Source organism: Nasonia vitripennis, chromosome 4 (genome assembly GCF_009193385.2).
Source record: "Nasonia vitripennis strain AsymCx chromosome 4, Nvit_psr_1.1, whole genome shotgun sequence".
Taxonomy (NCBI): domain Eukaryota; kingdom Metazoa; phylum Arthropoda; class Insecta; order Hymenoptera; family Pteromalidae; genus Nasonia; species Nasonia vitripennis.
The window spans coordinates 31,915,227-32,043,535 of NC_045760.1; the positions used below are offsets into that span (position 1 = coordinate 31,915,227).

The 128,309-nt window shown below is 44.3% G+C and overlaps 14 protein-coding genes, 3 long non-coding RNA genes and 1 pseudogene across 31 annotated transcripts; 8 read left to right on the top strand and 10 right to left on the bottom strand.

Moving 5' to 3' along the window:
* Positions 1-2,612: 2,612 nt before the first annotated feature.
* LOC100301997 (serine protease) lies at positions 2,613-3,818 on the top strand. The gene is made up of 4 exons (NM_001161543.1): positions 2,613-2,716; positions 2,804-3,168; positions 3,240-3,503; positions 3,577-3,818. Exons 1-4 carry the CDS (start codon positions 2,653-2,655, stop codon positions 3,730-3,732), a joined length of 849 nt encoding a protein of 282 aa, NP_001155015.1. The 5' UTR covers positions 2,613-2,652; the 3' UTR covers positions 3,733-3,818.
* A 12,750-nt stretch (positions 3,819-16,568) lies between these two features.
* Positions 16,569-18,950, bottom strand: LOC100679633 (peritrophin-1-like). Its single transcript, XM_003428066.5, has 3 exons — positions 18,720-18,950; positions 17,041-18,629; positions 16,569-16,962 (listed from the first exon to the last, which is right to left on the bottom strand). Exons 2-3 carry the CDS (start codon positions 17,045-17,047, stop codon positions 16,634-16,636), a joined length of 336 nt encoding a protein of 111 aa, XP_003428114.1. The 5' UTR covers positions 17,048-18,629; positions 18,720-18,950; the 3' UTR covers positions 16,569-16,633.
* LOC100679605 (peritrophin-1-like) lies at positions 18,319-18,726 on the bottom strand. Its single transcript, XM_003428065.5, has 2 exons — positions 18,720-18,726; positions 18,319-18,629 (listed from the first exon to the last, which is right to left on the bottom strand). The coding sequence occupies exons 1-2, from the start codon at positions 18,724-18,726 to the stop codon at positions 18,319-18,321; spliced, it is 318 nt and encodes a 105-aa protein (XP_003428113.1).
* Positions 18,951-28,590: 9,640 nt separating the features above from the next.
* LOC116738581 lies at positions 28,591-32,183 on the bottom strand (annotated as a pseudogene).
* A 42-nt stretch (positions 32,184-32,225) lies between these two features.
* Positions 32,226-35,012, bottom strand: LOC116738582 (multidrug resistance-associated protein 4-like). Its single transcript, XM_032599652.1, has 5 exons — positions 34,996-35,012; positions 32,755-32,865; positions 32,549-32,680; positions 32,299-32,481; positions 32,226-32,229 (listed from the first exon to the last, which is right to left on the bottom strand). Exons 1-5 carry the CDS (start codon positions 35,010-35,012, stop codon positions 32,226-32,228), a joined length of 447 nt encoding a protein of 148 aa, XP_032455543.1.
* A 3,524-nt stretch (positions 35,013-38,536) lies between these two features.
* Positions 38,537-49,919, bottom strand: LOC103317711 (trithorax group protein osa-like). The gene is made up of 2 exons (XM_008216416.4): positions 49,691-49,919; positions 38,537-43,252 (listed from the first exon to the last, which is right to left on the bottom strand). The coding sequence occupies exons 1-2, from the start codon at positions 49,703-49,705 to the stop codon at positions 39,956-39,958; spliced, it is 3,312 nt and encodes a 1,103-aa protein (XP_008214638.1). The 5' UTR covers positions 49,706-49,919; the 3' UTR covers positions 38,537-39,955.
* A 9,495-nt stretch (positions 49,920-59,414) lies between these two features.
* On the bottom strand, positions 59,415-65,069 carry LOC100679500. Of its 2 annotated transcripts, none has more exons than XM_016989724.2 (5): positions 64,641-65,069; positions 60,585-60,815; positions 60,030-60,163; positions 59,834-59,948; positions 59,415-59,766 (listed from the first exon to the last, which is right to left on the bottom strand). In XM_016989724.2, the coding sequence occupies exons 3-5, from the start codon at positions 60,139-60,141 to the stop codon at positions 59,652-59,654; spliced, it is 342 nt and encodes a 113-aa protein (XP_016845213.1). In that variant the 5' UTR covers positions 60,142-60,163; positions 60,585-60,815; positions 64,641-65,069; the 3' UTR covers positions 59,415-59,651. The 2 variants fall into 2 exon arrangements, with proteins under 2 accessions (XP_016845213.1, XP_003428112.1); XM_003428064.4 differs by having other exon boundaries at positions 60,585-60,820.
* Positions 65,070-83,948: 18,879 nt separating this feature from the next.
* On the bottom strand, positions 83,949-84,488 carry LOC107982169. The gene is made up of 2 exons (XR_001729711.3): positions 84,227-84,488; positions 83,949-84,138 (listed from the first exon to the last, which is right to left on the bottom strand). It is a non-coding gene; the product is annotated as an uncharacterized LOC107982169 (long non-coding RNA).
* Positions 84,489-84,563: 75 nt separating this feature from the next.
* Positions 84,564-88,721, top strand: LOC116417455. Its single transcript, XR_004227700.2, has 2 exons — positions 84,564-85,236; positions 85,322-88,721. It is a non-coding gene; the product is annotated as an uncharacterized LOC116417455 (long non-coding RNA).
* Positions 88,722-91,693: 2,972 nt separating this feature from the next.
* Positions 91,694-93,871, top strand: LOC107982185. 3 transcript variants are annotated; one of them, XR_001729735.3, is made up of 4 exons: positions 91,694-92,850; positions 92,940-93,315; positions 93,434-93,543; positions 93,629-93,842. XR_001729735.3 is itself a non-coding variant. In XM_031930616.2 (2 exons), exons 1-2 carry the CDS (start codon positions 93,477-93,479, stop codon positions 93,760-93,762), a joined length of 201 nt encoding a protein of 66 aa, XP_031786476.1. In that variant the 5' UTR covers positions 93,322-93,476; the 3' UTR covers positions 93,763-93,871. The 3 variants fall into 3 exon arrangements, 1 of the variants encoding a protein (XP_031786476.1); XR_004344913.1 differs by having other exon boundaries at positions 92,940-93,543; XM_031930616.2 differs by lacking the exons at positions 91,694-92,850; positions 92,940-93,315 and having other exon boundaries at positions 93,322-93,543; positions 93,629-93,871.
* A 1,824-nt stretch (positions 93,872-95,695) lies between these two features.
* Positions 95,696-112,250, bottom strand: LOC100118865 (SEC23-interacting protein). Of its 9 annotated transcripts, none has more exons than XM_008216414.4 (12): positions 111,726-112,172; positions 102,444-102,905; positions 100,182-101,128; positions 99,918-100,097; positions 99,504-99,836; positions 99,225-99,430; positions 98,874-99,153; positions 98,474-98,651; positions 97,958-98,397; positions 97,506-97,878; positions 97,101-97,431; positions 95,696-97,019 (listed from the first exon to the last, which is right to left on the bottom strand). In XM_008216414.4, exons 1-12 carry the CDS (start codon positions 111,880-111,882, stop codon positions 96,767-96,769), a joined length of 4,140 nt encoding a protein of 1,379 aa, XP_008214636.1. In that variant the 5' UTR covers positions 111,883-112,172; the 3' UTR covers positions 95,696-96,766. The 9 variants fall into 9 exon arrangements, with proteins under 9 accessions (XP_008214636.1, XP_032455493.1, XP_008214633.1 ...); XM_032599602.1 differs by lacking the exon at positions 111,726-112,172 and adding an exon at positions 107,944-108,228 and having other exon boundaries at positions 99,504-99,833; XM_008216411.4 differs by having other exon boundaries at positions 99,504-99,833; positions 99,918-101,128; positions 111,726-112,250.
* LOC116738578 lies at positions 101,110-103,645 on the top strand. 2 transcript variants are annotated; one of them, XR_004344915.1, is made up of 4 exons: positions 101,110-101,461; positions 101,521-102,010; positions 102,099-102,942; positions 103,023-103,629. It is a non-coding gene; the product is annotated as an uncharacterized LOC116738578 (long non-coding RNA). The 2 variants fall into 2 exon arrangements; XR_004344914.1 differs by having other exon boundaries at positions 102,099-103,645.
* Positions 103,968-110,866, top strand: LOC103317710. Its single transcript, XM_008216415.3, has 13 exons — positions 103,968-104,229; positions 104,311-104,396; positions 104,977-105,080; positions 105,172-105,312; positions 105,420-105,549; positions 106,928-107,152; positions 108,574-108,611; positions 108,701-108,847; positions 109,099-109,445; positions 109,526-109,685; positions 109,821-109,947; positions 110,028-110,201; positions 110,467-110,866. The coding sequence occupies exons 1-13, from the start codon at positions 104,027-104,029 to the stop codon at positions 110,643-110,645; spliced, it is 2,061 nt and encodes a 686-aa protein (XP_008214637.1). The 5' UTR covers positions 103,968-104,026; the 3' UTR covers positions 110,646-110,866.
* A 161-nt stretch (positions 112,251-112,411) lies between the features above and the next one.
* On the bottom strand, positions 112,412-114,040 carry LOC100118752 (phosphoglycerate mutase 2). The gene is made up of 3 exons (XM_001602598.6): positions 113,747-114,040; positions 112,962-113,459; positions 112,412-112,883 (listed from the first exon to the last, which is right to left on the bottom strand). The coding sequence occupies exons 1-3, from the start codon at positions 113,844-113,846 to the stop codon at positions 112,717-112,719; spliced, it is 765 nt and encodes a 254-aa protein (XP_001602648.2). The 5' UTR covers positions 113,847-114,040; the 3' UTR covers positions 112,412-112,716.
* Positions 114,041-114,142: 102 nt separating this feature from the next.
* On the top strand, positions 114,143-115,815 carry LOC100679333. Its single transcript, XM_031930615.1, has 3 exons — positions 114,143-114,740; positions 114,813-115,086; positions 115,180-115,815. Exons 1-3 carry the CDS (start codon positions 114,577-114,579, stop codon positions 115,684-115,686), a joined length of 945 nt encoding a protein of 314 aa, XP_031786475.1. The 5' UTR covers positions 114,143-114,576; the 3' UTR covers positions 115,687-115,815.
* On the bottom strand, positions 115,754-117,575 carry LOC100118716 (histone RNA hairpin-binding protein). 2 transcript variants are annotated; one of them, XM_032599604.1, is made up of 3 exons: positions 117,430-117,575; positions 116,206-116,866; positions 115,754-116,121 (listed from the first exon to the last, which is right to left on the bottom strand). In XM_032599604.1, exons 2-3 carry the CDS (start codon positions 116,844-116,846, stop codon positions 115,965-115,967), a joined length of 798 nt encoding a protein of 265 aa, XP_032455495.1. In that variant the 5' UTR covers positions 116,847-116,866; positions 117,430-117,575; the 3' UTR covers positions 115,754-115,964. The 2 variants fall into 2 exon arrangements, with proteins under 2 accessions (XP_032455495.1, XP_001602614.1); XM_001602564.6 differs by having other exon boundaries at positions 117,088-117,575.
* On the top strand, positions 117,564-119,337 carry LOC100113901 (general transcription factor IIH subunit 3). Of its 2 annotated transcripts, none has more exons than XM_032599603.1 (6): positions 117,564-117,681; positions 117,947-118,434; positions 118,515-118,655; positions 118,734-118,869; positions 118,945-118,981; positions 119,054-119,337. In XM_032599603.1, exons 1-6 carry the CDS (start codon positions 117,672-117,674, stop codon positions 119,127-119,129), a joined length of 888 nt encoding a protein of 295 aa, XP_032455494.1. In that variant the 5' UTR covers positions 117,564-117,671; the 3' UTR covers positions 119,130-119,337. The 2 variants fall into 2 exon arrangements, with proteins under 2 accessions (XP_032455494.1, XP_008214630.1); XM_008216408.4 differs by lacking the exon at positions 117,564-117,681 and adding an exon at positions 117,717-117,866 and having other exon boundaries at positions 119,054-119,333.
* Positions 119,338-123,500: 4,163 nt separating this feature from the next.
* Positions 123,501-127,984, top strand: LOC100118676 (uncharacterized PE-PGRS family protein PE_PGRS54-like). The gene is made up of 3 exons (XM_032599653.1): positions 123,501-123,565; positions 123,646-127,858; positions 127,944-127,984. Exons 1-3 carry the CDS (start codon positions 123,551-123,553, stop codon positions 127,982-127,984), a joined length of 4,269 nt encoding a protein of 1,422 aa, XP_032455544.1. The 5' UTR covers positions 123,501-123,550.
* Positions 127,985-128,309: the final 325 nt, after the last annotated feature.

Consider the following 128,309-nt stretch of genomic DNA (forward strand, 5'->3'; position numbering starts at 1 on the left):
GCTCCCGGCCGACGGGACAGATTGACACACACGCGTACGCGTGTACGAAAACCATTCTGATGCACCACGTTTTCCCATTGCTGACAGATGCATTTGCCAAAAGCGTCGAGGAACATTCTCGTCAACGGCGGTGTCACGCATATACACCCCCACACCCCTTTGAAGAGAGAGAGAGAGAGAGAGAGAGAGAGAGAGGGCCGCTGCTGCCATTATATATAACAATATATTCCCATTGAGCTGCGAGAGTGCAGTACGCCAAATTCGAAAAGCAGCAAAGCCAACAGATTTCCCGAAAGCCCATTTGGCCGATTTGTCACTCGCATTATTGCGCCGATTCTCACGCGCGCGCCCCGACGCCAGCGAGTGTCGCGCGTATACACGCGTTCTCGTCACACTGATTTTGATACGATTTCATGTCGGGATTTACTTTGCACTATAGCCGGGGAGGTTGATGAATAGCGTTTCGAGAAATCGATGAACAACTAAATAATATTTGTCGGACGGGAAATACCATCCGAAAAATAAACGTTTCTCGGAAAACTCAATTCATAGCGAAAAATCCTCGGACCGTCTCCTATCTCGCTCTCTCCGCTCGCCCGACTACGCTGACCCTTCTGCGCTGACACAGGGGCAGCAATTACTATAAATCAGAATAGCAGTCGATATTTAATCCCCGCGAAACGGCTGCGCTGCGCTGCCATCGGACCGACTTATTCCCCGAAAGGACGGATGACTCGGGGCGATGCGTGGGTACGTACACAGATGCGTCTGCTGCTGCAAAAATGTCGCGGCAGTAATACGATGAAATACGCTACTGGGGTGTGTTGTCGCCGAAGGAAGTTCAAAGGAGAGACGACAAAAGAAGCGCGTGCGGTCGTCCTGATGAAAGAAACGTGATAAATGAGAGACGAGCCAGGACGACCAGTAGATAGGCGCTGTAATTACAGAAGTTTTAGCGCAAGCACGCGGGGTAAGAAAGAAAATGCATAAACAATGAGATAAAAGGTGCGGAAAAGCCGAGCGCGAGCGTTACGAAAATTAGTCGCGGGAACGAGAGAGAGAGAGAGAGAGAGAGAGAGAGAGAGAGAGAGAGAGAGAGAGCGAGAGCGAGAGGAAGGGAAAAAGAGATAGGGGGTGAGAGAGAAATGTGAATATATTGTCCACATACTGGTGTTTAGTACCGGGGATGATCCCTCTTGCTGCTTAATTTGGGAGGACGTTTATGACCCGCTCTTCTCTCTCGGCTCTCCCCCGGCGAGCTAAATAAAATAGTTTCACCGCCGCGAACTTCATCAGCATTACTCATTGTCCTTTACTCATTCTAGCAGGCGACACTGGAATTTTTTCGGCACATTTCCTCGCGCGCGTGTATGGACTACCGCGGAAGGGAAAAAATTTGATGACGCGTCCGCGTCCGTTTCTGTAATTGTAATTTCTGCTCATCGAGGAAATAAAAATAATTCAGGAATCATGACGTTTATCAAGAAATTGATCGCGTACACCTTCTGCGGGGGAGAATTGCCGTTTGTTATCTGGCAGTGGCAGAATTTCATACATACAAATTCGTTTCCCGGGATCTCTCCCCCCGAGAGCAGCAGTTAGCCACGGGTATAATTGCGATAGTAATAATAATGACAGTAACAGTGTCACGAAGCGCAATTGCAGTTCGCCGGAGCAATTCCTCTAATAAAACAGAAGTTGCTGGCGATTCGGAGCTCGGGCGGGTTATGACTTGGCGGCACGCGAGTAACTATGCCTCTGCTGCCGCTACCGCTGCTGGGTTGGCTCTCCCTCTGGCAAAATGCATGACGCTACTTACCTACTTGACAATGGCCAGGGAACAGCGGATGCCGAGGGCTGAATTGGCTCGGAGAAGTTCGCGGAACTGATTGATGGGGTGTGCTATGTACACGTGAGACAAAATTTCTGGGTTTTGATAAGAATTTTTTTCGAGGGTTTTTCCTCGATTTAAATAAATTGTTATTTTTCTCGTAGACTATTGATGACAGTCACGCTCTGTAATAAACTTGTCTGATAATGGGTATGTTTACGTGGGAAGTATGTACATTGGCAAAAGTAAAAAGACTATGAATTTGTAATTTTACAAAAACATCTTTACACGCAATACAGCTTTCTACCCACAGCCAACAATAATACACAATCAACTTACCAGGAATACTCGTCGCGAAACCCCTACTCAAAAAATGCTTCACGATTCCTGACCTACCAACGCACCCATTGGTTAAAGAGAAAACCTTGCCGTTCCTCGTAAGGATCTCTAATAACAGCTGTCGGCGCTCGTGTATGAGCCAAAGGAACGGGGCTAGCTTCATTGTGGTTAGAAAAATGGTTTTATGAAGGGAAATCCTGAGGGAAATCAGGCTTTCCGTAGATCTCGTCCGTGGCTTGTAAAGTAGCTTGTCAATAAGTTAAATTTCAATCGTAACTTTTACGGATATTCAACTCTGGTTTGGACTTCGACTCATTTGCAAAATGTTTCTTTTTTCACACGAGGAAACCGTTTTCAATTTTCTCTCAAATTGATTTTAAGTGCACATAAAAAACGTGATAAGCATGACATTTGAAAAAGACGCCACAACATTCAGTGCCTGAACGGTTCTACAAGCACTTCGTAGCATTGAGTAAACAGTCATGATTCATTTCAATTTAACGCCGAGTGTATATTCACTAATATTCTTCCTACTAACATTATATGGTATGTAGACCACAAAATAAAGTCATGGATATAATAATTTATTCAAGTACATAAAAATAATTGATTTTTTGAGAATTACTTCAATAGAATCTTGTGCTGAACCGATTATCAACACCGAGCCTAGTGATCCTAGCAATGCCGCGGAGAAAGCTCTTTTCTCTGACTATCCATTCATAGTTTCAATCGGAACTAAATATCATCCGATAACAAAGCAGGAGCTCAGTTATAAAAGCGGACACTTTTGCGGAGGATCGCTCGTTACGAAAAGACACGTTGTAACAGCGGCACACTGCTTTGATACAGACGAAAAAAAAGCTCATGTAAGGGTATTGGTAGGTATAAGCAATTTCTACCAAGAACCTGAAGTTATAGACGTCGAAGGTTGGACAAAATATGTCGACTGGCCGCTGAGAAAGCTTGAATCACCATATCACGATATTGCAGTTTTGAAGGTGAATATTGCGAAATATTTTCTCAATATACTAGATGTGCGTCTACCGAATTAAAATATTCCATTTTGCAGTTAAAAAAAGAAGTTACTACGCCCAACGTAGTACTTATACCCTTATACAATAAACATTACGATAAATCGGATATTCATCTGGAGAGCATAGGATGGGGTCGTACTGAAATGTCCAACGAATCACCAGATTTGCTTAAAATACCATTGAAAATAGTCCCGCGTGCAAAATGTGAAAGAGAGTTTCAAGATCTTCTTGGTGATGAATATTATATAAGAATGTGGAAACTATGTACTCGATCGCCCAAAAAGCTGTACTTAGGCTCGGTAAAAATAAGTTTTATAGAATACGAACAATTTTTTAATTCAAACAGGATTATAACGCAGCATATTATTTTAGGGAGACAGCGGTGGTCCACTAATCTATAAAGAAAACGGTGTCATGAAGCTTTTTGGCGTCAACGAAGCGAATTGCGATCGAACCTGCCTAATGCTCAATATTCATGCTAGAGTTTACAATTATGTCGACTTTATTACAGACATGATCAAAAAATGATTTTCAAGCAATATAATGCAATAAACTTTATGCTAGAAACCAAATTTTTTAAAATTTTAAAATACAATTTTTTACATAGACAATAATGCATGAACAATTCTTTGTATTTGTAAAACCAACTAAAACCGCAATCATCGACATGTGAATCATAAAAAGAAACATGAGAAACGTTTTTTCTTTCAAGATAATATTTTATGTTTCAAAAGCATAAAAATAAGACCAAGTGTTTTGATGTCCTCATTTCCATTAGAATTTTGGCGTGTCGCGTTTTATCCTTCAGGCTACAATGATTAGATTAAATTATGCATTGAGTATATTTGTATTATCGTTGTTTGGTTTGTATAACGCATGCGCAAAGTGAATACTAATTTTCCAAATATCCCTCAGACTCCCTCATCGACAGAGATACTTTTGCGGTGGAGTGCTCGTTACTAAATGCCACGTTGTCACGGCTGCTCATTGCTTCGTTGGTGAAAAACCAAGTTCGCTTCGCGTACTGGTAGGTATCAGTAATATTAACAATGAAGCAGAAGTTATCGACGTCGAAAGTTGGAAAGTTTATAACGAATAAAAGAAAAAAGCTGGATGGAGATGACCACGATATCACAGTTTTGAAGACTTGACATATATAGGTCAATATTAATTTGTACTCGATCCACTAAAAAGCAGTTTATTGCACGGTAATTTTTCAAATTATTTACTTTAGCGATATCTAATCACTCATAGGTTAACTTAATCCTCTTTTTTCAGGGCGACAGCGGGGGTCCAGTACTCTACTCAGATAATGGTGTGCAAAAATTAATTGGCGTAAATGAAGCACAGTGTAAAAAGAGTTGCTCGAGAATCAATACTCAGGCTAGAGTTTATAATTACAGAGATTTTATCAAAGATATGATCCAAAAATAATTTATGTATAAAATGCTACCTTAAATAAAATAAGCAGAACAAATTAAAAAATATAAAAAGCATACGTCGACGTCAACTGTTATTGAGGCCAGAGTCGCATAAAGCCAAAATAATTTATGAATGAAACAGTTCATCGCCGGTAACTGACGCTGAAATACCAATCGCGTTACCATTAGTTAAAACGCACTCTAGAAATTACTCGCCCGTTGGAACGCCCAGAGAAGAGAGCGTGGCGTAGAGCAGTTGGCAGAGTCGTCGCGCAATCTCGCGATTATAAACGCGCGAGTGCGAGCTCCTCGTCGCGTCTAAATCGCTTTTTAAACGCCAGCGCCGTGTAATTTAGACTAATCGAATCGTCGAGTGCAGTTGCTTTTGGAGACGGTGGAGATGGAGAAATAAGCGCCAGCCAGATAAATAATTCATGTCGAGTGCTTGCGTTTCTGCTGCTCGGACACGCAATTGAACCGACAGGTGTAATCTTGGAGAGTCCGGTTAAGTCTTATAAGGACATAATTTAATAACATGATTTCCCACTTCTTTTCTTATAGGCACTTTAAAAATTGTGAAGCAAGATTTAAAGCCCTAGCATCTCGCCGAGCGTTTCTTTGACGAATAGCACATCGGGGGAATACATCGTTATTAAACGCATCTTGCATTGGCCTTTAACTACGTTCGCCACTGGTAACAGCTCTCTCTTGCCACGACACCCCCATATACGAGGCACAAGGCTTTGACGTACTTTTATTAAACTCGTACATCGTTGTGCGAAGAGACGACGAGCGCGAGGCGAAAAAGCTGCTGGGAGTATGGAAATGTCACGCAATTTCCTTCTTCCTCGGCAGACTTTATGCTCACGCGCGGTAATAATACTACGCGTGTCCGTGAGGTCTCGTGAATAACGAAATTAAAATCCTGCGCGTGAAAAAAATTTTCAAATTCAATATCGCTCAGTCAATGCGATTCTTGAAACAAGAAGCAATCACAGCCCGACTGGCAGTCTTTAAGCGAGATATAGATTTTCGGATTAGATCGCGCAATTCCGGCGCACGCATAATTCCGCCTCGAATTATCCCGTAATCAGATGACCCTATTGTTCATGAATGAATGCGTTAAGATGAAGCCCAACGCTGCAGCAGATCTGCGTCCGGAGATAGAGAGCGGCAGAAATGTACCAGAGGCTAGTGCTGCTGCTGCGGCTGGACAAACGCTCGCTGGAGAGATACATAATCGTTGACCGGAGAGCCGCTGCATTCGGCCGAGCGCATTAGCGTCGCTGTTTGTATTTGGACAGAGGGGAGAGAGCTGGAGAGAGAGAGAGAGAGCTTGCAAGCACACTGGACATTGTAATTAGGCACGACACATCGCGCCCTTGGGAACGACGAGAGACGGCCTCGCTACGCTGCCGCTGCTGCTTAGTGCCGGAACCGAGCTCGATGTCCCCACTAGGCTTTCCTCGCCAAGCCGTCGTCGTGGTATAAAGCCTCTATCTTGTAATCCGTTTCACGCGCCATTGTGCATCATGCCCCCCGAGTCGATTGTATTTCGGAAAATCACGGAGATTTTTCGACGTGAATCCTGTTCGGTTATCACGCCGGTACGGATTCGACCAATTAACGCTCGGAATTCACATCATCGAACAACGCCAGCAACACATCAGCGGGGCGACAATTCCCGAGCGTCCGCGCGCGCGCTCGAAAATCATCGGTCGAACGATCCGACTGCGCTCTGGCATCGAGCGCATACACAACATCGTCCGCGACAATAAGCATTCGGGCTATGGGTATACACATTCCTCTCTATCCCTCCTCTTTCTCGTCGGCTTAATACTCCCCCAGCAGCACAGCAGAGCGCGTATACTCGTTGCGCGCCGCGAGCATCGAGTCGAGACGGTTAAGGGGTATAGGACACGTTACACGCTACAGCAGCAGCAGCAGCAGCAGCAGCAGCAGTCTATCAGAGATTAGCGACTCGATCCATTAGGGGGTGATTTAGCCCGCGGTCCCGAGAGCGCGTCCCACTCGCGGCTTTGCAAACATCGCCGGGCTCTTGTATCATCCGCGTAAATAGTTATCCGGACAGCTGGACACGCGCGCGCGCGATAGAGAGAGAGAGAGAGAGAGAGGGCCTGCACTGCAATAACGTTGCGTGTGTGCGTGTAGTAGCTCGTCGTTGGCGAAGTGCAAGCTCAGCCCTGGTCGTCGCGCATAATCAGCTGGACGAGTGAAGTATTCGCGTGAGGTGCGCGCGGTAGGCCCTGGTGAGTCGTATACGGATCTCTGCGAGTATTTATATCCCCCGCGGTGACAGACGATTCGATGGGAGATTGCTTCCTGACTATCGAACTCGGCTTGCTTGATCTGGCGTATTGTTGTCGTGTTATACCGAAGGGATTTATTTCGTTTTGACTCCGAACGACACATTTTCGACGTCTTACCGATCCCGTCAGCTATCACTATTACGAACGTATGTGCGTCGATGACAAATCGCAGTCCGCCCACTATCGGCCCAGTTTCTCGCGCGCAGAGCATGTTTGCAGTCGCATTAGTCGCAAAATGCACGGACGCGAGGACAGCAGCTTCTTCGAGTCATCAATTCTGATTAGAATACAATAGATGTGTTGCGGTAGGAAATTTTGACGCTAATGACTGCCAGGCTTGATGTAATAGAGCCCCGGAAGCCCGTATCATCGCTTCTGTTTACCACTGCGCTATTAAGTCTACCCGACAGTGGTAACATGACTTCGCTGTAGGACCGCATATAGCCAGCCGGTGATATTACGTCGACGACAACACGGATACATCGCGTAACTATGGTCGATGTTAACTCGTAAGTCAAACACGCAATCAAGAGCCACTTTGACAACGAGCGATCGAAGATGGAGATAAATCAAAATTCAAAATATAGAGGGATGGTCGTTCTCGCAGAATAAAAATCGCACACTCGTCCATCATCTTTCTTCAGAGGAGAAGAAGGCGGACGAAAGGATACTGCCGGCGACGACGATACAGACCAAGTCCCATACGTCGATGAAAAGAATGAAAACTGCTTTGGCCGCGACCGATCTCGGCCGGCGATCTTTATTACCGAAAATCCATTACTTTCTCCATTAGAGATCGAGCGGGCCGATCCTCGCTTTCTCGCGCGCATTTTCGTTTAGCAGTTTTTCTTCCGATTCACATCGTTTATGACTCGGCGCCCGAGAGAGCCGTCCTCGTTTTTCTTCTTCCCTGAGCGCGCGCGGGGCTCCTATCTCGCACCTCTCCCGCGAGAATCTTTTATTCGATATCGTTTCCGACTCTCCTCTGGCTCTGCGTGGCTGTACGCGCTTTCGCAGAAATTTTCGAAGACGCGGCTCTTTCTTCGTTGGGAAATTGATTCGCTTTTGCGAGGTGTCTGTTGGGAGGATAGCTTAGACGAGGTCGGTTTTGACGGACGTGATTATGGTTTGCGGCTATTGTGCGAAAAATTTTCAAAAAGGTTGTAAAAAAATACAACTAAACAAAATTTTTCGTAACAGATCTGTCACTGAATACCTCTAATTCCTCGTTCGCCATAATATACTTTCGACTTATTTATTTGATTCAATGTAAACAATTCAGAAAATATGTTTTGGAAGCCTTCGCGCCCTACCGTAACCATAACACCGATTCCCCGAATAGGCCGCATTCGCCGATGGGACACACCGACGTCCACACTACCTCGCTATCCCCTCTCTGCCTCACAGACACACATACACATGACAGCGCTATAGCGCCGCTGCCGAAAAGCCGCGCGAAAAGTCTCGCAGTCGGTGTACACAACGACGTACTATACACACTATGTATAGATGGCCCCCTCTTTCGCGGCAGGCACACACACACTTGTTCTCTCTCACACTCGCTAGACTGATGCTTAGACAGTTCTAGGGCGGTTTTATGCGCCATATAGATATAGCACGGTCCGCTGTGCGCTGAATTTGAGCTAGGTTGGAGCAGCTTCGAAAAAACCGTTGACCTAACCGCTCTGGCGTTCTCTCACTCCGCTGTAATACGCCCCGCATTGCGTATACGCATATTCGTGTGTCCGCACCAAAGCTCGCTCGGCCCTCTCTCGCATACACTCCCGATTTCTCGTGGAGACGCGCATTCGCGTCGTAGATGTATTTCGCGTTGGCGAGAAGATACAAAACACCTACCTCGAAAAGAAGGGGACGAGCCCGAGGTTCCCTTGTATCCCACAACGCTGCACATAGACACCTCGCTCGCCTCGGATGGCCGGCACGTCGGTTGACCGTCCTGGTGGTCTAGACAGGGCCACATATGCTCCTCTTACCACGTCGCTCGACTGGCTCTAGACGCCGGCTGCACCTCGGGGTGACGACGATGCGCTATAGTGGCTGATGCTCACCATCGCGTTACAGCTCGAGACTGGGCTGATGCTCATCACGGCGTCCCGCTCGCCGGCGCGCGCCGCTCCTGGTGATAGCGTCGGCACATCCTGGTGCCAACACTCGCACTTTACACTCACGACACTCACGTACACGATCACACTTTACACTTCCACTCGCGTATACAATTAGCCTCATCTTCTCACGTCACGTACGATCGCCGACGCGAAGCCGGCGGAGGTTCGGAAGCAACTGGTGTTTTTTTGCAAATGGCCGCCGCTGCTCGGAATGGCCGCCGCCGTCGCCGCCGTTGGGACTCGCGCGAGGATTTCCCGGAAGAACTCGAGGTCCGCGGGTAGGGTCGGGCTCTCGCCTCTGTTTCCGAAGAAATTACTTATAGCTCGGCTCGTGCTGGCGCGGTAAACAAGGGCTAAAAATATCGCGAAGCCGTTAGGTAGAACGGTCAGTTTACGTCACGAGACCGTCATATTTTGGTATATGAATTCTAAATCACTCTAATTCTTGCATCGATGCAGTACAAAAGGTGATCATCATAAATAACAAAACTGTTTATTACGCTAACAAACAATTTAAATAAAGAATCATCTCCCTACCAAAATTCCAATAAAGCCTCGTCTCGCTTGTAAACCGCGAAATCTCTCTCTAACCTCCCACATCCGCATCCGCGCGCAATCATCTATCACGTCACGGAAAAGTCCTGCAAAGTCAATAAATAAATATCTCCTCGTGGTCGTCGTCGTCGAGGCTGGCTCTCTGATAGCTCCACGCGCGCATACGGAATCGGGACCGCGGATACGCCGGCGGAGTGTAAAATATTATGAAAATACGTAATACCCGCTGTGTCGGTTAAGCCGAGGCGATAGCGACGGTTGCGGGCGAGTCTACGTGCATGTGTGTGTGCATTTGCATGGACTTGGTAGTAGTGAAGCGCGCCGGCGTCTTTACGGGGTTTTTATAACGCTCGCTCGCGAGCTTTATAGGAGAGACGGCTATATCGCTCTATGCGGGGGAGGTGTATCGCGGGAAGCAGGAGTACGGGAGGGAATTTTTATCCGGACATTTTGAGGCGGCCGAGACAGTATCCGAGTGTGCGAGCGATAAATAATGTTATTGGAGCGAATGGACGGGGGGTTAAATTTTTTTTGGGCTTTGTTGGCGTAGCAATGGAATTTTCCGGTAACGATTTTTTACTTCAGCACTTGCTTGGCTCGTGAGTGGTGTATTTAAATTTTGTTTTTATTTTATAGTTAGTTTTTTAGAAAACAAGCATCGAACAAGTTTGCAACGAAATTGTTGAACGAATTGGTGAATTCGTCACGCCTGAAGGGTTCTAACAACCTCAATCTGTAAATTAAAATACATCATGGAAATCGCATTTTTTTTCACCCACGCCATCTCAACTCTCCCAAGTACCCCCAGCTCCGTACCATCCGCATCGAATCTCTCCTCTCTATTCCAGTCTGCGAAACAGCAGTACAGCGTGAAAGCTCGCGAAATTCACGGGTACACGAGTCTCTCGCGTATTTTTCGCAGCCGAGCGTCCAGCCGACGCCTTGCCTCGCCTCTTCCATGTCCGGTGTCCACTGCGATTCATTACCTTTCTATTCATCGACGCCGGCGCCGCTCTCTCTTTCTCGTAAACTCGAGCCAGCACATCCGTCGTCGGAGAGAAAGGGTAAAACTCGAGGCTCGAGTGCAGCCGTGTCCTCCGAAAGGGAGCTTTCGAGAAGGGCAGCTTGAAAATTCCGATCTCGATGCTAATCGTTCGAAATTCATCCTCTACTTTCGCCGAAGCGAAAAGTAAATGGTAAACTTGCGCAAGGTTCACTGACTTTTTAATCCCGACACGCGTCTTCCCGCTTCTAGCAGCCAATATCCCTGGTAGAATCAAATTTTGAACGTCACTCGCTTGTCGCCTCCTCCGGAGAAAGCCGGCTGTTTCATCTATTTTCAATGAACGCGCGCGCCGTTCTATCCAAACGAGACAGTACAAGTAGTGCTTTATAATGTAAAGCGCGCGCAAGCAACTCGTCGTCGTTCGATTCCGTTCGAGTCCCGACAAGAAGCAGCGCGCAGACGATGAGCAAAAAAAGAAAGAAACAGAAGCGTCGAGAGACTCCAGGGGCGCGAGGACCTTATACACTGTCGAGCGTTGATTTACGACGCTGCTGCTCCATCCATCGCTTCTTTCCAGTTCTGCTTCGCGTGTGTATGTGTGCAAGTTTGAAAATCCACCTTTCGTCGCATTAAAACTTCGAATGCGAGCGCGCGAGACAAAAGATGGGAGATTTGAAAGGACGTAGTGCGCGAAGGCGAGAATTTATATGGAGATGAGAAAAAGCTCGCGTTCTCGGATTAAAATCCTCGAGACTCGATTCGAGTGTATATGCTCTCTTTAACGGCCAAATCCGACGCGATAAATATTCACAGAGCGCGATGATAACTCGCCCAATCGCAGTTCCAGCTGCAGAAAAGTACACGAGGCTCCGCACAATGAGGAAACAACGAGCTTGACGCGCTGAGGCGAAAATATGAAGTGATGGAGAGGGGGGTGGGGGGAGAAAGTCGCAGAAACAGCGGCTTTACTTGTTGCTCTCGCTGCAACGAAGAGGGCGACAGTTTCAGAGCTGGCGAACAAGTTTCCTCTCGCGAGAGCTTGCGCGTAGCTGATTTTATTTCCTCTTCGTTTCATCATTCATGCGACTTTAACTTCCTCTCTCGCGCGCGCGAGATAGCGACAAAGGGCCGACGGGAGCTGCAGAGAGGAAACTTCGGGAGAGACGCTGCAGTGTGCGTATTTTTTCAAATTCAACTTGGCGAATACTTCGCTCGTTATAGATTCGAAATGGTCGGCGATAGGATTCTTGGGTATTTTTTTCATCTGGGGTGAAAGAAGACGGTAAGTAGCGTGTAAACGTTGCCGTATTTCTCCTCCGCGATAACAGCTTTGTTCGCTTCATTTGATCCTTATAGAAACTCAAGTCAGCTGGCGTATCTCCGGAGCGAAAATAATTATGTTAAAAACGCGCGCAACGTTTCTACCGCTTTGACGCTCGCGAGAAGAATCGCGTCGCGTGTACCGAGAGAAAAAGCCGAGCGAAGAAGTTGCCTCCGACGAAGCTGGATTAATACGTTAATGGAAAGGCGATAAAGGACGGGTTTAATATCCGAGAAAGTGTTTTGTACATCTCCAGCTGCAAGTCCTGTGACTTTTAGATTTAGCAACAAACAGAATCATGAATCACGATCTTATAGAATTTCTTCCTAATAAGCACCGATCGAACACGAAAAATCGAAAAAATTTTTCTGTTTTACAACCTTGTCCTATATATACGTCCTCGGAGGGCCAGCCGCAGCCGCGATAACAGCGACACAGCCTAGTGCGCAGAGAAGCAATTTCGGGTATCGGCCTCGTCGATCAGAGTTCTGTATCGCTACCGATAATCCAACGGATTGTTATCGCTCGCGCTGTGTGTGTATGTATGTGTGTCTGTGGATGAAAAAAAAAAGTTCGACGTCGGCCGAGCGAGTAATACGCACGCGCTTTTGCGCCGATAACAGGCAGAATTTTAATCCGCTGGTTGCGATTCTAAAACGTCGATGCGATGCAAATGTTCGTTGGGATGCGCTGATCTTCCGGGCAGATAAGTTTCGGGGCAAGAGTTTTATTTTTCGAGCGAAATAGTTGAATTTTGCTGCGCCTCCTGTGTGTTATTGCTGGGATTCGATTTAGACGATTTTTTTTATCTACGCCCTATACAGAAAAAAAACCGTTGAACGAAACAGTTTTAGATTTAGCGTTTTGCTACGACTATAAAGCTAAATATAATTTGCCATTTTGATCACAGATGCACATATTTCATCGGTAGGTCTGCTGGTCCGTCCAGCCTGATAGGCCTGAAAAATCTCGATAAGCAGAAATAAAGATATCATTTAAATCGATTAATTGAGTAACACTTCAGTCAAGGACTCCCGCTGCATCAGCTGTAATCGCGTTGCGCTGATTTTAACACGTACATTTTTTCAAACAAAATTATTTTCAAACAATGAGCTCCAAAGACAACGTCGCCTCGGTAGATCTTCGTTTAAAAACGTAAAAATAGCCCCTTTCGAAAAATCTCATCAACTTTATGCAAGGCCGTAAAGCAGTGATGTCTCATGCATATTTTAAAAAAGTTGCGTATCACCGTTTTATCCCCGCATTAAGTCTCCCTCCCAACTTATTTCCGCGCTACAATCACGCTAATAAAATACAATTTTTGATTAAAAAAAAAGAGAGACTACCGCAAAAGCTCGAGTGAGAGACGAACGTTGGAAGTAGCAGAAACGCGCGAGGGAAGAAAGAGCGCCGCAAAGGTAATAAGAAATTTAATTTCGCTGAAATTCCTCAAAAAAAAGGGAAGAGATGGCGGATTGTGCAGCAGCCGTGTTTTGCACTCGCAGAGAGAAAGCTCGCCTCGAAATTGTTTTTCGGTGAAACGAAGCATTCTCTAGGCCCTCTCCACCTCCTCTCAGCGAGAGACTTGCGTTACGCTCCTGCCGAACGATCTATTAAAGTTTTACGGCCGCGCGCGAGCGTTTCAGGCGAGCGAGAGAGAGAGAGAGTTGTTGCGCCGCGGCACTTGTTACGCGGACCTCGTGCGCGCATTTGCCTCCCGCTCGCGACAAATACGCGAGCTGGCTGTTGGTGCTGTGCTAGAAATTAAAGAATCCATATTTTGCAGTTCGCGCAGAATTCCGTAATTAACGCGCAACTCAAGATCGAGCTGCTTAAAATATTTCTCCGACGCTGGATAGCGACCGCACGAGCCTCCAGCGCTGGCGCACAAAAGTCCAGTCTCGCCGCGGTCGGAGAGAAGGGCTGCTCTGCGCTGCGGAGAGTGATGAAAAGAGCGAGAAGGAGCGAAGCGCGTTGGATTAGGTCCGACTCCACGGGGCTCTCGTAATGAACTTGTGAATATTTAGTGGGGTAATTGCCCACCGCCGCCGCCGAGAGGGATGAGGCGGGCTGTAGGTATATACGCCGGAGTAAAGATCGCCCAAGTATTCCCGGCGTGTACGCGAGGATAGTTTCGCTCTCCTGATACGCGAGAATTAGCATGAGGCTGGAAATTTGCCGAGTTTTGTTGTTTGCTTCCGGAGAAGAAGCTCCGATAGTGTGATTTTATAGAGGCTGAGGGGATTCACACTTGCGTTCGATTAGATAAGGCGTGCATCGATTAGAAATCCAATTATCGAGATAGTATGTGCAGTTTTCCTCAAAACTTTCTCATCCGGTTTGTCGCGAGTAATCGGCCTTATCTCCGCAATTTTTTCCGAATCGAATATTCGATAATTCGATTCGCGAACGTTTCCAGCACTCCTCGCGAAAAATTACTCGAAGGAATAAGAATCCATTATCGTCAAAGCTTGCAAAATTCGACGCACGTAACGACCGGCAATTTGAAAAACAGGCTGCTATACGTTTAGATAAAAGCGTTGTGTGCAGCGCGAACTAGTCTTTTAATCGCGAAAAACTATACGCGGCGCGCATCTCGTGACGGCTGGAAATTTTAACTGCGCCCGGGATTTACAGCCGAGGCGGCATAAAACACTATTAAAAGTTGAATGTTTCCATCTCGCGGCCCCGTTAAAATTAAGTAATTTACTCTTTGTTTCTAAGTACGATCGTTATTTCAGAGGCAATAAGCTTCAATCGGGCCGCGAGATCTCGTAGAAGAGAAGAAAAAAAACGTCGAGCCTAGCACGCTTATAACGAGACAAAGTGGGAGAGGAACACGCGGCGGCCGCGACGAATATTAAAAGAGAAAGGCCTGCGAGGGAAGAGAAAGAAGAAAAAGTTTAAAACGAGGCTGGCTGAAAGGGAGCGGCGAGTGATTAAAAAGCGATAATGCCTTCCCCATATAAAAATTACCGACCGAGTAATAAATGGGCGGGCATCTGGACGACACGCAACAAAGCTGCACAATCTGCCCTCGTGAGCTTGCACAAGAGAGCGTAGTAGTAGTCGGGGCCTCCGCACGCCATCCGAGCGTTTTATAATCGTCACTCTCCCGCTTCTTCCACGCAGACTTTTTGCCCTCGTTCTCGCCCCCTTTCTCCGCGTTCCTCTTTCCCCCCGATAGGGGGCGCTGCTGCCCGCCGCCCGGAAGAACGTCCGGCTATTAATTTGCGTTGTTGATGCTTCGGCTAATGCTGTTTACTCGAAAAGCGAACACGCTTCGAAACGTATCGGCACGTGTGTGTGCGAGAAAGCCGTAATGTTAATGGAATCCATTATGCGTTAAATTGGAATCGCATTTTTCATTTCGCCTCGATTTCTTTTCCAGGCGTCGAGCGTCTTATATTCACGCCGCGCTGGGTAAATACTTCCGCCGACGGCTTTATACCGGGTGAATCGAACTGGCATTTTACACGCTGTACTTTTAATACATCGAAATTCGCGTCAAAGGAGAACTACGTTGACTTATCGCTGCATTCAAGGGCCCGAGGACGAAATGGAAAATTTAAGTGTCGACGCTGCCTGATGAGATCTTCGCGGGGCTGATGCAGCCGCACGAAAGCGATTCCTCCTCCCGCGTCGATCCCTCGGGAATTCGGGCTCTCTCGCTTTAAGCCTCTACCTCTCGGAGCTTCGATTTCCCTCTTTCACCGCTGCAGCTCGTCTTCCGACTTTGGAAATTACGGCCGAGAGCCGCAGGGACGACTTGGACTCGTATCCGCTGCAATTTGCGGCTGAGAGGCTCGATGCGTCGGGGCTTTAGAGCTCGCGCGGAATTGAGATCGTTAAGTGTTTTGATACGGCTGATTGTACGTAATTCGAAAATAAAAGCACTCAACCCGTCAACACCATCAGTTTCATACCTAAAGCACCGGGGCGTTTGTTTGTCCATGTGCAACGAGCGGCACAGCTCCTCGCTCGCCTGCACACTCTGTATTCACGCGTAATGCACCGATTCGAACTTGACTCACACGCGCGCGTTCCGTTGGGAGAGAGCCGGTCGGCGCTAGATTTACGCTGGCCGATAATAATTCACGGGCTCCGCGCGTGTGCGTAAACCGTGAATCGCGGGATTGACTTATGTACATGTAACGTTCGAGGCTTTTACGCCTCTATTGTGCGGTGGTTACAACGTTTTTTGCTCTCGGCTTCTTCGTGCAGCTGTTCCGAAGCGCGTCTCCCCAGGCAAATCCCGAGGATCTAGTGAGGGAATTGAATCAGAGTTGACTGTAGTACGAGGTCAGCTCCGCACACATCGCCCCTGACGACCAACAATGCGGCCCTTGTATACCTACGTGTCCGAACAATCGCGCGGCTTTGCGTGTGGACACGCGAGGACAAATATATCCTCGACGATGTCCTTTTGCCGATTGTCCTATGCGTCGGGATCAGGTGTGATGATGAGAATTTTGTCGAATGTTCGATAAGTGAATGAAAATCGGGCATCGGACTTGATAACGACGTCACGATCGGACGACAACAAGCGACGATTAGATTAAATGCCGTCGGGTGTCGCGTCAACAACAACAAAAAGCACTCGGATTGAATAGTAAAAACCAAATCCTTTTATTATCTACACTTAAATCTAAATGCAACACACAACATCGTCACTGGCTCTTCTCCTCTGACTTCTCCTCGCACTTCTTCTCGGGGTCGTAGGCTGGATCGCAGCAGGCACATTCGGGCCAGTCGCAGACCTTCTCCTTGTCGTTGAAGTGAAGCCCAGTCGGGCAGGCCATTTCCCAGGCTTTTCCCATGTCGCAGCTGAAGTAAGTCGTGCAGTTGTCGGGGTTGGCGATCAGGGTGACGTTAGGGCCGTTGACTACCGGACACTGGGGCTCGAAGTCCACTTTGGCGTCGGCCGGCACCGAGAGCTCTGGAACCACCGCTGCGTAGGCGATCGCGGCCAAGCCGAAGATTACGAGGGATGTGATCACTGTGGGATTGATGAAATTTTTTGTTAGTTTGAATTTGAAGAAAAATAACGTTACAAAGAAATTATGGTTATATTTACCTTTCATGATGAGCGAGGAGTAACTGCACTCTTTGCGCAAATCGAAATCAAAGTACAACTGAACTGGCACAATTAGTGGTCAACCGATTGGCTTATATAGGTCCACTTCAGGAAAAAAAAACAATCCCCTTCTTCGGTGCTTCTGGATGCAGCTGCTGCCTACGCAATTGATAAGTGATTAAGCTGCGCGTAACGCAATGCAGGTAGTCGCTCGTAATGTTGGCGATCGAAAATTCACCAACTTTTCGATTGGAGATCACTTATCGCGAACGCATTGACTGATTCACTTGCTGCTCGGTCACTTGCCTTGAGACGCGTTGACTCAGCCGGTTTCGGTTTAAAAGGTAAGAAGTGCCGGTGCATCTGGTCGATTTAGAAGTGGACGGACTTAAATGGAAATCTTGTTGGCAGTGCGTATTTTTATTGCTAACTCTATTGTGAGAAATGTCACTTCCACCTGGATTCGTAGAATCACGTATCGTTTATTCAAATGTTCGGTAGTATGAATCAAGTAGGAAGTAGACTTTTTTTTCAAAACGTTGCCTTTTTGGACCTGCTTTTGATATCATCTTATACGTATGCGTGAAATAATTATTGCGATAAAGAACATGGTGAACTTTATCCCTAGTAGCCAAACAACTGCACTCGTAATACTGATAAGGTAAATTTCGATTGCTACACATGCTGTTGGTACTTGAAATCAGATTTAAATATTGGAACGTTCTCGCGAGTCAGCGAAATTTTAATGCATGTTACTGTACGCGCTTTCTGATTACCTATGTAGTTTGTACTTGTTCAAGTCGTTATTTATCGTAATCTCTGCAAGGTTAACTTTTATAATCATATTTCTGTAAATTTCTTAGATGGTCAATGTCAACTGTTATCTATCGGCATTTTTACGTAATTTGATATCTTTGACTAACTCTAAAGATAGCAATCTAGTAAAAATATTCGTTAAATTATGAATTCTTAGAAATAAAGATAAATTATAAAACTTCATCGCCTGACTTTTTCTCAACAGTGGCATGCTCGTCGTGAAAATATCTTCAAATCTTTTCTCTGATCAAAGATACAAAACGTTATCAGTCACATTTTTATAACGACACTCTTACATAACAGCAATGAAAAATCAACTCTTACAAGTAACTGCTTATGTGGGACACGTGAACAAAATTCAACTCGTTTCAATGACACGAAAAGACGTTTATTATTTACACTCTTAATAAATTATAAAAATAAATTACTAATCAATTCACACACAGCATCATATCAAATTATTCAATATTTCTTGCATTTTCCCTCTGGGTCGTAAGCAGGATCGCAGCAGGCACCTTCGGGCCAGTCGCAGGTCTTGGCCTTGGCGTTCCAGTGCAGACCTGTGGGGCAGGGCATCTCCCAAGCAAATCCTCCCGAGCACTGGTAGTAGGTCGTGCAGTTACTTGGGTTCGGCAACACGATGATTTTTCCAGCTGGACTTGGTGGACATTTGGGCTTGGCCAAGGTTTCGACTTCCATGTACTCGATGTCGGCAGGTACTACCGCGGCGTAGGCCAGAGCGGCGAAGCCGAAGATGGTCAGAGCGACGAGCACTGGAATTTCGGTAATTATTTAATAAGATTCATTTTTTGAACTGTCTCCGACCTCGTGGTTTTATAACAAGTTTAAAAGATTGTACGTACCTTTCATGATGAATAAGTGGTGTGAATCTCTGATTTATACTCGACAAAAATGCTCGAGAAACTAATCGATCGCCGAGGTGGTACGTGATTTATATAGAGCGTAGAAAACGTTATCGATTGTACTTCATTACGTGAAAAAAGACCGTCTGATCTCATGTTAATGATATATTATTGATAAAGCTAAAGAAGCAAGGTCTGCACTGAAGTGATTACTTATCGAAGATAGAATTTAACTCATACTTTTAATTAAAAATGATCGGCTAGATTGTGTAATGTATCTTTAATTTTACTGCTGACAATGAGTTATTTAAACGCAATAACAAACTGCAATTTTAGCGGAAATAAGTTTATTAATCGTAAAAAAGCTTAGAAAATTGACATTTTACACATTTGAGGGCACAACAATTAGCACGGAACATCCTCGCAGAGAAACACCAAGTCGTCGGAGCAGAAGCAGGGATTACCGCACCAATCCCACTCCCTTTGTCCTGGTCGGTTGCATTTGCCGGCTTCTCCTGAAAGTGTCAGGTTTATTTAGTTTTTACCGTACACAACTGTTTTTAGGCAATCAAATACTTCCTACTCACTCAGATTATCGTTTTGTTCCAGAGGTGTAGTACTTTTCTCGGGATTTTCCGTAGAAGCGCCAAGTACGGAACCTGTGAACCAGAAAATCGACACTTGAATTTTTCTCATTCAAAGATCCTCCGCTAAACGATCACATTTCCCACTTACCGAACATCAGGACGATCACCAAAGCCAAAAGCGCCAAACTCTTCATTTTGATTTTTCCAAAGCGTTGACGGGTACACGTTTCAACCGTGACACTCGAAAATAAACGGTCCACTTATATAGTCGCCTCGATCGTGATTTCAACCTATAAACAAAACATAAACATTTCTTTATGGCATCGTCCGCGTGCTTCCGGCCACACGTGTTCGAATCCAAGTTCTCAGAACACTAAAAAACAATATCACCCCAGCAACGCAATCATCAACTCCTCCCCTGGCATGTCTACGCGTACAAGCCAGCGTGCACCCTCTCACCCTGAAAGAACTGCAGCAGCAGCGGTGGTGGCAGAGCGAGACGAAGCACATCGCATATAAGAGCCGCGCGCGCTGCCGGTTCGGCCTCTGACACTCGGACAATAGCCTCTGTCTAGCCCGGCGCCGCGCCTGCTTATGGCGGGCGCACAATGCGCCCATTGTCGCGGCAGACCGGCGCACCGCGATGTGTGTCGAAGCTGCCGGCACAACGGCGCTCGGCTCTCTCTCACTCTCTCTCTCTCACTCGCCGCCGACGAACTCACTGGCCTATACTCCGCTGCTGCTGCTGTAGCTTCGAGAATCAACAACGGCTGAACGGGTTGAGCTGTAAGGATGTCCACTGGCTCGGTGTGTTTTTGTGCTTTGCGCCGCGCTGACCTTGAGTCCGCACACGTGAGCTGTTTTATGGGCCGTTCACGGGTTGGCACGTTTTTCCGCGATAAGGCTTTTACGAGTCGCGCGGCGTTCGAATTCGAATTTCAAAAGCGAGAGGTGAGAAGCTTCCTTATTGTTGGCGTAATGAAACCGGCTCGGCTAAACTTGCCCACAAACTTCATCGAGACGGCGCATCGCGTTTCTCAAAGTTCCTCAGAGCCACCCCCGGAATGACTGGGGAAAAGAGAGGAAAAAAGAAGAGCGAAAGTAGACAATGTGCCTCATCCGCACAGCCCTCGCGCGAGAGATCATGCGAATAGGCGGCGGTTATACATTTGCGGGCAAACTTTTTCGTAACTAAGACGATGAATATTTTAGCCGGCCCGCGCCGGGAATCCCGTATAATTGGCGGTTAAATTCAAATTCCGAATATTACGAAAAACTCGAGCGAGGGTCGAGAAGGAGCGCTTTTACGCGTCGCGTGACGGAACTTGCGAGTTCCCTCCGCAGGCAGTGGTCATCATTATGCGCGGCCGAAATTATTTTCTTCGGCTCTCGAGAAGCCCGCTGCCGGCTTAAAAATTGTTTCCGTCTGCACGCGAAAGAATTCGCGGAGTTCTAGTGTGCCGGGATTTATGTCGGGCTGTCCGGGTAGGAATGACGTGTGGAGGGCTATGGTATACTAATGATACCGAAAATTAAAACTTTCCATCCGCATCACTATAATACGAAAAAAAAGAAACTCCGCAAACCCGTACAGGATAAGCCCTCACGCTCGGCTGGAACATTGTTTATATAAATCACCCGATCCAATAAATCATCGGCTCTCGCTCTTCCCCATTCAATCGGCGGCGGCAAATTGCAATACACCGTTTTCGCGCGCATATATCCACAAAAGATCCGCGTGTGTGTGTGTGTGTATATATATATATATATATATATATATATATATATATATATATATATATATATATATATATATATATATATATATATATATATATGTGTGCGGGAGAGCGACGTCCTGCGCAGGACAGATCGCGCGCGCGCGCGAGGCTCCTTCGCCGGTATCTGCGGCTGTCACATCTACTCCCTCCTGGAATTCCGCAGACGTACAGCTATATACGTATAGAGTAAGGAGAAAAAAAGGGAAATGAGAGAAAGAGATATCGGAGCAAGAGCGAGAGACGGTTCAATATGGAAAATTGCTGAATACGGGCCGTAAAACGCAGGCGGTGTGCTCGCGGTCGAGTAGCTGCCAATATGCCCCGAGTATGCGTGTGTGTGTGTGTGTGGATAAAGAGCCGCGAGAACCCGCACGGCTAAATGCTTCGCGCGGAATTGAGACGTTAATGCCCCTCTTCGACGCAGCGGGCCTTTTTCCCAGCCCTTTTTCCTACTGCGATTATGAGTTATGCGCGGCTGTGCCGGGAATGTGTATTTTTAATGCGGCGCGTGTGTGATCTTCATTAATTTTATCATTTATTATATTATAGATAAATTAGATGTGTAACGCTATCAGAATTAAATACGTCATCGGTGCCGAGATAAAACCGAAGAATTTGGATCAGTTATCAGGCCGCATCTACCGATAAAAAAATCATCTAGAAAAACCCACGTAAAAATCGCTCACCACTACCATAAGAAGAAGAGAAACACAGACGCGCGATCGTCCCCCCTCTCTCCTTTCCTCGGGCCAACACAATAGTTGATTATCGCGCTATGACTAGGCAACGCGCGGGCGCCACGAGCTTTCCGCGCGTTTACCCCGAGAACCGACTTGCTTTGCATTCTTCGGCCTTTTATTCATCGGCTCGTTACTCTGCCCCACGCGTTTACCCCTCGTTCTACCGTTAATGGCGAAAAGTTAAAAGTCGATCGGCGTTCGGGGCTCTTTTAGACACTGTTCGCTAAAATCGCTTCGAATTTTAAAATTTTTTCCAGTATAGCGTGTAGTCTGCCGAGGCATAACGGCAAAACATTTTCAAAGCACACGCAGCCGTGTGCAGAGCAGCATTTCCCAGCGAGAGCTCACCCTCGTCGCTGCTGAACCCTTTGGCGCTTATATTGTCGGAATTACAGCGCGCGTCTCTCTCTCTCTCTCTCTCTCTCTCTCTCTCTCTCTCTCTCTCTCTCTCTCTTTCGGCGCCGCGGGCTACGCTCTGGCTAGTCAAACAAAAGGCCTTAAAATCTCCTCGGCGTCGTGTCCCCCTGGCACTTTTGCGCGAGCTCTTCTTTCATCCTCATCAAGTCCTTCCTTCTGCTTATCTTTGAGTTTATTCGACGATCTCGACCCTCTCGCAGACACGGAGCTCGATATTTTTACTCCCGAGCTCCGCTGCTGTGGCGCTGAATATTGCAGCGTGTTTGACGAATAATATTAGAGGGATGGCTATGGCTGCGAGACTCGGGGGTATTGTGTTCGAATGTTTGCTGGAAAATCAGCGAATTCGTGAATTATTGTTGACGGAGGATGAGATTTTTTTTAACCTTCTACTGAGATACAAGAGCACTGCTGGCCGCAGATTTGTTACAGCACCTGTATACGCTGGCAAGTTGAAATAAAACAGAAAAGGGGGCAAAATAGAGGTGCACAACTCTCGGGCTGGCGTGCGGAAGGTGGATAATTCATTTCTGAAGTGCGCTCTCCGGCATATCTCGGATGATGAGCAGGCAATTCATCGTTCGAAAAAAAAGGCGGGAAAAAGGAGGAGGATTCGAAAATTTATAGCCGCGTGTTATTTCTTGATTTTCGAGCGGAATTCGCTAAATCAACGGTCGCGTCATAAGCCGTCATCGCGAGACGTTCTAATGAAACGTTTGCGTAACGTTTACAAAATAATCACCACCGTATAAGTACATCCGACATTGAATTATCCAACGTGACTTTGATCTCTCGACTCGAAGCCCTTTCAGATCATCGCGCCAATTTTCCCGTCATCGCATTAGACGAACTAATGATTAATCGCGCACAGCCTTATGAGCTCGTACACACTTTTCGGCATAGCACAAATTAGCCAATCGTCGGAATCTTGCATACACCTATTCCCGGTACCGAACAATGCTCGTTTCTCAATCCCTTCTTTCTCTCTCTTATTTTGCAATTATATACACACTCGCGTGCCAGCAGCGCGTAAACTCGCGTGCACGAAAAAAGCGTCGCTACCTAAAAATACCGAATCCTTCACACGATTCTTCATTCACATCGTCGCGATTCTTTCTTCTTTCACAGGCTATATAGCGTATATAACGTAATAATTCGAGGCGCTCGCGCTTGCGCGAGAAGTAAAGCGAAGTAAGAGCCGTAGGGCTTACGCAACCGAGGTATACGTATCGGAGAGCAGAGCGCACGCGGTTGCTCCGTCGTGTGCGCGTTGCGAAAGGAGCATCTCTTTATAACCATATTAATCCATCTCTTTGATGTACCTTCTGTCGAGTTAAACTTTGTTGATAGAGCAGAAAGCCCTTGCCTGCGCGAGAGCAGCTCTGTGGTGGTGTATAATGGAGCGGAAGAATCGAGAGCGAGTTGATGCAGTGGGTAACAAAAAAAATTTTCAAAATTTACCAGTAGAAACTACCGGATACGGTTAGACGAGTATTTTTCTCCGTCGAACGAGCACAAACGCCGAGACCCGCAAGCTCGCCTTCAGGTGAGGAGTTTTCGTCTGCTGCGTACGATCCGTGGAACGCTGCGCGGCACAAAGGGGCCGCAGGTGGCTTTCCGCGGTGCTTTTGGGGGTCGAGAGGTAGGAAGTCGCCGGAGATGAGAAGTTAGCCAAGAATTATGCCAGCGCAAAAATGCGTAACTCGATTCCGCGGTAAAATACTCCGAGCCTTGTCGAGAGAGAGAGAGAGAGAGAGAGAGAGAGAGAGAGAGAGAGAGAGAGAGAGACGGCGCATAAGAGATGCCAAAGAGCCGAAACTTCGTGGCGCTTGTCTGTTGGGTGAATTATTTACAGCATTCCGGTGGCGCTGCATAGCATAATCGAGCGATGAAGTAGTCGAATTTAACTTCTGTTTTCGAAAAAAAACTTCCACACCGACGAAACACTCGTCGAAAGCCGCAGATGTGCTCCACAATATGCCGCGCGCAGATATTGGCTGACCTAACTGCGCGAATATTCCCCGACGACGACGACGTATATATATATATAAAGCCGAGTTTTTGATAAAGCGCGCCGGCGGTCGCGGACGTGACGTTTATCGCACGTGCACCACGTGCCGACGGCGCGATTTTCAAAAAACGTGCCCGCGCGTCTTTTACGCGTCTGCAGCCGTTAGTCCTTGCCGCTAAGCGCTGTGGAGGTGTGCGGGGGCGGATTTTAAGGCATTTCTCTTTTTGCGCGTCTGCTGAGCTTGGTGCTCGTTTCCGAAGCGCACACACACACACATCCCCAGCCTCGCTAACCATGACGGAGCGTCGAGTCGTATTAAATTACGCGACGTTATTATTGGCGCTGAAAGCCGCGGTAATACCGAACACCCCAGAACAATGCGTACAGCAGCGACTCTCTCCCCCACCTATACGCGGGCGAAATCGCAAATCGTCGAATTTGCGCAACAACGCACGGGAGAGATAAACGCAGACGCGGTGTACGTATAACAGAGTCGCAGGGCGAATTTTTGCTGTTGTCTAGACGCAGCGCAAGCGAGATATCGCGTTACAGATAGCCCGTAATTTACGGCCCCGCGTTATTATAACCTAATCGCGTTATTTACAATTATTCCCCGGGATTATAATTGAATACATAGCGAACGCTCTTATTTATCGCCGGGCAGTGTGTGACGTAGAGCTCGGGCATTAGCATATGCCAAACGGTAAATTACGCGCATTACGAGTTTATGATTTTTTTTCGCGGTAATTAAAATTCTTCTCAGAGCCGCACGATCGGAACGAATCAAAGCTAGACTACTGCATCATCAACTCGAATCTCGTATAACGTTATCAAAACAAAGGGCACAGCTCTCTTTCTCTGCCACAACCCCGAGAATAACTCACACTTTCTCGCCCTCCCTACAGCTTCACCTCACGGCCATTTAACACTCGCGTAGCTGCGGCGACTTTGCTCATCAGGTAAATGAGTACAAATCTCGCGCACCTCCGCTCATCTCTCCGCGGCTCTCCAAATGTGAAAGGATGAGTCGCATCGCCGGCAAGACGCCGCATTCCTTACACCGCTGTACCTCCTTCCGCAAACTCGAATTCATCTCGCGCGTTAATTCCCCCCAACAAAATGCATTATCTCGAGAGGACGAGCAACTCCCCGCGGACGACGACGACGGCAGACGCAATCGTGGCTCTGAGAAATCGATGCTTGCCTTGCGCCGCTGCGATAACTTTGAATTAGACGAATGGAAAAATGCCAGGTCGGACGAGACTCGAACTCCGTTCCACATGCGCCCAGCAATTAAACGCGACACTGGGCCAGAGTACTCAGTGCAAGGGGAGACGCTGCATTGACGTGATATGAAAGGCAGCGGCGTAAGAAAACTGATAAGGGCTGAGGACATTCTCTCGCGCGAAAAGTACGCTGACGAGAGTCGGGCAGATGCTCGGCTGGTCTTTAGAGCCGCTGCTCTCTGGAAAGCGTAATAAATAATATCTCACCTCATTCAGCGGTTGCTAGGAGCTGCCGCCACGGGAAGGTGAAGGACAGAGAGCGCCTTAGCTGCCGACGCTATAATAGAAGAGGGAGAGCGCGGGGGAGACAAAGAGAAGAAGGGAAGCCGGCGCGGAGGCGAGGACGAGTAATTAAATGGAATTATTTAGTGTTATGAAAGGACGCCGGCGCCGGCGTTGAGGTAACGCTCTTTTCTCTCTCAGCCTACCTGTTGTAGTGTCTGCGCGCGGGGAGTGACGGAGGATGGGAAAAAGGGCGCGTAATTCAAACGTTAATTCGCGAGTTATTAGTGACTCTTGACTAAGATTCGCGCGGGTTAATCGGTTTCAACTATTTTTGCGTTTTAATTATACTCATACGTCAAACGAAACAACTAGAAAAAGCTCTCAAACGCCGAAGCACAGTATACATCCAAATGCAGAGCACGAGCGGACGTTTTGCGTCTTCAAAGGCGTCACACACAAAGCTGAGAAGACCTAGTCGAGGAGGCAACTCCGAGGAAATTGGGATCCCTCGGCAAGTTGCGCGAGCTTAGTAAGCTGCGCCCTGGCTAACTATGGCGCTATTTACATTAATTCCCGATAATCGGACAACAGCTTCGAGTCCCCATCTTCGACGCTCTACACACCGTGTATAGCACGCAGGAAACATGTGCAGCTCGTAGAGGACGGCCGAAGCGCGAATAGTAATAAGGTGCCAGCTGAGTTTTCTCCATTTGCATAGAGGATGACCCGGAGAGCTTAATCGAGCTCTCCGGCATTTTACTACTTCGTCTCGCGTGCTCAATTAGTTTTTGCCTCGAGCGAGCGGGGAAAATCGAGTTTTCCGCGTAATTCCTATTCGACTCTGGCAATTTTACTAATGCAACCGTAGCTCTTTTTCGCTCCTCGACTCTGTCAAGAGTCAAACTGATAGAAGCTCCTCGACACGCGTGCAGCAAATAGCTAGAGATTCCCTCTCGCGCGGAACAATAATGGCAGAGAGCCGGGAAAATTTTTCACGGCCCCGTGGGCAAAATAATTTGGCAACAGATGCGTTGCGTCGCGTTTTCCGAGCCATCCGAGCGAAGAGTAACCGGGGGCGGCTGACGAAGGGACGTATAGTATACAGAGAGGCTGTGACGGGACGCCGGTGTGTAGAGGAGACACCACGAGGGAGTTGTCGCAGCCGCTGTGTGTTTTGAGCTTCTCGCGAGAGATCGCGATAATCGAGATTTTTTACTTTCTAAATAAGAATCTAGTCGCGCACGAAATTCATTAGCGATCGGGTTGTGCAATTCTATTCTCCGCTCGGTATTAAAGACTCGGCGAAGCTAAACGTCCTCCTCCCTCGGCTAAATAAAACGCCGTCGCGTTCCGCAAATAGAAAGAGATCCAATTGGAATTAGAAGAAAACGTTCGCTGACATCGTGCCGCTGCGGCCGCTCATTTTAGCGAAATTACGTCGGAGGTGGAAAAGAAAGGCGAGACGAAGCGGAAGGAGCCGGAGGAGGAGGCAAAGATAAGGGCGCTACGTGAGCGACTCATTAAGGGATGCAAATTAAGCAGGAGCAGCAGCAGCGACGCCTGGAAACTTCGAGCTGTATCCTAGACCAGCGCACGGCGGCGGCTCAAGCTTCTTCCGTCCTAAGCCTCGCGGCGGCTCACAGTCGCATAGTTTGCGCGCGGGCGTGTGCTTTGAAACCTTGTTCGAGTGTCTCACATAATCGGGACTACCTATACCCCACTTGCCATCTACTCTCTCTCTCTCTCTCTCTCTCTCTCTCTCTCTCTCTCTCTCTCTCTCTCTCTCTCTCTCTGCGCTCGCCTGGGCTTTTCAACTAAGTGAATCCGAGGTGGCAACGTCTGCGCGCGACCCGAGCGAAATTTCGTGGATTAACTTTGCGCTTCGGAATTCGCCTCTATACACTCGCTCCAGACGTGGCAGCGTCAGGCTCTGAAAAGGATACGAGCCAGAAGGGGGCGAGCGTGAATCGACCAAGAGTTGATGGATTCGCGCGGAAGCGTTGTTGGCTGATCGTTATTCGTTTATCGTATATTTTTGAGATAATAATTTTCGCGATGGCATATTTCTGGACTCTGCGCGCGGAGGGTCGACTCTTTTTGCCGCGGGTATCGCGACGAGCTAAAAGCCCTTATAAATCAGGAGACGATTTTAGGATGACGGTCTTTTGTAAGGGAAGCTTTCAAAGCCCCTCGTGCCAAGTTGACCGGAGCGTATCGCGCTGACCGGCTCTCGCTGGAAAGCTTCTTGGGGGATATGGCGAAAACTTCCTCGTCTTAATTAATCGACGTGGACTTATCCATTTTTTGTATAACTGAACAACAACTCCGTCGCTTTTTCACGACTGATCTCGAGGCCTGCCGCTTAAATATTTGATTACTTTAATTCCGCGGTGCGACTCGTCCCCTCCCCGGTCTCGCTTCCACCCTCGCTCTTCCTCTTCTTACTCTCGAGTGCTTCAGAGCCGCGAGCGTTAATTAACCCGCGAGCGAGCGGACCCGCAACGTCAAATAAATTTCGGTTAGAACGTGAGAAGCAACAAATCTGAGTCAGGTGGTGTCAACTGAGGCGAATACGAGCCGACGCCGCTGCCGTTGTTCTTCTGCCGGGGTGTGAGACGCGCCGCGTTATATAGTCAAGGGCGAAACTCTAGATGGCGCTAGAAGGACAAAGACGGCTGTCGAGCCGGGCCACGATGAGGGGGAGGCTTTTTTTGGCTGTTGTCGGGTTATACTCTGGACTGTGGGAGTGGGACTTGATGTGCGGGGTTTTCAATGATTTACTCACATTGGTTTTGTAGATTTCATCGATAGACGTGTAATTTCTTGTTTTTATTGAAATAAAGAAGCGGAGCCAACAAAAGAGGATCGTGAACCCTTTTAGTTTCCGACTGATCGAAGCCTCATCTCGCACAAAATCATCAGCGTAAAGCACATGCGGACCTCCGATCGAGAGACACATATAGCCGGGGAGACTCGCAGAGTGGCTCCTGTATAAATTAGGAAGCCAATGCGTGAAATTAGTCCGGACACGGGAAGAGCTTCTCTCGCGCGCATAGGCGACGGCTCTTCGTCCCCAGGAGAGATTGCCGGCCGCGCACCTAAGTGGTCACTAATGCTGCTTAAGAACCCCAGCGGAACTCAAGGAATCCCCATCAAGCCGCGAGCACGCACATCGACGCCCGCGCATTCCTACCCTGATTAAGGCTATCTCTTCCTCCTCCTCCTCATCCTCCTCTGCGCGGAAATGGCGATTTCCTCCACTTGCATTTGCAGATTCGAGCTCGGGAACGACTTAGAGACCCGACGGCGGTTTATCCTGATTGCGATTGCTCCAGTCGGCCTGACTAATCTACTGCTCGAGGAGACGCTCGACTATGGGCGACGTTCAATTGTTCGCTTGTAATACCTGCGTGGTATTCTCGTGTATGGATTCGATGTATCAAGATCATGATCGAGTCGAAAATTGTTGGTCGGTCTGCTGTACTATTTTAAAGAAGTTTCCGTCCTTCTGCTTTAGGAGATTCTGCGGATGATCGAACTCCACTGCCTCTCCATTGTCCATCACCAGGACCTTATCGCAGTCTATCACAGTATCCATTCGGTGAGCTATAGTTAGGACTGTACAGTTCTCGAATACAATCCTGATTGTCTTCTGTAGAAGCTCATCAGTGGCAGGATCAATGTTAGCAGTGGCTTCGTCCATTACCAGAATCCTATTTTTCTTGATTATGGCTCTGGCCAAACAAAGCAGTTGACGTTCACCAGCGCTCAGATTGCCTCCACCTCGGTCAATCCGACAATCGAAGGATTTAAATGTCTTACTCAGTTCGACGCGGTCTAGAGCTTACCAGAGTGAAGCGTCGCTGAACTCACGTCCAGGGTGTAGGTTTTCTCTCAGTGATGAAGAGAATAGAATCGGTTCTTGGGGGATTATAGTAATGCGACTCCCAGATCGGACAGATGTATTGTTTTGGTGTCGACGCTATCGATCAACGGTGATCCATCGATCTTGGCGAGTCTAAACAGAGCAGCGATCAAGGAAGACTTCCCGGCACCTATACGACCAACGATACCGACCTTAAAAATGAGTATTACAGTATTTTTTACTAAAAATTTTCTGAGAAATCATTTTACCTTCATTTCTGGCTCGATTTTAAAACAAACGTTCTTCAGAACTGGTTCTGCATCATTCGAATATCTCATAGATACTCTATCAAACTTGATTTCCCCTCTGCCGGGCCAGTCCTGACTTAATTTTACTAGTGTCTCATCTTCTACGACAGGCTCGTTTTCCAAGTCCACGAACTGAAGGATTCTCTCAACACTGACCATTTGATTAAAAACGTCGTTCATCAACCTTACCAGATAGCCAAATAAGTTAGCGATGATACGCAGTTGTACTAGAACCAATCCTATTCCATCAACGGATGACGGGCCGTTTCTACTGAGGCTGATGCTTCTGAAAGCAGTGACACCTCACAATAGCAAGATCTATATCTCCAACCATAAACTGAAGAATGTACTTGTTTCAATCGTAAGAAAATAAGCTGCAGTGTGATGGTTCTGGCGAGAATCAAAAATCCGACTGACAAAGTTTTGAGATTGTGAAGAACGGATAGTCGTTAATCCCGAGAGTGATGTAACGGCGAGAGACAATACCGGACTTTTAGCTGTGAAAAATTCGGAAAATAATTATTTTAGAAAGAAATATTAAAATTAAAGAAAAAATATTCGTCTACCATTGGCTTCTAGTCTTTTAATAGCAAGCTAGTGAGCGTGTAAAATTTACTGAATTGGTAACTACAATAAATTAAAATCATCGCAAGAAAAGCGTTCCACCAGTTGACTATTAGTAATGGTACGTATGTCGCAACACTGGATGTTAACAGATCCAGAACAGCAAATGATTTTGAAGCTAGTACATTATCAGCGGATCCAGTATCATTTGAAATTCGATTTAGAATACATCCAAAATAATCCAGATGTATTAGTTTTGAATTATAGCAGGCACAAGGTACACTTTCAACAAGATTTTACCAGAAGGATTCACTTGAAAGAATCGCAATGGTCTTTTCATCAGGCTTTCAAACATTTTGTTATGGATATTTTCACATGCATTCATAAAAATCTTGAAAAACAACAAGTTTTTTAGGATGGTTGTCACAATAATTATAATAATTAAGCCTCCACATATAGACAATGAGCTTCCTATGTACGAAGAATGAATGTACAAGCTGATACCAAGGTTTGCCATGTTAGAAGTATTTTGGAAGTTTTCCAAAAATTCTTCATCATTTTTCCTCCAAGCAACTTGCCAATAATCGAAAGCAGCGATGGACGCTGCGGCATTCATAAATCCAAGAATTACAGAAATTAACATGACATTGGAACCGGCTGTTCGTATGAATCTCAAGTACACAGATTTTTTTATGTGCCCTTTAGCTAAATGTTCTTCTGTTTCTTGTTCATCTAAATGTTCAATATCTTTTTGCGAATTCGTCGGATCGTCTGAGTTATCACTTTTATTCGGATCGAGCTTCTCATCTGAGATTACTTCTTTTGTCTCCTTGGACGAAGGCAAATAATTACAAAAATTTTTCTTTTCATAAAAGTCTGTAGGATTTCCTTTAAACTTCACTTTTCCCTGAATATTCGAAAAAGTATAAATAACGTACGCCATAAAATATATGAGCTAAAATAAACTTACATCATTTAACAAAATGATTTCATCGGCCTCCATGAGAAACTGAAAATTATTAGTGACTAGAATGCGTGTTTTATCAGTCAAATATCCGCTAATGCAATTTTCAAAAATATCAGCGTTTCTGTAAACAGCTCTATAACAACATACATTTTATTAATAATCAATTCTGTAGTAATTTTTTTCAGACATCATTACCTTGCCAAATTAACCTTGGCGGACTGACCGCCACTGAGACACAATCCTCTCTCACCAATTATATTAAACAAATAAGAGTATCATCATAATCGTTCAAACCTTCTATACAAATAAACAAGCTTTTCGAACGATTTTTCCCAAACGAACATTTTTATGGTACGAATCCCATTTATCACTTCACTGATCAACGAGATCCTCTCATCCGTTCGGGCAGTCTGCTGCACTTGAAACTTGGACATCAATTTATAAAATAAAGCTATTTCATAAAATAATTGATCATGACTTTTAACAATAATATGAAGTTCGATCGAAATTCAAAATCGAACTTTGATTTTATGCTTACCTTGGGCTAGGAGTATTTGAATAACTATCAAGCTTACAGCGACGTAAGCCGCATACCCAACATACTGTTGAATTATGTAAGCTGTACTGAGCACTTCGATTGGAGAAAATATCGCAAAAGATAATAGATAGCACGTGTACTCGAAATTCTGCAGATCAGTAGACATCAAGTTCATGATCACTGGTATTGTTGTTGACAGATAAAAACGATAGTCTTGTTATCTGAAATGCATTTTAATACCTTTTTTTTTAATTTTATAAATTCGTAAAAATAAGCCAATCTTTGCGTACCTTTCTGTACATGAGAGATGTAAGAGCGACTCTTGCGCACATACTTGAAGTATCTTGCTGAAGGAATAGCGGGATCCAATCAGCGGCCCAATCTGCAGAAATAATAATCCTGCGGCGTACACGTAGCTCCACGAAGTATCGATGTTTAATAACAGTTGTTCCAACATAAGTGGCATCAGTAATCTGTATGTTTATGTTATAGAAGATGATACGTAATTTTTGTATGACAGTCTTTTTTAATTTCACTTACGTTGAGACAATATAACATACTGAAAGCATCGAGTACTTCAAGTATGACAATCCGTAAGTTTTGAAGATAATTTTCCACAAGCTTGGTTTTCTGCCCTGTGACTCTGCATTCTTCAATTCCTCGCTCCAAACTCTGAAAGCGCACATATTTATTTGTATATAATGCTACAATAATTATTAATATTTTGACACACAAGTTTGTCTTACTTTTCAAGACTATCGCAAAGAAGTTCGCTCCGATGCTGCGGTAAAACGTCGTACAGATCATCAGCCTCGATGCCATGTTTATATCCGTGGAGCAACAGATCTTTTAGCCACCTTCAAAAAATATGACCTATAAAAAAAGTTCAACTAAGCCAGCGTGTACTACTTATAGCACAAAATTTACCAAAAGAACAGTCGGCTAGCAAAATTAGCAGTGAGTTTTGGACTCGGTTTTGTAAATTCACATTTTCCATTTATTCCTATTGCCGTAATTAACTTTAAAAGCTACTTGCTAGAGATACTGATGACTGACAAATCAGGTGAAGTCGTTGTTCAATAACGTTATCACATTTTTAGTACGCGTGTATAACTCACATCACAAAGATACCAAGCGAGTGTTTGAAGATCTGATTAAGAAGCTGATTTACAGTGTGATTGTCACACTTCCTTTTAATTTTTATAAAAGTCAAATTTTACGTGTATTATCGCTGGTGTACACGAGTGCAGTCTGGGTCGTTGCACGTAATATCACAAGTATTATCTTACCTATTTTCGTTCGAAAAAAACAGCTATGGAATAATGACGGGAGAGTCGCTCAAGCCAACATCTCAAGAAGACTCAGCTGTACAACAAAACGACCGGAAAAAAATCCTCGCGACCGAACTCGTTCGAGGAAAATCGAGAAAGGAAACTACTTCGAAGAGGGTGGGGGGGGGGGGGAAACGCGAGTCCCGCGCGCATACATTAGTCGCGAAAGTACAGCTCTGAGTGTAACGAGAACGCACGAGTCTTAATTCTCTCTTTGTTATCTCTTTCCGCTAATTCACGGAGAGCGCGAGGGAAAGAAGAAATTGCAAAGCCGCCGTCGCGGTCTCGCTCGACATTTTTCGTCGCCTTTGTTCCCCGAGAGATTAAAGGCTTAAAGTGCTCTCGAGGACCTTTTTTTTCTCCGCGGAATTCTTTTCCTCACCAATTACGAATTATTTATGGTATGCGCGGAGTAAATTCCGAAAATTCGACGATTCTCGAAATAGCCACACTTTTCCATTAGTTCGAAAAGAAATGAGTAATTAGAGACGACGCGAGAGCCGCGCGTCGGACGAAAGTTTAATTAAAGTTAGTATGTGAGAGCCGAATTCATAAGGGCGCGATGCCGCGATAATTGAAAGTATCGATTATCGAGAAAAGTACAGCAGCGGCCGAATGAGCTCTGTGCGTGTTTCTCTCTTCATTAGGTAATGGACTTATTAAATCGGGCTAGTTGTAACACCTGTTCTCCCCTGTGCCTGGCCTTGGCGTAATTAAACGCGCTGAAAGGGTTAATTGTCGGCGTAAATAATGCGCGAACGTGAGCGATTGCGTGATTGACTCGCGAGAGAGGGTATATCGGAATGGACGTGGAGGGTCGTCGAACTTTGAAAGAACCAAGTTCCAGGTGAAGTGGCTTCGCAGCCCCGTGACTGTGTGAAAAATGACTCAATCACCGTCGCGATCCCAGCGACGTCATAATCCGGACCCTCGGCTGGAATTTTTCTCTCGGCACCTCGCGCGAGACGTTAATTTCCGAATAGCCCATATTAGGGAGAAGGAGCATCCCCTCGGCTCCGAGAAGTGTATAAAGGGTTGGCAAAGTGACTCGAATTGCCGGCGGGACTCTTTACGAGCGAGAGTATCGCTAATATCGAAGCTTTCTCGCAAGGGGTTGCGCCTTCTCTTTAAGTACTCCAGACTCCGACCCTCGAAGACGACTCGATGTAGACGTATATATATGTGTGCGGCGAGACATTTTTAGTGGCCATCAAAAAGCAGCGCCTCGGCTTAATTATGAGGGAGCGAGAGCGAGTTTTTGGGTGAGCGTCGGACTTTATGTGAGCTAGGAATTTCGAGCCGCGGTCGCTTCGAAGGGTAAATTAAGTCCGTTGGAGGATTTTTCAAGCGTCTGAAATGTCAAAGGAGAGCGCCGTAAGTAGCTCGCGAGGATTGCTTTTGCGCGGGATTTTCTCTCCAGGAAGCGATTTTTATGCTCGCGCTTTGATTTAGCAAAATAATAACCGGCTTTGGCAAGAATTTCGATTACAACGTGGATTACACAACGACGGTCAGTATAGTGCATTCTCACTTCCTTACTGGCTCGTTTCGTTGCTTTTATTCCGATCGTGATCGCCGCTCGATTCTAGGTGTAATCTTCCTCGTTATTACTCGATTTTCATAATTTTTTTTCCCTATTTTTCGCAAGAGCCTTACCTAAGCACTTGTGACATTGTAGCGGTAACACTGTAACGAAGCGAAAATAAATCTCGGCGACGAGTGAAACCACGAAATGAAAACAGAGCGCAAAGAAAAAAACGCCAAGACAGCAAGGCGCCCCACGTAGTTTTGGGGGGACAAACGAAGAAACGAGATTACGGTAAACACTCTTTCTCTGCTCTACAGCTCGCGTCGAGATTCGCCTCGAGTCCCGCGGGGCCCGCGAGCTTTCTTTTTCTCTTGTATTCTCCGCTTCGCAGCAGCAGCGTCATGCATATTTTACCGATTTTCACAGAATTCCTTTTCTCGCTACTTTATTCTCTTGTCGCGCCTCTATGTATATTCTTCGAGCGAGCGGCTTGTATGTGTCTTTCTCTCGCTCGCGTCGAGCCCGCGAGGCTTTTGAAGCCGAAGCGGAGGCAGATTTCCACGGGGACTTTGCGATTAACCTTACGGACCTGTCGATCAGAGCCCGGGAGACTTTTGCTGGGATTTTTCTTTCCAGGCGGGCGAATTGTTTGGGATTTGGAAGTAAGAGGCTTGAATGATTTTTGCGACAGCTTATTTGTGTCAACTTTCTACCCCACAACCATAAAGCTTCTCTAGCTACTTTCAAGTTCAAGATCGAGCCATAAATACCTCCGCAGTTTGATATCTGATAGCTCGCCTTGATAAATCAAACACATATACCAGCCGAAGAAACCGTTGATTTATCCATCCATTGAAAACCCGCTTAAACACAAACATCGTGACATAACAGCGCCATAACTCATAACATTTTCCAAAACGGACACAAAACTCCAGCCTCGCACTGCCATTCAATTACCGTCGTTTCATTACGAGAGATTCGAATCTCCGCGCCCACAGAAACCGAAAGTCACGAGCGCATCGTCCGCGCGCGTCATTTCGTGCATCTCGTATAACTACAAACCTCAGACGCCTCGCACGTGTCTCTGCTCATTACCCTCTTGCGCGTAGTGCCATTATATCCCGTGGGAATTGTCCCGCGCGCACACGCGTATGTCCTTTCTCCGCAATTATCATCGCGTTGCGCCGCGTTTTTCGTTCCACTTTAACACTCCCGTGCCTATACGTACGTTTCGGCGAAAAGAGAAGATTTCACTCCCGAGGTCGAGCTCGACACGCGCTCGTCGGCTTTTCCCCGCGAGTCTACGCTATAAAGCAATCAATCAATGCTCGCGAGAGAGGATCCACGTGTGTGTAGGTGCGAGGACTTTTACTCGTTGTCGGCGGCGGCGATGAAAGCGATGCACCTGCGCCGCCGCCGACACTTTTCCTCCTCTAGCTCTAAGGCAGTGTAATCGCCGGCACGAGTGGATGCTTTCTATAATGCGAGCTTCGTGCGACGATTAGAGCGCGGCACGGGTTTATCGAGATTAATTATTGGGAATCCGGTGTATTCCGGCCGCCGCTGGTTTAATTGACCGAGCGAGGTGTAGGAGAAAACTCGGCGCGAGGGCTGATATTTCACGACGCTACGGAATGCCGCTTCGCGAGCATTTCACTCGGCTTTCCTGCGCGTGTATATAAGAAAGCCATCGGAGGGAGATAAACACTGAAATCTTATCTGCAGCGGCTAATTTACACCCCCTGCATAACGCATATCTCCAAATGCGATTGGACGCGACAAAACCCGAGCGAACGGCCCCGTAAACATTTTCATTTCGATTCGTGTCAAAAAGAGGGGTGGCTATAAAAAAAACGCGACGAACGAGAAGGAAATCGCCGGGGCACTCGGTGGAGAAGCAGACGCGGAGACGTTTAACGGCGTAAACGACCTTACGCGGTAGACTTGACCCAGAGTAACCGGCCCGGAATGGAGAACGTAATTTCCCCTCCGGCCGCTTTTGCAGACTCTCTTGTCGCGAAGTCCGCCGCGTTGCGGGTATATAGCTCCGGGGCATATAGGAGCCTGAACGTATGCTTCCTTCGTGTGCACAGCTGCACACGGTGACAAGTACGCGGGCTTTTCCGTTCGGCAGAATTTGGTGTCGCTGCGGTTTGGAAGTGTTTGATTTTATTGGCGATTCTTATGCGGGATAGCAATGAACTTAACATCGTTGTCTTCTCCAAACGCTAGGTGGCGCACAGGTGCTCTTCCGTTTCCCTCGCCCAAAACGTGTGCGCGGAATGTATGTATAGAGGCATGCCTGTACACTGCTCTCTAAATCTAAAAGAGTGAAAAATAACTCATTTCGAGTCAAAATTGAGTCACTCTTTGCAAAGAGTGACTCAATTTTGCCTCTAATTCGAGTGATTTTTCACTCTTTAGAGTCATTTTTCATTCTTTCAGATTTAGAGAGTCACCTCACGAAACCTGCTGCTTGGGCCGCTCATGCCCTAAAATTCTAAAAACCATACATGTCCAGAAGCTCATTGTTCCCCAAGCGTATCGGGCTGCATTTTAAATATTTGTCCGCGCGCGATCCGACGTGAAATAGCCCATATGCACATACGTATATATACATTTACTCATCAGCCAGCGCGCACCTACTCGGTCTGCTCGCGGGCATATCGCCTCTCTTGAGATCACTATGAATGTCGGAGTAACGCTGCTGCTGCTGCAGTTGGCTGCGGGCTCAATATGGAAATAAAGAGCTTCCGAGTTTCGCAACGGAAAATATATACCCGAGCGCATATCCCCAGCCTATTTAACTTACCTCCTCTGGCGTCTTCTTCGTCTCGCGGATTTTTTCGAAATTTCGCGAAAGTGATACAGCCGTGCTGACGGTGACTGCAAGAAGTACCTGGAGGGTATACGTGTAAGCGATTGTTCACCTTTCGCGCGTTACCATATTTATCGAGTGCAGACGCAAAGTGAGAGCGACGCAATTTTCGGAGAACGATTGACCCGGTTTTTCGCCGATCGAGACCGCGATTAATCTCGCCGTGTACACGATGGTTAAACGAGTTCAAAGTATAGCGACAATTATTATCAATTATCGCGCTTATAAGAGAGCGACTTCCTTCTTTCCGCGTTAAGAGACCACCTATAAGCTGTACTTAAGCCCGGTTACGTAAATTATCTCTCTCCCCCGGCGATTATGAGAAATAAGCCTCGCTACTTTAACGCAAGAGAGCCAAATTGCACTTTACGAGCAAAAATCCTCCATCGAACACAATGTACTAATGAGATCGGATGTGAGACGCGATCGTAAAGCGATATTACATCACGCGCACCGAATAAAACGGCTGCAGAAAGTGCAGAGTGCGTTAACTTCCGGTCATACTTGCCCAGAGCTCCGAGATAGCGTTTCATTTACATAACCGCGTGATCCTACTTAGGAGGTGGATACCTGCGATTCTCTCGCACCTTCTTCTTCGCTATAACTTCTGCTTTGCCTATACATTGTCTCGTTTTCGAAATTTTGAAATTCGTAAAATACAAATTTAATGCAGCGTGAGTCAGCGCATTGTTGCAACAGCTGCGACAAAATGACGCGAATGTATCTTGCAAAACCATTCTGCATTTATTAAGTGAGGGTTCGAGTGAGGGTAAGAAAATGAAAGACAGAGATTTTTTTATTTACAAGATATGCATATATTTACACGCGTGGTGCACAATGTGTACACGGAAATACATATAGCGCATAAACGCGTCACTCTCTTATATCCAGCGAGAGATTTCGTTCGATCGCTCGTCGGATATAACCATAATCACCAGATACGCGCGTCTGGATTTAATGGTATAATATAAAATAATAAATTAAGTAATAATAGTACAAAAAATTATAGACACATCCACACAAGAACTCTTTTATGGCTTGGCAGCGATGACGCCGCGCGTTTATAGTGATGTCGAGCGATTCTTCCATTGACGATGTATAAAAACGTTCTCTATATAAAAAATAAACTTTATCAGCAAACGCAACAATCGTAAAGTACAAATTTCTCCAGTCATCGTTCGATCGCTTAGTAGAAGTCGCAGATTCTCTCGCGGTAAATCAACCTGTAATCTTGACTCTGAATCGGTCTTAAGGTAGCACTGAACCCCAGGCAGCTCATTCATACCTTACAAAAACGGACAGTCGCGCACTCCATTCAGGCATCGTGATTGTGATTTTTTTTTCCGCGCTAACTATCTACGTTGCCGTAAGAGTAAACGAGTATAAAAAAGAAAAGCATAGAGGATACACTCACACGCTCGCAGGCAAAAACATGCACACGTGACTCCGGCGAGAAGCACTTTAACCCAATGACCTTAATGAGTATGAATTATTTAGTCGTAACGAAGCTCGAGGAAGCGAACGCAAACTCGTTTTCCTCCCGTCTTCGCCGTGTGTGTGTCTTCCGCGCGACGAAAATCGTCCAACTTTTCAAAACAAACTCCGTGTGTGTTTGCAAATATACTCGTATATGTGCGTGGGTAGCATTTTCCTTCAGCCATAGTATTCGTGTCAAGATCGCGACACGATTTCGCCGAGAGCCGACCCGAGAGGTCAGCAGCTACTTTCGTCGAGTCGGTGCGCCTCTGGCCGAGAAAGGGTCTTCTTCTCTCTCCGCCTCCTTTTCCACCTCCGCTGCTGCTCTCGACGATCTTGAGGCTCCTTAATATTTACGGTAGGATCGTGAGAGTGAAAAGCAGTTCCTGCTCGGGAAGATCCTTCTTACTTTCTCCTCGAAGCTGGCTCGATTGTTTTATCAAGGAAAAAGCACTAACAATTCGGACTCCATACGTTTGCATTCGACTAATAACATCGCTTTCCAATTAATTGAACGATGCATGGAGCTGCCTTTTTTTAATTACACGCTGAGTATTATATAGCTACAAGCTGTACAAAACATTCTATCTTCTGAATGGCACTTTCACTGAAAATTTCGTCGAACGCTGTACAAATCTGTATCAGGTGTAACGGCGATGATGCTTCTTCCGCTGTCTCGTGTTATTGTTACAATAAATACTTTATTTTTAGAATCTTTACTTCGCATCGTTAATTTATGACGTTTTGGTTTTATCTGCGTTGTCCTTCTCGTTCGACGTGCTCTCAGCTTGCTTTTCGCTTTTCGATGTCGATCTCGCTTCTTTGTTCGTACCGTCGTAGCTTTGATTGAAGAATAATGCTATTTTGCTGTCTTCGGACGCGTAAGGCTCCTGGTCTTGACTGTCATCGGCGGGACTTGTGTCGCCCCTCAGTTGCTTGGGTTGTTCCTTGTTTTCGGTCGAACTCTTGATATTGTTGACGATCGACGAGCTTGCAGCATGGCTCAAGTCTCCTCCGTACAGCTGTTCCAGACCCTGTGACTGCGGCAGACCTTGGAGCATGATTTGTCCACCACCGGGCTGCTGTTCAATAGCTGCCAAGATGTTCTGCAACAGTCCGTTCGACAGTACCTGATCGTGCCTGATGTTTCCATCGGAACCTTCAGTACCGTATCCGCCGTCGGCTGGTTGAATTTGGAGCGAGTAGGTTCCTTGGGATCCTTGGATTTGGAAACCATCACCGTCAGCTGTCAAAGTTTGTGCTAGAGCCAGAGCTTGGCCTCCCTCGTCGGATTTGATGAACTGGGTCGCGTCGACTTCCGTCGATGGAATGATGTTCTTAGCTTCGGTACCGTAGCCCTGCGCGGTCAAAGCAGCTGTCAGTTGTTCAGCGGAAAGACCTTGGAGAGACGAACCTCCAGATAACGAGTTCTGACTATGGCTGGACGAATCCGAGAATTCGTTGGAAGCTGATTGCGCGTGAGTTTGCACGCTAGTCACGGCTGCGGCACCAGACTGGTCGGGTGCTCCGTAGGTGTCACCTATCGGATTACCATAGCTGTCTTTCAAGTCGTTTTGATTGTGATTCTGATTCTGCAATTCCAACTCATTCACGTTTGGTGCAGCATATGAAGTGCTCAAAGTGTGGGACAATACATTCAGGAGCGGAGTTCCATATTGAGCATTCAAGCTTTCTGATCCGCCTCCGACATTGACGCTCGCGAAGTTCTGATGGTTCGATGTGTCAAAGTTCAGCGGTTGCGAGCCACCGAAGTTGTACTGGAAGCTGCCTCCATTGTTCTGACAATCGTGTCCGGGGACGGTGATGGCTGGTGCTCCGTAAGTAGGCGCGATAGACGGCTCGATGCCATTGTACAAATTACCGCCACCGCCTAAGGACGAGGGTGGTCCAAAGTTGGGTGCGCCGTACGTCAAAGACGGAGCTGGCGTGTTGAAGTCATTGAACGACAGTGGTGTTCCGTAATTTACGTTCGGTGCTGCCACGGGTGAGTGAGAGTTGAACGAATTAGCTTTAGCAAAGGAGTTACTCGAAGCGAAAGAGTTCGACGAGCTGTGGAAAGACACGGGATTTTGGAGACTCGGAAGCTGTTGATCATGGACGGATGGAACTCCGTAAGTTTTATGTGGCTTGATTGCTGGACCTGGGTACCTGTTTATGTTGGTCAATAAACCAGCTGGTACCGAGTCTCTGAATTTCATGGGAGGTCTTCGTGGGGGGATGAAACCGCCTGGAGGAGGTGGTGGCCTGTATCCTCCGCGATTCCTGTTGCGGTAGTGGCCATTGTTTTTGTGGAAACCTCCGCTGAATTGATTGGAGGAAGAAAAGCCGCGGTGCCCATGAGACGTGAAGGATGAAAAACCTGAATCGAAGCCTCCCGATGGTGGGCCGTAATTATTGGATGGTGCTGGCAGCTGCTGGGCCGACAAATCATCTCCGCCAGAATAAGAGCCACCGTGAGATGGGGGTCCATAAGAGTCACTTATGTGTCCGCCTGTCAGTGCTCCAGGGTTAGGCAGTAATTCGAAGCCAACAGTTTTTACAATAGACAGTGAATTCGCGTCTGAAACTCCGTGTTGTATGTTGTTTGAAGAAGAGCTGTCAATGGGAAGTTGAAGATTGTGTAATGGCTCCGACTGAGGCAGAGTCGGAGGTAGTAAACCATTGTTCTCATGAGATGCAGTGGACTGTGATACTGATGATTTCAAGTTGTGGTCGTCTGGATTGCTCAGTGGAGCTCCATAAGAATCGCTTGGAACATTAGGATCCGTAGGATGTATAAGAACCCCATGATCCGAACCACCTCCTGAGGGTGGTCCGTTATTTCCCAGAGGAGCGCCATATTGGTTTGAGGGTGGACCAAAATCGTTCGAGGGAGGTGGAGGTGGAGGTCCGAAGTCATTCGAGGACGATGGAGGACCATAATCGTTCGATGGAGGAGGAGCACCATAGTCATTTGAGGGAGGAGATCTATAGTCGTTTGATGGAGGAGCACCATAATCGTTAGAGGGAGGAGGAGCGCCATAATCGTTAGAAGGAGGAGCACCATAGTCATTTGATGGAGGTGGAGGTGGTGGGCCATAGTTATCTTGCTGGGCTTGTTGATTTGGTGCGCTCACGTGACCAGCAATTGGCTGCCAGCCATCGTATTTTATATCAGGAGGAGTCGGGGGAGCTGGCACGCCTGGTGGTGGTCGTGGCGGTGGCCCGTAAAGATCATCGGGCGGTCCGTACTGTTGCTGAGGTCCTGATGGCGGTGGTGGTGGACCGTAATCATCTTGGGGTTTGGAGACAAATGGTGCCGATGGTGTCTTCGTTGGTGGCCCATAAGCTTCCACTGACAGTGGGATCGGTGGTCCATGGCCTGGAGGAGATCCACCAAATCCGCCAGATGGTGGTCCATACTGGGAAGACGGGGGGCCACTGAACTTTGGAGGAGGACCGTATTCCGGCTTTGGTGGACTGAACGATGGGCCAGAAGGTGGACCATACTGAGGTTTAGGTGGTCCATACTGTGGTTTAGGTGGGCCGTACTGTGGTTTAGGTGGTCCGTATTGTGGCTTGGGTGGGCCGTACTGTGGCTTCGGTGGTCCATATTGAGGTTTGGGTGGACCATATTGAGGCTTCGGTGGTCCGTAGCTAGATTTTGGTGGAGGTTGCCTGAAGTTAGACTTGGGTGGCCCGTACTGGGGTTTTGGTTTTCCCAAAAACGGTGGTGGTGCATTGAACGCCGGTGGCTGCTCTGGTGGTGGAGGTTCGTAAATTTTTGGAGGACTCCTATCTCCAGTCAATTCGGGAGGTCCGTAAACCGGAGCTGGTCCATTGTAGTTGGAACTTGGTGGTGGGCCATAATCATCAGCTGGTGGCCCGTAAGAATTGCTGAGTCTGTCTTCCGCTGCTACGGAGTCATTCTTCTCGTCTTCTTTTGCCGGAGTAGACTGTGAGCTTGCTTTGTTTATCACTGCGGTGACTTGGCGACCCACAAGTAAAACGCAGAATAGCGCGACTATCACCTGAAACAAAGTAAAAAATAGTCGATATTAGATACGTGGCACCTAGCTACTTTCGTATTTCCCGCATGGCTATATTCGCAAGTCTAATGTATATGTAGTCGCAAGTCACCTAAATATGCCAAAACTGCTTATCACTGCCTAAGTTGTGTACTTTCGTCGTTAGATTGTTATAATAACCAAATTCGTTCCTCTTGTTTCATCACAAAACATAAATCTTTCCACAGCCAACTTTGCGGGAAGATTTATGTAAGCCCAACTCTAAACACACGTTGATACATAGCCCAAATAGCATATGCTTAGATAAAGAAATGCATAAGGAAGGAATAGGATCTCTGGAAAGAAATCCTTTTAAAAAGCCATAAAGCGGAGCAAGCCGACAAGAAGCAGGTATAAATTTCAAGCTTGTTAGTTAGTGGAACGGTAATGCGACGCGTTTCGCTTCTCGATTATACTTCGTGCGAATTTATCGGAGGCCGTGAGAAATCGCGTCTCACCGCGCGCGTACCGGCATATTTGGACATGCGGCAGAGATGGAATAGGAACGTCTGGCGAAGAAAATTATGTAAAGTTGCATCGCCGCTATAATGCGCTCTTTGCCGACTTTCCGTTGCGTTATCCGCGAGACGCACCGCGTGACGCAACGCCACAGCAGACTAAATAAAAATTCGAGTCTATCTCTGCCGTTACCTGCTTTCCAAACGATTTCGCTTTCGTTAACGGGAACAACTTGATTCCAGCGATTTTCCTTATAAAAAAAGTCGTCTCAATTACCGTTTGATTTAAAAACAAAGCAACGCGTAATTATCGCAAGCGCGCACGCCTTTGACTTTCGAGAAGAAACGGCCGAATGAAAATGGCTATGCCAAATTGAAAGATCCATCTGTCTCGGAGCTCGCGTGGCCTGGTGATGTATGTGATTCATGAAAGTCAAATAGAAGAAACTCGACACGCCCCGAGTGGTACGCGAAAAGTGCCGGTTTGTCAACGCCGCGCGGGAAGAGGCCGAAGATCGGCTCGTGAGGACTGTTAGGAAGTAGTACGATGGCCGCGATGCAAGGCTAACATAATAAGGTATACTTTCTCCCGGTGCGTCTCAAATGAGAAATGTCGAGATGATTGTGTGCGCGAATGAATGCAGACTTCAATCCGCTGTCGCGTGCGGATATCCCGCGATGAAAATAAACGCTGGGATATTCCTCCTGTTTTCTTATTCTTCGTCGCCGTCTTGTTCGCAGGCTTTTTGAAATTCATGATGCGCGCTGGCGCTGATGCGTCGGGTGAAATCAATTTTAACATAATGGGAAAATTATGATGATGTCGCTGAGCATTACGCTGATTGATTCGACGTTCGATCGAAGATGATCCGCAATTTTCTAGCGCGCTGAAATTGCGGTTTTCGGATTGGCTGATCGAAAGTAAATTCAAGCTCGAATTAGCACAAGGTTATAAAGCTCGGATTGGATTTGTTTTCGAACATCCGTATGGATTTCCAAGTTCATAAGAAAAAGTCATTCTACAAAATATACCGGATAACAAGCCGACGATCTCTGCAAGTCAGCGCCGATGAAACGTATATCCCAAAGGTGCACATCATGAATCTCATTCATCCTACTACACGCCCGTAAGACTAAGGCTCTGTTAGTGTAACGATTTATAATTTCGAGTGGTTCGCCACCTCTGAGCAGCTCAGGGGTTAACGATTTTCTCGACTCGCGATTTATATGGCTCATCAATCACAATGATGTCACTTCTCTCCCCGATGTTGTGGCGGATAGAAATCGATGACTTTTTTCTATAACGTTCTAGCAGCTGATTATATCTGAAACGTTCCCATGATGACCATCGCGGTGTGTTTGACGTACGTTTAAAGTGAAAGTCTGCAACAATTGTTCTCGTCAAAAGAGCTTTTTTTCTATCGCGCAACAAAGAATGTAAACGATAATGAAAGTACGGATGCATCTCGGTTGCCGTTGATGAGCATTGTAGACTTTCACGCTGGGCGATAGCGGAACTTTTATCTACCTACATGGCTTCATCGGAGAGTTATCTTTTTTCGAACTAGAGGCCAATGTTTAAAAAGTTGCAACAGCAGAGAGATCGAATTACAGGCCGTCTGCAACGCATTAAGCGCATCGACCAGTTCATAAAAATAATGTACAATCCACGAGCTACATACTCCGCGAGTATAGTCCATAAATCAGCAGCGGAGAACAACGCCTGACGCAAATAGGCCATAATTAGACAGCTGGCGCGCTTAACGCAAAATAACGAAAAAAAAAACATTGAGCGCCGTTCTCCAAAGAATCCACATAATAATCCACATCCGGTTAGGATTCTGCGAAAGTATCGGTCGAGACGGGTAGGCGTTGAGGTTTTACGAACACATCAGCGAGGCTAAGGGATACACGGAGCGAGCTGCAGTATTACGAAACATTATTCCACAATGCCTTTACGACCGTGGCAATATAATATTGCCCAATTGGGACGACTGTATTGCCGCTGCTGCAAGAGCCGCGCGCGAGCGAGTGTGCCGGTGTCTTCAAGTTCGCGAAGTGCACGTGAATCTTCGGCGTAACGAGACGTTCTGGTTTACCGTTACCGAGGTAGAAGTAACTCTTCGTTGTAGTAACTTTAGTGACTCATTCCCACGTGATTTTTTGTGAAACTTATACATTCCACATAATTACGAATCTGTTAGTATAATTGCACGCGCAGACAATATCTGCGTAGGAAGTATAAAACTTTCATTTGCATGACTGACTCGATCAATGGAATTAATTCGAAAGCCATTCTCCGGCCTGACATTATGTCGAGCTCGAAAACATTAGGCCTCTGAAATTCGTGCTAATTAAAAGCGGATTGACGCATGAATGCTAATTAAGCGTATTATAGTGTCTCGCGAAGAAAAAGGAAAATCTGCCTAATTCGTGATTTACACAATCGAGAAGAGAATTCATATAAATTCAGCTGCGTGAAAATCGTTGTTGCGCAGTGCGCTCGATATGCTTTTTGATTTCTGTTTTTGAACGAAAATATGCGATAAGCTATTGCGATTTCACGAGATGGTTATACAAGTTTCGTTCTAACCGTTATGTTGTGCAATTATAATTTTGCCTACGTTTGGCCGGTCATTAACACTGAGGATAAATTAAAGCATCGTCCCGCTAATCCCAAGTGTCAAACGCTCGTTAACTCCGTCAAAAAAGCCTCGACACTCACGAATTACCCAAAATCGCGCGCCGACAATAGAAACATTTGGTAAACCACGCAGTCCACTTAGGGTGTGTCAATCGCTCCACGAATAACTCCCTTATACAAACGCCTCCAATCTTTCGAAATCGTAAAAAAAGGGAGCTCTCGGCGTGAAACGAGCGATTCTTTCAATTTTTACGAGTCGCGCACGCAGTGGCGCACGATTCCCGCGTGCAATTACCGAGGAGAAAGAGAAATCTTGAAAAAAACAACAACAGCGCCGAGAAAAGTCGAAAACGAAGCCACAGCGCGATGAGGGTCGGAGATTGTCGGGTTCGCGTGTCGAGCCGATATTATTGCCGCTTCCTCGTCTCTCTATGCACACACACACGCGCGCGCTCGTAGCTGTATGCATGCGTGGGTGACGTCGTGTGTGCGGAGAGGAGGACGATAGTTAGTCTGTAGTACACGTGTGTATAGAGAGGCGATACGTCGTCTCCAGACTCGAGGATGCGCGCGATGTACAGTCAGAAGTGGAAGCGATCGGTTGGAGGAAGTGGTTTTGAAATTGAGAATAATCATGCTAATAGTCGCGTGAGTGTGTGTATGTGTGTTTGCTAAGATCTGTGTTAGATATTGTCGGTACGGCTCCGTTGTGAATAATAAAAGGCGCGAGCTTTTGCCGATAGATGAAGCCGTCTGCATGGGATCTAGATACCACGAATAATAGAAAAAGCTACTGGAGAAGGCCGTTTCCTCTCCGGCTAATTCGCTCGCATTGTATGCTTAATTCGACAGCAGTCGATACCTCAGTCGCGCCGACTTTTCCAGCGATATTCAGCCTAATTCCTGCATCATTCAGCAGCAACGTCGCGCTCGGCAACAAAGGCACGCAGCTCTCGAAGCTGTACAGCGAGCAATGCATCCTTAACCGAGCGTCGCGCGACTGGGTCAAATGCTCGGTCTCATGCATAGTCATACCCTAATCACGCACGTCGGCATATAATTCGCCTGCGGCGCTATACTCCCCCCCTTCCTTATCGTCGATTGCTCCCTCTGCTCTTTGTCCGCTTCGAGCCGCATTGCTGATGTTGATTATTAATTTCATTCTTTTGCACGGCGAGCGCGTGCGCTATAGGTTGTAAGTAGTATGGCAAGAGCCGTATAATAATGATCGATTATGCGCCGCCGGGCGGCGTAACATACTTTCTTTTGTCTGCGGACTTTTCCGCGAATTCCGGGGGAGACGCCCGACGATCGATGGTGGCTTTATGAACCTGCTTTTTTGCTGTGATACGAAAGGTTAGCGCTGTACTGGCTCGTGATCGAGTTAGCGCATGAGCTGCCCCTTTATTGAGTATAAAGAAAAAGAATAAATTTTGAGAAAAATAGACTTTTCACTCGAGCGAAACAAGAGTGTCCTCTTGAAAAGAGAAAATGTAAAATCTCATCATTCTTGGTCCGAGATTTCACCTCATGAAATCGAAGAAGAGGCTACAGCATCTGTCGGGGGGTCCATATCGGAGGAAAAATGAAATTTGAATTAAATACGTTCACCTTGAACGACGTGTTACACGACGTGAGAAAATGAAACGATTTTTCGAACACCATAAAATAGGTCGAATTTCGAGTGTCAAGGAGACCTTTCTCGCGATCACACACACACAGAGAGAGAACGAATAAAAATGGAAATACAAAATCTCAAATTGACCCGCTTTAACTCGGAGCGAAAGTCCCGAGAATGCGGCCAAAGATCACGATACGAATTAAAAGTTATTTCATGTGTTACTGCAGCCTAAGAAAGAATTATCACCTGCTTCTTTCCCCGGTTTTTTACGCGTGATCGTTATTTGCATAGATACTGTTTTATTAATCCACTTTCGGAGCCGAGTGGGAATCGTTAATGGAGTAGTGCGCTCAGTTTGGAGCATTAAATTGGATGCTTCGCTCGCAGGATTTATGCTCACTTTCTGATTCATAAACATTGAACTACAAAATGGGTTAATTGTATTTTTTAACAAGTGTATTCACCTTACAATCAACTTTATCGTCCAGCGGAGTAATAATCCAAGCTACTAAAGTAATTTAGTATTTGTTCATACGCTACGCAATTTTTTGCAAAGATTAAAACCCGCGCGTTCACGCTCGTATCATAGGTTTTTCAATGCGAAGCACCGCCTAAAAGAATTTCGACGACGCGAAACCCATAATACTTTCGCGTGTATAGCGGACCATAAACAAACCTCCTTCGCTCATAATTATCGTGCAGCTCCCGGATAAACGGGGTCCACGAGTGACCGAGACACCGCGTGCGCGGCGAGTAAAAAGTGTGCAATTTCGACGTGCCACCGTAAATAGCCTGGAATAACGATGTATAATGGCACAGAACGAGCTCGAGATTCATACTCGAAATTAACACCTCTGCCGCGTTTTCTCCGGTCGAGCGATTCAAAATCGCGAGAATAGCTCTCGATATTCCGTCTTGACTCGAAATCGAAGCGACGTCGAACGAATTCCAAGACTAACGAGCCGGGAAATCGAAATTAGCATCGATTATCGACTAGCCGCAACCGCTAAAGACGGCGGCGGTCGCGGCGAGTAATGTTTATGCAGGAAAGCTTGCGGGGGCGTCTCGCGATCCGGATTAGCGACTCGCGCGCTTAACCGATAAGCCTCGGAACAATTACACAATCTGCGCTCAAGAATCGGCGCCGAGCTATTAGCCCATAATGGATATGCCTCTGCGATTTACGCCTTTTTCTTTGATCGAGAAGTGATGAGCGTATGCGATGGTCAATCACGTCCTTATCTCAAGCCGGCGTTTCTACACCTGGTTCTAGGATTATTTACACCGCGGGAGCAATTAAAACGTCGTTTTCGCGCTTCTTACTGAGCCATGAATTTCGAATTTGTCACAACGCGTTTATCCGAATCCGAACCTTCTACGCTACAGCCGGTGTACGCGGTGAGAGTGCACTACACACTGATTTCTACCCGCATTGTGTACCTTCTCGAGGTCGGAAAAAGCTGGTCGTTTCACAAACAGAGATACCGGAACTAAAATACCTCTAGTCGTTAGTGTGAATTAAGGCACGAGTCAGATTTACTAGTCGCACTGACACACAGAGGACATCTAACACCGATTTCCCAAGCGCAGGACGAGATAAGAGCGTTATCAAGGAAGTAACCAATAACACAAAGCACAGCACTTTGATGTACGACACTAATCCCGGAAATTCAACCTACCTTAATACGCGCCATGGCACTGTCCTCGAGTCAATATAAATCGATCACTTCCGCTAAATAACAACTGGATCTTCGACACGATTCAGAAGGAAAAAAAAAGTGAAATCCAATCCTCGTTAACCGGCGGCTAAAAGTCTCACATGGTCGCTCACTTCAACTCGCGAACTCACAACGCCGGCTTTCTCGGACTCTGCTGCACGTGCGCGGCTCTCGGCGCGCTCTCAAAAAATGTTGAGCCTCGCGCAGCGAGTTCTCCGCTTATATAGACTCTCTCTCCTCCTTCTCTCTCTCTCGGCGGCGTGAAGGGACCGCCGGGAGACACACGGCACGTGATGCGGTAGTCGTCGCAGCTACTGACGACCAGGTGAATCTTCGGAGTATAACAAGTGGTGGGGATGGTCGGCTTTTTCATTCATGCGGTTTTGAATTTTTCGGGAGTTTGGTGATGATTACCTCGGTAAAAGCGAAAGCATTCCTCGAACGACGATCAAAAGCACTAAAATTCTACGCTTGATTTCGCGCGCATATTTGAACGAGCTATGCAGGCTGAATTTACATCCCGCGTAGACCCTTTTAAATATGCATTGTGAATTTTTCAACTTTCACCGAATAATAACAGAGGCGCTTTACGAGCGCACGAAAGTTGCGCCGCAATAATTTTTGATAGCGCGCATCACTCTTTTTTCAGAAGGAGAGGAAGTTCGTTACGAGCTGCGCACACGTGAAACGGTCCAATTTTTGGAGCAATCATCTCTCGAGGAATTAGTAGCTCCTTCATGGCTCTAGTGGGTGATTAAGAGGGAAATAGCCTGTGAAAAGGCTTCGGAGTGTAAGAATACGGGGATGAAAGTTCGCGACGGCATATCGGGATTATGAATATTCCAGTGGCTGCACACTCACACGCCGGCTATTCATTATACGATTCACTTGAGCGGCACCGCATATTTCATTTTCAAATTTCAATCCGCGGTTCGATCCAACGAGCGAAAACGAGTAAAAGAGAAATCCCCTCGGATGTGCAGCAGCGGCGGCGGCAGCGTCGAAAGGAAGAAGCAGCGATGCTTCTCTCAGACGGCGCCGCGGTAGAGGGGAAAAGCGAGCGGCTTCTCGCGCGCGCACACACGGTGTGTGTTGCTCTCTCGAAAAAATTCTCTTTGTAGAGAAAGTAGGCTACACAGTCGGCGCGAGCAAGCGAGTCTGGTCTTCTCTCGAGAGGAGAGCATCTTCTCGACCCTGAGGAAAGCGCCGATGATCGCCGAGATGACGAGATTGTGGACTTGGACATTCGTGGGAGCGATGAGGTTCGCGGTGGTTCTATCGAACGTTCTCGAGGAAGTGCGTCGTCGATTTTGGAATGTCGCCGGATGCAGGTGCTTGAGTCACCTCGAGGATCCGGTTTCCGACAACACGCGGAATCGACGAATATCGGCCTCTGCGTTTTACTTAAGGAAATTCTCGGGATTACACATCTGCGATTCCGCGAATTTCTCACGCGAGTCTCCCGATCTCATCTACGACACGCGCCTATCTCCCCGATCTCGTCCCGATGGTGTGCGATGCGCATTCTATTCCAGCCGCAGTAAAAAGCGCACATAATCCCTTGCATAACGCTCGGCATCTGGATAAGCCGGCAAAATCCACATACTTCACTCATAGCCGACGTTTTAAACGGAAAATAAATTAACTCTCTCAACCCTATCCATTGTGTACTAATTATCGCGCGCACTTTCCTCGATCGGATCTCGAATCAGTTTAGTCGAGATGCTTATCCGCGGCTGACGCAGAGCCTCTTGCTTTCAGCGCAATCGGAGCGAAATTACAATACAAAGCGCGACAATTTTTATTTCGAGGCACAGCCCACGGCCGGTCATGTAATGCAAATCCGACTCGGTGTATTCACCTGGCGCGGCTCATCGGTACGTGACATTGTGAGGCGGGACTATCTTCTCTCGGGCATCGTAGAAATTACTTCGTTCCAGGATTTCGACACGCGGCCGGCGATAAAAGTGATCTTAATGCTCGGAATTGCGCGAGTCGGTGTTGTACCATCCACGACAAGTTCAGCGCATCGATGGAATGTTTCTTCAGGTTACGTTCGAAACATCGCTAATCTCGGTCCGACTAGAGCACAGACTGTACACGGGCACACGTGATTATGAACAATTTTGGCTTTCTTGAAAGTAACACGCGCACTCGTCAAAAATCACTCGGAGCATTCAATGAGCGCCGGACAGAAATCAGTACAGCAGTGGTAATTGCAGCGATAATACAGTGTAATCTCTGCCGATAATACCTAGTTATCTCCAATAATTTCCTCTAACAACGCTGCAATTCGCGGCGAGTTACAGTAGCCGCGGTAAGAGCCGACGCGTAACCCACGAAACCGCGTTTAACGAACCTGGAAGCGCGAGACGGTCAATATTTTCCGCTTCCTAAGACACGAGCATCTTTCAACACACGCGCACTGGTTTTTCCTTTCCACATTGATAAATCCAACCCAGATTCCCAGCGCGCAGCATTTCTTCCAGAGTCTGTCCCGAAAAGACAATTAAAAAGCGTGCTCGTTATGAAATTCGCGTTTGTGTACATGCATTAATTCAATCTATAACGATGTATAACTTAGCCCCAATTAGCCATGAGAAAGAGAGCATCTAAATGCGCGAACAAACTTCCGCGCTTTCCACACGGCGCATCTTTTTCTCGCGTATAAACTTGTGCAACTGCAGCAGCAGCGTCGGGTATAAACAGAGACAGCAGGTTACCAATAGACGCGCTGAGCTTTTCTCGAGCAGACACACACACACGCGTGTTACAACGACTTTGCCTGATTGAGACGAGAGTCGGGCGTATAATAGAAGTCTCTCTACCTGTTGTGGCGGCCAGGACGAGGGCTTTTCCAGCCGCGCGCTCCGCATTAATTGAGAAGAAGAGCTGCAGGAGAGATCCCGAATCGATCCGCGATTACAAAGCCGCGGGATTTTCATTTGCACGAGTGGCACCGCTCATAAATCATTCAACGCCGGCCGGTTCAATGCCTTCTAGGTGTGAGCGGCTGCAGTATTGTGTGTATCCTAGAGTCACTACGTGCACTTTATTAGATTAAATTTGTAAGCCGATGTCGCACTTGGGGACTACGAAATGAAATTTCGGCCCGCGGATGCGAGCGAGCGATCGGCTGAAGAATTTATGAATCGTTAGGCTGATTCGGTATAGCCGGTACATATTGCTTCGTTATTGGCTCTGGATTCGGAGTATGAATCAGAGCCGAGATTAAAAATTCGAATGCCGGGAGTGTCATTTATTTCGACGCTGAGAGAAAGTTATATCTGCTAAAAAGTGAAATTCGTCAGTTGTCGGAGTAAACTCGAAGTATTTATTTGACGCATCGTTTATGGCACTGTTATTCTTCCGAGGAAAGTTAGTAATTAATCCACACCTCAAATCTGCGTAGCGCGCAATTGTTCGAATCCAAAACTTAATCGCGCATTAGGCAATTACCTCCGCAGCGAGTCATTTCCACTCGGGATTAACTTACGCACATCCTGCGGTCGCCGTTACGAAGAAAGAAATCGACGACGCTTATTCGCGTGGGCTACAGGCGAACGAGAGAAAAGAGACGGTATGGAATCACTTTTTCCCACCGAGACATCTCGGGACATTGAAATTTCATTGCGTACCGCAGGAATGCCTCAAGGACACTCATTAACATCCACCGCGTCGTCGAGAGAGAAATTTCCGTGTCGTGTGGATGTAACTGGTTTGGAGGTATACTTTCCTTGCGACCTCTAATCGGAGAATTTTGTTTTGGCTTGGAATTCGTGAGCCCTCTTTCTTTTCGGATTAATCACCGGTTTATACGGCGTTAACACACATACTTTGGCTCAATTAAAAAATCGATGCTATTTTGTTTTTATTTTGTGGTAAAAGGAAATGTCTTTCCAATCCGAAGGTGTTCATTAGCGACTATCGGAAAAGCCTCTTCCCAACTACATCCTAAAAACAACCCGCAGTAGCGCTTTGGCGTGTTTCCCATTGTTTGATTTCCTCGGCCGCTGCATAGTTTCCCGGAAGTAAATACTCGCGCGACGAATCAACAAGCGAAAACCGACGTGCGAACCAATCGCACGTGTGCATACAGTAGCGTCGTCGTCCTCGGTAGCCGACGTCGAGAAAGTGTTCCTTCCTCGCAAACAAGAGACGCGCCGAGAAGAAAATTAGAAGACCGCGAAACGAGTTTCCCGAGACGATAACCGTCCAAGGCGAGTTATGTCCGCGGACTAGACGCTAATTAAAAGTTCGAAACTTAATTGACTGGCAAATCGTCGCTTCCTACTCCTTCCCGCTCTCTTATTTCGCGCAAGCGAGGGCGTAATGCCGTGAAGGTGAGCACTCGATATCGCTTGAATTAGAAGTTGAAAAATTATGCTTAATTTTTTTGAGAAGAATGTCGCGACTTTCTAACGCAATGTTTTTACTTCATTTGGCACATCTTCTGTCTTGTCGTCTTTTCTAAATTCCGTGGAAAGTCCCGAGAGTCGCGGAGATTTAATTAAAGTGCGTGTTGTATATTCCTTCTTAAAGTTGGCTATAATTCGCACTCCAGTATATGGCTCGTGTTAAAAATGACGGATACACCGCGGGTAAACTAGCTGAGTGGACCAATTAAAAAGCTTAATCGCGGTTTCAGAAACGCCGGAGAGAACGATTAGACACACGCGTGTAATTGATTATTTGTCGTGGTCGGACTTTCCAGGGACGATGGAGCCATCAATATTTTATCACGGGAGAGCTCGAATTAGTCTGCTCCTAATGCAGCGATACATTGTTTCAACCGGTCATTTTTCAGAGGAGAAAGTTTGATCGGTATAACGCATTAATTACGATCGGTGGGATTGTTTCGGGTGATGAAAACTCGATTGAATTTTTTCGTTTCTAGGTGCGAAGTCGAAGATAAGCGCGTTACATAAAGCATATTAATACCACGCACGTAAGAGTTCGGAGAGATGCAGTTTATCCGTTAGAGCGTAATCTCGGCGACTTACGGCACGTGAAAGACGCTTAGTGGAATATGCGTGTACGCAATTTTTACCGCATCCCGACGAAACATCGTTATAGTAGCTGCACACTCTCGTTTCGCAATTTGAAATATACCGGTATATTACCATTGTAATTGAGATGATGGCCGAGCTTCTTACAGTGTATAATTGAAATTTATCGCTTTTCCTCCAATCGCAAAAAAAAGTTTTTCTAGAAAGCAAACATCCTTTAACCTCGTTCAATTAGCGCCGGGACGTTCAACCGACATTTTTTCCATCCAACCATTACAATATCGCATTGCTATCTTACCGATCTCAATTTCCCTCGTTACCAGGCCATCACATGTACCTACACCACTTGTGCCCTACAACGACAATACCCTCGCGTCATCTCGAGAAATCGGCGATAAACAACGCCGCCGAAAATCAGCGCAGATCTCCGCCATTTGTCAGATGAGGTGAACGTTCGATCGGCCTATCGAGATATCATTAAGCCATCCACGATGCGGATCCGCCGCCGCCGCGGCGAAAGCGAAAGAGCATAAAGGCCGGAGGTATCATGGTCAAGGTGAGCGCTTCTTCTTCTCTCCTCTTCAGCTTTATGCATACAGCTATATACTTACGTACACACAATCGCGAGAGCCGACGTGAGGGGGAAGACGTAAAAGTTTTAGGGTCACGTAGATTGGAATGCGCGCGCAGGTGCGGCGTCTTCTCAGCAGCCGACTTTCTTCCTCTCGGACTTTTCTCCTCGCTGCTGTTCGAGAGAGGAATCATCGGCAGCGTGTATGCCCTAAGGGACCGCCTCCTTTTTTTGTGGCTGCTGGAGTTTGTTTTTTTTTATCTTCGGTCGAGGTATGCCGCCGGAGTAGAGCTTTCTTTCGATATGAAAGATCCACTTTCCATTTCCTGCTCCCGGATCGCGATGGAATTTCGAGTGGACTTTTGTGCGCGGGTGGGATAAAGTAGTGCGCGAATCGTTCGTGAAATTTTGTTCGCGTTGGAGACTGTTCGAATGCTCTGTGAATTCGGTATCGTCGAAGTATAGTACTTATATCGGCACCCATTAAAAGTGCATTTAAGCGTCGCGATTAATATTCATTATCGGGAAAACGAGCCTCTTCTCCAAATTAATTCGAAATCACTATCTGACAACGAGCTCCAGCTTGCTTTTTTGTTATCAAAATAATCGTGAAAGCTACGCCGCTTTCGACGAAAAAAACAACGTTTTCAATAGATGATACTAATTAGTTCCCAGCCGATATCGCCCGATTTCAGCTCACAGGCGCGAACATCGATCGAATTTCAGGCTTCGGGTATAGCCGTACACCGCACAAAAATCCACTTTCCACTTCCTGCCGTCTTGGCTATTCACGCCGTAAAAATGACCATCGGCTATTCTTCTGCTCGATTCTATTTCATGCCATTATCTCGCGCTTTTTTTCGTCCGCCCCGCCGATGGCGAATGGTAACTAAGTACCAATAAACTTTCCTTTTTTAGCACCTCCCAAGGCGCGTTTTTTTTTCTCTACTCCGACGAGAGAAATTCACGCGAGCGCACGTAGCTGGAAGTACATTTTTTCGCGACGAAATGAGTTAATACGAAATTACCGTCTGGGTAATTAACCGGTCTCAAAAAAAAAAAAAACCGATTGCGCGTCCGGCCAACACTTCCTAACCCTATAAACAATTCCATAAAGACATAATAGCCACAGAAAAGCGATTATGCAAACAGACACACACACTTTACTTCCTCGTATAATTTTCGAAAATTGCCCGCATCGCTCACTTGAAAAACCATCAACCGCGCAAATAACTTAGTCAGGCCTAATTTCCCTCGTCGCACGAAAAAACAGCACACGCCGGTACACAATCAGTTCCGCAAAATTCGCGCCTTTCGCGTATCACCTGCAGCGTGCATAAAGAAAGCGTAATAAATAGCGATTGTTTAGCCCAATTCCGAACGTCAATAAACTTCTCGCTCGCTGGGAAAAGTGAATAGCGCCTCGATCGTTTTCTCGCGGACGAGCTGAATTTTCGTAAGCGTTTTCGTTTAATTTTCATACACACTCTCGCGTGGCACAATAGCGATGCCGCAAGAGAGCCGTGTGCGTGTGTAGGAGACAGCGAGCGGGATTCTCTCAAGGAGTTCATCATCGGTTTTGTGGCTCTAAGGAAAGCGATTTTCCTTCCGTCTTGGCGCTTTTGGCACAGTAGTCGATTTTTCGCCGAAGCAACTGTATTTGCTTATGCGCGTAACGCAGCCGTGTTTCTCCGTTTGCAATAAATTAAAAAGTTCTCGCTTGTCTCCGCTGTTGTGTAAGGACGCGAAAGTATTGTTTTTCCGAAATCCATTTTCCAGAAAAATTGGAAACCGCTCCATCCGCCAAGAACGTCTCTTCCTTATGACTCGACTAGCATATTTGCATTTCGGCCTAATGCTGCGCAACACGTGTACGACCATAGGCACTCTACTAGCGCGCGCAAAAACGAAATCGCGAGTGTTTACCGCGCTAAATACGTAAAAAACGAAGGCACACGCGCAGCCGAGCGGAATACAATGGAAATTAGCTATGCGCACCGTACAAGCCCATATAGCGCGCTTTTACGACATCCAATTTTTCCATCCTCTAGCTCGCGGTAATAATCCTTTTCTCTGCTCCCATAGGCGCACTACATCGCGCGATGCATTCTCGGCCGTTATTTTTCTTCGTCCGATCCATAACTCCGCAACCCCGCGTAGCAGTGCTCCCTTTTAAATTGCAAACTAATGTATAACTTACCATAGCTTTGCATGTTTTATTCTAATTCCGGTCCAACTTCTCGGCGGCGGCGAAGTGATCCCCGCTCGCGCGCCGAATTTACGGTGTTCCTCTCGCTCTCTCGGAGCCTTTTATTTTGCAAGGGTACTTACGTAAAACGGAATTACAAAAGTCCCGCGATTGCCCCCGCCGTTTTACGACTGGAAACAATGTGCGTTTAAGGCGCCCTGAGAGGTAGAAAAAAAAGGAGAGGAAAGCCGAAGTGGAACTTGCTCTCTGGGCATTAGCAGTAAAGCGCGAGTACAGCGCAGTATTTTTTTTACATACCTCTATGTGTACGTGTACGCGGAGGAGGTTCGAGTATGAAGCGTCGAATGAACTCGTTTCCCCGAGTTTGCTCGCAGCCGCGGGAAAATTAAATCGCTTGTAAATCGAATTGTTGATTTACATCGAGTTGGAAAAATGATCAAGCGAAACACTGACGGACGGACGGACGATCGTCACGCTCGGCGTCGTAAATCGAGCTCGATTAAACTAAGCGATTAAAAATGTAACTTTGAATTCCGGATGGCGATGCTTTACGAGTTAGCAGGAGCCTTTTACGTTTATTGCGCTTTTTCCGCTCGCGCTCCAGTTTGATTCCATACATAATCCCTTAAGTGCGCTCGTATACCTGCGCTAATTTATTTATTCAATTTGAGCGCTTCGAAAAAAAAATCCTTACAGTGTCGCATCTCGTTCGTACCTACGTATACGTAAACAATATCCATCGCGCGCATAATGATAAGGCCTTACGCGCGAAATTGGTTTGATGTCGGGCCATTATCGGAGAAACTTTCCACCCGGGCCTTCGTGTTTTACCGGAGTTTATCATCCAACTTGCACGATGTACAGCCCTTCGAGCCGAAGTTTGTCGCCCCTCATCTGCGCAGAGCCGCGAGAGAGCAACAGAATCGTGCGCGAGAATTAGGCTACTTCTATGCGCGTCGATCGTCCGCCGCGACGACGCAGCCGAATGTTTAATTTCCGACTCGAGGGGGACCGCGTGTATGACGACTTTGCACGTACCCGCAGTCGATGGAGATTTCGGGCTTTTATGGTTTTAGGGCTGGGGCTGGATATTTTTTTTCTCTTTTTGTCGGAGATGAATATGTAATTTATTGCTGGATATAACGCTGGAATTGGGATTCGATGAATGAAGCTTCGTACGCCTGATTTTAATTAAGAATCGCAATGATATGCAGTTCGTGTAAATTTAATGCGCGCTGGAATAATCAATGGAAAAAAAGGACTCAATTATTTACAGTTACAGAGAGTGAGCTCGGGTAATGTAATTTGATATTTTCGAATTGAAATTATTCGACGTTGAATCGAATGTTCGCCATGTGTTAAAAGAGAAAAAATCTCATCAATACCAGTTCGCGAATAAACATTTGCCGTGTAAGCCAAATTGGATGGGTTGTTCCGCTGAAAAAAAAGTAAAAAAACGTTCCGACAATCGAAGCAATGTGATCAAACATCAATAACGCGCTTCTTTGAAAATATTTTGATACGCCCTGCCAACGCTCGGAAAAAAATCATCAATCCTCATTAAGGTTTTTTTTCTTACTAGCACATAGTTCTCTCGGCGTCTTTATCTCGCCGGAGACTAGTGCGTGAGCGAGACGAATAAAAGAGTGAAATCAAAAGCCCGTGTCGGTGAGATAGTTCGAAGAGAAGACGCGCTAGAGTCCATTGCCCTGTTTCGGGACTATTTCGTGACTTTTCGATTTTCCGGTGCTGGTGATGCGGTTCGGGACTTATTACACAGGTGTACCTTACAACCTTACAAACGATGATTTCATTTTCTGATTCGGCGGCTGTATGGGTTTGTGGCCTGCAACGTCACCGTCAGCTGGATACACATATCAGGTATGTTTTTTATTAGTTTTTTATTAGTATTATTTATTTTTTTTTTTTTTCATAAAAAACGTATCGATAACTTAACTAAGTTTGATAATCGTCATCGTGAAAATATTTACATGTATAAACAATTGAATTATCTATGTACATTTACGCTCTAAAAATACTATTTGGTCCAATTTCATTTTTGGCGTCGAGTTAAAAGCATCGTATCATGACTAGTGCTCCACAGTCTTGTTTCTCACTCGGAAATCACAGGTCTCATGACATTTGAATGCAGCGATCTCCTGTGGTCTGGCATTCGTGCGTTTCCATCACAGGAACCTTCCGACCTTTTTTCAGCCTTTTGCGAATGAACGAAATCTCCAAAGTTCGCCTGGAAAGTACGGTATCATGAAAAATCTGTAAAAATATTTTTCAACGAAATTCGTTTGAATATTTACCACAACGGCCTCTTCTGCGTCAAATTGCAGCTGCACGACTTCTCGATGGTCCAGCGACACTCGTAGCCCTTGCGAAGCATGCATATTTGGTTTGGAACACTTGGATAAATAATACCTGCGAAGCGTAGATTGCAATTAAGGATCGATAATTGTTTCGGGCTGTTACGGCCAACTTGTCTGATTGAAAATAGTTTACCTGGCACAGCTTCAACTTCTGACTTTGGGTCACGAGCTTGAACTAGAATAGTTGTTGTGACGCAGGTGATTATAAACGCCCAGGACAATTCGGAACTGATGGTTATGGCCATTTCGGAGTTCCTTGAGCTCTACCTGTGAATTTTAGACATGGTTAGTATTCAAAAGATAAAGCGTTAAACGATTCAGCTAATGTCTTAATGCCTGCTTTTAACTCTCTGATACAGCCCATAAACACACGCATAACTTCACGGACTCTTGAACAATGATTATGTGATATTCCAATGTCTATCCCGGAAACACATACAATGCAAGGAAGGTATTGTCCTCTCTCTCTCTCTCTCTCTCTCTCTCTCTCTCTCTCTCTCTCTCTCTCTCTCTCTCTCTCTCTCATTCTGTGGGGGCTAACAATTCTATTGTAAAACGTTTGAATGTAATTTTGATATGCACATTTTATAAACGATTAGAAAGTGGAGTGAAAACGGAAAAAATATATTCGAATACAGTGAAATTATCTACTAGATAAAGTTTTGAATTTTACATTCGTACTACGTACCAATTTATCGAAGCTACAGTTATCACAGCTCAGCGGTGCACTTGGCGGCTCGAGCGATCTCTACGACATTCCGTAACTCGAGAGGATGTAACAATGAAAAACCACTGACGGCATCGATCATTACATGCTCTATTTATAACAGCGACTGCCACACCTCGTATCGCGTATGAGGTTTTCTACTCGGGTTACTGCCACCATTGGAGGAATCATCTAATTCTCAGCAAGCCCTACCTGCGCTGAAATGTTATTGTTTTTCTTTTAATCGTATGTTTTCGCCGGCTTTTTTTAGAATAATGCTAAATTCAGTGCATTGGATACTGTGCTGATTCTGATGAAAACATAATGTTAGTCACTGTGTACAATAAAGCCGGAGACAGTTAGTTATTGGTAAACGAATGAGTTGCGTGCGTTATCTTCAAGGTTCCGTGAACGTTGATACTAAAGAGAAATTTTAGATAACTCGTGGGAAATATCATCGCTGTACTCGGTAAATTTTGATAATTTTGAAAAGAATCGATTACTTTCTTTTTCAAAGAAGTGCGTGACCTCGACTCACTCCTCGGATTGACTTGTTGTTTGCAAACAATTTCGTGTCACTTTTCAACAACTAAAGTTGCAAATCACTTGTTTACTTTCTGCGAAGAGCTTTTCGCAATCATCAACTCCTCTAATTGACAAAGCTAGGCAAAAAAATGTGTGCGTGTCATAAAAGCCGAAGGAGTAACCATGATTCCATTTGACACAATGAAAGGTACAATTACGAGTTTTGAAAGATAGACGTAATTGCCGCGACTGTTGTTACTTCATTAGTGCAAAATACACCCGAGCTCTCATCCTCCGCTGCTCATTTCGCGAATACAGAAAAAAAATTATTTAAATACAATAACGCATACGAAGAGCTGACACAACGGAAAAACCTGCAGCCTCATCTCTCGCTCTCAAAAAACGAAACAAATAAACAAACTCTCACTGCCGCCGCTTCAGCTTGACGCCGAAAAAAGGAGGCTAAGGCCGATGACGTTCGCGAATTCCTCACGCGCTTCCTCAAAGCGTCTGAAAAGGTGGAGAAGTAAGTCGAGCGCGTAACAAACTCGTCTCGCGGCTTCTGCTCGATGCATAAGTCATTTTCCCCGAAACCGAAAGTGTCTCTCTCTCTCTCTCTCTCTCTCTCTCTCTCTCTCTCTCTCTCTCTCTCTCTCTCTCTCTTGTCGAGCAGATCGTCGTTCTGCTCTCGACTGTATAGTCTCTCTCCAGCCATAAGCGCAGAAATCGGCTGCGCTATATGGAAAGTCGCGTTGAGCAATAGGATGTGTGCACGAGATTCGACGGCGGCATTATACGGCTGCTTGTATGTGAAGCAGAGTGTATGGTGGTGCGCTTTGCGAAATTTCGAAAACGTACGAGATGTTAAGAGCTCGCGATGCTCAGGGAGTGTCAAAAAAATATGCGAGTCGCGGTCTCGTGTGAAATTTTACGAGCCGAGTCTTCTGGTTATTCTGGGCGAGAAATGTTGTAAAAGTTGACGTTGTAATGGGTGCAGGGCTGGTTCGCCTGGTTCCATAAATGTTTACGAATTCGGCCAGTTTTGTAACGAGGCGAAATTTCGCGTTACTATATACGCGTGAACATATTTGTATGTACATGTCTATAAGGGAATGAGAAATTTTGAAATTTTGATTATGTTAAGTATGAAATGAATCACATTTATTTAAATTTACAACATTGTGCAAACTGCAAGTGCTTCATTCTCTAAATTTCCACACATTTAATCGTACTCCTCCGTGACAACATTTGTTAGCTAAATGGCCAAATTATTCTCAAAATTTCACCAAGTAATATAAGTATTAATGTTAGAAAATTTGTTAGAAAATAAACTTAGGCATTTATAGCTTGAGCAGCCAATCCAGGCAGCCTTAGAGTTTAAAACTACCAGAATGTAGTTTGTGCAACCGATGAATATGCAACTGTTGTGTAGCTCCTGACTCGAATTTTTGACTGGCATCAACCGTTAAAAAAATACCGTTTCGGATGGTTGCCATCTGAGCATTTTCTCTCACATCAAGGAGAAACAAAATTTTGAATATTTTATCGATCGAAGTTATCAGATCGAGCCTTTCCATTTCATAACTCAAAATTTCGCTCCTTGCGCATCAGCGCAACGAAAACAAGCCTACACAACAACAGCTCCAAAGTAAATCCGAAGACGTTCTCGAGTATCTTCCCCCAGCTGCAATTACCCGTGTCTGTCCACAAGCCGCGCGTGACCTGGAAGAAAAGCGTCTCGCTAAACACTTCCGTAAACAGCGAGTCCAAGACCCCATCAATTGCGCCGTACGGCAGAGAAATCGAACGTCTGAAAAAGCGTGTCGCGAGTGGCGCATCCTTAAACGGCCGCCAAGAGATATTTGCAATTGAAACGTCAGAATTTTCACGATGAATCAGCCGCCAACAATGAGTGGAATTCGGTTCGTGGTGTGCGAGAGTGTGTCAGGTGTCGGATGGATCGATTTCTTTAGATGTCTATTCGATGATATACCTGCTTCGCGTGTAGGCGGACAATACATTGATACTTTTACTTTGAAATTGGCGTGGTCATTATGGAGCGATTGTGATACTTGTGGATACTTTCTATAAACGGTTTTCGATTTTTGAGCGAGTTTGAGCAGGGAAATCTGTGAAATGATGGCTTGTAGCGATATCGAATTAAAAATATTCGAACCTATGATTTTCAATCGTACGTGAATCCATCAGAGCCAAGTCGTGTTACTCGAAGGAACAGGTTTTTCCGGTAAAAGTAGAAAAGTAAAAAAAGAATCAGACGCGATAAAAGTGATTCATCTCCGATCACAATTCCAATTTCTCCAGTATGATTTCCCGCAAGAATTTTTCCCCATAGATCGAAGAGCCCTCGATCGATGTTAATCAAGCCTAACACAGCTGCTGTACACAATTCCGATGTAATCCCATATCGAGCCCGACACCTTATCCACCTCGTCGATCACTACTGTATCCAGCGAAAGTTTTACATTAAAAAGAAAAAATTCAGTCCACATATCTCCCCCCATACTCACAGTACACAGACAATATAATCCATTTCAACACTTTTTCCCAAGCCATCATCGTGGCAGAAGCGTAGCTAGCTAATCGCGAAAATCATCACCCGCATACATCCCACAGAGAGGCAGCGAAGCCCGTCGAAAATTTGAATAATCCGGCGGCGGCGCGAACGCATCGCCAGTCATTCCAAGCGTGTATACACGCATCTTCCGCGAGCGGGATAATAGCGGCGTCACTTTCTCCTCCGAAGCCACAGCCTAAACCTAAATCCCACGGAGGAAGCTCACCGGATGGGTTATACGCAATGTATCTACGCGGAATCTCTCTCGGCTAGGTATATGGATCGGTTCCTGCGGGTTACACAAACGCTATTTCCACAGGGAAATTCTTCGCCTTTACGCGAGCCGATCGCCGGCCGGTCTTTTTTTTCGGGGAAAAATCGGTTGCAGGAGCTGCTTCGCGAGGCTATTGTTCGGCTTTGGGAACGGAATATGCTCTGGGCTGGGAGACTCGCTCGGGATATAATACGTGTGTGTGGCTGGGGATTATTGAAAAAATGACGCTTTCGAAAGCGGCTCGTTCGCGAGGAAATGTGTGTCTTTAGGTGGAGTTGTCAAATTAATGGATGCGCGCGTGACGACGTGATTCGCTTGTTTCATTTTTCCGTGCATCGAGAGTTACGAAATATACAAACTGAGCTGTGACAGTTTCAAGTACAAAGTGCCTTGTAAAAGTAAGAATTAATAGGTTACAGCCTTCTGCGACAATGGTGGCAATTAATAACCGATTTACTTCGCTGATTTATGGCGACAATTCGAGGATTTATTCGCTGCTCCGGTCCGTAAATTTAGTTATTCGGATCGAAGCTGCAGCTGCGTTATTTGTAACGATTACAACTAAAATAATTTACAATCGCTCCATAAATTCCAATGAAAATGCTTTAATTAGTATACGTCGAACAAGGCTTGCGTTTATTATTAGGCACAAATGATAACTCACCTGCGGTCGTCGTTTCGCCAAAGACAGTCCTACCATGACAAAGCACTCTCGATATCTCGTCCGATAATAAATAAACTGAATTTTTCACTGATCACGACACTCCGCACACGTTGCCGAGTCGAGGCTCGGAGCCGCAATAAACGGGAAACTCGGTGAGAAAAAAAGTGGCTCCAGCTTCCAGCGCGCGTATCCTTCAGCGTCACGATCGCCGCACAACCCGGCCATTGTTGATCGAACCCGACACGCACGTGACCATAATTCGACTCGACCTTGCAGCGCGGACAACGACGATTAGCAAGCGATTTACGCACGCAATCATTTACAACTTGCGTGTAAAACAAATCATCCTTTTCTATCTATCCACTTTTCAGCGCAAAGGTAACCTCCCACGCGTGCAGACACCGGCAGCGGCTACCGCGGACTGTTACGAAAACGCAGCGGCGGAGGCTCGTGTGACGCAAGGCGTGGGTGGATAAAGATCGATATCGGTTTCTCGCTGCTCCTCCTGTTCTGTGTCCCGGCGCTCGGGAATGATGGATCGAAACGCGCAGCTCGTTTCATCCCCGAACGCGTGGATTTATCGGAGCGCGATCCAGGAGATGACGAATCAAGATTGCGCCGCGAGAGTCGAGTTATGCAAGTTTTGGAAAGGGACTCAATTAGATCCGTTCGGATTTCCGATGGGTATCGGTTGGTATCAGTAAAAATCGGTTATACATACGGTGACTTTGTTTGAGAATTTTTTTAGAAATCGCACTCGGCGAGCTGAGAACGGCTTTCGATTCGCGGATGCCGGAGTATAAACCTCGGCCCCAAAATCCGAGATTTCTAAAATCCTAAGAAGCCCGGCATTCCGCTCCAAAATAGGTTAATCGACGGCTCCGTCTCTCCAATATCACGAGGACCTCATCGTCTCTTCTATCGCTCTGACTTGAGACGATTTTCCTAACCTGCGAGGGATCTTCTCTTCTTCGCGCGCTCTTTTCCATCTCTCCAAGGCCCGCCGAAATGGTAATGCCCCCGTAGCAATTCCATCTGGGAGTTCGAGAGAAATCGAAAAAGATAGAGACAGAGAGCTGGTATTTCAAGAGACGGCATACAGGTGAGCTATGTATCGGCTTTTGGAGCGTATCCCCCCTTTAGGCGGCATAGGAGTAGCGGAAGCGTATCGGAAAGACATTAGGCAGCGCCTGGAGGCGATAAAAATATTTCATTTATACGAGTGAGCAGCTCCAGGAGACGTGCTCTGATTTCAGCTTTGAATTTTTAATCCCTCGATACACACGCAGGGGCAGAGTATGTAAACAGGTTGTTTATGTGGGACACGTGGCTGGAATGAACTGCACTTGGGATCGAGGATTTTTCAAAATTACTCGCTCTTTCCGAAAATCGTTCAAGGTTATACTAATCCGCGCTTTTACGAGCGGTAAAACTCATCAATGCAGTAAATTTGCAAACTGCTGCGTGGACGTATAAAATTTTGATAGACCTCGACTATTACGGGAGGCGCGCGCGTCAAACTTAACGGGAGGCATAATTTATCTCATGACCATTTTTGTCGTAAAGCCTAGAGAATATGTTATCACGCGTATGCGGTATCGATAAAAGGATTTTCAAGATATAACAATGCCATTGTAAATACGCGAAGGTATCTTCGTTCCAGCAGATGAAATAATTGCAGGCCTTTACGTAACCGCGGCAAACAAATTAAACCAATTATTTTTCAAGAACACGCCGCTCGCGTATAAGTATTTAAATGCAAAGTCGCGTCCGCTTTTTGCAATAACACACACGTGCGCCGCGTTAAACTCTGACTACCGTTTACTCATACGTATAACTGTAATTTCTCGCAACGTCGGTCTTATCATATTCCAACAGCACACGCGGATTAACAAATAGCAACAATTCAATTTTTTTCCACAAAACCCTGGTTTTCCCTCGCCAGCGGAGAAAGTTCGTTTCTCAAAAATTTACGGCAGCGCCGTCGCGTCGTAAATATAAGCCGCAGCACGCGCTCGCCTTAAACCAATGAAAAACACGCGACTCGGCGCACGTGCGCTCCCAGTGCGCGAAAAAACGCCTCTTTGAAATCCATTGTACATCAGTTCGACGCGCGAACCGCACAATACGTCTCCGAAAAGCCGACTTTTTTTCTTCTTCTCATTTTCTCTCGAGCTCTCCTTTCTCCATCATCATCATCATCATCGGTGTACGTGTTTGCGCATGCGCAGACGAGATGAATATTCAAGATTTATTTAAACTCGCAAGCCGTGAAAGCGTCCTTGTCGCTTGAACTTGTCCATTATAGTCGCGCGCGCCGCCTCGGGGCTCTATGTGCTCTCGGGGCTATCGTCTCCAGCGCCGGCAATTACGAGTGCATGTGTGTAACATTCCTCGCAGATCCGCGTTTATGGCTATCCTCGATTTTACTCGGGAAAGCCTGTCTGGAGGGTCTCTCTCTCTCTCTCTAGCCGCGAGTGGATAATTGACGTTAATCGATGTGAATATTTGCTGTGTACTTTTTTGTTCAGATTTATGGAATATGGTATTTGACATTATTTTACGTTTATTCTATCCGGAGATGTCGGCTGTTAATTGGCTTTGTGAAGCGATGCTCGCGGATTTTGCCTCATGTAAATGGGATGGGGGAGAAAGTCGAAAAATTGATTATTTAAACTTTCTAAAATGAGTATAGAGTTTGCTCAGGCACTGTTAGTCGAGGTTGTACTCGCGTGAAAAAATCTGAGTATCAGAAGAAGAAAAAATTTTAAACATTGAAGGAGACGAATCCAGAGAGTAAACGCTTATACGTTTCAATCAATCACACTGATGCACAGCAAACAAAGAAGACGTTAAAAGATTGTAAAAAGCTCTGCGCGCGCGTTTCAGCTTTTACGATTCAGAATTTGCATGTTTTCTACCACGGTGGATAAGAATCTAACACGGATTTCCCTGCGATCCGCATTTGAATGTAACGCGCGCTCACTTGACGTAATAGATTTCACTCTAATTACAGCAGCGCACGCTTGTACATCTCAATCGCGCTGGATCTAAGTCTCGATGCCCACTAATTTTTCGATATTTCCTATGCAAAACGTACCAGAAGACCGACTGGAATGCCAGCAGTATAATCTCATTTTCCTCAGCCGCAGAGGATTACCCGGTAATTACCGCCTTACGCAACGATCATCTCCGCATTCCCCGACTCGATTTCATCACGCACTCTATTTATAAATTACGCATCCTTCCCGCACGCACATAACGCTCTCGATATTCCCAACCACACGTCACACACTCGCTTACGCGCTGGCGATTGGGCAAAGGCTCCTCTTTGCATCCTGTAACGAGACGAGTCACATAAACAGTATAAAGAGATCAGGCTTTATGTCATACGGCGCGAGAAAGTTCGGTTAAGCGCATTTTTACACAGCGGCTCCGATCCGCCGGTTCATACGCACTTTCTAATTGCGCTTCGGCTGTACTTTCAGCGTGTAGGCGATGTGAGCGTCGATTACGCGTGAGTTACTGCGAGGAGCTGTTGGAGACAACGGGTATTTCGTTGTTTGTTTGATCCGCAGTAGCCAAGAAAAACATATGCATTTGCTGATAACACACTTCCTCGCGACTCGAGACACGATAAAACATACTCGGCTACGTACTCCGGTAGCTTCTCCTCGACCTCGGAGAGCAGCTCTCTCGACTCTTCCTTTCTCCCCCGCATAAAGCGGCGCATCGACGCGAGAGCGAAATCGCGAGTAGACTCATATATACATGTATACTGAGCTGCGGAACGTATAACGGAAACGCGGCGCATAAGGTCGAAAGTTTATCGAGCGCCGAAGTCGCGGAAATTTCTTGCGGGCGATCATTCAGTTTTTTTTTTCTTTACGTTCGCTGTATACGATCGTAGAGGAGATTGGAAAGGCCTTTTTTTATTATTCCGCGCGCGAGATCGAGTCAATTAAGAGCGATTCTGCGTACGGGTAATAAAATATAATAAATAGGAGTTTTGCGACTCGATTTGCAGTTTAAACAAATTTCGATATGAAGCAATCGCACTTCACGTAATCGGCACTCGAACACCAGCTCTAATCACGAGGCGCCGCTGAGGCTATTGGTAAAATCAAGACATGAATACATTTCACACGCACTAAAAGTTTATAACTCGAGATTTCGCAACTGCGCGTCAGGTTTCACTAGTCGACTCATTATCTATGCTAAAAATGTTTAATAAGAGTAATTAAAAACTCTCATAGACGGCAGTGACGTAATTCATGTTCGTTTCGGCGCATACGTTCATCGATCTGAAACGCATTTATGTACGGTTCATAATCGTTTCGAAACTCTCCTGATTTATCGTGGCTATTGGCCATCATAGTAAGGGTATCATCGTCCAAGATGCAGCTGATTACGCAACTTCGCAAGTATCCTATACACGTGTTCTGCGAAAGCATATGTACATCGCCGACGAGTTAATAGTCCGGGCTGTAAAACGCCAGTACTGCAACCTCGTATAAATATTTATCGCCGGAATAATAAATAGACGATTTATTTTCCGGCACGGCTGAATGCGATTTTTGAAATTTGTTATAAGCACGATCGAGTACGATATTAAACGTGGGATTTTGATGGGTAACGAGTAGCTTTTTAGAATTTTAATGTGTTGCGCAAAATTGAGTGGCGTCTTGATAGCTCTTCTTACACCCGTACACATCAAATGTTCATGAAAAGTTATATTTCTACCGAATTTTAATAACTTCAATTTGCAGAAGCCCGTGTTCCGTGTAAATATTTTTCAATTTTTTAAAATTCGATTCATATGGAAATCGAAGCATATTCGACTGTAAGAACAAACACGAAAATAAAATCGGGATTACATTCTTTGAATCGCTACACAGATTTTTTGCTGGTCCAACAATGTATTTTGTCGGACTTCATATGCGCTCGATTCTCATTCATTTCTATACATACTGTAATTCTTTTTCAATATCGATTCGCGAATTTAATTCGGCTGGAACCGCATTGAATTCTTTGTGCTTCGAATTATTGTAGCAAAAAAGCTCGAAAATCCTCGCTGCCTCGACCAAACAAACAGAAACACGCATCCTCACTCCAACAAAGAGCTATACCCATTGTCTCAAGCTCGAGCATATCGTCTCTCCTCTCGCAGAGAAATCTAAAACGATGATTCCCGCGCGTGCACTCTTAACTTTCGTTCCGAAGCCGGTTTCCTTTGTGGACTCGACGCGATATTGCCTTCCGGCTAGAGGCCGTTGCGTTTTTCAAGGTTGTTGCACTCGGCACCACAAATGCGTGCCATTTGAGCGCCGGAGAAAGTGTCAAGGCTCGAGGAAAGAGGCTGCGTGCGTTGATGGGAACGTCTTGGCGCATCTGCGCTCTTGACGCAACCTTAAGGAGGTGACTGGAGCTTATTGATAATGGCTTTGTTTACGAGCTGTTTGATTGTGTGGGAAATTTAATCGTTGAGTGCTTTCGGAGTAAGTCCCCTTGAGGTTCTTGAAAATCGTCAAGGCGAGACACCGCACGTCCTTCCTCTGCCAAAGCGTCGCCCAAAAGGTTCGGAGCATCTGTGTAATTAAATATACGTCCTCAGCGATGCATCTTTCTTGCTGTGGTCAGCAGACGGTTTTATCTGCACTTAACGTCAGGGATACTTTTCATCGCGAAGGACTTTTAAAAATCAACAACAATTCAAAATTAAAAAAAAAAATATACATGCACACTTATCAGCTCATCCATCAGTCTCAAGAATTTCCAAGTAAACACACAAACGCCTGACCCACTTCCCAAATTTTCATGAATGTAAAAACGTCCGTAGAAGCAGAGGAGGAGCCTCTCTCCGCGTTTGAATATCATTTGATTAAAAAGTGTCGCGCGTTGGCACGAGGCGAAGCGCGCATAAATACATACCGCGTACACACATCCGCGGCGTGGACCACTTTCCCGCTTCGGGACACACATCACACGAAGTAAGCCCGGGGGCCTCGAGCCGACCCAGATGCGGCTGTATCGATACGGCCCAAATATCCGCGATGATGTTTCACGTTTCTCCGGAACGACTCGAAACCCGAAACCGGCTCGCAATAATCCTAGACGAGAGGCGGTCGTCGTTAAGTGAGAGTTTCTCTATACACCTGTATGGGGTGCTACGAAAATATCTTCGACTTTCTCGCATTCTAAAAGTAATTCGCTTATCGATCACTTAATTCTCGTCGGCGATCCATCAAATCGGACCACCTCTTACTGTTTTTTTATAATATATAAGGAATTGGAATCAAAAGAAAGCGCTCAAAAAAGTCGTTAAACAAACATACACGCTTCTTATTCAAAGAAGCATCTCGGCGGGCGGGGTTTCACAATGGAGCACCTGCGGTAAATACAAAACCGGAAGCGAGTACAGAGCGCGCGTGACAAGTGTGAGAATGAAACGAGCGGCTGCGGCGGTGTGTGCTCCGGATTAGCCTAATAATTATGTGGCCACGTCGGGAGATGATCTCCCGCGATGACTCCGAAGTAATTGTCGGGATGAATTTCGGAGTCGTGGCTTGCGTGTACGTGTACGGGATAATAAGGAGATAGAGATGTGGGCCTTTAATCGGACGGGGAATTACGATCCAATTCATCAAGTCGAAATTACTTGTTTCTTTTTCCAGCTTCTTTTTTTTCCTCGGTTTTTGTCAATCGCGCTTGTGTGTACTTTCTATGTATTTACGCGCTTTCTCCGATGGCGATTACCTCTATGAAGCCATTAACAAATTTGGATTTTTTATGGAGGGACGCATCTGTGATAAATAATAACGTCGTGGGTAAGCTTCGGGTATGCGCGTCCCAGAGTCGTTTTCAATCAATTTCGGCGTTTTTTTATGGATAATGCGTAAAAAATTTTGAACTTCACGAAAATATTTTATTTTCATGCGCATTATCGAGCCCTTGAAGCAGTATAACAGTGCGATACTTGAAAAATACGCGGAACAAATCTTGATTTATTACAATACCAATACGTAATTCCCGGCACTCTCGTTTCACGCATCTTCACCGCTTCGAAAACCAGCTCACCGAAACATTCGAAAAGCCGTGTAAAATCGTCGATAAAATCCTCCCGCCTTGATTTCCATCACCATCAGCATCACACATCGCGAGATCAGCATCGAGAATCCATAAAACCCAAACCCTATCCAAGGCCCCACTCGACAGGCCGTTAAAACGGCGCATTACGAAATCAAGCCTATAGCGCACTCCCACCAGCCACATAATCCCTGGACAATGTCAATCCTCAAGATCAAGTGCATAAATCAGCGCTAGCGCGCACGTATCCTCCAACGCCGTGGCCCTACACACAGACAACGAAAACGAACGTCCATTGATGGGCGCACACGCATCGTCGAGCATTGATCTCCTCTCGGCGGCGCGTATAACACATCGACGAATCCGATTTCACGCTCCGTATGGCCGGTTCGCTGCAGTGTGCCGGCTGTGTATATAGAGAGGGCCACACGTACAAACACACGCAGGGGATATAACGGAAGGAGACCGAGTGGCCCCGACGATATTCCGGACTGCGCAGGAGAGCCGTACATATACACCCACACCTTTGGCCGTTGGAGAGCTCTGTTTCCTGTACGCGAGGATGGCTGCGAGCTATGGCCGGCTGTGCGGCTGATATTTTATCGGCGGTTCTCTCGACTCGCTATCCTTCGAGCTGATGGGGCTCTCTATGTGTTTGGTAAATAATTTTTTAAGGACAGCTTTTTTGATGAAGTCCTTCATGGAATTTTCGCTCTATAAGTACCTCTCGGCGTAGTTTTCCATCTCGTGTTGTAGCAAATTCAATTAAGATAACGAATATGATTACATTATTAAGAGGGCTCGGGATGACTGGCAGAGAGATCGCGAATCGATTTACCAATTTTCGAACGGCATCATTGCAAAATCGTAACCCAGATTTTCACGATAATCTAGATCTCCGATCGATTTATTCACTCGAAAATTCGAGGGCTGGTAATCAATAGAGCAAATGAAAGGATCCGTATTGCGATTTCTAAAACTGCAATCTCCCGCGCGATGTGTGTGAGGAAACTGGATCAAATATTACTCAAGTTCATCGAAGATCAATCACGTTGGTGAAAGATGTTAACGATTGATTTTTTTTCGATCTCTTATGAGGTTGATGGGATTGATGAAGTTACACAATTTATCCTTTAAAATCCTCTCGCCTGGTGAATAATTTTGGAAGCCTTTTCCGCAACGCCAAAACGCTTGCCAGACCGATTTTCCTCTATAGGCAAGATCCAGAAAATCTTTTACAATATCTTTAATAGTCTCTAGAAATTGCGCGAAATTGCCCAATTTCTGTTACACACGTCGATGCTCTAAGAACTTTCCCATGAATAAACCCAGCAACAAAAAATAAAAATCGATCCACATTCAAAATATAATCAGTTACAGCCAGATGCATTGTTTCGAATTCCATCAATCTCGCGAGGGAGATATCAAGGCATATCCTCCTTTCTACACAGGATACACGTTTGGCTCGAACCGTATCCAACTTATCGTTATTGCCCTGCCATTTTCCCCGGCGTTACAGTTTATTACAGATAAAATCGTGATGCGCGCGAGTTGAGAGAGAGAGAGAAACCTCCCGCGCTCGCGCAGGAGCATTACACATCGGAGCGTTTCTCCACACACGCGCGGCCTTGTGGCGAATGGCTGAGTGTTAAAATTCTCGACAAAAGCCTGCACTACTGCGCCTAGACACGTAAACGGTAATTTGTCGGGGCGGACTTATGCAACCGGTGGCAGCACGTCTCTGTCTCTCTGAGGTCGATCTGCTCCTTCGCTACGGTTCGCCTCTGTTTTCACGAAAATCGATGTTACGTAAAGCCAATTAAGCTCACTTTGTTTCGAGAAAATTTTATACTTTGTGCTGTGTCAAAGTTCGTACACACATTCGTGATTTTTCCAGAGAAGAACTGCAGCAGCCGCAGAAATTCCATTCACGGAGCTTCTTCACCCTGGAAATTGATTCTTCGCGTCGCGTTATTTATTGCCTCTCTCTCTCTCTCTCTCTCTCTCTCTCTCTCTCTCTCTCTCTCTTGGCTTGTTTCCCTCGCACCGGAGATTCCGACTGACTTAAAGGGTTGACGAATTTATCAAAGCTTACACGACGCGATTTCCGATATTCGAGGGATTTGGAAAACATCCACTCACTTTTTAAGTCATAAAGACGAAAATATTTTCAGATGCAGCTCGAGAAAGGAAAACTTCGTCAAATGGAATTATGTAAAAATGCGAGATAAATCCAGAGCCAACGGATGTCACTTTCGTTCGGAAAAGTTTCACTGCGGCATAGGTGAATCTCTAGGCACGCAGGTTTACAAGTTCCGTTCAATTCTAATGATAATAAAATGTTAATGCGTCTCTCGGATGAACCGTTAATGTTAATTCGTACATAATTTACTCTCTACATTTTTGGAGTGAAAACAACATCAGCTTCACTGAACGCTCTAAATCTGAGTTAAAGCCGCGCGCTTTTCATTTTTAAATTTCAAGAGATCACTTCAGCGCTCTGCGGGATTAAATTCTGAGCAGCTTGCTTGACAAAGAAAACTAGATCTCGAATTTGATTTAGATTCGTATAATTCAGTGACGTATTAATAATTCTATGCGACTGAAATGTTCCGAATTCCATCACGAAAATGTATCACTTGTTATTGTCAAAAAAAGTTCGAAATTAATTAAGAAAAAGTGCAGTAAATCTTTTACGATCATACGCATCGCTGTTACGCCATTTTCGCATCTTCGAAGATTAATGCAGTGTTAAACCACGACGATTAAACCGGCTAATTACAAAGATCGCTACTGGATTATTATATTAAAGTAGTCTGTCGTTTTGCTTGTTTTACGACCGAGATAAAGCTCGTCGTTAGATTTAATTTAGCTAAATGTACTTTCTATGTAATAGTGCACAGCGGCTCATAACTGGTCAGAAGCATCGCTATGAAATAAACAGCCCGCTGCTATCTGGGCAGATCTTTTTGATCCGTACAGCTGCATCGAACAGTAGAACAAGTCAGATACGACAAGACGACCACAACAGGTTACCTATATTCTTCCCCAAATCGTCAAACTCTTCACCATCTGGCTAATTAAACCTACTCTAAAATCTCTAGCGTGCAAACAATCATCCATCAGCAAGCGTTACGCCAGAAACGATCCACTTGTGAGTAGCATCTCGTCCGAAAATTTCGACTCACGCGTTACCAATTTGCCCAACCGCACACTGATAACGTAACGCCTGATAATTATCGACGCCTTTTTCTCAGGTGTTGAAGAGGTTACACGCTGAGGTATCTGTGCTAATGACCGTACGTGTACGAGGAGGATATGCGCGGTTACGCAAGCCGAGTGTTCGGCGAACGCGGAAAGTAAATTACACGCTCGGGTGGACGTTGCTGCGGTTCTAGTGCAAAAATTATCATTTTTGGTGATTTATTCGTAATCAGTGTTAAATTATTCGAAAATAGCACACGTATCGAAGTAACGACTTTTAAAACGCTCGACAAATTACTAACAAATCAATAGCGTTTTCCAAAAATTTTTCCTTCTCGGAAAAGCCATTACTCACGAAAACCACGTCCGAAACAAAGCTTCCTCTCGTAATCTTCCCACATCCATCACGTCGCATCATCGCAACAAACACACTCGTTACGACGACTACACACACATAGGATCTAACGCGCGTCGAGGGATTCAGAGCAGACGATCTCCGCGTTTAATACGAGCCCCGGAGCGTTTCGAAAATTATTAGCGCCTTGATTTTTGACTGGCCTAGAGCTGCCGGCGAATGTGTGTGTTTGCACTTTCTCCGCGGCGCTTCTCGTTTTCGTTGCCTCGGTCGCCTCTTCTTCATTTTTATTATTTACGCGAGAAAATAAATAGAAAGGAGAAAATCGCCGCGAGGAGGACACGTGAAAAATATTCCGGATGAGAGACGTTCTTCGACAACGGAGTTTTATAAATATTTGGAGTTTTTTCGTGAAAGGACGCTCTGTTTATCTTGTACCTGAGGTTATGGATTGAATTTAGAAATCGAAAGTTTCTCGTTCGTTAAGAATGTTTCTCGAATATCGACTGCATCGAAAACTAATTTCCGATTTATATCGATCCACTTGTCGGCTTATAACGAAGCTATGATACGTCATCCGATTCGTTCCCTGTGTACGAATGATTCATCGGAATCTCGATCGAGGAATCTCGCGGGGCCGATTGCAACAGCCCGATCGTTTTTACACTCGATGTGTATTCTCGTGCGGTCGAGAAAAAGATCCCAAAGTCCGAGAGAGGAAACTAATCGAGAGTCAACAGTTAGGCTGATGATATTGACCGCAGAGAGCCATTGAGGAGAGCGGAAAAAAGTAAAAGGATTGCCGCAAAAAGGGGAAGTAAAAAAGAAAGTATGTACACAAAAGAAAGAACGAGAAGGTTTACTATTTATTAGACTGTTTATTAAACTATAATGCGGTTATCATTGGACGCTGCAGCTTCTCGGTAACTCGCAATTAAAACTAATTTCCCATTTAGATTTTCTTTATTTCTGCTTTCAAATCCAGCCGCAACTTCTAATTCAACTATTCCTGTTCTCCGATTCCTCATTGTTCGCCAGCTATACGTCCGTGTAATGACTGTATACGCGGGCGGTAAACTGCACAGTTTTGAATCGTGAGCTCGGATTCGATGCAGCCAGACATTTTCTCACTCTCGGCGCATAATAGAGCTTCAATCATGTAATTCTTAATTGCTACCAGAAAGAGGAAGTTCCTAGTAGGCAGTAACTCGGCTGCGCCTTATTAATGGCCCGTCAGGATGCTTGAAGTTACCGATCCTGTGGGAACAGCCTCGTGGTCGAAATTATTTTTCAATTAAAAATCTACGACTCTCACAGCGAACTGAAGCTGTTGCATAATCCCCGATGGGGAGATCGATCCCAGCCCAGTTGAACCGAAATCCTCAGGTTCATCTCCTGAACAGTTAGAGGACGATCTCCGCCTAAAAAGTGAAAGGAGGAACAAAGCGCCGCGAGACTATACTCCCATAACTAGCATTCAGTGTGGCATCAGAGAAAAACGTCGGAAAAACCGACGAAAAAAGCCGCGCATCATCTTTCTCTCTCTCCAGCTGTGAGGAACCGCAGAGCCGTTGCACCGATTCCAGTGTTTCGTGATCGAAGAAGACGCCGTGGTGGTCTCTTGCTCATTCGCCCTCCTCGAGAGACACAGAGAGGTGAAAGTGAGCGGCGGTCGCTTATCTCGTTATTCGAAAGTGCCGCCGTGAGTCTCGTGACTCGTGCGCAACCAGAGAGGATGAGTGGTTCCGCGTAATCGCTTCCACGTTCCAAGGTTTTCCGGATGTGCGTTTGCCAGGATGATAGGCATCGCTCGAGTGATGCAAGGGTGTGTGTGTGTGTGTGTGTGGTGAATCGAGGATTAATGGGATAGTGAGATTTTTTTGTTGTTTTGTCTTTAATTGCGAAATTCGAGCTGGACCGAGTTGATGATTTTGTTTGGGAGGAATTCCGCGTATACGTGTGTTTATCGTGTTAGCGGACTGGATATTATTACCGTCTCTGATGTGTAGTCATTAGCAGTAGTGCTGTACGGCTGCGCGGCGAATCGAAGATTAATGGGCTGAGGTGGATTAGCCTCTGAGGAAAACAAAAGTTATTTTCTGTACTGCTGGATACTTGTGTAATTTTAATTGGTAAGGTTTACGCAATCGCTTAGTGGCTTATTAATTTTTGTAGAAAGCTACTGATAACAATTTCGGATATCGTTTCATCCGAGAGCAATATCGTTTATGGATGTGACTCATCAAATTCGATTCACCTGTAGACTCGAGAGGTCTTATACGGAGCAGCTCAAAGACCACGTTGTAGCCGTAGAAAACTTTCGGAGGAAATTCCTTTCGTAATAGAGTTTTTGATCTTGGTGTCTACAAAGCAACCATTCATTTGTTAATTCAATCAAGATAAGCATCGCTTTGAAGCTTTATGTAATGAAATATAATTGTATACCGAGACTCGCTGCATACACTTTTAATTAGAAGAGTGTTGATTACATTACTTTGTCTCCCGGAGCCAATTACATCCCTTGAATGTTCAATCTCCTCTAAAAATCAATAATGGCTTACTCCAAGAAAGTTCATCAAAGCGACTTCAGCGCAATTTAAAATTAAATGTATACGACTTTTTGATTAAAATCGGAGAAACTTTTTGATGTCGAACGCTGTTTTCGTACGCGCACCATAAACATTGCAAAAAATTAATTTACACGAGCGATAATGTGAACCAGTCAATCAAGAGTAGAAGCATAGCTATATTTATACGTTTGCACTAATCGCTTCGAAAGTCTCCCGAGAGCTATGATGATTTCCGCGTACGTCATTGGATTTACGGTGACGAGCTGCCACCCGACTATTTTTTCGTTATGAAAAAGTGAACCTTCGAGAAGCTGTTGACCATTAATTTGAACGACTGAGGCTATTTAATAATACAAACCGCCTGAGGTGTAATCTGCAGCATTAAAATAAGATAATAGTCTCATAATTTATCACTTTTTTAAAATCCTCGAAGACGCACGAATAAAACACGCGTTATTGTGGAGAATAACGATCAAAACTAGTTTGCTTGGAACGGATGAATGGACGGGCAAAACATCGAGGAGGAGCTAGAATACTACGTTATTGAATTAAACGAGTTTATTGTATATTTTTCACAGCAGCTCTCCATGCAAATCATCGTATCGTCGTTGTTTGTCAAAACGTCGTACGTTCAGAAGTCTGCGTTCATTCAGAATATTTATGATATAGGATCACGTAATTTGCTTATTATTGTCGTTTGCATGGTTTCAAGTTCATTCAAATCTGAGAGTCATTGTCTGATATCAGCTAAGTCAAATTCTGTTTAATGACACATCTAATCACTACAATCATCCAAACATTAATTTTATTCGAATTCTCCGGAAACATTTTTTGCTGCTCGCAAAAAGTACATTAACTCCTCAAAAAAATTCGGTATGGCCAATCAGGCCTCTAATTAATAAAATTTCTTACAACTTGCGCAATAGGGAATCTTGGGGAATCACTTCTTCAAACTACGAGCTAATCAAAACAAACACGAAAATTAAATTATCGATCGGAATTTTTCGCACCGGATAAATATCCCTCGCACTTTCAATTCTCCATCGGACTGCTACCCGTTCGCTCGCACGTCTATCTCTCGGCGGATTCCACTTCCTTCCTCAGCATCACTGGGAGCTAAAGTCCTGCTCTCCTTGTCGCTCAGACTTGTCTTATCTCGTCCCATCTCCCCGGCAGCGGCAGACGTCGGATAAGATTACGGGCGCGAAAAGAGCGCCGCTGACGAGAGCAGCCCGAAAACTCGAGTCTGGACTTTCATCTCCTGCTCGGCTTTCGCGAGGAGGGCCGAGTCCGGTCCATATAGAGAGAAGGAGAGCATCGTATCGGGTAAAATCTCTTTGGACGAATTGCCGACGGATCCGCGCGCGCGCGCAAGGCGATATATTAGATTCCAGTCTCTTTGCCGGGAGTTTGAACTCGGACACGGTATGTGGGCCGAGTCGGAAGAGGAGATTTTTTGTGGGGTGAGGGGAAGCTTCTTCAGTTTTAGGTGTAATTGAACGAGTTGTCAAGGTCGGGCTGCGCAATTGTTCTGTACGGAGAAAGTTTTCTGCCTTAACTAGGCGATGGAGTATTTTCACGGTCTAAGCGGTTGAAAACTATGCGTCGGAGATAATTGCGGAATTCTATTGTCGCGTTGTTGCAGTCTTCTGGAATTCAGACAATGCGTATTTTTGATAATTTGTCCGGATTGCTCGTAAAACGCAATTAAATTTTAAACGAACCCGTTGATTACTGTGATCAGCGAGAAACCGTTGTATTGTTGTATACGAATGTGTAATTTCGTCTATAGGAACAAAGTAATTGCGTCGATATTCAAATTCGTCCTGAAGAAAAAAAGTGAAACCTAAGCTCCTAATGACAGACGGCCTTTAATTAGCCGTAAAAAAGAGAAGGAGATAGAGCGTCCTTTGAATTTTCGGCGAGAGAAGAAAGTGTCCGAACTTTGGAATGTGTGTCGGTTGAGCGTCCACGCGGAAGCAATTAAAGATCGTGATTTTTACGAACTGCGACGATTAGGGCTATCGATTGGCCGCACGTGTCGTGGACGTGCGAAGCAAACTTTCCACCTGTAGAGACAACTCCATTTCAATTTTCTCACGATTAATTTCAGCTTTCTATAAAACAAATAAACGTTTGCTGTGTTTGATAAATCGAACCGATTAAAATTTCACGTTAGTGAGAATCTTCTCTAATAGCAGCATCAAGACACAATGATACCATAATCGTCGAGCTGCGGTGAACAAGGAAAGGTTCTCTCTCTCTCTCTCTCCCTCTCTATCTCTGGGTCAGAACGTGCCGAAGTGCAGGTAGAGAGCGCGAAACGTGCGCGCTGCAAAAGTGCATCGGATTTATGTAAGTGTCTGTGGAACAGTGTGTCGTAGAGAGAGAAAATTTCATAATTGCGCTCGATCGTATCTTCGCAGCTGAGAAGACATAACTTAATTCTACTCGGCATAGCTGAGCTGCATTCGCGAGGTGGATGTGAGGAAAATCTGTGTAATCAAGGGAAGTTACTCACGGTTCGCGCCGAGCTGCTGTGCAACTTGTGTTCTTTGTTCGGATGAAACTTTGTACGAGTTTTAGTGGGTGTGTGTTTTGTTAATTATTCAAAACAATTATTGTACTAAATTATTACGATTCAGGGTTACGAATTCTAAACCTATCATACATCGATCCAAAAAGCAATCAAACCAGTAGCCTTATCTCTCCGATTTCATCGATCAAAACAAGCCGAACGGCATCAAAACTCATCTCGGCTGAAAAGGTCGGCCTAACGGTACCTTCACACACGGAAACTCGTAAAATTTCTCGCAATATCGCCGACAGCGAAAGAGAGAGAGAGAGAGAGAGAGAGAGAGAGAGAGAGAGAGAGAGAGAGAGAGAGAGAGAGAGAGAGAGAGAGAGAGAGAGAGAGACAGACTTTCCATCGGCTGACACATGAGCGCGACGAAAGTCGAACAGGCACCGGCGGCGGTGACAGTGTTTTGGGTCGGGACGTCTCGTTCAAGGTCAAAGGCACCTGGCGCTGCTCAACTCTCTCGTCCTCTCGCATATACGGACATTGCACGGAGGAGAGCAAAATCCGAGTCGAGGTCGAGATCGTGAAAGTAGGCGGCGCTCCTCCCGAAAAACCGGTATTTTCGTACTTTCGAGAGAGAAGCGCGCCGCAGGAGACGATTCGGCGTCGGGGCTGTGTTCTCTTTTTTCCGGTTTCGCACGAGCGGACGCTTCCTATTTGGTGGATGCTGAGTAGTAGTGTTTAACCGGTAAAAATCGGTTTACAGACCGATTTATTGGTCTTCGAGAGATGATTTTTTGAGGCCGATTCGACAACTTTTATGTTATACTCGACGAATGATGCAATGATGCGAGCTTTTTGTAACCGCAACTAAACGATCTCGGCAATTCGAATCGGCCAACCGACGATAAAGATCTTCTAGCCATCGTCAAAAAAAAGGTAGTCGATTTCTCCTACACAACTCAATTTTTTTTCAGCTATAAATAACCATCGTCAACATAATAACGATCGCATCAAAAAGCACTTTCCATTATTCAAATTTTTCACCCACAAAAGTGGTGCTTTGAATGCTTCAATATTTACAGCGCGAAAAGAATAATTCATTAGGAGAGCCGTATCGGCCGTGAGAAAACGATCGCGTCGGAGAATTGGCTTAGCGCTGATAAACACAATGGCCATCCATTCTCAGAGCTGCGTCAACGCGCCGCGCGAGACCCCTTAAGACAAGAAAGTCAGTTATTTATTTGCGTCAATTAGTCGGCAAACATTTGCCCAGCCGGCTATAACCAGAGCTTGAGAATTAGAGAGTGCAAATTTCACGACTTTGAATAATCGCTCCCAGTGCTTCATTCGCCGCCATCCTCTTGGCGTGTAGTCTCATCCTCTCCATGTATAATACTTCCTCGAATTTTACTTTCTTCGCGTCTTCGCGTCCTACATTCGGCCCACTCGCGATTTCGGGTTTAGCTCGTTGGGACAGGTGGTCCTCCGAATATTCGGATAAATTTTGATAAATGCTGGAGTGTATGGTGTGCGGCTTGCAATTGTTTTTCGTGGATCGGATGAATATTTATTTCACGCACGAGAATCAGATCCTTCAGGTATTTCTTCACCGTTTTTCTGTTTTAGCTGCGGCGCATAATAAAGCGTGTACGAATTGTTTTCTCGAACGATGGAACCAGCGCCGAAAAGCGTAGGCGCTATTATGCGCAGGGGGCCAAGTTTTTTTCGGCGACATTCTCTCACGCGTACGAAACTCGGTTTTGATTTAAATAAATGAATGTCAAGAGATTCTCGCGAGTGTATACGTTGGATTGCAAGCTATTGTGCTACTTAAGGAGGGACGTGCCGTCGTCCTGTTCCGGATATTCAAATTCGAGAAGACCGTTTCCTTATTGTATTAAAGACACAACAACTATTCATCATCTTTTAAAGATAAACTCTAGAGCGCGTGACGTTGTGGCGACTGAATGATCAGTGATAAATATTCTTATTGAGTGATTTGAGATTTCGTGCGCTTTGCATAATATGTCGCAAAAAAGAAGACTTTTATTCCTGTTATTAGAAACTCGCTATAAAGTATGTTTACGGTCCAGTCAACGAGAGTATAATCCACTGAATTCCGAAGAAGAACGTGGAAAGTTATGTACTTTTCATTCATCAATCGATAAACACCAGCGATTTTCCATTCAATGTCAAGTGCATCAACTCTTCTCAGTCTCACGCTTCTCTCTCTGAATCCAAAAATATTAATAATTTACGAATTCCGCGATGGAAACCCCGATTTCTCCCAAGTTTCACCTCTAGCGCGAAACAATGATCGATAATTTGCATCCCGGCAGCGATAAATTTCGAATCCATCTCCCGAGCATCTCCGACGTACTATACGCGAAACGCTCCCCCCCCCCCTCTCTCTCTCTCTCTCTCTCTCTCTCTCTCTCTCTCTCTCTGTTTGTCGCGCGCCTCTGTCGCATACCGAAATCATGAAACTGCTTCGGCATTTGTATAAATCTCCTTCCGGTGTCAAAACGATTGCGGAGACAGCGCGTTCCTCTCGGCCTTATCGGATTGCGCCGTATCGCGTTGAATACGTCACGACGTGTGTACGCGCGTCTATTGTTCATAATCCGAGGGTGGAAAATGCTGCAGTGCAGTAGTTCGGGGAGAATTAAAAGATGACACTCGCTCATCTGAAGCGTGAGTAATACTCGGCGAGAATATCATAAATTTGGCAATAAAGCGAGGCGAGGAGAAAAAGCGCGCGACAAAGGGAGTCTGGATCGGAGACGCGGTGCCGAGATAAGAAGAGAAAAAAGTGAGAAATACGCGATGTATAGGATCGCGCGGGCGTGAAAGGGTCGACGTTTATTTATGAAGTATTTGCGGTAGCCCGATTTAAGAGGCGAATCGAAAAGCCATAAGTACCGGCTACGCGATCACTGCCAAAGGGGAGGAAAAAGTATGTGTCCTCGAGTGCCGGAGTCCAAAAAGCCGCGCACGCGAGAGAAATAATACCGAGAGAGAGATTCTCTGTCGCCAGCTGATGGCAGCGTCGTTCTTTACATCCTCGCTCGCGCTTCCTTTGTCGAGCTTTTATCCGCGGATAGTCTCGCTCGCATGAAATATGGCGCGAAGAATCGAGTGATTCGATACACGCGAGGCCCTTTTTTACAAAATTATCCGCGAAACGTAATTTCTCGCTCTTTTTCTCTAGAGCCCAGCTGGCCAAGCTCCAAGTCTCTACTCTGATACCGAGCTTTTTCTATTTCGGCCCCCGCGCGCGCCTTATATTTTCCGTTCGCATGATTTATCGTTTTATTGCCTTCGCCCGCTCTCGCTAGACCGGCTGATCGTCTTCTAACGACGAGCAGCTAACGCAAGCCGGCTGCCGCCAATAAAAGCCGACGCGCGTAAAAAGCTTGCGCCGTGGCGGGAGGAGCTTTCAGAAGCCGAGTTTAACATAAAAATCCTATTAGCCGCCTTTTCTTGCAAATTAACGAGCCGTCGCGGCTGCGAGCTTGTCTCGGGCTGGACAATGTGCGCAGGAACTGGTGTGGAGAATCAAGAATTTGTAAAGTTAAAAGTGTTTATTCATGGATAACGATGTGGTGAGTGTATGAAATTCAGATCGGCGCAAACAGTTTTGTTAATTCTTGTTGATACATCTATGCTATATCTATTTTCCATCCGGGCAGGCGCAAATGCCACCTAAACAGGTACAATAGCCGCATTCGCGGGTGCTGCTGCAGCGTCCGCCAGCCTCTGAAGCAATAAGTAATGAAATGATTAATTTCTAAATAACAGAAAGCAAATGGGGTCTACATGTACAGTAAAAGTTGATCGAACTCACTAACGACGGCAGCGTTTCCAAGCAGGCAGACAACCAGAGCTACCAGGAGCAAGACGTAAGAGAGTACCGAGCTCATGTTGAAGTTTTGGATGGATTTTTCTCTATACGACTATACGACTTAGAAACTTTAGAAGGTTCAGACGAGTATGTCAGCGATGCCTCGATATTTGTAATCGCCTCGTTGAGGAAAGTCGTGTAGAAAATAAAATACGCCGCAGTTGTAAATGCAGGTGTATATTCATGAATCGCGAATTCGAATGAATTGAGTCAGAGATAAGTAGATGCAAATAACGCGCTGATAAGAGTATATCGGGGATCCCCTGATTTTTTTCAAGTCAAATACGCTGTAGCGTTTACGACGTGTCGGTCATCTGTCGCTCAGTCTTATTAAAAATCTATTTTCAAGCTATTATTTTTATAGAACTCGATAATTACTCTTAATGTAAAAAATACTTGTAGATGTATGATAAACGAATAATTTACAGATATTATCCCTTCATCAACTTCACCGCGCGACGTCTTAGACCGAATGTACAACTCGTCATTTTTCTAATTCTTCATATACCTACCGATTATCAAGCGCAAGCGGATGACACACGGAAAAGAGGAAAGAAAAATTTGAAATACTGGAATAGAGATACACAACACAGCAGTGACGCAGCTACGTAAGCGACGAACTTCTTCAATATTATATGCGTCGTTGTTGCCTCATTCGTATATCTACGTTTTTCTATGGTGTGCGTGCTCCCGTACACGAGAAAGAGAGCGAGAGAATAAGGCATTTCCGAAGTACGTTTTCCATCCAGATCAAACCGAATAGGTATTCCATTGACTGCAGTGTCCGAGCGCAGTTGAAACGACGATCAATCAGAGGGGCTGATAACTGCATCCGACTACTTCAGAGATACGAAGTGACGCTGATAATTATAACTGATCTAGGATAGCAGCGTAAATGCGTTATTCGAGCTATACACAATAATACCAATCACGCGAGAGAAATATCCCAAAAGGTCAGTAAGCCTGGAAATTCCACTAAGCGAGTTTTGTTACAAAACACATCGCGAGAAAAATCTAATAGTCATTCCCCCTAACCAGACAAGCGCGTCATCATTCCATCCTCTGAAATAAGCGTACTTCGATCATCAGGTCTCCGCAACAGGCCGCCGCAAACGCATAGAGACTGCAAATTCAGCCGCATCTCTCTCCGATCTGCGATGCGGGGATAGTTCGCAGCAAGCTGGGCCAGTGCAGCACAACTCGCATGCATCATCCAGGGAAATAACCGGGATACCCAAGAGGCAGCCTATGGGCCGCCGCAACGTCGAACAACGCCGACGACACACACACACACACGCGTAGGGGAGGGAGACTTGCGTGTGTCACAAATACGCCAGGCGCTCGCGAGCCTCGTATATCTTTGTAATAAACTCGCGGGGGTTGCCTCGGGGCCCCGTGCTCCGACATTAATTACGGAACAATTGTCCCGAGAGCGAAAATCCCCGGCATCCTCGGGGCGAGCCGTACCGCGACGGGCTCATTATGCGGTCGAAGATAACGACTACGTGCACTCGCGGATGTTCTCTCTCTCTCTCTCTCTCTCTCTCTCTCTCTCTCTCTCTCTCTCTCTCTCTCTCTCTCTCTCTCTCTCTCTCTCTCTCTCTCTGTATAGCTGCGCTACGGGGATTCCCCGAGCGTTTCTCTCACTCTCCGTGCGCGCGCGAGAGAGATGTATATTGTGCTTTGAGTTAATCTTGCTGCTGCTGTTGCTGCGGTGCTCTCACTCTCACTGATGCAGCGGTGAAATTTCCAATCGGGAATCGCGAGTGAATTACGAGAAATCGGTATGAACTTGCACGTGGAACTGCTGTCGTCTTGACTTTTTTGCGATGTTTTAGTAAGGCTGTATGGGAAACTCGAGTTTTTTACAGGGAAGAGTTATTGATGATCGTATATTATTCCGCTGCAGTGAGCAGCTTCATTTTCACCCGTAGTCGTGTTGTTTTCGATCTTTTGAGAGGATGGTATTCTCACAGTCGAAATAATGGGTCTAAGAGCTAAAAATGAATGTTTTATTTTAAACAATAGAAAACTATGCGCAATTTACGATATCGAGAAAAGAAAAGTCCGAAAGCACAAGAGAAAATCTTCTCTTATCAAGCGAAGTCTCAGTACCAAAAATCGGCAAATCGAAAAAACACACCTAATACAGAGACGCATGGGCATAACCCGCGATTTTCTCTTTGTCTCGCTTTCACCCGACTGCGCCCAAAGTGAGTCTAACAGAGAGACGCCTCGCATTCGAGTGTTTTGGCCGGCTTCCAGCGCGGGCGGAAAAAAGCGCGGTAGCTCGTCAAACTCGCCGCGACGTCGCTCTGATTATCATCTCGGACGACACAACTCTCGTCCTCCCATTGTTTCGTCCGCTTTCTTATATCTCGCGTAAGATCGTCGTCACGCGGCAGCTTTTTACGCGGCTCAGCAGCTACTCATGGCTCGAAGGGCGACTTAATTTTTCTTTCAGCAAGTGCTAGAGCGTAACCGCGCTTTCTTTTGACCCTGATGCTCTCCCCGGGAAAGATTTTTCAGATACTTTACTCGATTTATCTGAACCCACGTAAGGCGAATCAATGTGCGCTGCCCGTGAATTTATCGACCGTTTACTCAACTTTCGGACGAATTTCCCCGTGTACACAGAAGGGCGTATAACTCGACGTCCGTCCAGTTTTCTACTTGAAATTCAATCTCGGAAACGCTGCGCAGCGCACCTTATACCGAAAGTCAATTTCATTTGCATGTACACGTATTCGGGGCGAATTTATATTACTAGTAACTTTGGCAAAATTATTAATTAACTCCCGCACACACGAGGCGAAGTTTCGTTCGTATGTAGAGGTATAGTCGTATACGCGTACCTATAACGTTCTCCATTTTTATTTCACCTATAACACGATAAACAACCAATTCCCCACGCAGCGTCGGAATCAAACAATGAAAGCTTCCGCGCGACAAAACGACCGCCGCGAATAAAAGAACGTTCCCGCGGAAACGGCGCAAAAAAGAGGCGGTAATTACGCGGAATCGGCAGTAAACGCGAAAGTGGCGGCATTTGCCTACTGCGTCGATGGGAAATCCGAAATTGGCGAAGAGGTGAACGCGCGCTTATTGTGTAAAAAGCGCAGCGCGATGCGTTCGTTTTTAACGATCCTCATCGGTGGCGCATAAATTGAACGATGTTGATATGCCGTATGAGACTCGACAGTTGTCCCTGATGTCTGGAAGTAGATAATTGCGACACGTATTCGCTGGTCCGACAGAAACTTGTTGATAAAGTTCCGGGAATGAACGTAGGCATTTTTAACAATATTTACATAATGACGGTTACACTATCGAATTTCCATCATTGCGATTCTCAGTATTTTCCGCGCCTCTTACTTTCAGAACACGGCTTTTTCAAAACCAGCGTAAAAACGCGCTTTTTGCACTCGCAGAAGAAAGCACGTTATGGGCTTTTCAGACGTCGTATACCGCACATCCACTTCGTCTTGTGTTTTTGCGGGTTTTACGGCTACTGACACACCGAGGAAAATGAATATACGTTTCAAAATAACAGAATTATGCCCACGCGCTTCGAGCACTGTCTCCGCATGAATATATGGATGGTAAAAAATCGTTTGAGAGTTCGTAAAAGTAAATTACTAGCCGGCTGGAGTATTCGGAAGAATAATCGGGCTTTACTCGGTCTCCAATCGATATTTTTCAAAAGCCCAGGGAGCTTACGCTCTCTTTTCCCGTATCCTACACGCAACGCTGGACACGACCGCAACTGGAGAGTACCATCATTTTCGGCCGTAAATCCGTCTTACTTTGCAGCCCAGGCTGCCGCGCCGCCGGATATTTTATAGCTAATAAACGCTATATAGATATATATCTAAGCGACTGCCTCCTTATGTCACGCTCTTCGTCTGCCTCGTGAAAAGGGCCGCCCTAAAATCGCCGAGTTATGGCTATTAATTGCGTTTCCTTGTACTCGCGAAATTTTCGGTGCGCCGCGCCCGGAATTCCTGAAAGGCGAGCAGCGAGTAACGACGATTTTTATAGTGTAGTTTGGCGCCCGAAGGCGGAAAAAAATGTTCCGAGGCAGGAGTGTGTGTGTACGTCGTAGAAATGCGTAGTAAAATGCCGAGGTGAGAAGATTAGATTCGGTACAGGCTGGTCGTTATTTATACAAGATAAAAAAGCAGAAAACGTGTTTTATGATTGCAATGAGTTACTTAATTTATTTGGTCGAAAAATAGATAATTTAGAAGTTAAATTAAAATTCAGATCAGCAGTTCCTTGTTCCAGTCAATGTAGATGTTATTTAGATGAGTCCATCAGGGCAGACGCAACGGCCACCCAAGCAGGTGCACGTGCCGCATTCGCTGCTGCTAGAGCATCCCCATGCCGCTGTAACATTGTACCGATAAAAATAAACCATATGATTTTTTTTATTCAATCGGTGCATGGTGTATTTTTCCTATTCTCATAACTATTTGAATTCAATGGTATATAGATTCACTCACCAACGATGGAGGCGTTCCCGAGCAGGCAGACTATGAGGGCTACCAAGAGCAGAAGGTAAGAGAGGACGGAGCTCATGTTGGTGGTTTGTCGAGGTTTTTTGCGAAAACTTAGAAGCTTTGTTTGGTTCAGACGTGTCTGTTGTTTGGAAAAGTTTTTATACTCTTTACTACGAGGAAAATACTTATCAAAACTGCAATACATGTCTGAAACGTAGGTGTGGGAGTTGAAGTGATAACGGAACGATAATAATGATCGGGATCCCCTGTATCTGCATTACACACTGTAGTGGCTTCATTATGATAATTGGAAAGGTATGATTATACAATCAACAGCTTGAGCAAATCGGTTTTATCGAGTATCAAATGCCTAACTGAATTATTGTGATTTTTCGAAATTAAAATCCCTTGAATCTTCAAAATGCTATCGTAGAATCAACAATCCGAAAATTGTCATCCAATTTGAGACAAGGCAATTAAAAGTCAGTTGGCCTTCAAAAATACCGCAGCGTCTAAGCTAGTCACGGAGACTCATACAGCTCCAGGCACACGTTATCACAAGCCTCGGTCTGAAATGCCAACCACAAGGAGCAGTCACGACCGCGGAAAACACCTTTGCATTAAATTCCAGGTCTATCTCGACGACCTTTGACAGCTACATGCAGCTCGTTAATAGAATTCGGTGCCACGCGTGGATAGCTGTTACGAGGCGCTGATAACGTCCTCGAACTTTCTTAGAAGGAAATGATTCTGCTGTCGATACGTCGATGTGATGCAACTTTCTTATTATTTCGATATCGGTTGTTTACGGTGATAAGCTGTAATAATTGGTGATTCGATGATGCCGTTATGCTAATTGGATTAGAAGAATTATTTTTTATCGTCTTACTTATCTAATGTATTATACATGCGATTATTAGTCGATATGGAACTTGCCGGCGGGTCATGCAGCCGCATAATCGGCGGAAAGTTACCGATCAGGAAAAATTGAAAGCTCAGATAAGTGCTAGCGTTAAAAATAACCTTCTCGGAAAGTAAAAATCTTCCCCTCAATACGTCCATCCAAGTGATTCATTGCCCAAACTCTCATCGCTTAATTTCGCCCAAGTGACTCGCATTATCCCGTCAAGTCAACCATAACCACGACACGCTGCCGATCCTCGAACGTCTGTATCATCCTCTAACGCGCGCTAGAAGAAAGTCCTTTTCCCGCAAATGGATCCACGAGTTGGACACGCTACCCTCGCGATGATACACGTCGCTCGCGCCGCAACTCGAACACTATAAACCTGCACAATAACGACCCACTTTTTACTTTCATCACGCTGCATCGCAGGTCCACGATATTTCTCCCGCGCTCGTCGTTTTAACCTCCAGACGCTCCGCTCGCGCTATGTACGCCGTTTTCTCCGTTATTTATTACCTATAATAAAGCAGAGGATGAACAGCATCGCCATTATACGCGCGAGAACGAGAACGAGCGTGAAATTTATTTAGCGCGAGCTGTGCATAGCCATAGGCACGTGTGCAGGTGGAAAAAAGGAAGAGTCGATTTGCAGCTTGTGTGTATGAGGCATCAAAGTGGTCGCTTCTCCCGTGCGGCGCATGCAATAATGATCCCACGCAAAAATCGAAGGAACGTGGCTGGTATTTGAATGATTCGTGTTACTGTGTTGCGAAAAACGACGAGGGTATTGCAGGCGGTGATGGTGGGTTTATTTTGCCTGATGGATTTGAAAGCGAAGTGAGCCAGAATAATGTATCGTGGGTTTATGATGAGAGATATGAGTTTCTGGAAAGTGTTGACAACTGTCACGGGTTTATATAGCAAGTATAAACAAATTCTATGCTAAAATGCATCACAGATCATTTATTCAGTGGGAAAAAAATTTACAGATAAAAATGACAGATCAGTAGTCCCTCTTCATTGCAGTCGGTATAGATGCATTTAGATGACTCAATCGGGGCAGACGCAACGACCACCCAAGCAGGTGCACGTGCCGCATTCGCTGCTGCTGGAGCATCCCCATGCCGCTGTAACATTGTACCGATAAAAATAAACCATATGATTTTTTTTATTCAATCGGTGCATGGTGTAATTTTCCTATTCTCATAACTATTTGAATTCAATGGTATATAGATTCACTCACCAACGATGGAGGCGTTCCCGAGCAGGCAGACGATGAGGGCTACCAAGAGCAGAAGGTAAGAGAGGACGGAGCTCATGTTTTGGCGGTTTGTCGAGGTTTTCTGGGAAAACTGAGAAGACGAGATTCAGACGAGTCTGTTGTTGGGACCAAGTTTTCCGACCTATTTATACTCGTTACTACGAGGAAAATACTTCATCATCAAAACTGCAGGAACGATAATAAAGATCGTGATCCCTCTATCTGCGCTTTTTTTATTTTACATTATTTCACAATTGACTTTGCTAATCAATTGCCCATGTGCATTACGGATTTATAATTGCTCACTTAGCCCTTGGTGCATGCCATATTTTTTGTAACACACGTATCAATTTCTGCGTTTTTTTTTTTGACATAAACCTGATTTTATACAGTAACATGTCGATCTTTTTGAGAGAATGAAATCGACGATAGAAATTGTTTGAAAAACTATTGTCATTTAATCTCATCAAACCGTTTTTCATTACACGCAACCGATTTTCAGCCATCGCCGATACATCTTCTTCCTAATTGATTCGCATTTCGCCATACAAAGCAGCCTCTTATTAATCACCTCAGCGCATTCATGCATCAGAATCTAAACTCGATATAAAAGAATTCAATTTTCACCCGCTTATAATTAATCAGCAATATTGGACGTATTTTCCGCGCGAAACGATTTACGACCGGCAGTTCGGCTCTTAATTCCAATTTTCCTTAGCGGACGATAAAAGAGGCACTTAAAAATGCGCGGGCGCGCGAGGCAGCTGCTATTGAAAAAATATGGGTTAACTGCCAATGATTAACTCCCGACCTTTTCGCGGCCGTGTTCGCGGGGATGCGTCGAAAGGTCATCCGGATCCTGACGGCGCAGCACGATCGGCTCTCGACCTTTGCCGATCGGGATATCGTTTAATAAGCGAGCAGATAAATCTTCTCCTGACTGCATACATAGCAATGGATATTTATGGACGGTTTTTAGTTTTCATTCGGCGCGTACCGGTTAATTAATTTAACCGTTATTTATTGCCTTTTGGACGTGAACATAGTGTGCGTGCGTTGTAATTGAAATTTGTTGGTTGTGCTAATTCGCCAACGAGGCGATAAATAATCTCGGTGCGAGAAGGAGATGAAAATGTATGCAACAATAGTCCACTTTGTCAAGGTAATTTGCCAGGAATTACCTTGGTAATCTCCTGGAACGGAAATTAATAATTTGCAGCACTTTACACTGGAAGAAAAATTCCAGCGCAGCCTGGCGCGTTTCGAGAAAACTTTGGTGGCGCAGGTTGCGCGTCAGGAATTACAGAGGGGCTACTGTGAAAGAAACGAGGCGTAAAGTGTGAGCCGCGACGCGACTATGGACGCCGGCCAAAATCGGGAGCTTCCGCTCGGGAGAATCAGAGCGGAAAGGAGCAGAGTGAACTTCAAATTTCCGACGCCTCATCCTCGTCGTCCCTCGACTGCACTTTGTTTGCACCGGTCACGCGCTGGAACTTGTAGTTTTGCCTAGCTTTCCTGGACGTCAATCAACCGATGCCGACAGTCGGTGCTTTCTTCTGGGAACGGGCTGAACAGTCACCCGTGATGCATTTCAAAGAAGCAGTTTTTTTTAAAGAAGTTATGTAGTTTCCCGGTAGGAAAGCAATATCTACTTCGACCAGGAATCCCCGGTCTTATCAACGCTTCCATTGAACGCGATGTATACACACAACCGACGGGACAGATAAGAAACGTATATAAAAGCGTCGCAGATTTTCAAATTGGACATACTGCAAAGTAACTTAAAATCGTCGAAACTACCAGACTACTACTTCACTAACCGGCAAGATGAGTCAAACTCTTACCTACCTTCTGCTCTTGGTCGTCCTCATCGCCTGCATGGCTAACAGCGCCGTTGGTAAGTTGACATTTTCACCTGCTGGTGTATTCAGAGTCAGTTGAATAAAAAATATCGTATGGTTAATATTCATTGGTACTATGTTACAGCATGGGGATGCAGCAGCAACAGCGAGTGCGGCTTGTGTAGCTGCACTGGTGGCTACTGCGTCTGCCCCGATGGAGTCGTCTAGGCAGCATCCATTGGGAAGCCTGTTCATTTTGACTGATTGATTTACGTAATTCGAGAAGGAAATATTTGATCTATGAATTTGATTAATCGTTGCTGATGAACTAAATTCGAAATAAATGATTTTTACTTAAACAATCTTCTCTAGTCTTGATTTACCTATACGTTACATCCTCCTGTAATACGCTCAGTGGTAGTATTATGTGCATTTTGGGAACCACGATGTAGCTATGTACAAAGGTTTACATAATTTTTCCAGAAATAAATATTGGGAATCCCCGTTCTTATCAACGACAGGTATTTATTGCCCTTGAGTATTTTTGTTGTACGTGTGATAAATAAACACGAATGACTGTTAGTTAAAGATACGTATAAAAGAATCGCAATAAATTTTCAAAGTGGTCACATTGTATAGTAGCTTGAAATCATCAACTGTATCAGCTCCACTAACCGCCGAAATGAGTCGAATCTGCCTTCTGCTCTTGGTCGTCCTCGTCGTAGCTTGTTTTGTCAGCAAAGCCGTTGGTAAGCTAAATTTTTGTACCTGGTATGCAGAGTCGATTCGATAAAATTCATCCTATAATCAATTTTTATTTTTTGACTGTTACAGAGGCATCTGACCTCGATAATTGCACCACTAACGCTCATTGCGGACCATCGTGTTTTTGCGATAATGGTCGTTGTTGGTGGGGTTGCGTCCATAACAGAAATGGAAGAAAAGATGTGATCCATAAACTTCGTTGATCTCGTAGTTAGCGTGTCATGTCCTATCTTGTCATTATTCTCATTGTACGTTTGTCGAAATAAAACGAAAACGGCATATACCCAGGAGTCTGTGTTATAATAATGTTAATATTTGTACATCCTCATTACACTGTTGTTATCTTATCCACTAAAAGAATTTTTTAAACTTAATTGACACAAAACCAGGCAGTGTCGAAAACTTATTTTTGAGTAGTTATGTAAGATTAGTTTTTACTACACATAGCTATTTTTCAAAAGATAAAGAAATTTCAAAATAGCAAACATTTAATTCAATTACGAACAAAAAATGATGTGAAAACCACTTTAACGTGAATCATTCTTAACGCAAAGGTGAAAATACAAAGTTATCTAAACAAAGTCAGTACGATAATGTGCACACAATGAATCAGGAGGATCCCTTGGACAACAAGACAGGCTAACACCCACTTAATTCCACGTGTACCGAACATTGTTTCTCGTCAAATCTCCACTTGTATCAACAGCTGCCTCGGCTTATTTTGATTTACTTTATCTTACACTCTATCTTTAGCCTCTTAATCGTCAGATTACGCCGATTCGGAATAACCGGTTTGTTATCAGAAATTTCGCGTGCTTCCCACTTACTATACTGTCACAGCTTGTCGAAAATTCTCCAAAAAATTCTACAAACATTTGAATTTGATGGTATGATTGAATCCCCAGTTATCCCCTCCAGAACGACTATAAATCGGCATGAAATTCGTCAATGGCAACCCCCGCCTCAGCCAAAAATAAATTCACACCAAGAGCCGTGCGGGTCGCCGTTAAACAACACCTCCGCGTCTCCGGTGGATCAGAGCTCCTCGAAGGCGCGTAAATTTCTACCTTCGCGCCGCAGCACTTCCTACGATTCTCAGGGCGGCGCCTCAAGAGTGCCCACTCGAAAATGAAATTGTACAAAAATACGAAGATTTACGAGCACTTTATAGGCGGCCGGCGTTGCGCTGCTGCTCGCGTTTTATTTAAACCCCAGGACGTTCCCTTAGCCGGACGTCTCGCGCGACGACTCGCTGTAAATAATTCGCTGCGCTGCGCCGTAAAAGTCGCGAGTTTTTCCCTCTCGCTCGGCGGAGCCGGTAAATCACTCGGCTCGTTGTAAAATCTCCTCGCTGCTGCTGCTGCCCTCGTCGAATAGCTTGTCTTCGTGCGTGTACGTGTATGTGCCGAAGTGTATGGCGCGGCTTGTCGCTTACAAGCTACTTTTGAAGGCTTCATTTGGACGCGACGAGCGATCGTTTTATGCAATATATTTGCTTTTTTTCTATTTGCACTGTGTATATGTTCCACTTTCGAAGTGCGCCAATTGCCCAAGGATTTCGCAGCGCGCTTTGGAGTCGTGATACGCGTGCTTCGATGCTATCGACACCTTTGAAGCGCTGCACGTTGAGGCGGTTTTTTGCGCGTTCGTTATTTATTTCTGCATGTAGTATAAGGATTATTTTAATGCGGCGGAGCTTGCGGGGAATACGTTGTGATATAGAGAGCGAGGTTTCGAGCTGTGCGATGACGTCATTTTCGATATGGACATCTTCTGACACAATCCTATTATAGCTGTAATAGGATTGATTGCTGAGACTTCGACTGACCGCAATTTTTTTCATTGAACTGGATCTCAAGTTATACTCTTGCAATTGGGTCGTAAAAAAGACTTTCTACACTTGCAGTCAAAAATGAAAATCCATTTCATATTGTAATAAAAAGCATGAATTTTTTTAAGCGTTTACAAAAATTATTCAGAAGAATTCGGAGCATATGCGCGCAGCAATAAAACAATTAAATAACTTTGATTGTATTACTCCAATAAGACAAACTATGATTCAAGCAGCACTGAAATGATCGTTACTATGGAGTCACTACACTTACTCTAAAAAAGCTCGAAGAAATAAAATGCTTATTACAAGAATTCAGTACTTTATTAAACTGTCGTTCATTCGTCAGAAGCTTATATAACAGACATTGATTTCCCGATCAAACAGTAGTGCATTATAAAATAAATGATGTTGTTGATCGGCTAGTTGTATCTTGCAAGTACAACTATTTTTAGAATTGAACTCTTTCATCCTAATGCTCTCAAGATACACACATACAACTCGAATAATTACATTGCAAAATAATATTTGTAAAGACAATAAAACAATAATATAAGAAAAATTAATATTCATACATGTTAACAGAATCAATATATGTTCATTTACAAAATTATTAAGAATCAATAATCACTTTCTAATCTTCAATCCTTTAACAATATCTCTCTCGATGCCTGCATCGTTTAAATTGACTTCGACGAAAGACCTGCGCTAAGCTCTTCAAAGAAACCATAGGGAATTCGTTGAAATTAATTTATTTTCTATGTGTTAAAATTAAGACCCAAATGAATACGATATCTGTCGGTAATTGCGTCCGATTGACAATAGAAATTTGAGTAAACATTTTTCTGTGGAATGTACTATATACATGAGTTGTATACGTTTCGTGACTATATGACTTTTGCGGCAGCTTTATATAGAACTTTTTGTGGTAAACCGTTCAAAAGATTTCATCATTGATTTATTGAATATTTCACTTTGACAGTATATTTAGATGATAATATATACATATCAGTATAAAAATGTTTAATATCTACGTATGTATGTACACGTCATTTCAAAAGAATGTTTCAAAAAATTGTTTAAGAGAACATGAGTGAAGTATTTTTGTTATTAAATAATTTATGTTTACCTTTTTTCGTGTACTCTTGGGTAAAAAAATTGAATCGACAATTTTTAAAAAATATAACAATTTTTCCGAATAAATGGCATAACACAAAGTTTAAACTTTCATTGTACAAAAATAAATGACTCTATCATTTGGGCATTAACTTTAACAAAATAACTATTGATCCTCATTATTTCGATATTCATTTTACCGATGTTCTCACGTCTTTTGTTTCGTGGATACCCGAAGGGTAATGCATTTTTATCTCGGATCAGGATTTGCGTACAAAACCTACGGTAGGCGGTGGTCCCACAGGTTTCGCTGATATCGGCGCCGTGGGATCCATTCCTACATACATCGGTGCAGCAGCAGTCGGTGACGTGACATTGCTGGGAGAAGCCGAGATCGAAGGTGTAGATACCCGTTCGATTGACAGAGTTTGCTGAGGCAGCTGAGCGTCGGTCTGGATACCCATAGACCCGTAGATTTCCTTCAAAATTAGGAGCATGGTATCTTCCGATTCCCTGTAAAATTTAGGGTTTATTTTTAACTGTTAATTATAAAATCAGGATCGGATATTTGGATCGAATATCAGTTGCACATACCAATAACAGACGTGACTTGTCAGGGCAAAGAGGTATTCATTGATATACTCCAGAGGTGCTTCTTGGAGCACGTAATCAATTCTTCTACCGCCATTGAGCTTTCCAACCTTGTAGTCAGCACCGGCATCATCATTGACAGTGGCATCCACTGGTTCAATGGGAGGATTACTCATTTGCTCGTCCACGACTTTTTCGATTTCTTGCTCTAAAGTGCGATTGTCTTGTCTGTGGAACATTGCTAATTGGTACACAGAGTTCCAAGTACTTCGCACAGATTCAAGTAGCTTTTGTTTCAAATCTGCTCCTACTCGTGCCATCGTTTCTTTCAGTTCTAAAATAAGCAATACGTTCATTTTAATTTCCCATATTTTGATGGTCATTTCATACTATTTTTCAAATATTTACCTAAATGCATTCGTTTCCTGCCCTTGTGATGAGGAATAAGCATAGGCCTGTACTTGTGTGCTTCGGGAGTCACGAGCGATTCGACGCGATAGGCTACCGGATCGAATGGATGGAAGATGTTGAAGAACGCGGGACAAGTTGGCAACGTGAAGTCTTCGCCGAGATTATCGATACCACGAACCGTCACAAACATGCCTATTGGACTACCAAAGGCGAAAAAGGCACGCGGTTGGAACGCCAATTGTGGATAGTTAATGTATGGTTGGCCAGTGCCAGCTGTACCCATTACGTAGCTCACTTTCTTACTGAGCTTACGTTTTAAGACTGGGGCGGCCAAAGGCTTGATCACCGAACTAGCTTCGTCACTTTCCTTCTAGAATTGTCAAATAATGAATTGATTTGCTTTACATCATCAACACCATACCTAATTTTTATACAAATTTATCACTTACGTCTGTGTCCTTAGACTCCTCGGTTTCCCCATTCGCTTCTTTCTCTTCTTTACTTGGTGGATTCTGGTGGCACAGAAGATCGAACATGATCAAACTGCCAAGCGAGTGTCCACCAAGGTATACGTTGCCCTGAAACTCAGGGTTCCTCTGATTGAAGAGAGAGTAGAGCCGGTTCATTTCGTTCCCGACGGTTTGCATAATAGTCTCGCAGTAGATTGGACTCGTGTAGAAGAGTATGTCCAGAAGGGTATCATTGGTAAAATGACGAAGCTTAGGGATACTCTCTAGGGTGATAACCTGCAGCTTCTTGTCGATGCCAGAGTGCAGAGTTGCGTGCCACGATATGGGCAAAACTTCGATACGGTTCACAATACCCTGCTCACTCGAGGTTCGGTAATGGGACTGCACCAATTGCAGGGATATGCTGCGGAATTCATCCACTGTGGGGAAGAAAACAATTTGAAATAAATTCCGATGAAACTAATCATACAAGACTTATACAAAATTCAGACTTACCGACTTCCTCGACAGAGCGGAACTTGAGATCGCATACGCTACCGATACCGTGGACGAGAAAGAGTAGGTGGTCAACCTTCTCGGGTTCGCCATCATCGATGTTGAACTCGTCCAAGCCACGTTTTACGACGCGCGGTCTGCTGGTGGCACCCTGCAAATACGCAGTGTCTTCTGAACCCTGGAGGAGATCAGGATTTCAAAAGAACCATGCGTGTACATTGATTTTATTCATGAGGTGCGGTAAAATAAAAATAATGATAAAAAGCAGAACTGATTGCTCGTGTTGTAACTTAGAAATTGATGATTGAGTGTTTTTACAGTTACGGTGTGACGTGTACAAAAAACAATCAACATCAAAAGCCAATTTAGTCTCAATACGAAAATGAAATACGAAAATTACCGAGTTGTTTCCCCAGGAAGCCGAGAGCTCAGGCGTCGTCGCTTGCAAGTAGTGCACCTGCACAGTAGGGCTGTGGAAGATGATGTACTCGCCATTGTTGAGGTCGACCCGTCTATTCCAATTGTTGGAAGTGCAGGCCTGTTTGAATTCCTCCTCTAACCTGGCAGCAACGCTCTCTTCATAAGGCGTGTAGCGCGACTCGGCGGGGCCTTTGTAGAACCACGAGCAACGTCGAACCTCTGTGATCGGTCCGGTCCAGTAGACGGGAGATCGGTGACGCCTTGAAATCATGAAATTTTGTTGAAATAAAAGTTCACTTCTAAATAAATAAAACTATCAATTCGTTTATACCTTAAAATTTCGACGTCGTATCTACCTCCATCAGTAGCGACTTTGGTCTCTGGGCTGATCTCGTTGGAATTGTGAATGTCCTCGAGGTTCAGACTGTCGTGCATGGAGAATGGAAGCCATAGCGTCTTAGCTTCCACCTCGCGGCGGTAAAACCAGTGGTGGTATACCGGGCGGTACTGCATTTGTTTTTCTGGAAGACCTGCTGCCTGAAGAAACAAACGCAATCAATCATCGTGTTGATCTAAACCCTCGGAATGTGAGCGTAAAATAATCACTTACTAAGTTTTGTAAACTAGGAGGAACTGTCTCCTGCGACGTGCGGTTTGTCAGAGGGTTGACGGAAATCTGCACGGGACTGAGGGTAGCCGATCCAGTCGGTTCTGGTACGACATTGAAGCCTTCTTGGGGTACTTGTGGTAGTTGACAACTTGGACTACTACTGCTACTGCTGATCCTACCGATATTGCTACCGATCGGCGCTTGGGCATACGGGTTAGATGGAGTCGATGGGAAGGACTGCGAGGTGGGTTGGAATTGCGACGGGTTGAAGAACGTCGGCGCCGATTGCACTGGTGCGCCGTACACTGGGTTCAAAACCGTCAAGTGCCCCTGCTGAAATGAACATTGATTAAATTTTTTATTTTTCTTTGTATTCTAAAATCTGAGGCAAACCGGTAAATAACCAAAAACTACCTGTGGCGGATTGGGTTCCCAAATCGATTGCGGTGCAAAGTCGACATGTCCAATGTGCCCTGAGCTCTGCGGTGGTTCAATCGATGGACTAGTTGCCCCGACGTTGAGACTCTGCTTGCTATTAGTGATCGGTGGTCCGGATAAATTTGCAGAGTCAGTCACAGACGAAGAACTTCCCGACTGAATGAACGAAAAGGGATCGGTTATAGGCTGCTGGGCCTGAAACGGCGAATTGTAAAAACTCGGTACGTTCTGATTGCTAACTGGTGGATTGACGAAGAAGCTAGTCGCCGATGGCACAGTGGGCACAAATGAGTCCAAACTCTGACTCGGCGGCGGCTGTGTCTCCGAAGTGAACTTGATCTCGCTACTCGGAGCTAGAACATCTGGACCTCCGCTAGCGTTCAAATCGATCTCGGTCAGCTCCTCGGTAGCAGTAGTGGGTGGTGTGTCCTCTGGTATCTTCGAGGTGATGGTTGCGACCTCGGCAGAGAATTCTGACTTGACCGACTGAGCGTCGTCGCTCTGCTCGGCAGCGATGAGGTTCTCGAGCTTCTCGGTGACCTTCGCCGCGGAGATCGGTGCGAAGGTGCTTCCCTCCTTTATGGGATCGAGCTGACCACTGGGCTGTACTACCGAGGATTTCGGCGGCTCGTTGAAGCCAAAGTTACCACCAGCCTGTTGCTGCTGCTGTTGCTGCTGCCTGTAGGCATTGAATCCAGAGAAAACGTCGGCAGGAGTGTTTTGAGGAGTCGCCGGTTCCGGGAACCTTGACGGGATAGCCTGTGGTGCAGTTGCAAAGTGATGGTTGTTGGCAGCGCTTGTTGGCGGAGCACCGATTGTGAAACTGGTAACGGGAGATGTAGCCACTGGACTGGCTACAGAGTAACCCGATGGAGGAGTCGCAACTGGACTACTGCGGAAAGAGCTGTGTAACGAGCTGCCTTGAGACGACGGTGGTCCGCTAATTATCGGGGCGGATGGACTGTGGGAGTCGATCCGCGGACTGGTTGCTGCGGCTGCCGGGTTGTAGATCTGGGTGTTGGGGTTGAAGAAAGTTGGCGGCGCCGATGTGGGGTTTGATTGGGCCGATGGGTAGGAGGGTAGAGGTGGTGGCTGGTAGTGCTGAGTTTGTGCAGCCGAGGACGTTAGGTCCGGAGGTGGTGCGTACTTTAGGCGACGCTGATTGCCCAGTCTGTAAGAGGCAGCACCTGTAACAAATTTTTTGATTATAAAATTATATTTTGAAATTATGCAAATTTATTGTATTTTTAAAATAACTGATAGCCAGTATTTGGTATCGTGTTATTTCTACTTTCATTGCTGATATTTGCAGTCGTTATATGATTTTATGCTTCATAATGTACTACTCGATAAAAGACCGTTATAGTGTGTATGAAATCGGATTTAATTAAAAGCTTTCTATAAAAGCAGACCTGCAAGGTTGAGCGATCATCAGAATACAAGATATTAGATATCAAAAGCGTTTGACAAAATGAAATTTGTCTTGCTTGTCTGCGCTTTCCTTTTAATTGCGATCGACGGTAAGTATTTTTTGTTGTAACATAACGCATTGAAAGATACATTGAATTTTTCGTTACAGCTGTGAACGGTCGTGGCGAATGTTCCGCGAAGGAATACGACTATTGCGCACGATTTGATATAATGTGTGACTCTCCTAAATGGATTATAGAATGCACCAAACCTAAAGAACATATCATATGTAAATGCAAACTTAATTTTAGATGATTTAAAATTAACTCTTCTAAAAATAAACATTAATAGACTTATGTCAAACTAAATAATCGGCATTTCTCATTTTGTAGCACTCAAATTCACTATTTCGATAAGGCTATCAAGTTCGATTAGCAATTACATTACAGTAGGCATAAAACATTATTTAATTAAAAGTTACTTGATTCGTTTCAAATCGCACGTTTTATCCAATCCTAAATCATGTGTATAAAAGTGAACGCTTAGGACGACGCAGAGTTAGAATCAAAGATATTTCGGTCGCACACGTTCGCTAAGAAGATTCGACGCGATGAAGTTTTCCTTATTCGCGTGCGGTCTCTTTTTGTTCACGATAAGTGGTAAGTCAACACCCTATTTACTCTAAAAAAAATTATCCGTCTGATCATAATGTTACGATAATAAAGCTCATCAAATTTTCCGTTACAGGCGTGAAATCTCGCGAACAATGTACCCACGAAGAATACCAGTCTTGTGAAATTTATACACAAATGTGTGAATTCCCGAAATGGATTTATAGGATGCACCATACGTAACAACGTTCCCGTATGCGTATGCAAAGATACACCTCTTACTGAGCTACGTGATGACCAGCCGATTTGGGCCCATTCACAAGGTCGTTTTTTAAATAATGGCAATTACTGATATCAAACTAGGCGAATGCCACGTACTTGAGTTATAGAAAAAAAGTGTAATCTGCATCATTCTGATGCAGAGTAAATTTCAAATTTTAAAACGCTGTTTGATGATGAAAATATCAATCTTCATAATCACCTCCACTGGGTGGTACCGCTGGTGGCGGCGCTTGGGGCTGCTGCGGTGGAGCGGCTGGCGGCGCGATTCCGGCATTAAAATCGCCTAAGCCCTGCGGTTGATTCACTGCTCCTCTGTACTCGTAGGGATTGCTCGGAGGTGCTCCGTAAGGTCCACTGGCATAGCCCTGAGGTGATCCGTGAAAAGTGTAAGAAGGTTCGATGACGGTGGGGTTGTACTGCTGCTGCTGCTGGGGTTGTTGAGTTTCTCCGGTAATCGCCGACAGGGACAGGTTAGGCAGCGACGAGAGTATCGAGGTGAAATAACCTTGCTTCTGAGGCTGTTGTTGCTGTTGCTGAGGTGGAGGAGCTTGGGGACTTTGTTCTTGCGGTGATGATAAGGTCAGGCTGGGCGAAACGTTGCCTGGTAGCGTCGCCGGTGCCTGGCCTATGAAACTGTCGAGCTCGGCTGCCGGAACAGGATCTGGGAGAAAAATGAAAAAAGATATTTTTAGTACGAGGTTAGGATTTGCATTGATTATTGTTTATAACAATAACGCAGACAGAATGCAGATTAAAGTTTGTTTAACGATTTCACAAGCTACGCAAATGGAATTTCGCTCTACTTTCAATTTCGAGACCCACGTCAGTTCCTGCCTTATCAGAACTCCGGTACGCGTTTCCACCTCGTAGTAAGATGACGACTTTTCCGCGGAACTGCCTTCGCCGTATAACCCAAAAGTCTCCGCTGATAATTCACGCAAAATCAATATTTAACAGGATGCCGCCTTTGTATCCGCGACTCGTAATGACCGTAAGATAATTCGCCCTGATAAAAAGGCCCAAATGTGGCCCAAGCAAAAGAATCTCTCTCTCTCTCTCTCTCTCGAGAGAGAGAGAGAGAGAGAGAGAGAGAGAGAATCGCTCGCTATGGGATTATTCAGCGTTTCGAGGGAATTATTGTTAAGGCGTTCTTACACGCCTTTCGGTAGTAGCGTGTAAGGCTTTGTATTGAAAATGCAGATGAGTTCTATAGAAGTGAGCGCGCGACATGCAGAAGATAAAAGGACACGCGTTATCTTGAAAATAGCTCCAAAATTGTACGACGCATTTATTTAAAAATGAGTAATTGTTTTGTGTGACAATGTCTGAGGATAATACTATATTCTAAAATATTGAGAAAATAAAAATTACAGGAATTAAAAAAATATTTGTAGTTTTTAGTCATTTTCAAGTGCATATGGATGTGAAATTTTTCACCAAAGTAACTCTATTGATATTGGCTGAAATCGACCTAGCCTTCCAAGTCAAACAATAATTAGGCAAGGTTCGAAATCAAGAAATTTCGCTTTTATCTGATCCGAGTACAATCATAACAGGATGCGATGGGAGCAGCATTCGCGTCTAGCAGTTCGTGCCACAAGTCGAAAACCATCATTGTGCAATGGCACCTGGCTCGTGGGCTCTGCGCCCAAGTTTACTCTTACGCGGCGTCTCTCGCGGTGTGTAAATGACGTCTCTTCCGTCAATAACCCACGAGCTTATAAGTAAAAGGCTTAGCCGGTGTCCCGAGACAGTCGAGATTATCCGCGAGTACGAGAAACCATGGCGTCGAGATTACTTCGCTGCTTTTTGGCGGTGAACATCGGAGTGTTGATGATTGTTGTTAACGATTGTGCTAGAACTAGTGAAGTTGATGTTAGACCTACGAAGATGTGGAGGTTTTTGGGAAACAACGACGAAGCTGTCCTTCAAAGATTCAGGGAAAATATCGACGAGTTTAGTGTGGGACGGATCAAATGCTTGAGGTGGGTTGCGATGAGTGTAATTTTGAATGAAGATGGATGTGCAGCTTATTGAATGAAAAATGTATCTTTCTTCGTTATTAGATACTGCATTCAGAGTAGATCCATCACGGATCAGTCACCGCATGTTCTTCATTTAATTTGGAAACTGGGGATGAAACATACGTCAGGTAAGAATATTACATCCTTTTATATATTTTTTTAATGAATTTATTTCCAAGTGCTGCATTTTAACATAATTTGCAAAGATGGATAAGTCAATATTAACTACTTCAATATTGAGTTCTCCTAAGCTAATGTTAAATCTTTGAGTAAACGTTTCAGCGAATACTCAAAAAATGAATTATCATTTAAGTATAAAAAGTATGTCTTTAAATTATCAAATAACTTAATCTGACGAGATGAATGTGAAATTTTTTCATTGTATGCAATTTAATATACAACTTCCACAATGAAGATATCGCTCTCTTTAATACTTATCTATGCAATATGCGAATTTCCGTCAAGCAACTTATAGACAAATGAACTATGACGTCTTCTTTTACGTTGAAGTTTGTTGACCGGAAATTCGTATAACTAAGAACGTCGAAGATCAAGGAAAATACATTTGCAAAGTAGCATATTGGATTGACGTAGGCAAACAAACTATATCATTGTATACGATAGCCTTATAAAAGCGGTAAAAAATAGTTTAGCAATCGACAGCGGTCAACAAACGCACTTTTAATATTTTGAATATATTATTTATAGAGATGGGGTCAGCTGCGATTTCTGATAGAGACTTCACGCCTGAAATACTCCAAGGAAAATCGATCAAATCAGATGATTCCTGGAATTTACGAAGTAAATGCACGGTAATAATCATTCGATTGTATTAGCTTCTCATTCATAGTAGTTTCGCAACATATATTATTTTGAATCAATCAACAACTAACTATATTTCAGTTTTCAATCGTAATCGGATGTGAGCTTTCGCGAGGCCTCGAAGATAATGTTAGTAAAGTAGAAAAAAACTTCATAAAAAGTCTGCAGCCTAATCTCGAAGGCTCAGATGATAATGGCTCGTCGACACTAAACTTTGTAAGCGTAAGCGATCCTTTTTTACAAGTGTATACTTAGCCGATAAGCCAACGTCACTCAAAAAATCAAACACGACAAAATTACCAAGAAAACCTGTTCTTATTGTATACCAGGAAAAGCTCGTCGACAAAAGCGGATTGACGAATGCAACGGAAATTGAATTTTCGGTGCAACCGGATCAAGCGGAAATCAGTGCCATTATCCTCGGAAACGTCTCTAAAATCGACTTGAAAATGCCTATAGGTAAGAGCACACAATTGATATGATCGATTGCAAAACTGTGTCGTACGACGTAACGGAAATGATGTATAAATCCACTTCAAAAATAGTCGCTTCAGTTTAACAGTCTCAAAAACTTCCTTGTTATCTACCGCGCCGGAAATCGGAACAGCATAAAAATATAGTCACGCTCTCAATTACAAGTTTGCAAACAGATAGTGATCGCGTTTTTCCCAAAGCAAGCAACACTCGAGCATTTGCACACTCGAGTCGTACGTGCACAATAGACAGGAAAGCGACGCCGCACGAGTGGCTTGTGCATCGACCGCTAGCGCACGGGTTCAAAACTGCATATACCTCAAGTACAAACACATTAAGAAACGAAATGAAGGCCAAGCAAAAGCGCGGGCTAGACGTCGTGCTCCGCGCGCTGCATGTGTATAGAGTTTTTCACACGAGACTGCCTAAAATTAACCATGTGCGCGAAATGCGCAGCAAAATTCTGTACTTGATTGCAGAATTTTGCTTGTTTGCTTTTTTTCATGCGGCACGTGTTATAGAGCGAGCAGTGTTTGTTGCTGTGTTATATGCGAAGATAGGGTAACCTTGATGTGACTTATTTCAAATCGATATGCTGTGGATTGATAATGCACTATAGATGCTTCCGCGTTCTTGGTTTAGGAAACAATGCATCGTGATTGCATTTGATGGTTTATGAATATTTTAATGATATTTTTACTTCATTATTCGAAGTATCAAGATAACATCAATGAGCATAAGAGATGCGCGAGTGACCACGTGCCCTACGTACACGTCACTATGCTATAACCGGTGATGTTACTTTAAAACAATTTATTCTCACAAGTCATACAAATTTCTCAAATATTAAATAATAACAACCATAATAGTTTTTAATCATGTATGGTGTAGTTTTCATCACTGCGTATTAAAATAAAAAAAGCCAACTAGATATCACTATGCAGCAAAGTTCGACGCGAAACTTCTCCTATAATGGAAACGTATAAATACTTAGTCATGTACCTTAATAATTCAGCCGGTAATATCGATCGCAATCCTTCAGCTAATCAGTGCCGACCCTTTTTCTCTTCAAAAATCAAAATGCGCGAAATCCATCACTTCATCGCACAACTTCTAAATCGAACAATTGGCAAACGATTGACATACCGCGCACTGTGTCAACAAACGAAATTTCAACGTTCCTTTTCAGCACGTTTATAACCCTCTCAAACAAATCGTCGGAATTTCCAAAAATAGGCACACGAGCACTCGAGGTTAAAATTGCCCAAGAAAGTTGTTATAATACGCTATAATTAATTAAGCCACCAGACTTGGGGTCAGATCCAATAACTGATAGTCCCTCGTATATTTTTGCATTCTGCAGGTAACGACGCATCTCTTGGCAGCACGACGAGGACAACACCGCCGCGATTGACGCTCGCCACTTCGCGCATGCCCGTCGGACTGAGACTCAACGTGCTCAACCCTCCGCCAGGGGGCTGGCGTCTAGGGGTGGACGGGGGTGAGGGATACCGGCTGATCGTGACGTCGGCGCTTGTGCCCGCGTTTTTCGAGGGAAGAGATTCGCTGGATCGTCTCGTGGACGATGGTATGTTTTTGATTAAAAAATATACAGATAGACGATTTTGTGAATTGAAAATTGTGCATGAAATTAAAAAAAAAATGCAATACAACTTAATTTTCGAGAAACAAAGTTACAAAGTGGGGGATACTCTTATCAGTAGAAACAGACAGTTTGGCTCAGACGTATGCTGCTGCTGCTGATTACAGAGAGTTCAATACCATTGCGAAAAAAACACTGCAATGTTTAAATTCATAGATGCGTCAATGAATGCTATTTACGTAAGTGAATGTTTTTGTTGCCGCCTCTAATATACAGATGGCATAGCAGTATTTTTAATTTTAGTTAAAAATACATATTCAACTCTACCAGCTTCCTCGATAAACAATCGATTCCATCGCAACCAAACTAAAAGTTTATGCTGTTCTGCTCTGCGAATTTATTCTTTTCTAGCGGTGATTAATATAGCAGACTTGAAAACTCATTAAATGTTTTATATAATTTTTCATGATTACTGTGCAAGTCATTCGAGAGAAGCATCAATCAAATCAGCTGATTCAACATTTTTTAATTTTCTGCTTCAATATGATAAAACTTTAATATCGAAAGATTTTCAAAGTACCAATCCTTATCTTAAAACGTAGTCAAAACGTAAAAATGCCATAGCCTCCAAAAACTCGTTCTCAAATTACAAAGGACCGTTCAAGAAATAAAAATCGGTTGCCACCGATAAAAATATCTCTACTTAGCATTCCTCGGCATTTATTTTCGAATAATTTCTTAGCACGCAAGCTGCACAAAAGTTTTAAACTACTAACCAGTCTGCATCAAGCGTCGAGTCGTTAAAACAGACTCCAAGACTCCAAGACACTTCACTTCTCCACTTCTTCGATCGTCATCGACGTACTGCCATTCATCGTCACCAATAATATCAACAACTGCACATCAATCGATCGAGTATACCGAGAAAACGAGACGCTTCCGCGTCGCACAAAGACCGGCCAGCGACTGACGAGACGTTGGCTCTTGTCCAGCAGTAGTAGCGCGAGATTCGCTCTTGTGCAACTTTTACGCGCGAGAGTAATAGAACGCTTTGCCCTTTGGCCGGGCTGCGAGCTTGGCTTTTATGCGTGCGGTATTATGTTGTATATTTTTTCCACCGCGAGAGGATTCCTCAAAAGCTGCGGAGAAGATAGATAAGTATAGCATCGTGAAAAGACTCGATTAGATGCGTCTCAGTTTAGCGATGAGGGGCTTTGTGACGACTTTGATGCGGCTTGTATTGCTTGGTTTCGGAAAAAAAAATTGCATTGAATTTAGCGATTTTATCATTGAGATCATACGTCACGCGTCTGATTAGAGTTATTTTAGCTCTTATTTAGAACAATGATTAAGTGAGATTTCTATGATTTTCAAAGAAAAATTATGATTATTTTTTTCTGCAATAGGTATGAGAGTAGCAGCTTTAGAGGCCGAAGATCCACAGGTACTATCATGTAATTTGCGTACATTAAATCGTCTTATATAAACTGCAAATAAACAAAAAAATAACGAAATCTAAAACGATTTTTGCAGACAATGCACAAAGATGCAGGCATATCTTCTCGTCAGATAAGAGTTTTGGATGAAAACAGAGAGCAGCTAGACGTGTTTAATGACCCAGAATCGAATCGTGAATTTTCTGACAGCATGATAGCAGACGGTCAATCACTTGACGGACAGGTACGAATTCTGTGCAGATAATACTTTATGATGCAAGCGAGTAACAAAGTTCAGATTTCATATTCCAAGCATGAATCACACATCAATCTGTATGAGTAATTGTGTTCGAAAAATAATTCTCAGATAAAATCTCTGTTGGCAACATGTTATTGCAATCATTGATTTGATTCGAAATAATATTTTGATCAAATTGGAATATATAACATAAGATCCATTAATTTGCTTTTAATCAATCAAAATTTAAATTCTAGGTAGAACCGAAGTCATTCAGATTTCCAGAAGTAAAAAACGATGTTGATATGATGGATACGAGCACCAACTTTACATCAAGAATGAACACCGACCTTATCGAAGACAGAATGATAGATCGAGGATCCCTGGAACTAGACGATTTGACTAGATCGAACAGTAATGAATTACCAATCAAAAAGCATCTCATGGTAGATCTGAACCCTAGCACAAACCTAATTGCAAATCCCGGAACTATTCATCAAGTGACTTTCGATATAACTAATAATCACATCTTAACAATCCAGCATTATTTTGTGCCTAAAAGCTCGTTCTTCAGAATAGTTTCTGTTAGACCACCGTCTGATTCGTAAGACGAATGAAATTTTTCAAATTAAATCTTGTTTACAGAAAAATTTCTTTATCTCATTAGCTATAAATTATTTTTAGTATAGTGATACCTCCAGGTCAAACTATCAGTGTGAGGGTGTACATCCAGGTACCACCTACCGTTTCCGAATCAGTTCTTAATACAGTATCACTTCAAGTTCAAGGCATCGAAGCTTTGGAAAAGACTGCCAATATTTACGTACGATCAGCGGGAAGTCGGGTAAGCCTATGACAATAAAATTTGAGATTCCTTGGTATATTATTTAATGAGGCAGTGATCATGTCATTGCAATTTTTTCTCTTTGCACACGATGACTGGTCATTTTCACAATTTTATCGTTTGTTCATTTGGTAGGTATTCGACGATGTCAGGCCGACGATTTACTACTACTTTAACAACAATTGTGCGGGAAGAACGAATGCGGAGAAATGCTTGAAAAGCTACTGGAGTGTCGACATTACGATACAAGATTCGGAGTCAGGTGAGATTTTCTGAACGTCGTAACGATATCCTCCTAGATCGCTTCGATAGCTTCTAATAAGCAAAATTTTCGATTTACAGGTTTAAAGAGCGTGACGTCGACTCCAAGAGGAGCTTATCCACGTTCCCAGTACGTCAGCGGTACCTCGAGTCCCGTTTACTTCTATTACTCCAACAATTGTTGTAGCCGCGTGCTCGAGATCTCGGCGACCGACGTGTCGGGAAATGTTTATTCCAGAAGAATCGACGTTGGAGGTAACTAAAATTAGAATATTCAAAATAATAGTTGCTAACGTTTTTTGCCGCTTCAATTCCAAGCGAATTTGTTCAAATAAAGCGGTCGAGAAATACGATCTCTCTATATCGTATTATGTAAATATCACGTTTCGACTCTAATTTCAAATGAGTTCGCACTCTAACTTGCAACGTAAATGGAATAATGCCTATACGATAGTGCATAAGTTATCAAAATGAAAAATATATCTATATTTAAGATTTCAAATTTTTTTCTGATTCGTAGAATGGTACAATCTGACAGAAGGGGAGATCGCAGCAGTTGTCGTAGGCGTACTTTTTATCATCCTCCTAATTATTCTAATCGTCATATCGATTTTGTATTGTACTAATCGACGATCGAGTCATGATTTGCCGTACTCCCAACGATATGGATCCAGATCAGCACCGCGCAGTTCAGAGTAATTTGTAATAACTCGTACATTATTAACTCATGACAAGACTACGCATTTATATTGCAAAATTTTCATTGCATTTATTCTATAGTTTAAAATATTAGCGTCAAGGTTCGTCGTCTTCAAAAGGCATGATTTGTGTATTTACTTGTACTTAAATTAAGATGTAGTACTCTAATGTTTGATTTTTACGTTTGTATCTATTTTTAAATAAAATCATAATATTTACAATCATTCAATTTCTTAATAAAATCTGAAGCTAACTTGAATTTTGTAGCCCTACGTATTCCATATGGGACGTTCGATAACATTTGCGCAATCGTCCAATATATACTATACATATAAAGAAAATCGTAATTTAAGAGGTTATGTTTTTCAAAGATCCGCGATATCTCGCTCGAGTAAACCATCGGATTATTGCATAAATATTTTGAGCAACTATTTACAAACATATTTGCTACAAAATTTTAAAAAGTATTCAATTTGCTTGTTGTTTACTTGGCATAGAATCCAATACACTTGCAGCATTGTTGATTTCTTTGCTCTAACGAACGCGATAATTAGTATAATTTTGTTAATTAATACGAGCATTCATCAGCAAGCAACAAAAGAGGAAAAATATTCCCGTACAGTTCATTTCTCAGCTGATAAACGTTATCTCTCGATTCTTATTTATAGGTTAGGCAAATTACACGACGGCCAAAACCACATACTTTCAAGTACATGAAATCTTATTTCCTTCTTCAAATATATCTTGACGTAATACAAAAACAGCGTTGCACAAAGTGTAAATATACCCGACTATAGGCACACTGCGTGCAGTGCCATAAACAAACGAGAGCGAGAGGCACAGGAAAAGTACTCTGCTCCGAAATGTATTTCGGAGCTCTTTTGCGGACTTAAGTAAAAAATTCGGACAAATCAGCGGAACGATTTTTTATTCGATAAACAGCAATACGTCAACTTTCCCTTTCCCTAACCACTCCAGGATCTCTAAACTGCTGCAATTTTTAGGTTAAACAAGCCAAAATAAGCCAGACTCATTTTCATCCTGAAAAGCATCTGGTGCACATCCTAGTGTAAATCTTACCATCCTGGAGCACAGCAGGTGTCGCGGGTGTGACGGGCACGAGTAGAGCGGGCGCTTGAAAGCTGTCGAATTCGGTCTGCGCGACCGAGAGCAAGGGGTTCCGTAGCTTGTTCCTCGCCACCATCGAGCTATCCATCGAGGAAGGCTGTTGCTGCATCTTGTCTTGGTGTCACTATTTACTCCTGCACTTTATGTTTGTTTACAAGCCTGAGCACTGCACCATCGGAGACCGAAACGCGGCCATTACACACTTCCGTCGGGAATTAAAGGGAATCGGGCGGCACACTTTAACGCGAGACGAGAGAGAGAGAGAGTACGATATGTGTAGGAGTGAGAGAGAGAGAGGGAGAGAAAGACAGTTTCCTCCGCGGCGACCTTATTCACGTATGCGCTATCGGTATGTGATGCCTCCACGTAAGCACGTGGAAGCTGCCATAACGCGGGCAGCATATGCTTGTTGTTGGTTTACATGCGAGTGTGTGTGTATCTGGCGAGTGCTGGTTGCCTGACGTCTGAGGGTATTGTGACCGTCATGTGACCAAAGGCGCGATAATTGGAAAATTTAGTTGTTTGCGACGTTATCTCTTCGATGAGATAAACAATGCAGGGGGCACGTCTAGTTATTGCAAAATCGTGTTTTGAAACTGGAGGCTGAGTATCATGTTGAATAATGATTTATTCTAGACTTGTTTTAAAACCATTTATTTGGATTTGCTACAATTTTCAGTGTAACTTTTTCTTGAAATGAAAAATAAATTTGCTTTGTTGCATTATTTTTGTTTTTGATAAGGTGATTTTAACACCACACATTGATATTTAACGAGTTTTAAAGCTCATTTTGTAATATTTATAAATAAATAACGCTCTGTCGTGAGTAACATTGTTTCCTCTAATGCTTGACCAGTCGATGGCAAGACTAGGAATTAATAAATACATATTTGCCATACAGATCACTTGCAGATGTAGTTCATTTTATGAAAATGATATCTCTTCACTTTGCTTTGCCCTGAGCAGCAACAGATGCGATCGCGGCCTTCACGGTCTCCTCGTCACCAAGGAACTTCATGGAAACAACTGGCTTGAAGTTCTCATCCAGTTCGTATACAAATGGAATACCAGTTGGAAGGTTCAGACCCATGATAGCATCATTGCTCATTTCTGAAAGAGAAAATCAACAAGTTAAAATTTAAGTTAAATATTACTTTTGAGAATAAATTTGTTAACTTGAATACTCACGGTCAAGGTGCTTGACAATTCCTCTCAAGCTGTTACCATGAGCAGCAATGATGATTTTCTTTCCTTCCTTGAGTTGAGGAATGATGGTACCATTCCAGTATGGTAGAGTCCTCTCAATGGTCAGCTTCAGAGATTCAAACTTGGGGAACTCCTCAGGCTTGGGCTCAGCGGCGTACCTTGGATCTTTGACAATAGTTTCGTAATACTTGTGGTCTGGCTCCATTGGTGGTGGAGGGGTGTCGAAGGATCGTCTCCAGATTTGTACTTGCTCCTCTCCATACTTGGCAGCGGTCTCAGCCTTGTTCATTCCAGTCAGTCCACCATAGTGACGCTCGTTCAGACGCCAGGTCTTGTGGATCGGGATGTTCTCTTGTCCAATTTCCTTCAGAATTGTAGCAAGAGTCACCTGGGCTCTGGTCAACTGAGAGGTATGGGCGACATCGAAGGTGTAACCAGCTTCTTTCAGTGCTTTACCTGCTGCAGCAGCTTCGCTTTTGCCTGGAAAATTTTGCTACATATAACAACGTGCACAAAGAACGCGTCAAAAGTAAATCAGTTGCCTAAATACATTAACATTACATTTTCCAATGAATTTGCAAAACTGTTGGTAATCTTGATGCACACGTATTCATTCAAACTAATTCTACGATATTAGTCTCTAAGCGGCCACCGAATTCCCATACACTCATCCTGTCGTCATCACGACCGGCCTCCAGAAAGTGTGACCTTTTACCCTTGAAAGTTTCACGTATAGCAATCGCCGAACTAGCTAACGAAATTCTCACCTTTCTCGGACAGATTAGCGTCGTACCATCCGCAGAAGAGATTCTGCTGATTCCACTCGCTCTCGCCGTGGCGAACCATCACAATCCGGTACTTGGACATGTTTTTTCCTATTTTCCTCGGACTATACTCGCGTTATGTCACTCACGTCGTTGATCGGCCGCTGTCGACCTTGCAATTGCTGCTGCACGATGTGGCTAGAAAATCAAAGAGAAGAAAAGCGCTACGGTCGATACCGCCCCCTCCCACTCCTGACGTTCGCGAATTTCCCACTTGCGCAGTTGCTCGCGCTCGCGCGAGTGTAGTTTCAATTTTTTTATCGCACGATGATCGTCATAAGGAAATCGTAGATATAGATATATGTACGAGTGTGTGAGCTATCAACACTACAACGGTGCAGAACATTCGAGGAAAATATGGAAATTGCGCGGAAGAATTGAACTGATTCAGAGGTACGCCTTTTTCTTAAAGTTTTCATACATAAATAATCAGAATCGGAATATTTATAAGTTCACGTGAAAATTCGTTATTGCCTTGAACTTTGGTCTCGTAAACTATAAAAACCCGAGCTGTTACGTTTTGTAAATATTACAAACATTTTGGCCAGTATGGCGTATATATGGCGGCGGTGAATCTTTATACCTATAGGATTATTGGAGTCCTAACCTCAATAGTTGGGATTGTTATTTAGCAGACGCGTATTAATAGCTTACGAAGTATCCCAGTAATTTGACATTGATTTCAAAAATAGTAGCTATGCTACAATGACAACAATACAAGCTGTCAAGCGATGCAAGAGAGTATTTTTTTAAGGTATGATTTAACGTAAATCATGGAACCAGTTAGTGTAGATGTAGTGGAAGTGGCTCAAACTGACAGTTCACCCAAAAAACAAGAAGATCCTTTTATTATAACAACGTCTAATTGGAAAATCGCTAATGACAAAAGTTTCGATGATTGTATCTCCACTGTCTCGTTATCGCAGGCCCCAGAAAAGTATCTATACAAAAAATTTGTTTAAATATTTTTCAAAAATTTGTCTTGCGATTAATGAAGTTTATTTTGCAGCACCAATCTTGAAGACGTAGTATCTTTGGATACTTGTGTAGCTCTGCAATCTGAACCTTGTGGAGAATCATGCAAGCTAGAATTCAAGATTACAAATAAACAAAAAATAGCACGCATTGCTGTTGTCTCTGAAGCATCTGTTTTGGAATTTTTTAAGCAGTCTGGGGAATACGCAACTACTGCTTTTGCAGAGTTTGTTGACGAGTTTCAAGATCATGCGGTTTACTTTGCAGAAGCAAAGATACAGCCTCCATCCACAGAAGCCAGCATAAAAGTAAATCCTTATAAATTATATTTTGATTCATAACAGTTTGCTATTATTTAAGAAGGTAATTAATTAATTCTAATGTATATGACATAATTGTAGTTTACACGCACAAAAAACAAAGGCCCATCAATGTGGATTTATGGAATCAAACTTATTCTAACTGAACCAATATCAGATATCCCTAAAACTACGTATGATTTAGATATACTGAATAGTTTTATAATTAATGGCAATCAAGAGAAACCTGAAAGGGCCGAGATGGCAAAGAGGGTTTTAGAGTCCTTTGCTGCAAATGACCAAGACCTTGTTGGAGATATAAATACATGTATGCAGCAGTTTGTAGCAATGAATTTTGGCTCGCATAGGTTTAAAGGCAACAATAAAAGCAATGAAGTTAACAAAGTGAACAGTGCACATATAAATACAGAATGTATCGGTGATTCTAAATCTCAGCATCCATTTGATTTAAAGACTTATATAGATAATAAATTTGCTACTTTGGAAAAAAGATTGATGGAGAGAATAGAAGTAATGGATCAAAAAATGAACCAAAAACTCGATGCAATTTTTAAAAAATTTGAACTAAACGTTATTGACAAAGAATAAAATTTATTGTTTTTTAAAGGTAGCTTTCTTTTTTTAAATATTGTGTGTGAATTAATGAATGTGCTAATTTTTTGATGTAAAGTATAATTTTTTATAGATATAAAAATAAATGTTTACATTGGTTTAAGATTGATTCAACATTTTTTTCTTCATTTACGATATTTTACGTAGAAAATTTAAAACATGAGAATAATTTATTTAGAAAAAGGTGACAGATAATTTCTGGCCTTATACTTATGTATCTTATATCTATACAGACTTATTATTTTATAACATTGCTAAGATTGAACGTCATCTTTATTTTCCTCTTCATCATTTTTTGGATCCCAGGTATGAAGCTGTTTGCGCCACAGTTTAACCATGCCGTCCCAACCTCGTCTGCTGTATTTCAAATACATTGGGGGTGTTCGTGGGTGATCCTTAGAGCGTTTATCCCTGTAAAATGCAGAAATATTTTTAGATTAAATAAAATTTTTAATACTGGAAATTTAAATCTGTGATAGCAAAAATTGGACTCACTTTGGAACTTCCTGAGTGTATCGGTCATAGCCTATGGTATTTTTTCCATAATCAATATCTTTCTGCCTGCGAGCTAGCACCAGAGGATCAGTCTCATACTCTGTATTCTTCTTGCTGTTGGTTGACATTGTGCTAGAGCTCGAATTACTATTTCGCCTATTTCTAGTAACTTGGTGCTCTTCTTCATCCTCTCCTTCTCTCTGTCTCTTTCTTACTGGAGAAGTGTTTCCACTATCATTTTCAGCATCCATTTTGTCTTTTATCTTCTTTTCTACAAAACTCTCCTCCTTTATTTCTCCCTCTTCTAGTTTTGAAGAGTTGTGGTCAAGCAGTGATCTATCATTCTCAATTTTCGCATTTGCTGACAGATCCAATTTTCCACCTGTTGTGGACAAATTGAGTCTTCCGTTTGATAAATCAGAATTACTGGTATCTGATGATTCCATGTCGCACCATGGAATGCTCACCGTCTTTGGATCTTTTATGCTTAATTGTTCTTTTGAGTCTTCGACCTCATCCTCATCATCATCAGTTTTTATTTCTAGATTTCTACTACAACTAATCGCCTCATTTAGTAGTGCATCCTCTTCATCGTCTAGATTTGAATAAGGCTTTGTTTCTTCTCTAGCCACCACAGACATTGTAAACGTTTATGTATAGTCTGAAACACAAAAGTTAGTTTTTAAGTAATTGAAACATTTATTATTGTAAGCCTATCACTTTGAAATTTACGCAAAAATTAATTCGGCTTCGAGAATTTCATTGAGAAATACAACGTGATTTTAGTATACTATTTAGTATGGTACATAGCTTGTTTTCTCAAAGAAACAGATAAACAGCATTCTATACATGGCGTCATAACCTACACATTTCACTACTTACACAAAAGCTTGATTTCCAACAAAAATACGTGACGAATCTTGGATATTTATGAGAGCAAACGTTTCTTAGTAGCTACTTAGTACCGACGCATACTTTAGGAACAAGAATAATTGATAAATAATTATAAAATAAGGAAATAACACGAGCCGATCACAGAAACAATCTTCACTCTTCACGCACTCCCACAATTTTCTCGAGTTTGGCATCGCGCGCTTTTTCAATCAATCGCGGTGCAAAGCGCGCCCTTTTCAAGATGTCAGGTGTCAGCTAAGATGGAGTTTGTAAGGAATACTCCTCGATTTATTTCGAACAATAAATAATAAATTAATTTAAGTGAATAACCTGTAGAAAATTATTATTTTTTATTCTAGATAACCGAACTTTGGTAATACTTAATTTAGAGCTCGGGTTATGTTATTGTTTTAATGCCGTTTCGGCGAATTCAAACGCGCACTTTTCGAGTGTCACCGCGCCCTCTTCAAGACTGAATCTCAAGCAGCAGATATGTAAACATTCCTCAGAGGCCGCGCAGGACTCGGCATACGAGTAATAATTTTTTATTTTTATAAACACACGCGTACGCGATGGCTACTGGTAAGTGTTCAATAATATTTACAATCCATTAAGTATTGTGTAAACATTGAAACTATTTATAGTCTGTCATGATTCAGCAAACAAATATCTAACCTAACATTAGTAGTTAACCTAGACATTAAAATGAGACTAATAAATATTTGTTTGATTGAAGACATGCATGTAATATTTATCTGACTATGGTCGTACGTTACAGATGATAATATTGTTAAAAGTTTATCTGATCGATTGTTATGAATTTTAATCTGTACGTATTAAATTTCAGAAATCGATAGGAGTCTCCTTGTCATCATTTTGGACATAAATCCAATGCAAAAACTTGTTAAACAAGTTTTGACACAATGTCTGGATTCAACGATAGTTTTTTCAAATGCACATTTGATGCAAACTGCAGGTAATAGCCTAGCGATAATGGCTTGCCACAGCCAAGGTGCACAGTTCTTGTACCCACAAGAAAAAATGCCTGATGTAAGGCAATTTGATGGACAATACGAAAAATTTACTCAGCTAGAGCGCACAGTTCGGCAACAGATTCACGAAATGGTTGGAGAAATGTCCATGGATAGGAAGGGCAATGAAGAGAGTTTGATATCTGGTGCCTTATCGATGGCTTTGTGCTATATAGCGAGGATGGAGAGAGAAAAGTATGCTGGAGAACATTTACATCCAAGAATCCTAGTCATTACTGCTAGTCACGATTCAGCAACGCAATATATGAACTACATGAATATTTTTTTCACTGCTCAAAAAATGGTTTGTACAAAAATAATGAATTACCAAGAACTATGAGTATTCAAAGATCAGTTCATAAATGCTATTCTTTTTTATTTCAGGGTGTGATGCTAGACGTTTGCAGTTTAGACCACGAACTTACGCTGCTTCAACAAGGTTGTGATTTAACTGGTGGAAACTACCTCAAAATTCCACAACAGAGTGGACAGCCTCCATTAGCTGGATTGCTTCAGTATTTATTGGTACACGACAATATTATTGAGGCTTTTATTTGTCTGATTGGATTGCATAGTCTAATCCAATTAACTTTCACGTTTTAGTGGGTTTTTCTGCCAGATCCTGCTGTCAGGTCAAAGCTGGTATTACCACCACCAGTCAAAGTGGACTATCGAGCCGCTTGTTTTTGTCATCAGGAATTAGTCGATACCGGTTTCGTCTGTTCAGTCTGTCTGTCTAGTAAGTTATTTTCATATTTGATTTTTCACACTTCACATTCATACTAATTTTATGTATAATTTTACTTTCTTTCAGTTTTCTGCAAATTCAGTCCAATCTGCACCACTTGCCAGTGAGTACACATACACAGTCTGATTATAGTATGTCTTGATCTTTGAAACTCATAATTGTATTTCTGTTTTAGTACCGTCTTCAAAAATCCAGCTCCGATTTCAATGAAGCTAAAGAAGAAAAAGAAAAACGTCGATCTCGGGCATTGAAACGTAGCTTAGGTTGTTAGTTTAAATTTATATTTTGTTATACCAATCTAGGTATAAATTGAAAACGTAATTTCTTACTTGCCTACTTCGACTATTACGCTATTTCATCTACTATTTCATATTGTAAATACGTGCATCTACTTTCTCACGAAGAGCATCGACCATTTTCTACGATCAGTTGAATAAAAGCTATTTTTTATAAAATTAACGCCAGTTCGTCTCTCAGAAAATTTCAGCCATCAAAAAATCTCATTGGAAACACCGCTCTAATTTTCCACGAAAGCAGCTATTTACCCGCGACTTCTTTGTGCAAATAACGATCATTCACTCCGAATGCAAGAGCCGCAGTCTATTCACTCCAATAAATTAAAATGAAAAAAAAAGAGCCAACGACTCGGCGAACAATAATCATCTGGCTGAAAACGACGAGCGCGCGCGCGCGGTAGTGGCAGGCCAACGTTTCGCCGCAAGGGAAAGGCCCCCGCTCGCTATATACACGGCCTTTCATTATCGTAATGCAAACAGACAAAAAAGGTATACGCGCGCTCGCCGCCCTCGCTCGCTCTTTTTCTCTGCCGCTTCACGTGTAGCTTCTCGCAGACGGTCGCTTGCATCGAGCGATATGTGTATATACGTGTGCAGAACTTTTTGCTCCGAGGGTTTTTCGAAAAAATTTCGATCAGCTGGAATTACTCGTTGTTGCAGCGCGAAACTTTGATCAAAGGATGCTGCTAGCAATTTTATTTTTTTTAAATATTTCTAAAAATATCTTTATTTATAATTTCAACGCAAGTAATCAGATACAAATAGCCAACTAACTGTGGAAACACAAAACTTTTAAAATTTTTTTTTATTCTCGCTCGAAATTTCCTCCATAACAGTCGCACAGTTATTATACGTACGCGTATAGATCCCTGGAGCGCGTACGCATACACGTCTCTGTCTCTGCGACACGGCAACAGCCTTGTCAAAATTGCAGATGTTGGCACAAGGTGACTAGCTAAGCGCGCGTTCGCTGCGTATCGAAATCCCTCCTGCAGCCGCGGGAGCGAATCGTATAATCTTTGTACCTCCACGTGCATAAGCGATGATTTATGTACACAGGGCCGAGGCGACGAGATGCAGTTGTGTACAGCGAGCGCCCGTCGAGCCATACGAAAGTTATAAGCGCCAATTCGAAAGTTATAATGTGGATTATGTATACGAAGCTGCTACTCTGTCGCTACTGCAGGAGCGATTAAATTTTTAGAGTTGCGATGGTGGCATCGTATATGCATGATTTTTACATGCGCGTAAGGTGATGTAAGTTTACGGCGGTGCGCTTCAGGCGTTGGGTGTCGAGTTGTTGTAGAATAAGGTTGGACAGGGCTGCGCGAGGATATAGAAGTTGCATCGGGGTGTAGGTGGTATAGATGTTGAAAATTTTCTCCAATATTGTAAAGACCTATTTCATTTACTTTATTTTATTTCGTTTATTTGCGAAACGCTCGAATAGCATAACGATGCAATGATTTCATTAGGAGTGAAGATAAGATGCGCTGAATTTTCAAAGCGGCGTCGAGGTTCATTTGCGAATATAAGCTCTTGATGATGAATCCGCCGTAAAATGAAATTTATGATTGCGGCGTTTCGGAGCAATCGTCACGACGGAAAAAAATTATTGATGCTCGCGGAAAGTTTGTCGGGTATCGAATGAATCAGGAGCGAAAGAAGTGGGAAATAAAATTCAAGAAATTAACATCGGAAGGTGGATGAGGAATTATTTTCTCGTCTAAGCGAGTTAAATCTTAATGCAGCTTTTAGCGGAATATACAGTTGGCACGGGCTCAGTTTCTGGATATTATAGCCGCTGGAGCAACGGACCACGAATGACTTTATCGCTCATTGTTATTTTCTGTCCCCTTTTCTTTACTTAACAGATACTTCCTTGCTTACTTACTACGCGGCTAACCGTTTCAATTTGTAAAAATTTTCATTACAATTTAAGGCCCGCTCAGTCCACGTTAAACCCATACGAAATTTAAGCTGGATTAATTTTCTGATATTCATCGTTGTACATTCACATTCTCGAGAGCCTCGTATCGCAGTCGATGAAAAATGCGACGCAATTCGCGTATACGATATAGCACTGGACAACCTTAACTCCCCGCTCGAAATAAATCCGTTCGCTTATTATTCAAGCTTCTTAAGCCATAAATTTCTTTAATGTATCGAAAATCGCGGGGCTCGTACCCCAGCCCTCGACCCACATCGTCGCATGCGTCGCTTGATTAAAGATTCACGGGATGGAGGATTTCAGTGACAACGGGACGTTTTATGGCTCCCGATACGAGCGAGTTACCCATCTTATGTATGCACTAAGCCACTGGGGAAGATGATTAAGAAGAGTTTTACGAGCTTGTCGGTACCATGGATGTGATGCGCGACGAGTCGCTCGTGTTTGGCTTGATGAGTTATGTCTGCGCACGATGACAAGTGGGAAAAATGCCATTTTCGAGTAGAATCTGCACTCCTTTTGAGATGCTTTAAGATAAGAGAATTGTTTATTTTCGTTTTGGTTTATTTATTGTTTTAAATTGTTGTACAATCGTAAACGAGATATCAGGGTTTACAATTTATACTTTAAACTTGTAAGGCAGTGGAAATGTACGAGAATTTGACCTTTTCTCGCTTCTTATCATCGTATTCATACGCTTTGAGTACATCAGATAGATGTCCACGAGGAAAGAAAGCTCGTAAACAAAGTAAACATTGGAGATGACGAAGGTGGCGCTCGATTGTACCAATTCCACGTGAATTCTATTTATCGTGACGAAAGTTTTATTACACTTTTATAGCACACCAAATGATACGATAAGAATGGACGCACAAATGACATTGTGTTAATTCCTGCACGTGGAACTGTAATTTTAGAAAAGTGCGAATTGAATTTTTCGATGAAAAAATACCGTCAAGTCCCTTAATTTGCATGAATCAATAACAATTCATGATCATACGAACGCAGTGTGCTATATATTCACTGCGTAGTATAGTTGTTATTCCAAAGGGTGCATAATCGAATTAATTTGCTCCAGTAGCGCCACTCGACTGTAAAAACCTGGATGTGTAACTGTAAACAAGTAGCGGGCATTATATGATAATATGGCACAAAACGTCGTCCACTTCGTTGAGCATAAACAACGTGCATACACGAGTGTAGGTTATTTTCACATGACACATTTGTCGAGTATGCCTGCGCATAATTAGTCTGAGAAGTAATACGATTCTTTGAGAATAAAGGGAGGCATTATGTCCAGAATCGCTAACGTTAACAGACTTAATAATAATAAGAATAAAATAAAGAATACTGGTGAGCAACGGAGTAATTTTCTATCGTTATTTATAAAATTAGAAATGTATAATGAGGCCAATGAATTATTGTCCAAAATTTTAGTATACAAAATTTATCCTCGTAACCACCATATTTTACAATTAGGTATAACATTGAATGAATAAATGCAAATTGATGATTTTTTATATCTTATTTACACACGATACGAATAAAGACACTGTGTCCAACCTTTCGTAAAGTTCAACAACGTCCTGAATAAAACCATATCGTATATTCTCCTCTTGAGACCAGAAACTATACACCGAGTAATGATCTCTATCTTATTCGAGCTCTTACCTCGCCCTCTCCTTGTGGGATTAGAAACACCATATATCTATCCCCGCATCCTCCTTCATTTCTCGACTAAACCAATTGACACCCCAGTCCTATATTATATTGTAGCCTCGTATTCAAGGTCACCCAATACAGGATTTGTATACACGCGCACATTCGCCCGAAAAATAAGTCGTAAACTCCAAGCATCGATACGCTCGTAGTCTGATAACCCGAGGGTCACATGTATGCATCCTGCTAACGCAGGCAGGCCACGTTTTCCCCCTGGAAGTACAGAATAGGGCACGCGAAATTTCATTTAGACCCTCTTTTTCAACTACAAACCATGAGAGACAAGACAGAAAGGATGAAAGAAGAGAGAGAAGAAAAAAGCAGCTCGGCAAAAAAGAAAAATTGTATCTAGTCCCCCTTCCACTATTATTTTATTGAGTACATACGTGATTTTCTGCAGTAAAAGTTTCAAACCTATACTCTAAATATGCATGATATGTACATTTTCTATTTACTATATGACTGATTATCATCTGCAAACTTGGTTTTTTTGCTAATATATGATTAAGAATTAATCATTATAAATCATATCATGAGTTTCAATTTTCGCGTGCAAGAGCCACACATACCTTTATAAGAGCAATAAAAGAGTATAAACATTTTATAATGATTCAGGCGTTACAGATAATTTTGGATTGATGTACATGTATATAAGCCGAAAATTTTGATCTACTGTTAGAAAGCAGTGTGATCTGTTAGAAGCAACATGACAAGAGCATTGGTAAGATTCAAAATTATCAAACAAAAAATGCATAAGAATATCAAACGATTGCTTAAAAAATTGTTACATCTTTATTTTAGATACTTCCGATTCTGGTAGCCACAATAGCAAACGCTGTAGCTATCCCAGACTTGTCGTTTGGAGGTTCAGCAGGGCTTAAAAAAGAGCATGCGATTAACGCTGGAATTTCTGGAGGGCATAGCGCAAAAGGTGGAATCGAAATAGGTGGACATGGACAAGGTCAAGCTCTGGGAGGAAATCTTATACACGGTATAATAGGGGGGCTTGGACACGCTAGCAGTCATGAATGGCAAGGTGGAATAAGTGGAGGAGGTGGCAATAAATGGCAAGGTGGAATCAGTGGAGGAGGTAGCTCTCAATGGCAGGGTGGAATCAGCGGAGATGGTGGCAACAAATGGCAAGGTGGAATAAGCGTAGGAGGAAGCCATAGTGGTCACGGTTCCGGCAATATCGATTTGACTCACGGAGGTTCCCAAAAACCACAGACGACCACTGAAAGTACCGGCAAAGGATCCAACAACAGTGGAGAAGGTGGCATTAATTGGCAAGGTGGAATCACTGGAGAAGGTGGCAATAAATGGCAAGGTGGAATCAGTGGAGGAGGTAGCTCTCAATGGCAGGGTGGAATCAGCGGAGATGGTGGCAACAAATGGCAAGGTGGAATTAGCGTAGGAGGAAGTCAAAGTGGTCACGGTTCCGACAATATCGACTTGACTCACGGTGGATCCCAAAAACCACAGACGACCACTGAAAGTACCGGCAAAGGATCCAACAACAGCGGAAAAGGTGGCATTAATTGGCAAGGTGGAATCACTGGAGAAGGTGGCAAAAATTGGCAAGGTGGCATTAGTGGAGGAGGTAGATCTCAATGGCAGGGTGGAATCAGCGGAGATGGTGGCAACAAATGGCAAGGTGGAATTAGCGTAGGAGGAAGTCAAAGTGGTCACGGTTCCGGCAATATCGACTTGACTCACGATGGTTCTCAAAAACCACAGACGACCACTGAAAGTACCGGCAAAGGATCCAACAACAGCGGAGAAGGTGGCATTAATTGGCAAGGTGGAATCACTGGAGAAGGTGGCAAAAATTGGCAAGGTGGAATCAGTGGAGGAGGTAGCTCTCAATGGCAGGGTGGAATCAGCGGAGATGGTGGCAACAAATGGCAAGGTGGAATCAGCATAGGAGGAAGTCAAGGTGGTCACGGTTCCGGCAATATCGACTTGACTCACGATGGTTCCCAAAAATCACAGACGACCACTGAAAGTACCGGCAAAGGATCCAACAACAGTGGAGAAGGTGGCATTAATTGGCAAGGTGGAATCACTGGAGAAGGTGGCAATAAATGGCAAGGTGGAATCAGTGGAGGAGGTAGCTCTCAATGGCAAGGTGGAATCAGCGGAGATGGTGGCAACAAATGGCAAGGTGGAATTAGCGTAGGAGGAAGTCAAAGTGGTCACGGTTCCGGCAATATCGACTTGACTCACGGTGGTTCCCAAAAACCACAGACGACCACTGAAAGTACCGGCAAAGGATCCAACAACAGCGGAGAAGGTGGCATTAATTGGCATGGTGGAATCACTGGAGAAGGTGGCAAAAATTGGCAAGGTGGAATCAGTGGAGGAGGTAGCTCTCAATGGCAGGGTGGAATCAGCGGAGATGGTGGCAACAAATGGCAAGGTGGAATCAGCGTAGGAGGAAGTCAAAGTGGTCACGGTTCCGGCAATATCGACTTGACTCACGGTGGTTCCCAAAAACCACAGACGACCACTGAAAGTACCGGCAAAGGATCCAACAACAGCGGAGAAGGTGGCATTAATTGGCAAGGTGGAATCACTGGAGAAGGTGGCAAAAATTGGCAAGGTGGCATTAGTGGAGGAGGTAGCTCTCAATGGCAGGGTGGAATCAGCGGAGATGGTGGCAACAAATGGCAAGGTGGAATTAGCGTAGGAGGAAGTCAAAGTGGTCACGGTTCCGGCAATATCGACTTGACTCACGGTGGTTCTCAAAAACCACAGACGACCACTGAAAGTACCGGCAAAGGATCCAACAACAGCGGAGAAGGTGGCATTAATTGGCAAGGTGGAATCACTGGAGAAGGTGGCAAAAATTGGCAAGGTGGAATCAGTGGAGGAGGTAGCTCTCAATGGCAGGGTGGAATCAGCGGAGATGGTGGCAACAAATGGCAAGGTGGAATCAGCATAGGAGGAAGTCAAGGTGGTCACGGTTCCGGCAATATCGACTTGACTCACGATGGTTCCCAAAAATCACAGACGACCACTGAAAGTACCGGCAAAGGATCCAACAACAGTGGAGAAGGTGGCATTAATTGGCAAGGTGGAATCACTGGAGAAGGTGGCAATAAATGGCAAGGTGGAATCAGTGGAGGAGGTAGCTCTCAATGGCAAGGTGGAATCAGCGGAGATGGTGGCAACAAATGGCAAGGTGGAATTAGCGTAGGAGGAAGTCAAAGTGGTCACGGTTCCGGCAATATCGACTTGACTCACGGTGGTTCCCAAAAACCACAGACGACCACTGAAAGTACCGGCAAAGGATCCAACAACAGCGGAGAAGGTGGCATTAATTGGCATGGTGGAATCACTGGAGAAGGTGGCAAAAATTGGCAAGGTGGAATCAGTGGAGGAGGTAGCTCTCAATGGCAGGGTGGAATCAGCGGAGATGGTGGCAACAAATGGCAAGGTGGAATCAGCGTAGGAGGAAGTCAAAGTGGTCACGGTTCCGGCAATATCGACTTGACTCACGGTGGTTCCCAAAAACCACAGACGACCACTGAAAGTACCGGCAAAGGATCCAACAACAGTGGAGAAGGTGGCATTAATTGGCAAGGTGGAATCACTGGAGAAGGTGGCAATAAATGGCAAGGTGGAATCAGTGGAGGAGGTAGCTCTCAATGGCAGGGTGGAATCAGCGGAGATGGTGGCAACAAATGGCAAGGTGGAATCAGCGTAGGAGGAAGTCAAAGTGGTCACGGTTCCGGCAATAGCGACTTGACTCACGGTGGTTCCCAAAAACCACAGACGACCACTGAAAGTACCGGCAAAGGATCCAACAACAGTGGAGAAGGTGGCATTAATTGGCAAGGTGGAATCACTGGAGAAGGTGGCAAAAATTGGCAAGGTGGAATCAGTGGAGGAGGTAGCTCTCAATGGCAGGGTGGAATCAGCGGAGATGGTGGCAACAAATGGCAAGGTGGAATCAGCGTAGGAGGAAGCCACAGTGGTCACGGTTCCGGCAATATCGACTTGACTCACAGTGGTTCCCAAAAACCACAGACGACCACTGAAAGTACCGGCAATGGATCCAACAACAGTGGAGAAGGTGGCATTAATTGGCAAGGTGGAATCACTGGAGAAGGTGGCAATAAATGGCAAGGTGGAATCAGTGGAGGAGGTAGCTCTCAATGGCAGGGTGGAATCAGCGGAGATGGTGGCAACAAATGGCAAGGTGGAATCAGCGTAGGAGGAAGCCATAGTGGTCACGGTTCCGGCAATATCGACTTGACTCACGGTGGTTCCCAAAAACCACAGACGACCACTGAAAGTACCGGCAAAGGATCCAACAACAGCGGAGAAGGTGGCATTAATTGGCAAGGTGGAATCACTGGAGAAGGTGGCAAAAATTGGCAAGGTGGCATTAGTGGAGGAGGTAGCTCTCAATGGCAAGGTGGAATTAGCGGAGATGGTGGCCACAAATGGCATGGTGGAATTAGCATAGGAGGAAGTCAAGGTGGTCACGGTTCCGGCAATATCGACTTGACTCATGGTGGTTCCCAAAAACCACAGACGACCACTGAAAGTACCGGCAAAGGATCCAACAACAGTGGAGAAGGTGGCATTAATTGGCAAGGTGGAATCACTGGAGAAGGTGGCAAAAATTGGCAAGGTGGCATTAGTGGTGGAGGTAGCTCTCAATGGCAAGGTGGAATCAGGGGAGATGGTGGCAACAAATGGCAAGGTGGAATTAGCATAGGAGGAAGTCAAAGTGGTCACGGCTCCAACCACAATCAAGGAGGTTCCGAGGATGTTGATTGTGAATGTAAAAAGAATCAAAAGGGTACTGATGGTGGAAAAGTCGAAATTTCTGGTAGTTCTCATCATGGAGTAGGTGGACATGGAGGAATTGGAATTCATGTCAGCGGTAATGGCGGTTTAGACGCTAGTGTTGGTGGAAAGGGAGATCACAAACTGGGTATTGGTAAAGATTTAACCGGTAAGGTTTCGTTGGGTGGTGGCTTAATTTCCAAACTGTCGTTGGGTAAATAAATTCTTTCCATTCAGCCTTTATTGTAAAATATATATTCAATACAATTTAGAAAAATTATTAAATAAATGTATTATAGATAAAATGTTACTTAAAGATATGTTGCTAATTATTAGCTAAAGTTGATAAAAAAAAATGTAACGTATTTTTATTTATAGGTAAAAATTTTTCCTTTGCGAGAACTGTGCGCTATGCATCTTATTTTACCAACACTTATAAAGTGAGTGTCTCTGTGCACATATGCAAGCATTTTTATCCTTTACGCGTTGCTGCAGCCTCTTTACTGATTAGAATAATTACACAATCATCTGATGGTCATCATGTAATACACCTAATTAGTACAAATGTTTAAGGACACCAAAAAAGAATTTTTTGATTAATCTGGACTTACGCGGTTAGCCTTTCTCTGTGATCCAATTATATTGAATGTCCATTTTCGAGACTC

What these genes read in the sequence shown, in the direction of transcription:
- LOC100679500 (XM_016989724.2), bottom strand. Translation starts at nt 60,141, where the DNA reads ATGGCCATAACCATCAGTTCCGAATTGTCCTGGGCGTTTATAATCACC. An exon ending in AGAAGTTGAAGCTGTGCCAG is followed by an intron (nt 59,949 to 60,029) that starts GTAAACTATTTT and finishes TACGCTTCGCAG; the next exon opens with GTATTATTTATCCAAGTGTT. An exon ending in ACGCAGAAGAGGCCGTTGTG is followed by an intron (nt 59,767 to 59,833) that starts GTAAATATTCAA and finishes CGTACTTTCCAG; the next exon opens with GCGAACTTTGGAGATTTCGT.
- LOC100301997 (NM_001161543.1), top strand. Translation starts at nt 2,653, where the DNA reads ATGATTCATTTCAATTTAACGCCGAGTGTATATTCACTAATATTCTTC. An exon ending in ACGATATTGCAGTTTTGAAG is followed by an intron (nt 3,169 to 3,239) that starts GTGAATATTGCG and finishes TCCATTTTGCAG; the next exon opens with TTAAAAAAAGAAGTTACTAC. An exon ending in AAAAGCTGTACTTAGGCTCG is followed by an intron (nt 3,504 to 3,576) that starts GTAAAAATAAGT and finishes ATATTATTTTAG; the next exon opens with GGAGACAGCGGTGGTCCACT.
- LOC100118716 (XM_032599604.1), bottom strand. Translation starts at nt 116,846, where the DNA reads ATGTCTGTGGTGGCTAGAGAAGAAACAAAGCCTTATTCAAATCTAGAC. An exon ending in TACACTCAGGAAGTTCCAAA is followed by an intron (nt 116,122 to 116,205) that starts GTGAGTCCAATT and finishes TGCATTTTACAG; the next exon opens with GGATAAACGCTCTAAGGATC.
- LOC116738582 (XM_032599652.1), bottom strand. An exon ending in CTTTGCGATAGTCTTGAAAA is followed by an intron (nt 32,681 to 32,754) that starts GTAAGACAAACT and finishes GTGCGCTTTCAG; the next exon opens with AGTTTGGAGCGAGGAATTGA. An exon ending in GTATGTTATATTGTCTCAAC is followed by an intron (nt 32,482 to 32,548) that starts GTAAGTGAAATT and finishes ATAAACATACAG; the next exon opens with ATTACTGATGCCACTTATGT.
- LOC100118752 (XM_001602598.6), bottom strand. Translation starts at nt 113,846, where the DNA reads ATGTCCAAGTACCGGATTGTGATGGTTCGCCACGGCGAGAGCGAGTGG. An exon ending in CGCTAATCTGTCCGAGAAAG is followed by an intron (nt 113,460 to 113,746) that starts GTGAGAATTTCG and finishes AAAATTTTCCAG; the next exon opens with GCAAAAGCGAAGCTGCTGCA. An exon ending in AATTGTCAAGCACCTTGACC is followed by an intron (nt 112,884 to 112,961) that starts GTGAGTATTCAA and finishes TTTCTCTTTCAG; the next exon opens with AAATGAGCAATGATGCTATC.
- LOC100679333 (XM_031930615.1), top strand. Translation starts at nt 114,577, where the DNA reads ATGGAACCAGTTAGTGTAGATGTAGTGGAAGTGGCTCAAACTGACAGT. An exon ending in TTATCGCAGGCCCCAGAAAA is followed by an intron (nt 114,741 to 114,812) that starts GTATCTATACAA and finishes TTTATTTTGCAG; the next exon opens with CACCAATCTTGAAGACGTAG. An exon ending in CCACAGAAGCCAGCATAAAA is followed by an intron (nt 115,087 to 115,179) that starts GTAAATCCTTAT and finishes ACATAATTGTAG; the next exon opens with TTTACACGCACAAAAAACAA.
- LOC103317710 (XM_008216415.3), top strand. Translation starts at nt 104,027, where the DNA reads ATGGCGTCGAGATTACTTCGCTGCTTTTTGGCGGTGAACATCGGAGTG. An exon ending in GGGGATGAAACATACGTCAG is followed by an intron (nt 104,397 to 104,976) that starts GTAAGAATATTA and finishes TATTATTTATAG; the next exon opens with AGATGGGGTCAGCTGCGATT. An exon ending in GATACAAGATTCGGAGTCAG is followed by an intron (nt 109,948 to 110,027) that starts GTGAGATTTTCT and finishes TTCGATTTACAG; the next exon opens with GTTTAAAGAGCGTGACGTCG.
- LOC100113901 (XM_032599603.1), top strand. An exon ending in TTTTCACTGCTCAAAAAATG is followed by an intron (nt 118,435 to 118,514) that starts GTTTGTACAAAA and finishes TTTTTATTTCAG; the next exon opens with GGTGTGATGCTAGACGTTTG. An exon ending in CTGTTCAGTCTGTCTGTCTA is followed by an intron (nt 118,870 to 118,944) that starts GTAAGTTATTTT and finishes ACTTTCTTTCAG; the next exon opens with TTTTCTGCAAATTCAGTCCA.
- LOC100118676 (XM_032599653.1), top strand. An exon ending in AATTTCCAAACTGTCGTTGG is followed by an intron (nt 127,859 to 127,943) that starts GTAAATAAATTC and finishes AATGTATTATAG; the next exon opens with ATAAAATGTTACTTAAAGAT.
- LOC107982185 (XM_031930616.2), top strand. Translation starts at nt 93,477, where the DNA reads ATGAGTCGAATCTGCCTTCTGCTCTTGGTCGTCCTCGTCGTAGCTTGT. An exon ending in TTTTGTCAGCAAAGCCGTTG is followed by an intron (nt 93,544 to 93,628) that starts GTAAGCTAAATT and finishes TGACTGTTACAG; the next exon opens with AGGCATCTGACCTCGATAAT.
- LOC100118865 (XM_003428058.5), bottom strand. Translation starts at nt 111,882, where the DNA reads ATGCAGCAACAGCCTTCCTCGATGGATAGCTCGATGGTGGCGAGGAAC. An exon ending in AGCGGTACCACCCAGTGGAG is followed by an intron (nt 101,129 to 102,443) that starts GTGATTATGAAG and finishes AATTTGTTACAG; the next exon opens with GTGCTGCCTCTTACAGACTG. An exon ending in AGGAGTCTAAGGACACAGAC is followed by an intron (nt 97,879 to 97,957) that starts GTAAGTGATAAA and finishes TGACAATTCTAG; the next exon opens with AAGGAAAGTGACGAAGCTAG.